General features: G+C 40.1%; 1 protein-coding gene across 1 annotated transcript; it reads right to left on the reverse strand.

Annotated features, from left to right (window-relative positions):
- Positions 1–12,321: 12,321 nt before the first annotated feature.
- On the reverse strand, positions 12,322–72,982 carry tgfbi (transforming growth factor, beta-induced). The gene is made up of 17 exons (XM_060837254.1): positions 72,810–72,982; positions 72,233–72,331; positions 52,280–52,344; positions 48,428–48,585; positions 44,064–44,228; positions 43,776–43,922; positions 39,970–40,111; positions 32,936–33,148; positions 29,892–30,029; positions 26,375–26,520; positions 25,479–25,615; positions 24,117–24,247; positions 21,180–21,295; positions 20,920–21,022; positions 20,306–20,385; positions 16,046–16,070; positions 12,322–15,914 (listed from the first exon to the last, which is right to left on the reverse strand). The coding sequence occupies exons 1-17, from the start codon at positions 72,926–72,928 to the stop codon at positions 15,880–15,882; spliced, it is 2,019 nt and encodes a 672-aa protein (XP_060693237.1). The 5' UTR covers positions 72,929–72,982; the 3' UTR covers positions 12,322–15,879.
- Between the last annotated feature and the right edge of the window lie 71,197 nt (positions 72,983–144,179).

Genomic DNA, 144,179 nt, shown 5'->3' on the forward strand with positions numbered 1-144,179 from the left:
CCCCACTCCAGCCTATCACCCTCACCTTGACCTCCTTCCACCTATCACATCTCCATCGCCCCTCCCCCAAGTCCCTCCTCCCTACCTTTTATCTTAGCCTGCTGGACACACTTTCCTCATTCCTGAAGAAGGGCTTATGCCCGAAACGTCGAATTTCCTGTTCCTTGGATGCTGCCTGACCTGCTGCGCTTTAACCAGCAACCCCTTTTTCAGCACTAATCTCCAGCATCTGCAGACCTCACTTTTTCCTAGAAGGCTAACATATTTAATGCACTTATTTGGTTTTAAAATTTTACATGAATTTCTGCAATTCTCTCAGGTAACAGCAAGTTCAGGTCAGATGGTACCCTGTATTTTATCATTGCAGTAATGGTAGGGTGGCATAGTGATTAGAACTGCTGTCATACAGACCAAGGGACCCAGGTTTGATTCTAACCTCAGGCAACAGTGTGTGTGAAGTTTGCACATTCTTCCTGTGTTGGCGTGGGTTTCCTTCAAGTGTTCCGGTTTCTTCCCTCAGTCCAAAAACGTGTGGGTTAGGTGGATTGGCCATGCTTAAAAAGAAATTATCCTGTAGTGTCCAGGGATGTGCAGGCTAGATGGGTTAACTGTGGCAAATGTAGGGTAAACGGGATAGGGTAGAATGTTCTTAGAGGGTTAATGTGAATGGAATAGGCCAAATGGCCGCTATCTGCACTGTAGTGATTCTATGATAACTGACTTAAATCAGGAGATTGAACGTGAAATAACATATCTGGGCAGCTGTACCTTTTATAAGCCTAATTATGTTATTTTATTTCAAATTACAACATAAACTGTTGTTCTCAAAAGAAAATTTGGTTTGCGTTTAGAAAGAATTTCTATGGTCTAATATTACTTGTGAACTAAGAATTCTGCACATGCAAATGCTAAATACTGAAAATACTAAAAATCTGAAATAAGAACAGAAATAAAAATCTGCTACAGGAGGAATGGCAATGCACTTCAGTGAGCTACAGTTTTGGACTGCAACATCTGCTCTCATTTAGCTATTGCTATTAATTTTATAACATTGTTTTTTTTTACTTTCCCTCTTGCAACTCCTTTTTTCTTGCAGTTATTCATTTATAATTTAAGTCACTTTGCCTTTCACAGTCAAGGCTCATGCCCGAAACGTCGATTCTCCTACTCCTTGGATGCTGCCTGACCTGCTGCGCTTTTCCAGCAACACATTTTTAGCTCTGATCTCCAGCATCTGCAGTCTTCACTTTCTCCTACAGTCATAGATCTTGCCTTCTACTCTTTCCACCCCTTGGTCATTTCCCTTCTCACTGTATTCGCTTATGTCCTACTACATCTCTTAACAGTTTCCAATTCTGATGAGATGTCATTAACCTGAAATCTTGGGCTGAATTTTCCAAAGAGCAATGGGAACCTGAAGTCAGGATCATTACCATGTCCTGAGGCAGCTTGAGGTTGTTGAGTCCAATGCATCAGAATATTGAGGGAAGTGACCAATTCTCTCAATATTCTGATGTACTGAACTGGAGTCAGTGGGCATGGACAGGAACCAAAATTGAATGCTTTCCATTTAAAGGACTCCATTAGCCATCAATATAGTTGCAGGCTGACTGTATCATGACAGAACGTCCCAAGAGTTCAAAGCAGCAATATGCAGGCATCTGTAGAAGGGTGATTTGCATGTTGAGACAAGGCCTCACTGGAGGCCCTGAAAGAGGCTCTGGGGGCTCATTGAAGATGTTACTTTGCAAGAGGAGCAGGAGAAAGCCAAACTCAGTCAACCTGGCTTGATGTTGTAGTGTGGGGAGCAGAACATGGATGCAGTGAAGGAAGCACTTTAGTGATATTCTGAGAGTTGCTAAGGTGGGTAAAGTGCAATACCCAGGTGGTAAGCATCATTATGAAGTCAAAGGCGTGTGCTGTACCTTTAAGAGAGAGTGAATGCTGACACGCATCTGTGATGAAAAGATAGAAGTCTCAGAGCGTACTGGAAAATTGAAAATATGTAACATTTGGCTGTGAAATGAATACCTGAGTTGGTTGCTGTTTTGACAACAATTCCAACTTAACCAATCAGTTTAAATTATGCTCGGAGAAAGTAAGCACTGCAGACAGAGTCATAGAGTCATAGAGATATACAGCATGGAAACAGACCCTTTGGTCCAACCCGTCTATACCGACCAGATATCCCAACCCAATCTAGTCCCACCTGCCAGCACCCGGCCCATATCCCTCCAAACCGTTCCTATTCATATACCCATCCAAATACCTCTTAAATGTTGCGATTGTACCAGCCTCCACCACATCCTTTGGCAGCTCATTCCATACACGTACCACCCTCTGTGTGGAAAAGCTGCCCCTTAGGGCTCTTTTATATCTTTCCCCTCTCACCCTAAACCTATGCCCTCTAGTTCTGGACTCCCTGACCCCAGGGAAAAGACTTTGTCTATTTACCCTATCCATGCCCCTCATAATTTTGTAAACCTCTATAAGGTCACCCCTCAGCCTTTGACGCTCCAGGGAAAACAGCCCCAGCCTGTTCAGCCTCTCTCTGTAGCTCAGATCCTCTCTCTGTAGCTCAGATCCTCCAACTCTGGCAACATCCTTGTAAATCTTTTCTGAACCCTTTCAAGTTTCACAACATCTTTCCGATAGGAAGGAGACCAGAATTGCATGCAGTATTCCAACAGTGGCCTAACCAATGTCCTGTACAGCCGCAACATGACCTCCCAACTCCTATACTCAATACTCTGGCCAATAAAGGAAAGCAAATCAAACACCTTTTTCACTATCCTATCTACCTGCGACTCCACTTTCAAGGAGCAATGAACCTGCACTCCAATTGTGATGTCATCTGCAAATTTACTAACTGTACCTCTTATGCTCGCATCCAAATAATTTATGTAAATGACAAAAAGTAGAGGACCTAGCACCGATCCTTGTGGCACTCCACTGGTCACAGGCCTCCAGTCTGAAAAGCAACCCTCCACCACCACCCTATGTCTACTACCTTTGAGCCAGTTCTGTATCCATATGGCTAGTTCTCCCTGTATTCAATGAGATCTAACCTTGCTCACCAGTCTCCCATGGGGAACCTTGTCGAATGCCTTACTGAATGCCTTACTGAAGTCCATATAGATTGCATCTACTGCTCTGCCCTCATCAATCTCCTTTGCTATTCAATCAAGTTTGTAAGACATGATTTCCCACGCACAAAGCCATGTTGACTATCCCGAATCAGTCCTTGCCTTTCCAATACATGTAACATCCTGTCCCTCAGGATTCCCACCACCGAGGTCAGGCTCACCAGTCTATAGTTCCCTGGCTTGTCTTTACTGCCTTTCTGAAACAGTGGCACCACGTTTGCCAACCTCCAGTCTTCTGGCACCTCTCCTGTGACTATCGATGATACAAATATCTCAGCAAGAGGCCCAGCAATCACTTCTCGAGCTTCCCACAGAGTTCTCAGGTAGACCTGATCAGGTCCTGGGGATTTATCCACTTTTAACCATTTCAAGACATCCAGCACTTCCTCCTCTGTAATCTGGACATTTTGCAAGATGTCACCATCTATTTCCTTACAGTCTATATCTTCCATATCTTTTCCACAGTAAATACTAATGCAAAATATTCATTTAGTTTCTCCCCCATTTTCTGTGGCTCTACACAAAGGCCGCCTTGCTGATCTTTGAGGGGCCCTATTCACTCCCTAGTTACCCTTTTGTTCTTAATATATTTGTAAAAACCCTTTGGATTTTCCTTAATTCTATTTGTCAAAGCTATCTCATGTCCCCATTTTGCCCTCCTGATTTCCCTCTTAAGTGTACTCCTACTTTCTTTATACTCTTCTAAGGATTCACTCGATCTATCCTGTCTATACCTGACATATGCTTCCTTTTTTTCTTAACCAAACCCTCAATTTCTTTAGTCATCCAGCATTCCCTATACCTACCAGCCTTCCCTTTCATCCTGATGGAATATACTTTCCCTGGATTCTTGTTATCTCATTTCTGAAGGCTTCCCATTTTCCAGCTGTCCTTTTACTTGCGAACATCTGCCTCCAATCAGCTTTCGAAAGTTCTTGCCTGATACCGTCAAAATTGGCCTTTCTCCAATTTAGAACTTCAGTTTTTAGATCTGGTCTATCCTTTTCCATCACTATTTTAAAACGAATAGAATTATGGTCGCTGGCCCCAAAGTGCTCCCCCACTGACACCTCAGCCACCTACCTTGCCTAATTTCCCAAGAGTAGGTCAAGTTTTGCACCTTCTCTAGTACGTACATCCACATACTGAATCAGAAATTGTCTTGTACACACTTAAGAAATTTCTCTCCATCTAAACCTTTAACACTATGGCAGTTCCAGTCGATGTTTGGGAAGTTAAAATCCCGTACCATAACTACCCTATTATTCTTACAGAGCTTGCTGGAGATCAGCAAGCCCATTCTGTCCTATCAGCAAGCCTCATTCCTGATGAAGGACTTATCCCTGAAATGTTGATTATCCTGCTCCTTGGATGCTGCTTGATCTGATGTGCTTTTCTAGCACCACACTCTTGACTCTAATCTCCAGCATCTGCAGTCCTCACTTTCACCTATATAAAAAAGGCAGGCATTTTGAAAGTTGCACACAGAGCAACAGCCATCAATATAGATCCAAGAAGTTCGGGAACATTCTCTATCAAAGGTACCTTTGCACGTGAAACATATCAACAGTAAAAAAGAAGACAACCCAGGAAGATCTTCAGTCGAAAGAAAAAAAGACACTGAAGACAACAGCTGTGTAGTTTTGAAATTAAGTTGATGTAATTTTATTCAGTGTTTTATTGGAACAGTATATAGGTGTAGAGTTGGAGGTAGATAATAAGAGTTAAGAGAAATGGGTGCTTAGAGTTGTGAATAGTTGTTGGCTGAATGTTCATTTTTAGAATAAATTGATTTTTTAAAAAAAATGGTATTTGGGTGTTCTCTCACTCATGTTTTAACAGATTACAAGGTGAAGTGAGATTTTCTGGATATTTGGTTTAATCAGCAGAAGGGTTTACTGCTGTGTCATAGCACCATGAAGTAAATTTATGCTGAACATACCTTTGTGCATAAAGACCTCAAAGTGGGAATTGCCTGGGAAAACTGAGGACATGAGTATCCATATCGACTTTCTAACCAATGAATGACTCACAGCAACTTAATCCTTGGAGGATGTTTACTTAAATGAATGGAAGGTAAATTGACAGGACTAGTATTTGTAACTATTTCATCATATTCTGACGGGAAGTATCTAGAGTCCAAATGTCCTTGATTTACACTCTGCCAGAAAAATAAATACACAGTGGTAGATGAGGTTAATGCCATTGGCAAAGACGTCACAAGATAGAAAGCTGCTGTGCGTAAGAAGCTGCCTCCTGGTAGATTACACAGAGGGGCTACTTTGGCTAATGGCACTCCTCCTTCTTGCACAATATTTCTGACACACCCGCAGTAAATTTGATTTATTCTTTTTGAAGTAGCGATAGTTATTTCAGTTATTTGGGAAACGGGGTGCTCTGCAGATAGCCCATGTTTGCCATTATGAATTAGAAACCATTAGGACAAGCCTGAGACTAGAAGATCAGGAGAAAGTGAAGATTGCAGATGCTGGGAATCAGAGTCGAAAGTGTGGTGCTGGAAAAGTGCAGCAGGTCAGGCAGCATCTGAGGAGCAGGCAAAATGACGTTTCGGGCATAAGCCCTTCATCAGGAATGAGTCTTGTGAGCCAGGGTGGGTAGAGCCTCAGTCCTGATGAGGGGCTTATGCCTGAAATGTTGTTTCTCCTGCTCCTCAGATGCTGCCTGACCTGCTGCGCTTTTCCAGGACCATACACTCGACTCTGAGACTAGATTCCTTTCCAAACCCCACAGACTCTGTAAGGGCACAAACTGCAACAAAATAATGTTTAAACAAAAGTTTAAAGCAAAACATCTGCTCACTTTCTTGTGGTTGTCAACATGAATTCAGCAAAACTGATGGAGGGTTAGATGATGAATGATGAACTTTTAATTCAGCCTTTAGATGGGATGTTTATGCATTTGTCACAAAAAAACAGATATTTTACTAGGCCTGACGGAAGAAATTTGGCATTAAAAAACACCTCAAAATGATAAAACAAAGAACAAAATAAGAATATGACTTTGTTACAAAAATGTCTGCCATTTATTGAGACTAGGGATATGGTTTTGCTGCTGTTTAGGAACCTTACCCCATTAATTGTATACAAATGTTTGCATTCTGCACCATTCTAGTTATTTGTGTTTCATTCTAAACCTCATGAGAGGATACAGCTGTATGAGTTTCAATTATTCATAGACTATACAAACCTTTCTATTTATCTGTGAAGTAAAATCCAACACTTCATCCTGACATTCTGCGATAACCATATCCTGTTTGCAAATTTATGCAAGTTGAATGCAGTTTCACATTTGAGAAAAGTTACGTGTTCTGTCACAGCAGGCTCCCATGAATGGGAGAAGTCAGTGACAGATTTTCGACTAGATTTTGTTTATAGCCCTGCAGGAGATAGTGCTATCCCTGTTGCAGCAGTTAAGGAACCAGTGGGTCTCTTGATGAGTTATTTTAAAGGCTATTTACACTCTTTTTGTATAAATAAAATTTATAGCTGACTAGAATCAAATGCAAGTAATTTAAATGCGTAAAACACAAAATATCAGAGTAATAAGTATTGCCACATACTCTTATTCAAGATGATTCACCATCATATTGATGTAGACCCAGCAACATTCCTTGAACATGATGATTGTTGAAAGTGCAGACATGCCAAGCTGGACTATTGTAATCAATCCATCCACTGCAATTACATCTCCAAGGTCCTAGCACCACCAACAACTTCCACACTCCCAGTCTGTGTTCAGGATGGGCATATGGTGGGCGGCATGGTGGCACAGTGGTTAGCACTGCTGCCTCACAGCGCCAGAGACCCAGGTTCAATTCCTGCCTCACGCGACTCTCTGTGTGGAGTTTGCACATTCTCCCCGTGTCTGCGTGGGTTTCCTCCGGGTGCTCCGGTTTCCTCCCACAATCCAAAAATGTGCAGGTTAGGTGAATTGGCCATGCTAAATTGCCCGTAGTGTTAGGTGAAGGGGTAAATGTAGGTGTATGGGTCTGGGTGGTATACGCTTCAGCGGGTCGGTGTGGACTTGTTGGGCCGAAGGGCCTGTTTCCAGTTGAGGGTATGGTAATGGAAAAGCACAGCAAGTCAGGCAGCATTTGAGGAGCAGGAGAACTGACATTTCAGGCAAAAGCCCTTCATCAGGATATGGACAGCAGCAGAGTCAGGAAGGAGGACGTTCGGCAAAAGGAAGGATCAGCGGAAAGATGAGTCATGACGCTTCAGAAGCCACGGACTGGAGGCCGACAACAAAAGGTAGATTGAGGGTAGGAGAGGTCACTCCCAAGTTACTTGGCCCGGTATCAAACTGACATAAATGCAGATGGGGTGGGGAGGGAAATATATCTCTGTTGATGGGTTCTGATTGTAGGTGGCGGACATGGGGGTGGATAACACACTGCATTCAGAGATTAGTGACCTATTGTACATCAAATCCCATCCTTATGTTTGGAGTTGTTCCTTCATAGTTATTATTCCCTCTGCATTCCTGCTATGAGCATCCCAGCATATGTTATTACTGGAAATGTCAGATCCCAGTCTGAAATTTGTCTTGATAAATCATACTTGCTTTTGTGTTGGTTTAATCAGATATTTTCTCACTGAGACAGATGCAGTGAAGCAGATTTTGTTTTAACCACAAAATATAAGTTTAATAAGCAAAAGGAATGAAGATAAAATAGAACAAACAATCTATTTACACATAACACAAATTCTGCAATTGTTATGATAAATATCAAATCCCATTAATCCTAAAAGACATTTTTAGAAGTTTATAAAATCAACATTCCTTATACATTGCCCAACAGCAACACTTGTACACCATTCATACCAAATTCCATCTCTAACATCTTGGTAAGTATAAGGTAACTGTGACTCTAACTTTCAGATTGGAACCTCTGATAGCTTATTCCTGGAACTACCATCCACCTAAGCTTAAAGACGTCAGTTTCACGTCCTCTTTAGGTTTTTATCCGAATACTTTCAGAACGGGTCAGTCACTAACTTCTGCCACAAAGGAAATCTATTTTACCAGAATCTCCCCAGCTCAGGAGCACTGCCATATATGTGCATCTCCATGCAAAGACTTCATACTGTCCAAAACAGAAGAAAAATAAAAGAACAGTGTTACCTCTAAACAATGGGTGTTTCCGTTGAACTATAAAGAAATTTGCAGTTCAGATATTTCTAATTGAAATCCAAAGTACAATTGTCTACCTTGCTAGGTCATTGATTCCTAAAATAAACAAGAACCCATTAGAACACTGAACAAAGAACATTACAGCGCAGTACAGGCCCATCAGCCCTCGATGTTGCGCCGACCTGATGAAGCCCATCTAACCTATACTATTTCATTCTCGTCCAAATGCCTAGCCAATGACCATTTAAATGCCCTTAAAGTTGGCGAGTCTACTACTGCTGCAGGTAGTGCATTCCATGCCCCTACAACTGCTACCAAAGTGGCCTTCAAAATGTGAAAAGAAATCACCATGACCACAAACTCTGAATTTAACTCTTTACCTCGGTGACAGAAAAAAGTCACATGTTACTGATACAAAATTCAAAACCCAAACTTAAAGTAAATCATATAAAAGTTCAGATAAAGTACACAATAAATCTCACACAGCAAAATGTCACCGATCCCCTTACTTGAGAATCTGACTTTCCCCAACATGTGAGAACCAACATTTGCAATTTACTACCCCAACTGAGCAAGGCCCATTGCTCTGGCTAATTCCTCTACAGCTCACTGACTGACCTAAACATACTCCCTTCACTAGTCTGACCTGACCACAGGACTGACTATGGCCCAGAACACATAAATTAGAAAGACAAGGATCCCCGGACCCTGATCACACCGAGGGCTTAAACGACTACTACTAAGCCCGTGACCTAAGAAGCACATTCAATATCTTTACATGTAAGTAACAGGCATATGCAGTAGGTGTGACATTGTTTCTAGTTGGTGCCAGCATTATGGTCATCTTTTTGACTGTTCAGAACTGGCAACCATGAGAAGCTATCTGCCTTTCTATCTGCCCTTACAAGCAAAGCAAGACAGAAATACATTGAGACTGCTTGTTCTGAATGAAGCCTTGAATAAAAAATTCCGTGAGTGTCCAAGTTAACACAAAATGAGTGGGCACTAAGACATCATTCTAAGGGCCCCTGGATGAATCCCATGCAGATTCATGAGATGGAGTGACTATGTCCCTGAGTACAGAGCAACCTGACAGCAGCATTACAGTGTAAAATATTAGTGAGCTTCAATGCAGTAATGAAGATGTGCCATGATGATGTGGAGAGATTGGGGTTTTGCCAATATTGATTTCCAATGGAAGAAGATTGGAAGTGGTCATTGTCTTTGGAGCCTGCCATGGGATATTGGTGAATGCAGGTGAACACCAAGCATGAAGAAGCCTCTCGTGAGCTTCATTTACCAGGTAGCAATTCAAACTTTCAACCTGGGAAATTAATCGCATTTAGTTTCTCACTGGTGCCTTGGAGATTCGTACACTGCATAGAAATAAGGTTGTATTAGCAAATAATGAAATGCAAATGCATGAAATAAGATGTTTATCAGTTACTAGTGAGATGCTTCACTAGTGAGCTTTTGAAATCTTAAGTTAATTTTTCTTCTCAAAGTTGAGCATCTGAGCTTTTATTCTCTCTGTATTTTTCAAAATTTCACACCACCATGCACATCGCTCAATGTTTAGGTACATTCCTCCAAATAACATTTCAAATAGTGCATCACCCCATCAGCACTGCACGGGAGCCACATATACACACACAATATGTGTCCCTAAAATGCGTCTGCTCCGCTATTTCAATACTCCTATTCACATTCTTACCTTTAATAGCTGCCCGCCAATCGGAGTGGCAGAGTTCCTGTAATCCCAGCAACACCAGAAACAAATAGTGATCAATACTCTGCTTCAGAGCTTCACATTTCTGACAGGGGATTCTGACCAGGGCTCCCTCAGAAATGCAGAACTGTACTTCCATGCTGACAGCTGTCTCATAGTAAAAGATTGCCAGAGAATGGTAAACCTGGCTCCCTTTTCACAGTTGTCAGCTGCTGTCTTCTGATATTTCAAAGTCATGGTAGCCACTTTGACAGCTGCTATCAAAAGTTAAATATATAAGCTAAATATGATGTCAGGGTGCCAAAAAAATCGGGGAAAGGGTCAGGGCACCAGAAGTAAGATGCCAGAGAAGCAGAGGGCAGGATACCAGGTTAGGGTGCCAGTTCAGTAGAATGTCAGCAGGATAGAGTGCAAATTGGGACAGGGTTAGTTGCCAGAGGGGTAGACTGCCAACTGGGATAGGGCTAGATGTCAATGGTAGGATGCCAGGGAGTAAAATATTGGTAAATAGTGTACCAGGTGGGTGAGATGCCAGGGGTCGAGGTAAGTAAATTGTCAGCTGGGAAAGGCACAGGCTGTGAAGGGAGTAGCATGCCCAGCAGAGATACTTGATGAGTGAAGGAAAGAGTATCAGATAAGTAGGTTGCCAGCTGCATAGTGCCATCTGGATAGAAAGCCAAGTGGGAAGGGTGTCAGAGTGCAAGGTAATTAATGCAGTGTTGAAGGTAAGTTAGGATGGATGGGAGAAATCAGGTCCAGTAACTTGGTGGTGGGGGGGAGAATGGGGTAGGGGGGAGGATGTTGTGCCACTTGTGGTGAGGTGACAGACTTGACTGCAGTCCAGTATAATCCAGTGGTAATAGTGTGCAAGGGTGGGGGGTGTGGGGGGAGGAGTCAGATCCTGGGAGGTGGTTGTGTCAGGGTCTTAGGGGTATAATTGGTCCTGGAGGTGAATAGCTTGGGGTTTGCGAGGTAAGTATGTAAGGCACTCAGGTGTTAATTAAAAGTTTAATTTTTTCTGAGTAATTATTCTTCTTAATTCCATCAAAACACTCTGAAGTCTCTGATTTATGTTCAGAGGGTTCCAGCCATTGAGGAATTTCCAGCATAAAATTAAATTTCCTAGGAAATTCTTCTGTGTGCTCAGTCCCACTCTTTTATCATGGAATGAATGGGAGAGCCAAGACCATGTTCTATGCTGTGCTCAATAGAAACAGCAAGGGAATGTCACAAATCATGACCCTTACACCCACAAAACATGCAAATAAATGTTTCACCCTCTTACTGGGACCAAATAAATCCCAACCCAGGTCAAATATAGGACAAAATAAAAATTTCACAATGATAATCATTGAATTCCTATGTTCATTACAGCATTTTGCAGAGTCTCTGAATAAAATACACATTAAGGATAATTGGAGTGGGGGATATGGGGGACGGCTTTTGCCCGAAACGTTGATTTCGCTGCACTTTGGATGCTGCCTGAACTGCTGTGCTCTTCCAGCACCACTGATCCAGAATCTGGTTTCCAGCATCTGCAGTCATTGTTTTTACCTCATATGGGGACATTGCAGTCTGCACAATTTCCAGGGATACGTGATAGAATTTGACTTTTGCTGCTCCTTGTAATTCTCAACAAAACCCCTCCAAAAAAATGTCAGAAAAGACATTTTAAAGTTGGCCAGGTCTTTGATGAGCATTAGAAACATTTGTAAACCAATCCCAGTGAGGGTGTGGAGATGCCGGTGTTGGACTGGGATGTACAAAATTAAAAATCGCACAACACCAGGTTATAGTCAAATAGGTTTAATTGGAAGCACACTAGTTTTCGGAGCCTGGTGATAGAGCAGCGCTCCGAAAGTTAGTGTGTTTCCAATTAAACCAGGTGGACTATAGTGTAGTGTTGTATGATTTTTAACTTTGTAATCCCAGTGAGACATGATTCACCACAAAACTGATAGCCAACTGATGATGTAGTCATAGCAGACTGACATTCTTTCCCCTGTCTATGTTTATCCCTATCCTTGGCAGTTCAAACTTGTTTAATCTTGTCAACGCTCAGAACAAACAGATCTCTTTCAAAGTTTTCTTCTATATATTGATGTCAATACCATTTCTCTTCAGGTTGCATTTCAAACTGTCGTAATATCTACTTTTCTGGCATCCAATGCATCTTTGGTTGGAATGTTATTGTGGCTAAGGTAGTTGGATACTGTCTTTATTATTGCGACTACTCAAAAAGATATTATAGACAAATAAACTGACTTAATGCAAACAACATACTGTTAAATATCTTGGCTACATCTCTTTATTAGGTACAGTATTTTTGTTCCCACAGGACAAATTTATAAAAAAGCATTGCCATTAGGACCAGTTTGTTGAATTATTGTACTTGAAATGGCGAGCTAATAATGTGCAGTAATTCACAATAATTTTTACATCAATGAGATGAGCAAGTCAAATAATCAGGTAAATATGTGAAGGTAATAATAAAGTCTAAAATCTACACAGGCAGCAGGGTGGCTCAGTGGTTAGCACTATTATCTCTCAGCTCCAGGGACCCAGGTTCAACTCCAGCCTTGGGTGATTGTCTGTGTGGAGTTTGCACATTCTCCCAGTGTGTGTGTGGGTTTCCTCTGGGTGGTCTGGTTTCCTCCTGCAGGTCAGGTGGATTGGCCGTGCTAAATTGCCCATAGCATTAGGTGCATTAGTCAGAGAGAAATGGGTCTGGGTGGGTTACTCTTTGGAAGGTGTGTTGGGCTGAAGGGCCTGTTTCCACAGGAATTAGGGGAATCTAATCTACATTATGCAGATTCAGTAGTGATGTTCACCTCTATGTAGTTACTTTGTGACATTGCGTAAAAATGTTAACATTTTAAATGGGCCATAGGCAAAAATGGGGAAGATTGTAAGTCAAGGTTTGGAAAGCAGGCTAGGATTTGATTGGTGACACAATAATGTATGAAAAATTGAGTTTTGGAGAGAGCTAGCGACTCTTCTGTGCACCCTCAATGAATAAGAAGTGTTCTGCTACTGATATAGGTATGTCAGGAATTAAATGTCTAGAGTAAGATTAGGGCCAGTCAAGGACAGTAGTGGAAAGTTATGTTTGTAGTCCGAGGAGATAGGAGAAGCGCTAAGTGAATATTTTTAGCCATGAAAAAGACAATATCGTTGAGGAGAATACTGAGATACAGGCTAATAGACTAGATGGGTTTGAGTGTAGTGTGCTGTAATGTTCTATGATGCAGAAATGCCACCTTGGAAAAGCCACTACAATACTCAAAAGAAAAAGAGCATGCTACGGTTTTACAGAGCACCCAGAAAAGGCTAGGCAAAAGTGAGGATTGCAGATGCTGGAAACCAGAATTTAGGTCAGAATGGTGCTGGAAAAGCACAGCCGGTCAGGCAACATGCGAGAAACAGGAGAGTCAATGTTTCAAGCGGGACCTCTTCATCAGGAGTTTCTTGATGAAGAGCTCATTGTCGAAATATCCACGCTCCTGCACCTCGGATGCTGCCTGACTGGCTGTGCTTTTCCAACTCCACACTTCAATGACTCTGATCTTGAGCATCTGCAGTCCTCACTTTCACTAAGTTCCAGAGTCAGGACCAGGCAAGATGTGGGGATGTCAGGGCACAGAACTGCAATTTGGAGAGTTGGGAAAGTGGACCTCATGATAGAGAAGCTGTGGAGATCTTCTGGGGGTTGAGAATGGAGATCAAACTGGAAAGAGACCCTTGAGGAACACTCAGCTCCTTCTTCCGTACAAGCCCAAGAGAGGTGACATGATAGAAATCCTCCCTATAATTGAATTTGTTCCACAAGTCTCAAAATTGAGGTCTGATGGGAAGTGGTCCTTAAGTGGCCAATTATAGGCCTCAGTTGGGGGGAGGGTGACAGGGCCTCTCTTTCCTTCCATACAATTGTAGTCAGGTGGGAGGATTATGGAGATCATCTATAGAATTTTACAGGTTACCCTTTTTGTCTTCAAACCTGCCAGCAGCAGATTGTAAAACTTTGCTCACTAACTATTTCTCTTCCCACACGTGCAGATTTCTGGTATCTGAACCATTTTTTTTGTCTTGTCTTAGGGAAAAGTTTACCATTGTTTCACTGCTAATTGGCTTTATGAGCTAATGTCATGACAGTCAGCCTGACTTCTTGGAAGACCACATTCATGGCCCCCTTGGACTAAGATGATAAAAGACAAACAATTGCGACTTGCAAGTCAATTGCCCAACACCTCTCTATTCCAATTTTCAAGGTAACCTATGAATGGATGAAAAGCACACCTACCTATTTAAGCTTGTTTAACTTTCAAGTTTAAGTAAGTATGTGGAGTATTAGGAATTCACCTGACTTTCTGCAAGCTTGATCTGCTGTCTTGCTCAGTCTTGGAGTTCTCTATTTTACCGTCCTCCCACAACTAAAGGGTTTTAATGGGACATGCGGTTTGACGCTAATGGCTGACCAACAGCATTCAAACAGAGGAATAAATCCAAAAATGACAGACTCCAAAGGTTTAATGGGGACTTTAGTCAAGATTATATTACCTTCTCTGCAATTTGGAATTCTTTTGTGGTAAAATGCAGGACAATATTTTAAAGTGTAAATTTTATGAGGTCTTCTTCCCTTTAAATTCATGCATATGGTTGTGGATTGGAAACCTTGCAGAATAGATAATAGTGTGACACTAGTGCACAAGTATAATTGCACCTGAAGTGAAGGAGTGATTGGTGTATAGGCAGAATTATTTTCATTCTGCTGGGTTTGCTCTAGATCTTAGAATTTGAAGAATTTAAAGTATGTGTGGACATGTACCTACAGAGGTCATTTAAACATCTAAAACAAAGAACAATGTAACAGACATTTGTTAAAAATTCATTTGAAAATTTAACCAATTTAACAGTGTTGGTATCAAGGTTATGCTGCTGCTGTCGTTAATTAATTAAAAAAGTCTTTTAAAAAATGAACATTTTATTGCAGCTGCAAATTGCTTCAGAGAAATGATTTATGAAAATATTACATAACATATTTCTGAAAATTTTTGAAGATAAATATATTATTAAAAAAGGATTTCTAACCTGCTTGGAAATAATGTATATAAAATGACCCTTACCAAAGTTCAAGCACAATAGCACAAAAGCAGATTGCAACTTGCGACATGCAAATATTTTAACACCAATATGAAACATTCAGGTCCATCAACACAAACTAGCATGTGTATATTGAAGCAAATAAAACTAAAAATTAAATGGAAACAAAAATATGTAGTATTGCAGTTAACATCCCTTTTTGGTTAAATGTTGGGTTATATTCATAACAAGCAAACCAGAAATTAAGACAATTCCACAGAAGCATTTTGCTGAGTGGTACGTGCATAGGCTTGCAGTGACTCAACTATAAATATACAATGTCACATAAGCACACATGCAAATACATACACAATTCGGGTATGCACAAACACACATCTACACATTCAGGCACATGCACACATTTACTGATGCATACAAGTACTAATATACACACAAACATAGCCACACATGCTCTGCATTTCAAATCTGCAAACTGCTCTGGTAGACTAGTTGTTGCTTCAACCTAGACACCTCACACTCTGCATTTCATTAAAAATTATGCAAAATGCAATCTCGAGTGTCCTGTTAAAAACATAGTATTTAAGTTTCAAAACCAATCTGAAAAATGTACAAACAAGCAAGTAATATGACATCATAGTGAATAAATGACATGCTATGAGATATGAACATTCAAGTGGAAAAAAGATGAGTCACAGAATTCAGAGTTCCTGAAAAAAGTTCTTGCAATGATCAACTTGGCTGCTTTGCACATTACTTGCTTTTTTGCAGATTGGCATCTCTGGTAACTGCAATTTGAAATGAAACAGTATTATTTCACTGATAACACATTCAATAATAAATCACCTCATTGTGCTGTGAAATTTATTACTATTTCAAAAGTTAATGTAAGATAAATATTTCAGGATGTAGTACATACCTTTTCGTAGCCTAGGACTTGGAATCTATAACACAAAAAAAAGTCATCAGTCTTCAACATTTTTTAAAATCTATATTTATTGCCCATTCTTAACTGCTACCAAGGGCTCTTAAGACCTCATTGTTGTGGGTCTGGAGTCGCATGTAGACCACACCAGGTAATGATGGCAGTTGCTGTCCTTAAAAGGACATCAGTGAACCAGATGTATTTTTCCTGACAATCAGCAATGGTTTCACGCTCATCATTAGACTCTTAACTCCAGGTTACTATTGAATGCAGATTCCACTATCTGCTGTAGCAGGATTCAAACCCGGTACCAGAACATTTCCTGAGTCCCTGGATTAATAGCCTAGTGATTATAACACTGGCTCAACACCTACTCATTAAAGAAATAGAAGAAATTGCTTTTATTATACATAGAATTTGATCATATGAAAGAACCTGAATAAGCCTGTATATTGATTTCTGGTGAATCTTGACAATCTACTGTGACTTGTTAATAGACAGTGAAGCTTCCCTGTGACCCACTAAGAGTTTCTCCCCAAAATATTCTACACGGTCAGCCTTTGCTTTTTTGGAATAACTTCTCATTCTCAGTGATTCCAATCTCCATTATGTCAGTTTCACTGCTTTTCTATTCTCTTTATCCCTTTCACAATTTCGACTTTCCTACAGATATTCTCAAACAGCGTCTTTAGCTTGGGGCATCATGGTTTTTATAGTATCAATCACAGATAAGATCACCTTTGTTCACTTCTGTGCATTGTTCTTGACTTATAACTGCTACTCCCTTCAAAGTTTTTACTTCTGTAGTCACTGATAGAAAACTCTGCCCTAAGTCACTTACAAGTGAACTTTCCAATCTATAACTAGCTTGCCTTTATTTCTACGTCTGCCACAATATGTATATAACTGCTTACCCATTTGTTCACTTCTGCCTTCGATGCCTCAGAGACCAGTTAAACAATTAGGCCCTTATATTCAAAAGCAGAGAATCTTCACCTCTGAACCTGGTGCCTCTCACATTTGTCGGGACAGCGTGTAATTCATGCACACCTGGTTGCCAGAAGCAGTTGGCCATTAAAATGCTCAGCTACTTCCTCATAAATAAGATTGTGGAATCCTTGGTGTCTGGAATCTGGAGTTTAGACAGTGGAGCAGGTAAGAACAAGCCTGTTCTCAGCTTTTTTTTTGGATAACCCAGTGTATCTTTTGGAGAATTAAGGTTCACCTTCGGATCTGTTCCTAAGACAATTTTGGGGAGGTAAGGCAATCTCCTGGAGAGGTAGTTCCACAATGTTTTCATGAAAGTATGCATGCTTGTGTGTAAAAAGTACATAAACTAATTATTTTTATTTATTCATGGAATGTGGGCATTACTGTCTCGGCCAACATTTACTGTCCATCCCTAATTGCCCAGGAGAAGATGCTTCTTGAATTGTTGTACTCCTTGGGGGTATCTATAAATTTACCGTGATATCAGGAATGGAGTTCCAGGACATTGACCCAGTGACAGGGAAGGAATAACAATATAAATTTAAGTCAGGTTTGTAAGTATCTTGGAGGAGAACTTGGAGATGGTGGAGATAATGTACATGTAACCCTCTTGTCCTTCTAGAGGATATAGGTGATAGATTTGTTGTCTAATGGGCTTTCGTGAGTTTCACAGTGCGTCTTGTAAATGGCACTCATATCTGACATTGTACATCAGTGGTGAAGCAAGTGAATGTTAAAGATAGTGTGTGAATTGTCAGTCAAGACAGCTGCTTTGTCATGGATGACTTTTAACTTTATGAATGTTATTAGAGCAGTTTCCATTCAGGCAAGTACTGAAAATGTCATCCCACTTATGACCTGGTGGACATGTACCAGGAAGTCCCATGGTGAGTTATTCACTGCAGTCTTCCAAGCTTCAGACCTGGAATTGTTGCCACAGTATTTACATGGCTGGCTCAGTTCAGTTTTTGGACCATGGTGATGCTCAGGATTCTAATAGTGGGGAATTCAGCTACAGTAATGGCATTAAATATCAAGGGGAAATAATTCTCTGTTGTTGGAGACGATCATTGCTTGGTACTTGTGCAGCACAAGTGATCAAACCCAGCCTGGATGTAGTGCAGGTCTTTCCACAGGCAGTGGCCAGTTTACCCCCAGTTCTCATGCACTCTGGTTTTGCAGGGGCTCCATGATGGTACACTTGGTCAAATGCTGCCTTAATTTCACGAATTTTTGCACTCACTTCTGGAGTTCAGCTCTTTTGCCCTTATTTGGATCAATCAGAAACTGAGCATCCCTAGAAGAGCCCAAGCTGAGCAGCAGTGAGAAGGTTCTTACTGAGCAGGTGCTGCTTGCTAGCACTGTTGATGACAACTTTCATCACTTTGCTCAACCATGAACAGATGTATGCTGCATGACTGATCTTTCAAATGGTCAGTTTCACAATAATGTGTCTTTCATGTCAATGTTATACTGGGTAGCTCCAACTGCTTACACAGTGGAAATGTTTGTTGATATACAGGGTTAATTACCTAAATAAATTGTTTGTTTGCACAAGGAATTGAGCACTTAAATGAAAAGTTATTTTTGTAAGGGATTTGTTGAAGGAATTCCAATGTATTGAATGTTTTCATCCCAATGAGTTTTTTCTTTTCAATAGTAGCAACATCAATCGACACAATTTATTTTCTATCACAAGGTCTGTAAGGTAAAGATGTATAATAGTTGAGTTGGCAAGGAGAGTGAAGGGGAAAATGTGGTGGGTGTTAAGCATGCTATTTAAATGTAAATTGTTGCAGTGGTTGAGATTGGTCTTACATGTTTTTTCACCAGAACTAGCGAGGTGACATTCTGCTAGAAGATCATTGACATGAAATGCTGTGTGGAATTATCTGTTCCTGAAGGTGGTGAGCTCAAAGGCAGGTAGGGACACGGTAGTTCTTCTTTGCCGGCACTTTGAGCCCCATTAGTGGCCAATTGAGGAACTCCCTACCTACCAGAAATGTGAAGTATATCTGTACCCCAGTAGCTGCAGCATTCAAGATGGTGGCTCATCACCATTCTAAGAAGGGCAATTAGAGGTGGACAATAACTGTTGGCAAGCCAGAAAAATATTCATTGCTTGAATAATAAAAAAATCTCTGATTTTAGTTTTGATGCTCCATTATCATTTCTTTCAGCATATCATGCGACAATCAGGAAATCTGGGAAATTTATGTGATGTAATAAGATAGTGATATTTATGATTGTCTGAAAATAGAAACAAAAGTACGCTATTCAGCCTGCTCCATGATACAATACAATTGTGGCTGTTTGAACACCTCAATTTCTTCTGCACACCCAATTCCATTAAGCCTGTATGCCATTGGTATTTGGAAATCTAAAAGACTAAGTCCCCATTGGCTCCAGAGAATTCCAAAGGTTTACAGCCTTCTAAGTAAAAAGATTCTCAATTAAGACCTACATAGCATTCCCCTTATTTATAAATTGCCATCCCCCAGACTCCCCAACTAGGGGAAACATCTTGTCTGCACCTACCCTGTCTGTCTATCCCTTTAAGTATTTTTAAATACCAATAAGATCTCATTCTTTAAAACTCAAGACAGTACAAGTCCTGTTAACCCAATCTCTTCTCACAGGACAATCCCACCCTTCTTAAAGCAAGTTTGATAACCTTTATTGCATTCCTCCAATAATATCTTTCCTCAGGTAAGGAGATCAAACTGAACACAGTACTCCAATTGCAGTCTAGCCAAGTTTGCTGGACCTAGTTTAGCTTTTAGTGGCTTATCAACAAGGACTCATAGGTCTCTTTGTAGCACTGACATCAGAAATTATTTGCCAGAGTCTGTGAAGAGAGAGGAATAGTTTATACCAGACACAAATGCATTGCCTCAGTATAGTTTGTATTATAGTGTAAGTTTTACAGAAACCTGGAAGAGTAAAATTATAGTCACTCTTATGGAGAAGAAACCTTCATAATATATAGCAGACATTCAATACATTGGAATCACTTCAAAAAATCTCTTACAAAAACAATTTGTGATTTAAGTGCTCCATTCCTTACATAAAAGGCAATTTATTTAAGTAATTAATCCTGTTGGTCAAAAAACATTTCCATTCGGTAAGCAGTTGGAGCTGCCCATTATAATGAAGACGGATTTAAATAGGATCCAGATGCGGTACAAAACCATAAATCATTGACTTTTTAAAATCACAATTATTTCATATTTTAGTCAGTCGACAATTTTAACTGTATCAGACCTTAGCTGGGCTGACTCCAAAGCGAAGGATATCTTCACTACTGATCTCCATGCCATTTCGGTTTTCTGATTGTCTTGTAGCTGATAAGTGAAACAAAATATTCTGTTAAGAGCACCATGGCGCATATAGCAGTAAACTGTGTGAATTAAATCTGGCTGTTTAATTCTAGCTTTTCAATTCATTAGGTCTAAAATAATCACGTATCAGTAGTTTCAGACAAATCCACACATCTATATCCACTGATGTGAAACTTGTGCTGTTTTTTACTTTAATAAGATGCCAGAAGTGTTGTGCCAATAATAATCTAGCTACCTTTCTACATGTTCTGCTTTTAATTCAGACTTCCAATATACTTTGTATTGATGTTTGTTTCAGCTGAAATATGTTATTGAGACATGTGTGGAAGTGCATGTATGTTTCAATTCTCTAACTTGGAAAAAGCTAGAAATCAGACAGTATTAAAATAAAGCTTAATAAGGTACTTTTCTTTTCAAATTACTTGCCTGTCCAGTTTAATCTGCAAAATGTATCACTGCATTTGTACTGTACATCATTCTTTCATTACATAGCATGATATGTTGTGAATTTTTGTTCATATGCAAACCACTCCTTACCAATAGGCTGCAGAACCTTGTTAACAGCATGGATCACACCATTAGTTGCCATCAGGTCAGAATCTATAACTGGAGTTTTGTTTACGTTGAGAACATTTCTTTTCTGAAAGAGACCACATGATAATTCTGTTTATTCAGAGTATCAATCTAAGTGATGTAATGACAGCATGGAAATGATAAGAAACTGAGTGTGTTATACTGAATAAATGCTGACCCAGCCAGAAGTTCCCTCATTCCACAAGTGAATAGAAAAATCTTACTGTTCCGATTTCCAGCTTAGCGCCATGCAGGGTTTTCAACAGCACCATCTGACTGGCAGCACCACCACTAACCAAGATTTGTTCAGCAATATGGTATTTCAGCAAACTTGGGTCACCTGATGGAAAAAGAGAAGTGAAGAAACAACTAAGTAATCCAAGGAATTAACAATCGGGTTTGCTCAACCAAGAAATGCTTATTTTAATTAATGCCATGTCAGTTGAGAAGAATTGTTGCTACAAATTCAAAACTAACAGTTCATCCATTTCCACAGCTTTTAAAAAGATGTATATGTTTGATTGAATAAAGATGACAATCAATCATCCAGTGTAAATCCACTTGTTATGAATATAGATTATATGTTTATAGTTACACATTGAGCAATTAATGGAAGAAAATCTGGTGTATTTCATTGCCACGGTTGAATGTTGTTGTGACATTTGATGCAAATTCAATTTATGTTATGTTAGATGGGACAGAAACATTCTTTTGATAATCTATTCTGGTATCTTCTGCAGTGCCTGGCTATACTCCAGCAACTTCTAGTAGAAATTCCTTCCTTCAAAAGTAAAATCCTGCCATTTGCTGTCAGCTTTTTTAAAACCATTCTTATGTTGTGGACATTAATTGCAAGCATTGGATTTATTGCAGTGGAAGGTTGGCCCTCTTCTTGAACTGAATTAAACTGATACATGTCCTTGAGGGGGTGGAGGTCCTGTGTACATAAATATTGTCAGAAAAGCTTTGGCTAATATCCTACCTGTAGCCACCCCACTGTGACTGCAGTGGATGCAGAGATTATTTAATGAAGTGCTAATCAAGTGGACAATTTTGCTTGAAGCTTGTTAAACATTGTTGGGAGCTACATCGATCCATGGGAGAAGAGAGTATCCCAGTTCATTTCTGATCTTTTACCTCAAGATGTTGCAAAAGTGTGTGGTGTTAAAAGCACACTCGTATGCCTCCGGCCAGATGTAATAACTTCAGCATTTATGTGGTCTTTTCAACTGAATGCCTGGTCAATGATAATACCAAGGGTTTCTGTGGTGTGACAATCAGCAATGAAAACACTTGCCTTTTCAAAGGCACTCTGTTGAGGTTGAGGATAACTTGCATTCACTTTGGTTCAAGGAGTTCTGAGATGGTTGCTCAGTCCTGTGTAATCTGCACCGGTGGTGCAAGAACAATTGTGTGGATGAAGTGTTTGTGGACACTCTCCAAGGTCTCAACTTTGCCGCTGCAAAATGTCAACAAAGTTTCTTAATGTATTCAATGATTTACCAAATAACCTTGCTCCAATTTCATTTGTCACAATCCATGAGTTGGTGGGGAGGTTTGAGCACATCCCAAAGCATTTATTCTATCCTTCTCAGCACCTCCTGTCATGATTGAGATCGGAGTATGCTGCTTTGATAATCGGTATCACCATTTGCCTGCACATCCTGCCCAGCAGAGTTGATTTTGAGTAATAAGTGAAAGCCTTTGATTCTGTCATTTGCAAAGGCTTATGGTGAATGCTCTTCAAAGTGAACTTCAGTAAAGCATTTGACAAGGTTCCGTGCTGTACAGCTCAGTGACTCTATTGCTGTATAATCAGAGGTGTTCTCAATGAACATACAAGATTCTGAATAGGCTTGAGAATATAGACACTCACACAGAGAGTAGTTCATATTTGGAGTGCACTTCCAGAGGACTCCATATATGGGGTACAAAGACATTTAAAAGACATTTGGATAAGTTAATGAATAAGAAATGTTTGGAATGATATGGACCAAGCACAGACAGGTGGGATTAGTTTAGTTTGGGATTATGGTCAGCATGGACTGGTTGGACTGAAGGGTCTGGTTCCATGCTGTATGACTCTACGACTCTATGGCTGTCCTCAGAAATATGTCACTGTCCTCCAACTATGCCACAGGCTATGATCTTTATCAGTAGAACTTCCACAGATCTTATTTTAATGAAGACTGGGTTCAGACCCACTCTCTTCTCAGCTTCCTCTCTGCAATATTGAACGTCAAATTACACAAAGGTATGAAGTTAACTTAATTGCAATATCATTAATTGTAATGGAAAAATGATTAGGCTTATTAGAAAAACTATTGCCTGCCACTTATATGATATGATGTTGCTTGGCACTTATTTCATGCATTAAGCTACAAGGGAACACAATATAATACTGAATTAGAGAAACCAGGACAAATAGTCAAAAGGCTGAAATTCCTGAAAATATAACCATCCCTCAAATTCACATAACTTGCTGCTAAGTTTCTTGGTCACTGTCAAACTGGCTCTGAAAGGATGCTGATTGCTAAGATACATTCGGTGAGAAAGATGATACAAGCATTGATACACTTAAAAATTTATATCCAGCTTTCCAAATCATGTAGCATAATGTTACTGATGAGGTACAGTGTCAAAAAAGCTTCCCTTGGTCATCACAGCAAAATATAATCACACACCTAAAGTACATAGTCCTGTATAGCTTCATGTGATTAAATTAACAGAATGTGATAATATACATTATTTAAAGCAATATCATTACTCAAAACCTTTAAACTAAGAAGTAGCATACAGTTGCAGGCTTCCCAACATACAGTCTATTACTGGATAATCTTCAGTGGGTTGTCCATTTCCAAAAAGTGGGTGCAATTTTCCTCAACTTGTTGTTTAGAAATTTGTATTATTCAGCAAGAAATTTACTTGGAATGAAAATGATAAACGTCAGACTACGCATACTCATGGTGGTGAATCTGGTGATGAATTTACTGGGGAAAAGTGCTAATCCATCTACTTCAGAAAATCTGATGGTTAATTGGTTTGCAAATTGTGAACAGGTAAGCTAACTAGCTGTCAGCACCACAAAACCTTCTAAATAGTGTTAAGGAGTCTGCCCAATATTCCAGTTTCAAAGTGAGATGAGATGCTGTCAGTTTTACCCATGATTCTGTTCTGTTCCCTGCTTGGTAGAGCCAGGATAGCCTCATTGGTGGGTGCAAAGATTGTAAATGCACCGGGCCTGTTGAGATTTTCAGTCAGTCCTGCTGTCTGGATGGCTCCGACAAACATACTGCAACAATTTTTTAAAAATGTATTCAGTAAAATATTCTAATTGACAGATTTTTTTTCTTAATTCTTTATTTAATTCACTAATGGAATTAGCAACATAAAATGCACACTTTATCTTGTTAATTTTTTTTTCTTGGTGTTATCTCCTCTGTTTCTGTTTAATACAGATAATTTCTAATCAACATAGTCAGAGATGACATTACATACCTCAAGACTTGAACACATATCTCCTGTCCAGAGGTAGGGACACTACCATTGCACTACAAGAGACCACTTTCTCTATGCCAACTGTTCCTATATGCTGTATGTTATTGGGAGATTGAACAGTTTATCTATTCCTAAATCTCCCATCATTGTCATTGTGTAATTGACCAAGATCCAGAATGATTATTGGAACGGCTCACTACTTGATTTTCCATTCCTTTGTCATTCATGTGGCTCATTAGTGTACTGGGGTCTTTGCCAATAGATGGCGAGGGTGGTGAAGAGCACTGTGCAGGAGAACTATCAGCCCTTGTATTCTCTTCCACTGCAGGGTCTTCGGCATGGGGGTGAAGACTGAGGCCATGAAGAGAGGGAAAGAGTAGACAGAAGTTTGAACCTCTGAAGAGTTGGCTGCAGTGTTATAGGAGCAAAAACCATAATAGAGTAGTCAGAATCTCTGTGGGTGAGAGCAAATGAAACAAGCATGTGAGAGGAAGATCATTTTGGGAAAGCAAGGTTGTAATGACACTCTGTGGTCTGGATGTCAAAACTTCGAAGAGAATTAATAAATTAACCATAAACTAACCACCTCATCTGCAGGAAGCAAGGCATCTGTGCTCCCACTATTCTACAATGAACCCTGCTACTTGCTGATTATAGAAGAGGAATTCAGCTCATGATGATTTCCTGGTGTGTTTTAAATGACGTGGTTTCTGTGGGTTAAGCTTTTCAATGAATGCACATAAAGATTTATTGCCAGAGGAATAAAAGATCACTGTTTCAAAGCAGAAGTGCAATATGTGTGCTTGAATATCACGTTATAACCATAACACATTACATGGAGATATGGATTAGCATGAGACAGATCCTACCACTCGGGGATCAGTATGTGTGTGCGACATGCATTGTATTATTTCAGGATTTTTCAAAAGCCTTCCTGTATTCTTCTATTTGCAGAAGGTACTCAAGTTGCAGATGCACATTCACTGCTGTAGGAAAAAAGCAGCTTTGGCTTAATTGCTCTATACCTGAAGCGATCATCAGCTTTCAGAATGTCCATAATTGTACCAGCTGGAGGAGTCAGTATTTTGTCCATTATCATCATTGAACCATATCTCCCTCTTCTGTCATGTGCAGCAATACATGAGTTTTCAACGCATAAAGCCTTAAAGAGACGAGAGTATTTGATGCATCAGAAGACATTTTCTTAATTCAAAATTATATTCTAAACTTTGACTTCAGACCATATTCTAACAATGTCCTATCTTGAAAGAAGGATTGTACTTCAATTACAACTAACTTTGGATTATTACCAGTAGTTGTGTTGGGAGAAAAAGTTATTTATCTCTATTGAAAGACAAAGTTTTCCATTTGATGATTTTGCTTACAAGCACTGGGAGTGGTACCTGCAAATGCCAGTGTGAATTGAAACAAAATGTTTTACTCTGTGGAAAGCTGTTCGTCTGAGAGTTTAATAGGACCAGGCTATGCTTGTGACTGCAAAACATTTACCACTGAAATATAATAATTCATACATAAATCCATTTGTAAAAGCTGAGCTAAACTTTTCATCTTGCACATACATCTATTTAATATATAATGATTTATTTTAGTGCACATAAATCTTTGTGTCGGTATGTACATTCCTGATGTTTATTAAGGTTGACATTTATATATATACACACAGATGTGTCATGCTGCAATGGAGTCTGTTATTTATTCAGCCAAAACTGGCTTCATAGCCAATCAACCGACTTACATTTTAGTGTTAGTTTTAGAAAGTTTCTGGCATTTACAGGCAAATATTGGAGTAACCATCTGGTTCAAAATGTGTTAGATATCAGACCTTAGCAGGAATGCTTCCAACTATTATTCTTCAACACAGTCAAATAGATGAAAAATAAAACATTGAAAATATACATACATTCCGGTACATAAAGACTCTCAGTTTTTTGCCACTCAGAGTTTCAAGTGTCTGCCCATGATATAGATATTTGGAGGACAGCTGATCTTTCACAATGTGATCCAGCAGTAGATTCCTCACATCTTCATTTATAACTGGAGACTCCTCTGTAGAAAACACAGCACAACACTCTTCAGAAAAAGTAATTCACTTTAAAAATTTTAATGTTGATCCTGTTCAAGCTTTCTTCTTATGTAGCAAATTGATAAATAAATAAAGGATTTCAGCAACACCCTGCAACATTGCATATTCTTTTCATATAGAATAAACGCTGTAGCATTGGATTTCAAACACTAAACAGACTATTATGGAGTGATATTGTTAAAGTATACAGGGTCAGAAAATCTATTAGGCTAAGGAATAAGCTGTGCCAGTAGACGCCCCATTAAAGAGATGGAGAGATCTGCTGAAATCAGACTGAATAGTAAAGCGGTCACAAGAATTCATTTTTGAGAAATGAAACAGCTTCAGCATAAAAAAAAATGAGACAGGATCTGTTTAGATGAATTCCGCATTGTTATTAATCATTAAAGTAGTAAATATTTGTTTCCACTGGAAACAGATCCTTGATTGATATATAGAATGAACCTAAATGATGCTCCTTCTAGCCATTGGATTATTTCAGCAATTGTTCAAACATTCAGCACCATTGTGACTCCTTAAATACTGAATTTCCAAAAGCAACATGATCTGGAGAATATCCAGGCTTAGCCTGACCAGTGTCAATAACTTTTTGTCACACAAGTGCTAGGCAATGACCATCTACAATCAGAGAAACTAACAATTTTCCCTCAATTTAGTGGTAGTAGCATCACTGATTGTCCCATTGTCAACATTCAGAGGGTTACCATTGACTAGAAGTGGAAATATCAGAGGCTACAAATCCTGCAGCGATAACTCACCTCCTGACTCCCCAAAGCTTGAATATTGTGCAAAATATCAGTGAAGATCGCAATTTCAGAGCTCATAATTGAAAACATATGAGACTACCCTGAGGAACTCCTGTGGAGATGCCCTGGAACTAGCCTCCACCAACCTTTGTGCCTCCACTAACCCTTGTGCCTCCACCAACCTTTGTGCCTCCAACCAGTTCAGAGTTTTCCAATTCCTACTGACCCTGGATTTTGGTAGGAGTCCTTGATGTCAAACTTGGTCAGTGCAAATACTCCTACCTGACCTCTGTAATCCAGCTCTTTTGCCCATATCTGAACCAAGGCTTTAATGTCAGGAACTGAGTGCCAGGCAGAACTGAAACTCGGTATCAGTAAGTAGGTTATTGCTAACTAAGTGCTCTTGAAAGCACTGTCAACGACCCTTTCCTTCATTTTACTGATGATTGAGAGTAGACTGATGGGGCAGTAATTGACTATGCTGGATTTGTCCTGCTTTTTGTGTACAGGCCAAACCTGGACAATCTTATCCATTGCTTGGTAGGTGACAGTATTTATGTGGAATGGGTTGGATAGGGGCACTATCAGTTGTAGAGAACAAGTCTTTATTACAATTGCTTGAATATTAAGTTCAATAGCCTTTCCAGTATCCAATGCCTTCAACTGCTACAATTTGCTAAGTACCTTGTTTGTGAAGCTGAAGTGCCTGCCAGTTTCATATGGGAAATCTATTTGAATATATAAATTAGAGTCCAATGGGATAGAGAGAGCACTGATTGCAACTTTGAGGAATAACTGAATACATTTGTATTGTTCATGCGTTCATTTGTATTGTTTACAACAGTCCATTATTTGAGTGACAAAACAATAGTGCTAATCAGGCTCACAAGAGGCATTTCGAAAATCATCCCAAAAACCATTTTTATATTTGAGAAATCAGAACAAACAGGAATGATCTTCCTGACCCCACTCAAATATTTATCTTGAGTATGCATACAACCAAGGAACCCTCCTGCCTCCCAACATCACCACCAGCCAACAGTGTTGACCAGTATCTCATTGGAACCAGCCAGATCTCCCTTTACCATGAGGGCATCCTGAAAATGTGGCCTGGAATTTATTTTCTTGATTTGATCTTGTCATGTGGGCATTGTTAAGGTAGGCCAGCATTTATTGCCAACTTTTAAGTGCCCTTGAGAAGGCATTGGCGAGCTACCTTCTTGAACCATTGCCGACCAAGTGGTCTAGGTACATTTAGGACGTTGTTATGAATGGAATTCCTGGATTTAGCTCGAGTTACATTGAAGGAATGGTGATTCAGTTCCAAGTCAGGATGGTAAGGAACATGGCAAAGAGCTGGAAGGTAGTGATGATAATATGCATTTTCAGACCTTCTGGCTGCTAGAGGTCATGGGTTTGATCTTGTTGAAAGTCATGTCAATGATGCTAATTCTCTGAAGTTGTTCTGGTCATGCTGTGTCAGCACAATTAATCCTGTGACTTTCCCAAAAAAGGATGCATTTCCAAATCTCAATTTGAATTGAAACATGACATTCAAGCTAAATTAACTTTAAAATTATAACTCTCCACCTATCTGATATGTGCTTAACTAATACAAAATTATAAAGTAGAATTAAATTAATGAACCAGTTTAGACAGGTTATTATACAACTCCATACCTATCATACTGAGATTGGACTTGAACCTGACTTTCTAGTCAGAAGTAGGGACACTACCATTGCATCTTAAGATCTTAAATTCTGCTTTATCATTTAATATTTCTTTAATACAAGGAATTTCCATGAATATCGACTTTCAATTTGTAACATATGTAAATTTAACTAATACAACAAACATAACAGAAGTGTAAGTTCTAAGTCCAGACAAAATGTTTGAAATGTGTCAAGAAATAGTTCCCATGTCATCTATTCCGAACAATATATTACCATGCACTCTGCTATGAGTATTGTTGAAAAGATACTTATTGTCAAAAGTCTTCACCTTGAACTCATCAGGACAATTCACAAGAATTGTCATCAGTCATCATCACCACAGGTGCATTCTCAACAGAAATACCTCGAACAAACAGAGCCCACTTACTCAGCAATCAGGACACTATACTCATACAGCTATTTTCCCTTTGTTATTTCTTGTGAATATCCTGCTGAGTGCCAGATTCAATTTTTCAGCAATATTCAAAGCCTGTACATCAAGTAACTATTTTAACTGAGTTATTGCAAAAACTAAGCAATTTAAATTCACTGATCAACTGGTAGTAATGATGAAATTATAGTCAATAATATGGATTGGTAGAGATGGACAATGTTTAATTGTTGCTAGATCTTCTTGTTTTCATTACTTAGAACCGTCAGTTTGATAAGGAGTGTTCTTATTTGCGAGACCAGTAAAATACTTCCTTGTGAACTACAAAACCTGGTTGCACTGATCCTTAAACAAGAAAACATACACTGAGCAATTTAACATTTTGTCTTGTTTCTTTGATAACTATGCTTGGCTGAATGAGTGTAAAAGAAAATGACATTATTTAGATCTTGAATATAGATTGACAATGTATAGATTAAGTTTACCTGTGAATGCCACATCCTGAGGAGCAAGTAATGTTAAAGGCTCTCTGCTTTCTAAATGGGAGGTAAGACCAGCTTGAGTGAAGAGGTCACCAATCTTGGTAACACCAGGCTTATGAGTCAACTCTAGAAGGGTCTTGGCTGTAAAACAGTCAATATAGTTAAGTCTGTTAGAATAAATGGAGCAGCAAGTCAGTAAGATTCTTTTAGGGTTGCATGCTTAAATATAGGAAGATCTTTTTCAAAATTGAAAACAGGCTTGTACGGTGGATCAGTGGTTAGCACTGCTGTTTCACAGTGCTAGGGACCTGGGATCGATTCCAGCCTCAGGTAACTGTCTATGTGGAGTTTGCACATTCTCCCAGTGTTTGTGCGAGTTTCCTCCCACAGTCCAAAGATGTGCAGGTTAGTTGAATTGGCCATGCTAATTTGCCCATAGTGTTAGGTGCATTAGCCAGAGGGAGATGGGTTACTCTTCGGAGGGTTGGTGTGGACTTATTAAGTCAAATGGCCTGTTTCCAAGAGCTCTGAGCTCTTGCTCAAAATTCCATTTCCTAACTACCAACTCCATACCATTATCTGGCAACAGACTGAGATTAAGCCAATCTGTTCACAACTTTCTTCAGAACTAGGGGTCAATGGAGCCAAAATGTTAAGTCTGCTTTCTTGCCACAGATACTGCCAGACCTGCTGAATTTTTCTAGCAATTTCCACAATTCTTTTGGTTTTCTTTTCACAACTTTGCTCTCACATCTGACACTGAGATGACCTTCAGATTTCAGATTTGTGTGACTTGTAACATCGCCCCTTTTTGCCTTTGTCTCAGCCTATCTGCTGTTAAAGCCTTCAACCTGTCTTTGTTTCTCTTGAATAAACCATTCCAATGCACTCCTGGCTTATCTCTAACAATCTGTATTCTGTAATTTTGAGAATCTCCAAAACTCTGCTCCCCCCCGTTTTAGATGCAGCAGGTTTCTATTTGACTATTACCACTGTATACGCTGATCTACACAGTTAAGTCTAATTTGAATTTTAAAATTCTCATCCATGTTTGTAAATCCTTCCATGTCATTGCCCCTTCCTCTTCCTGCCATCTCCTCCAATCCCATGATCCTCTGAGATGTGTGTGCCTCTAATTCTTGCCTCTTGTGCATCTCCAAAGAAGATTGCTCGCCCATTGGTGGCTGTTCCTTCAGTTACCTAGGCCCCAAACTCTGGAATTCCCTTCATACATTTCTTTACCTCGATGTAAAAACAACTTTTTGCTGCTATAGTAGCAATAAGGGTGGATTTTATACTTATTGGCTTTGAATTGGGGAAAAATATAGTCTTTTGAAGTTTGCTTAAATGGACAATTTTTAAAATAATATTGAGGAAAATGCAAAAGCGGTTGACCTTTTATTTCAGTAACTCCACAAGAAGAATTAAGTAGAGCCATTTGTCATCTTGAAACATTTTAATTCTTAGGGGCTTCAATTTTGCAGTGTTAATACCAAAGATGTGAAATAAGTATTGAAAAATTGGCAAATGATTCTATTAGTTTGTCTCTACCTAGTACAGTTCTTGATTCTATATATACTTGTTTATATTAAGGTTTATCAGATAAAATTCTGATTACATTGCAATGTTTTCAAAGTGAAATAATTCAATTTTACCTGATATTTATTTAAACTGACTTGAGATCATATATGCCTGGGTATTCAAAGTTGTATTATGAAGGAACGCTGTCCAGTGTTACTTCAACAACAATCAATATATAGGGACAGAACTTAAAGTCAGTGAGACACATTTCAGACCATCATAATTCCATTCCAAACATTTTATGTTTTGAGTAACATATGTAATTACTTCCCTAGTTATGTAGGAAACTCTTGTAAGTATGATGTATATTTTTTCAGTCAGACTAACTGTTAATGCTCCATGTTCTATCATCTAAACTCATTAATGCTTTCTTTAAATTTGCAATCACATGATTAAAAAAATCAATTGTCATTAAATATGTTATTGCAACTCTTGTGATAAAAATTCCACCTACATTTCCTGCATCTTTTCCTCACTGATCCAAAAGATTTTCATAGCTGGACAGAGAAAGTTTTATTAAAGTCTTTAAATTTGATTTCTGGAAATCTGGGTCCAGCTTCAGCAACCTAATTTAGTGTTTTTGAGAACTGTATGATGTTGCATTTCAATGTTGGTGGATTTGGAGATAGCTGTGATACTGAACGCATTCTCTGAGGCAGAAAACTGCTATCAGTTGTCATAATTGAGAGGATTAGTAATTAATGCAACTCTTGCTGCACAACATTTGGGCTTGAGCTATTATTGATACCACAGATGTGTCAACCAATGAATTTTACATGACAGAATATGATCATTTACTTTTGCTGATTGCCCCGCCATGATATTCCAGAATTATAACTGTCCAGAAACTTAGTTGGAGCGGCTACATAACTACTATGGCTCATATGATAGGACAGAGATTTGGAATTATGCTATGACTAACTCACCTCCTGACCACTTCAAATCCTGTCCACTATCCAAAAATAACAAAAACACAATTGTTCCATTTTAAGCAAAATCATTCTCGCAGACTGATGATACACTCTGTTGTAGTTCTATTCTGTGACCTTTGGGGAAAACAACTTTGGTTGTGACAGAAACGGTGAGAGATTGTATTTTCATCAGGGAATACCATAAGACATAGGAGCAAAGTAGACTATTCAGCCCATTGAGTCTCTTCGCCATTCAAAGAAATCATGGCTGATGGTGGTTCAACCTGAGAGTCAGAGATTGAAAAGGAAGGTCATTCATGGTAACTTCAGTCTGTTCAAGAATTAAACCCATGCTGTTGGCATCATTGTGCAAAGCAAACCGATCGTTCGGTCAACTGAGCTAACTGACCTCCTTATCAATAATTGTGTTTACATATGTTACATTGACTCTTACATTTATCCTTACAAAAAGTTCCTTCAGTATTGAACATTAATACATTGAGATAATACATTGAACATTGAGAGACAACCAAAATACGATGGACTGCTGCTTACCAGAATCAGGGATCAGTAGCTCATCAACCGTATGAATGACCCCATTTGTTGTTAGTATGTCCTTGTTGGTAATGATAGTCTTGCCATTGATTGTCAGACTGTCACCACTACAGCCTACCTCCAATGTTGAACCTTCTAAGGTTTCCATGGGTGCACCTGAGATGATGGCTTCTGCACATTGTACTTTTTTCAGAATATGGTAATTGAGTAGAGCTATGGAAATAATGCAGTGACAACTTTTCACTCATTTGTTGCTAAATTTTTAAAATTCCTTATTCTTAGATATTCCCAACAGACATATATACACACACAATTCAGTAAAATAAATATACAGTGGAACTTATTGGTAGGACTCTTGTCCCCGAGTCAGACATTGTTGATTCAAGCACCATTTCAGGACTTGAATACATAATCTAGGCTTCAATATAGTTTTGTCATATGACTGATTACAATGGTCCCTATAGACAACAATGTGAATTAAAATGAGACTGAATTTGACTATGATTCTTTTTCTTAATTGACTAGATTGCCAACATTCAGTGTCCAAGTGTGTGCATGCAGAATGCATACATTGGTCATGAGTCTGTTACCTTGCCAAAGTTGGAGAATGTGAGATTAGAGGATGCATAAAAGAATAATGATAAGCCAAGTTTAATATAGAAAAGAGAGAGAGTAGGGTACAATAGCAATTGCTCAAACAAGCCAAAGATTTGAAATGGTGTTCCACCATGTACTTAACAACATTCGCAAAACTGATTTAAATTCAGAGATTATTTTACATTTTCAAAATTTGCTGATGTCATCAAATTGAGATGATGTTAGTACAGAGGTAGACTTCAAGAAAATAATTGGAAAATAAACTGCAATATTGGTACATGAGAGGTGGCAGGTTTCAGCATGAGAAGTGAGAAGGGTACATATTCTTGAAAAATAAATGCCTAAAAGATACAAGATCAAAGGACTTTGGAGGACAAATGCTTAATTTACTAACAGTAATGATGTAGACTAAAAACGCCATTAAAATAAATTATGTGGTTTCGTTTTAACAAAAATAGAATTAAAAACAGAAAATGTATGCAAAACATTCATGAATCTTTTTGGAGTATTCTGAATTGTTCTGGCATACTTTAAAAAGAAGTTCAAGGGGCACTGATGAAGGGACAAATAAGAATTTTGACGATAGCATTAAAACTGAGGGGATACACTTGTCAGATATGCTTGCACTATTTTCCCTAGGAAAAGAGAATTCTTAGAGCTAACTTGATGGAAATCTTTGTTAGGGTAGAGATAGAGAAGATGTATTCATATGTGGTGAAACCAGAACTGCATAAGCTATTTAGGCCATCTCGTCACATTAATCACATAGTTAAGGTGAAGGGCAAACAGATGACAGGCATTGATTGATTGTAAATAGTACCACTTGTGCAGGAAGTTTGTGGCACAATGGTAGTGTCCTTCCTCAAATGGGATTTGGCTATGTTCAAGTCCCAACTGCTTCAGTGCAATGTCACAAGATTCATTTAACCGTTTGATTCAAATATCTACAACTATTTGCTTCGGGAAACTACAGACGGATAATAAATGTGAAGACTACGTCTTGAAAGTAAGCAATGTAGACCCACTTGCTCCAGGCATATGTAAGAACATCTGACAGGTTGATTAGAAAACATCTAGGAGTCAAAGGCTCCTGATGTGGGACTCCTCCCCTTTCCTATTAAGGATTTGATATGGAGTGTATTGCATCCAATAGTCACACATAATAGGAGTCTAAGATGGCTCACGGACAACCAGTTCACCTGTAATTTCTGCATGCACTTGTCACAAAGCTGGTCCTTTTTCTCAAAGTTACTGTGTCCTTGATTTTTTTTTTTCAGAGGGGTTGTTATATAGCCTAGGCTCCACTGAGTTGTGCAGAGACAAATGGCTTATGGGGCCCTTTTTGTTTACCCCTAAACAAATGATACCTCAGGACAAAAGCTTTCATATTTTAGAAATAATTTGTATAATGAAAGGGGAATGGCCAGTCCTGGCAGCTGAGGCTTTTTGGTTCAGTTGCAGCAGGAGATGTGTGAAACAAGCTGCTGGACTTCTCTCTCTCCAGTCAAACCGTAAGCCTTTGCTTGATTTTACTTTTTGTGCTAAGGGGTGTGTGTATTGGGACTGCTGCACGTATTTTACGGAACAGCATCATTAAGTTGGGTTTAGATAGGATAAGTTATGTGGTACTCTGTTTTCTGTTCTTTGTGTTTCATTCCATAATTTTGTAAATAAATTTTGTTTGTTTAAAACTTGGCAGTCAATCCAGCTAATTTATGTTGGAATATCTACTATATACCTAACTAAACAAATAGCATAGTTACGGTCTGGGCTACCTGCTTAAAGAGGTTTTCAGGGGTCTGGCCTAGTCCATAACACACTAAAATTGAGTCACATTTCATTTTTTCAATGGACAGCCATTAAAGATTTGTCTTTACTTCAGTCCCATGATCCTGATCTCTCGCTCGCTGGTGGCCGGTCAAGTCAGAGGAACTCCTTGTGGGTCTGCACTGGGTCTAATCAAGATGGTTATTAACAGACCTAGACAGGAAGGCATTGAGGGAGTCATTAGACCTGACTGACTGCCTCTTTTTTAAGATTACATCCATGCTTAGAGGTCCTTGGAGAAGAAGCATACAGTGTCCACTGGTTTACATGAGGCCTTCTGCAACTAGTGGACATCACCAGGGTTAGAGTACACTGGCTCTGCCCACAGTAATATTTTCATTTTAAATTTAATTTGCTTTAAGCATTTAGTTTTGTTATAGTGTTTCTTTAAATTGGATTTATCTTTTAATTTCATTTGCTTTAACTAATTTAAATTTGTTTATCAAAAGAATATTAAAAGACAACAAGAGTTTGCGACACTGGAGTCTTCCCCTTTTCTATCAGGCATTTGGCAGAAAAGTCATTGTATGCAGCAACAATTCTGTGCAATAGTTGACTAAGGTGGTTCATGACTCCCAGGCCATGCATATTTTGTACAGCCTTGAGAAAGTTCCTCACGTCCAAATGATTTACAACAATGAAAACAAAACTTAAGTAGCAAAATCTGTTTCTGTTTTTGAGTAGACTGTTACTAAAGTTTTGTTTTTCTTAAGTCCCAACCTCCTGACACTTGACAAGTCCGTGCAGGGTGGTATGCGCAAGTCGGAAGACCTACTTGTGGGTCTGACAAAAGTGCACTTAAGAGGTTCAGATGGGGGAAGCTGGACCCAATTACCTGCCTCTCCTGTGGTTATATCTGTGTCTAAGTCTGCCTGGAGAGGGAGCACACTGTCTGCTCATTATGTAACCATTGGCTACATTAAGGGCTGGAATGCATTATTTCCTCACCAAACTAAAATCTTAATTTGAATATAAACTTCATTCAAACTATTTTTTTACTGTGGTACCATTTTAAGGGTTATTACTTTCCTTTGATTAGGCTCAATTTGTTGGTCCTAAAAGGTATTAAAAAGAGACAGCCTAGATACTAGGGCCAGTAGTTTTGCAAGGCTATATGCCTGAGAGTAACATGGCCATTAAAAAAAAAACTTCATATCTTAGTTTCTGATGCACTGTCTAAGATCCATTTAATAGTACATGACAGCACTTATACTCAGCTTGAACCTCAACATCTAAGTCTAATTCAGGAACTGCTATTCACAACTAGAATATTTCCTAATCAATTGGTTAACAAGTGTTATGACACACCTTTGGAGCAAAAGATGGTTGAACCTCATCTCGAGATAGGGACAAGATAAGTGGACCAGCCTGTTATTCCTTACTTGATACGCACACCAACACAATGCTTCTCCATCTTTTTAATCTTTTCTGCACCATCACCAGTTCCTCGAAAGTGTGACGATGCTGCCCCTTTAACAAGGTTAGGTTGTCCTTGGTTTTTTTCAAGAGCGGTCATAAAGGCAGCGGTTCCATATGTCTGGAAATAACTATTTTAAGAGAATAACAGAGGATTGGCCAATTGGGTTGCATAGTGGTTCAGTGGTTAGCACTGCTGTCTCAAAGCGCCAAGGACCCAAGTTCAATTCCAGCCTTGGGCAACTGTATGTGTTTGCACATTCTCTGCGTGGGTTTCCTCTAGCTGCTCCAGTTTCCTCCCACAGTCCAAAGAGGAGCAGGTTAGGTGAATTGGTCATGCTAAATTTCTCATAGAGTTCATGGATGTATAGGTTATGTGCATTAGTCAGGGGACATGTAGAGTAACAGGGCAGGAGAATGGGTCTGGATGGGATACTGTTTGGAGGGACAGTGTGGACCTTTTTGGGCCAAATGACCTGTTTCCACAATGAAGAGATTGTAAGGGTTCTCCTGTTTTTTTTCTAGTTTGATTTAGTTTTTAGCAAGCAGTCAAAAACTGCCTGGACCTAGAGAAGGAGGTACAGTGAAAAGAGGTTCGATGCTTCAACAGATGTAAGGCATTCGACAAGGTGCCCATGGGAGACTGATTATCAAGCTTAGATCTCATGGAATACAGGGAGAACTAGCCATTTGGATACAGAACTGGCTCAAAGGTAGAAGACAGTGTGGTGGTGGAGGGTTGTTTTTCAGACTGGACGCCTGTGACCAATGGAGTGCCACAAGGATCGGTGCTGGGCCCTCTACTTTTTGTCATTTACATAAATGATTTGGATGCGAGCATAAGAGGTACAGTTAGTAAGTTTGCAGATGACACCAAAATTGGAGGTGTAGTGGATAGCGAAGAGTGTTACCTCAGATTACAACGGGATCTGGACCAATGGGCTGAGAAGTGGCAGATGTAGTTTAATTCAGATAAATGTGAGGTGCTGCATTTTGGGAAAGCAAATCTTAGCAGGACTTATACACTTAATGGTAAGGTCCTAGGGAGTGTTGCTGAACAAAGAGACCTTGGAGTGCAGGTTCATAGCTCCTTGAAAGTGGAGTCGCAGGTAGACAAGATAGTGAAGAAGGCGTTTGGTATGCTTTCCTTCATTGGCCAGAGTACAGAGTAGAGGAGTTGGGAGGTCAATTTGCGGCTGTACAGGACATTGGTTAGGCCACTGTTGGAATATTGTTTGCAATTCTGGTCTCCTTCATATCGGAAAGATGTTGTGAAACGTGAAAGGGTTCAAAAAGGATTTACAAGGATGTTGCCAGGGTTGGAGGATCTGAGCTACAGGGAGAGGCTGAACAGGCTGGGGCTATTTTCCCTAGAGTGTCGGAGGCTGAGGGGTGACCTTATAGAGGTTTACAAAATTATGAGGGGCATGGATAGGATAAATAGACAAAGTCTTTTTCCTGAGGTTGGGGAGTCTAGAACTAGAGGACATAGGTTTAGGGTGAGAGGGGAAAGATATAAAAGAGACCTAAGGGGCAACTTTTTCACGCAGAGGGTAGTATGTTTCTGGAATGAGCTGCCAGAGGATGTGATGGCGGCTGGTACACTTGCAACATTTAAGAGGCATTTGGATGGGTATATGAATAGAAAGGGTTTGGAGGGACATGGGCTGGGTGCTGGTAGGAGGGACTAAATTGGGTTGGGATATCTGGTCGGCATGGATGGGTTGGACCGCAGGGTCTGCTTCCATGCTGTACATCTCTATGATGATGACTCTATGAGATGTTTCTTGCATGAAACCATTCCTTCCTGTAAAGAGTTTGAATTTACCTTTTGCCAAAGGGTGTGTTTATGGGATGTTGCAGGGATGGAACAGCTTTAAGTTGAGATAGAGTTTGGTTGGTTATCAAATAAATTGAGTTATTCTAACCTCTGGTTTTTTTGTTTCTGTTTCATTCAAAACACATTCTGTTTTGTTAAAGGTTGAGTGATTTGACCAGCTGTATCACTCCTGGAGTATCCACTTTTATATCTACCTTTAAAAAAAATAAAAGTTAGGGTCTGGGCTACCTTCTTAAAATATTTTGAGGGGATCTGACCTGGTTCATAACAATGTCTTTTCATATTATGGCAACCAAAACTGCGTACAGTAACGTCAGTATGTAGGTCTAACCAAGTTCGGTGCAAATTTAGCACAAAATCCATTTGAACCATAAATAAAACATCGTAATAAATCCAATAGATTTTTTCCCAGCATTTAGGTTGAGAGATTGGCTGTTGTCACAAGGAGTAACTAAGGTGAAAATTATAGATGTATTTAACGGCAAACTGTGTGATGATGCTGCTCCTTTTAACAAGCTTATGTTGTCCTTGTTTTTTTTTCCAGAGTGGTCGTAAACACTTAGATCCCGAAATGTCTGGGTTTATCTATTTGAAGAAGCTTTTAAGGTTTTAAACAAACACTTGTATAATCAAAGGGTGTGGTCAGTTCTCCCAGCTCAGCTTTTCCCTGGTTTGGTTTTAGCAAGCAGTCAGTGTTTGAGACTGCCGATCCAAGAAACCGCTCCATGGAACTGTTCCATGTGAATCTCTCTGCCATCTCTCTCTCTGCCATCTCTCTCTCTCTCTCTCTCTCTCTCTCTCTCTCTCTCTCTCTCTCTCTCTCTCTATTGTAAGACCCTGTGTTTAATTTTACCTTTTTGCTAAGGGGCGTTTATGGGGATTGTTGCAGGAATTTGGAACAGCATAATTAAGTTGGGATAATTTGTTGGGTTTTTGGATAGATTAAGTCATATTGTATCCTGTTCTCTTCTGTTTACATTTCATTTGGTACTTTGTAAATAAATTCTGTTTTGTTTAAAGCGGAGGGGTTTTGACCTACTGCACCACTCCTGGAATATTCACTTTACACCTGTCCAAAACAACTTGAAATGTTAGGGTCAGGGCTAACTTCTTGAAATGTTTTAAGGGGTCTGGCCTGGTCCATAACAACTGGAACAAATAACAAACAGGAGGAAAGGCTAAAAGGAATATGCTGACAGAGGCTGGTAAAGGAGGTTGAAAAGAGATTTGTATTGAGCACCGGGCCAATTGGTCCATTTTGCCCATAAATATCGTGTGAGACTATTTTGTAAGCAGGATATTAGATACCTTGTTCACTTACATGAACAGCAAAATTGCTTTAAGTTCTACTTACATTTCAGAGCCTCTGGATCTCCTAAGATTCGGTTCAGAGTTGCAGGCGGTATCTTTCGGAATGCTTCATCAGATGGAGCAAAGAGAGTGTACTCTCCTTCTTGGCTAAGCATTTCCTCCAGCCCTGCAGCAGCTACCGCAGCCTACAAACACAGTGCACAAGTACAGATAACAAATGCATGTCTGATATTTCAGTACCTCAGCAAAATGATCTGCTAGTTTTAAAATTCAGTAACTGTTACCATTGTAATCTATTCTCTCTGAATTACCACATATAAACATTTTTTGAAGATATGAAATACTATTGTCCACTAGAAGCATGTTAGAAAATTGCAAGTGTGTCTCATGAGAAGGATTTGTCAATAAATAAATTCCTGGTATTCCTGATGAAGGGCTTTTGCCCGGAAACGTCGATTTTCCTGCTCCTTGGATGCTGCCTGAACTGCTGTGCTTTTCTAGCACCACTCTAATCTAGAATCTGGTTTCCAGCATCTGCAGTCCTTGTTTTTACCCAATAAATAAATACAACCGTTGACACTGCCCTCAGAAACACTTAATTGTGGGAATAGATTTAAGATATTTAATAGCATATAAGAAAAAAAAAGTGCTTTTAAAGACATCTTAATCTACCCACTGGGATGACACTTAAAGTCTTAGAATAGTGTCTTGGTTTGGATTTGTTGGAAAATGGTAGGTGGGAATTGAGGTTGCTGATTGCAACTAAACTGTCTACAGTGGGTGAATAAAATTAGAAATGGCATCAAAGCAGAGTGGTGCCCCTCATATCAATCTAGTTACAGCTCATATTCCAAGAAGGATTTTGAAATTAGAAATCTCTGGCTGATCAGGATTGTACTGACTGATGCAAACAGCCACAAAGTCAGGAAACTTTCTGACATCACTGATGGCTGGAAATTCAGACAAACTCATGAAACAAGAAATCTGATCTAAATCACAAAGTGAATCCGAACAATATTTTTCTAAAATTGTCTGGTGTTGATACGTAAGGACCATACAGTTATGTCTAATTGCAATGCATTTATTCTGATCAGGAAAGTTTTCATTTAAGTGGAGTCGGCATATTCAGGTCTTTAGCTCAATACCTGTTGATGCTCCAGCTGTTTTCTTTCTGTCATTAGAGTCTGTCATTGTCTTACACATTCAAGGGCAGGTTGTGGAAGCCAAATTCTGTATTAGTGGTGCTGGAAGAGCACAACAGTTCAAGCAGCATCAAGGAGCAGCAAAATCGGCGTTTCGTGCAAAAGCCCTTAAGTCTACCTCACCCATGCGGAGGAGGGAAGGAATTGAGCCTGCCTTTTGGAGTTGTCATAAGGTCCAAACTAGTCATTTAGCCAATTGAGTGAACCAGCCATTCAGGGAAAATATTGGCATACTAAAAAATTGTGAATCTAAACTAAAATATTCTTTTTAGAATGATTTCAAACCAACGGTTTGAGATGGAAACTATGTCTATCTCATCAATTGAATTGAATTTAATTTAATTTATTGTCACGCAGTGAAAAAGCATAGTGAAAAGCTTTGTCTTGTGAGCAATACAGGCAGATCAAGGAGTTAAGTTGGATAGATAGTAAATAAAAGGTAAACAGCAGCAAAAACAAAAACACATCAATCTCAGTTAAACTGTAGCTGGGAACGAGTTACATTTTAATTGTTTAAAACATAATTACTTCATCTATCAACAATTAGATTGATTTTGGGTTTTTTCCTCCACTGTTCAGCCTCTCATATATCAATGAAGAACATCCTGTGAGCATGATCTGATCTGAACTTTTCAAATTTACAGGCATGCTTTCATCTTCAGTCCTCAGAATTCAACAGATTTCTTATAAATGCAAGGGTGCTTTCATTTTAGGCCTTCCGTGCCTGTTGCCAACACATAGCCCTGAACTAAAGACACCAAACATTAGCGCTAATAACTGCTTCTTCCAGGCACTTTTGCATCTGAGTCAAATCAAAGTGGGAAGATGAGCTGGAAAATCTCCATTTCCAATAATGCTCAATTCGTCTGTAGCCCCAGGAGATATGCTGGAAGTCTGGAGAATAGCTAATATAGTACCTTTATTCAAGAAGGGAGCAAGGGATAAACCAGGAAACTACAGGCAATCTAACTTCAGTGGTGGGGAAACTATTGGAAGCAATTCTGAAGGGCGGAATTAATTTGCACTTGGAGAGGTAGGGATTAATCAAGAACAGTCAGCATGGTTTTGGTAAGGGAGTTCATGCTGACCGACTGGACTGAATTTTTTTTTGAAGAGTTGACCAAGTGTGTAGCTGAGGCAACGCATTTGACATAGTCTATGCTGACTTCAGCAAAGCTTTTGATAAGGCCCTGTCTGGGAGACGGATAGCAAAGCTTAGAACCCATGAGATCCAAGGAAATGTGGTAAATTGGATCCAAAATTGGCTGAGCATTGGGATGCAGAGGTAATGCTGAAGGGGTATTTTTGTGACTGAAAGTTAGCATCCAGTGGGATTCTATTAGGATCAATGTTGAGGTCCTTGTTATTTGTGGTGTATATAAATGACTTAGACTTGAATGTCTGAGCGTTGACCAGTAAGTTTACAGATGATATGAAAATGGGTGGAGTGTTAAATAGTGGAGAGGATAGCTTTAGATTACATTTAGGATATAAATGGACTTGTGAGATGAGCTGATCAGTGGCAAATGGAATTCAATCTGGATAACTGTGAAGTGATTCACTTCAGCAAGACAAACAAGACAAGGGAACACATGATAAATGGAAGTGCCTGAGAGCACCAAGGATTATCTGGTCTTGATGTGCACATCCACTGGTCCCTTAAGGTAGGGGGACATTTAGATAAAGTGGAATGCTTGCCTATTCTTGCTGAGGAATAAAATGTAAGAGTAGGAAGTTTATGCAAAAACTGTATAAATCTTCGAATAGGCCACAGCAAGAGTATTGTGTGCAGTTCTGATTTCTGCATTATAGGTGGGATGCAACTGCATTGGAGAGAGTGCAGAGGAGAGGTACCATGATGTTGCCTGGGATGGAGAGATTTGATAAGCTGGGGTTGTTCTCCTTAGAGCAAAGGAGACTGAGAGAGGACATCTTTGAGATGTATAAAATTATGGAAAGCATAGATAGAATATTCAGGAAGACTCATTTGTCCTTGGAGGGATCATTAACCAGTGGGAAAGATTTAAGACAAGGGCAGGTGGTTTAGAGGAGATGTGAGTAAAATCTTTTTCACTCAGTGTAGTGAGAATCTGAAACACACTGTTAGTGTGACAGAGGCTGAAAGTCTCATAACAGTTACAAAGTATTTAGGTGTGCACTTGTGATACCACGTGTGATTAGAATAGGTCAGTGGTTGTTTCAGACCAGCACAGACTCAATAGACTGAAGGATCTCTTTCTATGCTGCAGACATCTATAACTCTTTGACACTTCATTCACCTGACCACCGTTAATTTGCTCTAATCGTGGAAAGAAACAATTAATTGAAGCCTAGAAAGTCCCAGGATAATATAAAGATCACTTGAAGATCATTGACTTGTGTCATTGGCTCTCTTCCTTACACGCTTTGCCTGTAATAAACTCTCTGTGGTAAAGAGTACGGAGAGCCTTTGTTGCACAATTACTGATATTTTTCTCTTAGGGACAAAAAATAGAATGAGAAAATCAATGGCTGTGAAATTGAACTGTCAGATGAGGGGATATTAAAAACAGAATCCTAGAAACTATAATATCAACAGTTAAATACAAGACATATTCACAAAATAATCCTGATATATTATTTAAAGTGTTAATCATTTTATACGTACTCTAAGCTGCTGGAAGTTATCATCAATTTCAAGAGTATCCTGAATGGTATTCGTTAAAGCTGTGATGACTCTGTCAATGACATGCACAACACCATTGGTTGCAAAATGGTCAGCCTTCATTATTCGAGCACAGTTAACTGTAACAATCTGTATTGGATATAAGAGACACAAATTAGAACTGCCATTCAAAATTATTTAAAATAATTAAGAGCAAGGGATATAGAGGAATACATAACAAGAATTTCCAATATATTTGCAACTTAATTAAAACTAATAAGGTTTTCTTACGCCATTGGGGTAGTGATGTACAAATATATTTAAATTTTGGTACATTGAAGGCAATGTTACACCATGTTTCAGTTCATCTGTGAGAATCCGTCTATCCACCATATGGTAATGCAGGGCATTAAGCAACTCAATATTGACATTGCTTACAAGAGCTTCAATTACTTCCTATATTTAAAGAAAAGAAAGGCAATTAGATCAAATTGCAAACATTATTCAGCTATTATATATTCAATTAACATATGACTTATTTTTCCTCTTACATGTCATCTATCAATGTTGACAAGTACTCCTTATGATATAGTCTTTAAGTTGCATAAACAAAAGACAATAAGCCACAAAAATAGTTGGCTTAATCCTATTTCAATTATAGTGGAACATGTAGTTTATTTGGCGTCACAGTCTTCGGGTTAAATAATGAAAAAATAATTTGTGGTTTTCACGATGACCACCACTTGGTGCTGCCTGATTGGCAAGGTACACGTGTGTATTTTGTGAAGAATTATCAGGCCTCAGCTCAGAGGACTCAGAAATTGAAATTATCCAACATTATCAATCAGGTAACAGATAAGATTTGTTAGATTTTGACTCTTGAGCGGCCAAGTGACAAACAGCTCACTCGGGAAAACAGAAGAGGACCAGAATTTATTTTGTGGACCTTAGTGGAGCAGGTGTACTCCCCTGTGTCCACAAACTTAATTCAATACTTACTTTAAAATGATTTTGACCAATTCATATACTAAATATGAATGAGTGTCCATTATACATCCATAGGCCCTTAACATCCATATTAAACAGGGTCCATTGAGTGAAGTAGGCCACTGCAGTAAACCACTTTGAATATGGAACTGGCCATATCACTAGTATCAACAGGACATTATGGCAACTCACCTCATTTTGAGGCTGTTGCCATCCAATTGATATTATAGCTCTTGGGTGATACATTGGAGTGGCATGTCTTAATGTGATATAATACCTTTGGGAGTGGTGAAGTAAAGGAAAATAAAGTTTGACTCATCCAGCTTAATACCATATGAATGCAATTTTTATTACTTGTATTACACTTTTTCATTTATAGTATTTGTCACTCATTGTTATTGCCAATAATGGAAGAAGCTCATCATTCTTGTCTCTATGGTAACTTTCTTGACTTGGGTTCAAGTCACACCCCAGAGATTGGACCACAGTTTAGAGATTGCCATTTCAGTACAGTGCTGAGGGAAGACTGTACTATTAAAGTGCATTGTCACAGATGTTAAATCAAGGTCCTATCTGTCCACTCATGTTGAGATTATCTATGCATTCATCTCACTGTTTGTGGGACTGTGGTGTGCACAAATTGACTGCTGCTTTTTATCTTATTCATTCATAGGATGTGTGTTCACTGGCTGGGCCAGCATTTATTATCCATTCCTAGTTGCCCTTAAGAAGGTGATGGTGTGCTGCTTTATTGAACTGTTGTGGTCTAGGTGTATTGTTAGAACTATAGTGTTGTTCAGGAGGGGTTTCCAGGAATTTGACCCAGTAATGCAGCAAAAAAAAGTCTTGATTTGGAGGAGCCAGTGTTGGATTGAGATGTACAAAGTAAAAAATCACAACACCAGGTCCAACACCTCCTGAACAACACTGTGGTTCTAGCAATACCACATAGACCACAACAGTTCAATAAAGCAGCACACTATCACCTTCTTAAGGGCAACTAGGAATATGCAATAAATGCTGGCCCAGCCAGTGAACCCACATCCCATGAATGAATAGATAATCTCAACATGAGTGGACAGATAGGACCTTGATTTAACATCTGATCCAACAGGTTTATTTGGAAGCACTAGTTTTTAGAGCTTCTTTATCAGGTGGTTGTGGAATATAAAATATATTTCCGAGTCAAGTGGTGAATGGCTTAGAGAGGAACTTGTAGTCGCAGTGTGCTCCTGGATCACATGTTTTTGTCCTTCATGACAGTAGTTTTGCACATTTAGAGGTGCTCTCTAAAGATCATTAGTGAGCTATTGCAGTGCACTTTAGGTGGTATAAACTTCTGTAAATTGTGTGGCAATGATGGAGTGAGTGGATGTTGAAGATATGGTGCCAATTAAGTAAGCTGCTTTGTCCTTGATGGTGTCAAGCCTCTTGACAGTTGCTCAAAATGTATCAATCAGGCAACTGGGAAGCATTATATCATCACCTTAATGCCTCGTGCCTTGCAGATGGTGAACTGGCATTTCAGAGTCAGGAGGTGAGTAACTTATTGCAGGATTCCAAGCTAAGAGTGTGTTGCTGGAAAAGTACAGGCAGGTCAGGCAGCATCCGAGGAGCAGCAGAATCAACATTTTGGGCCGTAACCCTTCATCAGGAATGATACCATGATTCTGAGCCTCTGACTTGCTCTTGTAGCTATAATATTTATATGTCTAGTTCAGTCCACTTTCTGGTCAATGGTAACCTATAAAAAGTGTTTATAGTGGGGGGGACCAGCAATGGTAATGCCATTGAATATCGGGGGCAAGCATTAGATTCTCTCTTGTTAGAAAGGGCTATTGCCTAGCACTTATGTGGCATAAATGGCACTTAGCACTTGCCAGTGCAAACCTGAATATTGTCCAGGTCTTGCTGCAATTGTATATGCTTGAGTGTCTGTGGAGTCAGATAAATTAGAATAATAGAATTCTATGAATGCTGAAGGTAATTTGCATTGGATACTCATTACAACATTGCTTTTTGCATTCCTTCAGCAGCACGTTCCAAACTCATGAAATCTATCAACTAAAAGAACAAGTGCATGGGAACACCACCACCCACAGGTTCCCCTCCAAGTGCCATACCTTCCTTACTTGAAACTGTCACCAGGTCAAAATCCTAGAACTACCTTACTGACAGTCCTGACACCCATAGTCTAAAATAGTTCCAGGAGGTAGCTCAGTACCATCTTCTGAAGGGCAACTGTGAACAAGCAATAATTGCTGGTCTATCCAGTTATGCTCACATCTCACTGAATAGTAAAAATTAAAACAGTAACCAAAAGTTAAGAGTTTCATTAGCTGTATATGTGCATTGGGACATTCAGAGATTGTGGAAACTAATATAGTGATGCACAATTTTATTTAATTTATATTGGATGTTAGTTGTAAGACCTGGTCTACAAATGATGTACATATAATATCAGACATAGGAAATATATTGGAAGCTTTTAATTAAAGTAACACTGCTCATTTGGATCAGTTCAAGGTAATCAGACAGCACGAACAGTTTTATGAAAAAGATATCATGATTGACCAACTAACTGAAACTCTTTGAGGAGGTAATACATGTAATGGATAAATAGGGTGCATTACATTCTGATTTCTAAAAGGCTTTTGAAAAGGTGTAACATCAAACGTTATTGCAGAAAATTAAAAAAAAAAAGCTCATGATGTAGTGAGTGGCATACAGGTAAATTTGTTGACAATAGAAAGATGGTAGCAAACTAAGTGGTGAAGAGGACTCAAGGAGCTACAAAAAGATGTATATAATTTAAGCAAGCAGTTAAAGATGCGACAAATGGGGTACAAAATGGGAAAATATGAAATTGTTAATTTCAGCAGAGAGGAATAAAAACAAGCATATTATCAAAATGGTGAGAGATTGCAGGGCTCAGAGATGGAAAAGGATCTGGACGTCCTTGTGCCTGAAGCAGGAGAGGTCCAGCAAGTAATAAGGAAAGCTCATGAAGTATTATATTATCACAAAGGAAACTGAATAAAAGAGGAGATAGTTTATGCTTTAATTATACAGGCATTGGTGAGAACACAAGTGGAGCACTGCGCACAGAATTAATCACCTTACTTAAGGAAGGATGTAAGGTGAGTTGCAGGCAATTCAGAGCAGGTTTACCTGAATAACACTTGGGAGGAAAGATTTGTCTTATAAGAAAAGATTGGACAGGCTTGACTTGTATCCATTGGAGTTTTGAAGCATAAGAAGTAATTGGATTGAAACATAAGATCCTGAGGCACTGTGACAGGGTAGATGTGGAGAGCATGTTTTATCTTTTGACAGAGTCTAAACCAAGAAAATCACTAGTTAAAAATCAGGGGTCACCCACTTAAGGTGCTTAGGCAAGTTGTTCTTTCTCTGTGTCATTATTCATGGAATTCTCTTCCTGAAAATTTGGTTTAAGCAGAATCCTTGAATATTTTTAAGGCTTAGATAAATAGATTCTCAAGAAACAAGGGGACAAAAGGTGGACTTCAGTGATCTTATTGAATAGCAGAGCAAGCTCAGAAGGCTGATTTATTACTTCTACTTCATGCCCTCTTAGTTGTATAACAGTTGTCATGACAATTTCATCCACTTCAAGGTAAATGATTAAGGTAGCATTGAGTGCTTACAGCTGGAAGAGCAGTCCAGGCTTCGTTACTAGGAGCAAAGATTGTGAATGTACCAGGTCCTTCAATCTCTGGTCTGAGTTTGGCTTGCTTTGAATAAAGCTGAGTGGAGCTTGATCCAACATTTCCCAAAGTGTTGTAGATATTATCAATTGGTAAAGCTATAAAATTGGTGAAAAAGCAAAGGTATCATTTCATTACATAGAATTCCAGAAAAGGTTAATCATTATAATAATATGCAGTGTTGGCAAGAGAATTAGAAAATACAATGTAATTAAATTGCTTGTTATTTATTTTAAATCAAAGATGTTTTTGATGGCAAAATGCAAAATCTGCTACTTAAGTAGTCAACAGATGTAGAGCTAAAATCAGTTTTCTCCCAATATCAGGTGTAGGTACTGCAATTCAAAATCAGTGCATGCATAGCTTTTGTTTACTGTTTCCTCTGAAGGATTGTAGTGCTCAGAAGGTATTCCATCACTGAGCATTTTTAGGATGGAGATGAATAAAATTTTGGTCTGTTAGGGTGTCAAACAATATGAGAGCTTGGGGGTGGGGTGTCACCCAGAAAATGAATTGAGGAAGATGATAAAATATAATTAAATTGAATGGCATAGGAGGGTCAAGGGCCCATGACCCACTCCTGCTTCTATCATGTTCTTACGCTCAGAGACATTTGCAGCGTTGCTTGTACTGAGATCAAAGCCCCTGTGAAGACATGGTAACACTCCCTTCCACATGCAGCAACGAAGTATCTTGTCTGCAAGATGAATAGCAAGTTCTTTAAACAGCATTTTCAGCTGGGAGGTATTTACATAGGGCATACACTGCAACTGCACATTCCAGGTTTACAGGATGCTGATCAAATTACCCTGAAAAGCTGATTCATGTTATAATCTGCCTAATAAGCTTCTAATACATGATTAGATTAGATTAGATTCCCTACAGTGTGGAAACAGGTCCTTTGGCCCAACACCGACCCTCCGAAGAGTAACCCACCCAGACTCATTCCCTTTGACTAACGCACCTAACACTATGGGCAATTTAGCCTGGCCAATCCACCTAACCTGCACATCTTTGGACTGTGGGAGGAAACCGGAGCACCCAGAGGAAACCCACGCAGACACGAGGAGAATGTGCAAATTCGACATAGTCACCAGAGGCTGGAATCAAACCCGGGTCCCTGGTGCTGTGAGGTTGCAGTGCTAACTGGTGAGCCACCGTGCCACCCCATATTTGATACACCTCTATAATGACTTGCCCACAATGGGGTGCCACATGTACCATGATGGAAGTGGCCAGAAACATTGTAGCTGTCATTTTGAGTCCTGCAGCCGTTGTCATTTGAAACCAAACTTTCCAGCCATAAGTTTTGATTTTCAAATCCAGAATAACCAGTGGCTGTGTAAAGCTGTCATTTGGGAATGTCTGCAAACCGTTATTACTGGTCTGACATCTACCCTAATTTTGAATACTAAAATGGTAGAGAGAAAGCTACCAAGAGACCATGGCCGGCCATATGATGAGGCAAGAAATATAAATAAAGGGTAGCAATTTTTAAAAGGACTGCAGTTCACTGTGAAAGGACAAGTTGAGGTAGCAGAGAAGTGGTCTAAATTGAATAATAGCTGTGCAGTGATGTATAGATTAACAATGCTTCCTGCCGTGTTTAAAAAGTTACAGATTCTGTTGTAGAAGCTGCAATATAGCGGGACCTCCTTCTTTAAGGTGAAGAACATTTTCCAATGAAAGCACACAGTTACGTGTTGAATAGAAGAAGGTTGCTGATCAGGAAAATCCAACTGCAAAGCTTCCTTGAATCTGACTCTCAGTAATGAAAATATGGACTTTTTTTTTGAACTGGAATGCAAAAGATTGCTGCAAGCAAATTTACTACCAATAAAAAGCTGGAACTTTCCCAAGTACATTTTGAAAATTCGATGCAGGTGTACTACTCAAGGATTTATAGCAGGAACATCAATGACACTACAACCGATCAGTGTTCTGAAAAAGCTGCTTTTGGGACTAAGAACCTCTAGAAATCTCTAGCCTACAACAACCTCCAGAGTGTTCGGGACATTGTAGGATTTTCTTGCAATGTGCGCTTTTGGGAAATTTTTTCTCAAGTTGCTACAGGTAGTGTTGTAACAATAAGGACTTTGGCCTGAAACAGGGGGGGATAAATTTCCCATATTAGATTCCTTGCTGATTCTATCTTCAGGCAGTGAATGACCCTCCCACAGAGCATTAAGTGAAACAAGTATTTTTCTTTGAGAGGGGAGGTCAATTCAGATGCAGCTTTTGAAGGCAGACATTAGTTTAAAGAAAATCCGGTCCAGCAAGTCTTGCCTCGGGCTTTCCTTATGAAGCGATGAAGGTCAGCATTGAGGTCAAGACCTGCTGGAACCTAATCAAGTCTCAAATTGGCTTGAACTTGTGGATGAGAACATGTTTGCAATTTTAGGTCTACTGAAAGTTTGCATTAATGAATAAAATTAATTAATAATGTCAATGGGATTGAAAGTAGGAATAAGTCAAAATTATTTAGAAACTTCTGTTGTGTGGGTTCCTTCAAGCCAAATGTGATCTCGTATGGATTGGGAAATCCTTGCATTATTTGACTATTTACTGATTACATAAATATAATCAACATGACTACAGAGAATGTTAGGAACACATTAGTCACAGGTATGTGTCCTCTCAGTTCCTTCTTAACCCTGCTATCCCAGTCAATAATGCACACCATATTCAATCAAAATATTAACCCTTCCAGACTCACGGACAACAACTGCTTCAGTGTTAACTGCAGATTGATGTAGGGAAACTGGGGTTGAATCACTTTATGGGAAATGTAGGAAAATTTATAGTTAATCTCTTCTATGGAAAATTAACCTATAGTCATCCTATATTACTTAGGTTTAATATTGAAATTACCAATTGCAATAGCACTTTTTTACTTATTACAGGTATTAGGCACATAGGTACAGCAGTGGTAAATAGTCAGAACAGTATTCAGCTTTTTATAATTTCCGAAAAGAATCAGGGGACTCAAAAAGTTAACTTTATTTCTCCACTCACATATGTTGGCAGAGGTGCTGAGTTGCTCCAGCAGCCACAGTATTTTGTTTCTATTGCAACCCCTGAAGCCTGTTTCATGTATTTACATTACTAGTGATCTGTACCTGAACTGCATTCCTCCACCTCTTCTCCTTACATAAGGAAAATGAATTGGTTTTAATTTTGAAAATTTCACTTGACCAAGAATAGAGGTTTCGGTCAGAGAGAATTTCTGAGTTCCACTTGCCTCTGTATGAAAATGCATTTCCTGATTTCCTTCCTAAAGGGCCAAGTTCTAGCTTAAAGATCACGGTTGCTGTTCTGGACTCCCCACCACATACAGAAAATTGTGGGATTGACTGTAAACGAGGTTATATCCAACTGGGTGATATAAAGCAAACATCATGGGCAGAATATGATGTTAATTCCAGAGGCTGGGTAGGAGTCAATGGTGGGGGAGTGGCCTTATAATGAAATCATGGCAGATGTGCTACTTGTCTTCAAACTGATGGAATATATTCGTTGGAGTCAGCCTTAAATCCCTCCTTATGTGTCCTCGATTTTGGGCTCAGACTTTTCAAGAGTGTTTCTAACTTATTCTGAAATAAAAATAGCAAGTGTTGGAGAAACTCATTAAAATTGGGTAAGATCTGTGGAGAGAGAAACAGAATTAATGTTTTGAGTCCAATATAACTATCTTCTCTGTATTTTCCTAATCAAACTCTGGTTATTTTAAATCATTAAGTCAATTCATTCTGCGATACAAGAGTGAGCTATCAATTATTGGATAAATCTTACCAACAGGGCAGCCTTTCTCACCCTGCACGTTCAAGTATCCCGGGCAGCATTCATATCTTAAAATCCTGTAAAAACAATTCATCATAAGTTTGCATTTATGGAAGGTTGGTATTTTTCTCCCTGTAAGTAAAATAAAAATGTTGCAGCATAAAGTAATGCTTGAAGGTGGTTTCTTGGACTAGAGTTTCGTACAAGTTTGAATTTCTACCTGGAAAAAAAGTGTCTTCTAATTCTGTAAGGAAGAACTATAGGAGAACAGTTTAGTTATCAACAAATAACTATGGGATCTGAATTGTGTTTAATATAACATTTCAATCTATAATGTTATTCCAGGCTAAGAATCATTCTTTATAGATGGGATCAGATCCTTTAAAATTCGATAATGACCACTAATTGCAAAACTGAAAGCTCACTCTATGTTCTACGCTTACTTTTATATTGAAGTTCCACACATCATGCTCGTCAACAAAGATGTTTCAAAATAAAGCTAGGCTCTGCATCAAAAACAGCTTTAGTTGTTTGCTAATGCAGACCTTGAGTATTGCTGAAAGCAGGCACATTTTGTTGAAGCTTTTCATCTTCCACATATCGGAATATTTTGCAGGAAAACTAAATCAAGGGGAAACACCAATACATATACTGCATGAGAAGAGAGTTCTACTTGGTTAGAAAATGAACTCTGGGGAATGTATCAACTAATACTGATTGACAGTTAACTACCAGGCTGTGTTTAAATTTTAAACCAGCAGATTGACCCTGATCATGACACTGGCCTGAGAACTGAATCAGCAAGTGGCTATCACCTATCTTGTGGAGTTCAGCGCACTCCCCTTGGCAATGCTCCACCAATCAGCATTTTCTTCAGTGGTACGAATGATCACTTTTCCCATTGAACTAGTTTTCTTATGAAATATTCAGATGAGGGAAAAATAAAAAGCTACAACAAAACATATTTTTAAACGACACAAAATGACTTTATGTACCTATTGCCTGAAAAGCTTTGAGTTTTGAGAATAAAACAGCATGTCAATGACTAGAAACAGCAGTTCCTAGGATAATTGAACGTTGCATGACCAAACCTGACAGTCTCCAAAGACATTGAAATAGAGTCAGCCTGTCTAGAAAATGCCAGAATCAAGCACCTTGAAGGTGACTGAGCCATCTCCCAACTGATTCACAAAACACCCAATCACCTGTGTACTCCACCAGGTGGGGATAACCATTTAATCGAATCACATTAAACAATGCATTCTGAGAAAGCAATTCATCCAGTCATAGTCTTAAGTAAATCATGGACTTGGAATCCATTTATGACCTTGTCTGAATAACTGGTCAACTGGAAATAGAGGATCATGTGGCAGGAAAACTTTTGCTTTAAGAAACTACCCTTTTCCAGGCAGAAGAGGAGCAAAATGAGATGCCAAAGAGGCAAGGCTCCTAGGTTGGAAATACCCTCTCTCCATCTAACCCTGCAAGCTGATTGAAAATCTGCTCAATTCAGGCAGAGAGCTAAGAAGTAACCTAAAAACTGCATGAATCTATAAGAATGGATATAAATAATTTGCAGATGTATTTGAATTGTCTTGGTGCCAAATCCAGAGAGGCAATTAAGTTCAGCCTGAAACTATCCAAGCCTTCAATCCACAAGATCCCTGTACTAATAAATTCTTTGGGACTTCAAAAATACTGATTAAACTGTATCTCCAGACCATAATTTATTTCTGTTTGTGTGTGACACTTGGAGTGCATATGTTCTTGGAAGGTCAGAACGTCCTTATTACTTTAGTTAAACTGGGTTAAATACAATAAATAACTTTTTTTCTTTTCAGGAAACTTGCCTGTATGTGATTTTTACCATCACAAGATGTAAACAGTTAAACAATCCATGAATTAGCAAGTGTATACTCCTTTTTAAAAAAGAGACTGTTCTGGTCACATAAATTGGAAATAGAAGAGAGCCATTCTACCTCTACCCAGCCTCAAATCATTGTAACATGAATATAAAGGTAAGTTGGAAATTTGGTTGAGTCGACAGAAAATTGACTGTAGTAGTGAACAGTTGTTTTTCAGACTGAAGGAATGCAAGGGTTGGTACTAGAATTAATATTTCTTGATGATACTAATTACCTAAACTCGGGTGTGCAAGATACAATTTCAGAATTTGCAGATAATTTTATAAATTGGGAAATATTGTGACCTGTGAGGAGGAGTCAGACTCCAAGAGAACAGTGATGGAATTGCAAGCAGGTGAGATTTAATGCCGAGAAGTGTGAAATGATGCATTTTAGTGGAAATAACCATACAAAATATAGGAGCGTAGGAGCAAAGAAACATGACATTTTGTGTTGAAATGTGCCTTTAAGAGAGATTTGTTCTGTTTCAAATGAAGAGAGGCATTGTAAACATGGTGCTAAGATGTCTACTCCACGGAAAGCAGAGGGTTTTTAAAAATAAGAATTAGAAAAAAGAAGAGTTGGTGGAGTCAAGCTCCCACAGACCTAAAGTTTTAGTTTTGCTTTCAGTTATTGAAGTTGGGGTTTTGGGAATTGGAGCTCTCTCTCTCTTGCGCTCTCTCTTGCGCTCTCTCTTTCATTCTGTGCTGCTACAACAAGTTTGAGTTGTCTCTCTGTTGCCAGATTCAGTCTTTTGGTTTTTTTCTTTGTCCTGGACTGGAGGAGATTGCAAGTGAGGATAATTTATTTTTTTCTGGGTTGTGCTTTTAAGATGCTGCTATATTGAAACAGTTCATGAGTAATAGTTAAATCATGTATTATTTTGATAGAATTAAAGTTGTGCCAATTCTTTTCTTTTGTTTGTGTTTTAATTGTGGTTTAAGAATAAAGTGGGTTTTGATAAAGCCAAGTAGTTTCACCAGTCGAATCACAATGCAACATCTTAATCTAGATCCTAACTTCTATCTAATTTAAAGATAATTATATCTCCTTGATATATTTTGAGGGTATGTGATCTGGTGCATTACAACATAGTAGGTTGTGAGTGTAATTAAAAAAGGCACACATTCTTCTGAACTTTATAACTAGCATCATAGATATAAAAGCAAGGAAGTAATGGTGAACATTGGATACAATATCTCTGCTGAGACAGAATCAAGCTGGGCACTGCACTTGGAGGAGGTGAAGGCTTTAGGGAGGGTGCAGAAAATATTTACAAGACAGTTCAAGGCTGAGGGATGTCAGTTACATAGATAAATTGGAAAAGTTGGAAGTCTTCTCCTTGGAAAAAGGAGAAAATCAAGAGGAGATTTGATAGATGTGTTCAAACCCATGAAGGGACTGGACTGGGGAGGTTGAGAAACACTATTCATATTGATAGAAGTCATGATTTGGAGATGCCGGTGTTGGACTGGGGTGTACAAAGTTAAAAATCACACAACACCAGGTTATAGTCCAACAGGTTTAATTGGAAGCACACTAGCTTTCGGAGCAACGCTCCTTCATCAGGTCAGCGAGCCCTCCACTATCACCTGATGAAGGAGCGTCGCTCCGAAAGCTAGTGTGCTTCCAATTAAACCTGTTGGACTATAACCTGGTGTTGTGTGATTTTTAACTTCATATTGATAGAGAACACTTATTTAAAAAGTGAAAAAGAAAAGAACTAAAAGTGGTAATGGAAAACACGCAAGGAATGGTTAGGATATGAACTGCACCACCTAACAGCATGTTAGAGGCAATTGTGGCTTTCAAAACGTAACAAATAAGCACTGGAAGAAACTAAAGTGCTGTTTGCTCTTGCAGAAAGACCTGGAACAGATATAATGGGTTGTATAAGATCCTTCTGTGCTAAAAGCCACAGCTGTGACATTCTCAACTTTAGCACCAAATCTCGCACTTCACAGGAGCTCGGTGAAGTAAAAGGCATGTTAATGCCAATTTCAGGCTGCTCTGACAGCACTTCACTACAGAGGTCCCCAGCTCAAACATTCCTCCTCCTCTGCAAGAACCCCTGAAAACCCCAAACTGCTGCAACACATTTACAGTTATGTGACAGCACTGGTGAAAAATGAACATTGTCTACATGCAATGCAGTCTTATCATGCTTTATACTGCCAATAATTTACACTGGCAATAGTTTACATTAACAGTGCATTACCCTGATAGTATATTACTTTTCATAAGTGACATTTTAAATTGTGAATATCTTGTGCTGTTAATACTTTTGTCTTGAATTTCACAGTAACAATACTTGATGCTGATTGTACTAGCTCCTTGCATCTCACTGACAATACTGAGCACTTGCACAATCATTCTGTATGACAATTACAGCATGTTTAACTGTTTAAGTTACACATTTGGGGAAAAAAGTTGAAAACTCAATTTACTATTTCTAGCACATTTAGAAGACAAAAGCAATTTTGAATTCTCCGTCAGACATGAAGCCAGGTTCATTTAGTTTACAGAAATTCTTCATTAACTTTTCAAACAAGTAGAAAACAGAACAGATCGAAAGGCATAAGTAAAAAATGTTTGCCAGAATTATTTATAACAAAATTATGTTAATGCTCATTAACATTTCAAACTATCAGCTATACGTAGAAGGTGTGCACAGTTGGCAAAATAAAATGATGGGATTAAGATACCAGAGCAAAATGACAAAGTCACAACTATTACAAGTTTGATAAAAATGCATGCATTTCACTGCAGTTTTATTACAAGTAACTACAATACCTATTACTTTTGCATCATGACCTTTTCAATGTTTCACGTTATGCTCCTAGTAGTAGTTATTTTATAGTACAAATATGTCACCTCAAAATTGCATGATTTGGCCTCTGTATTCTAACAAATAACTCCATATATTTTCTAAAATGCTCTTATTCATTTCCATTTTCTCTAGTAATTGGAATTTCTAATGTTCAAACTAAGGGTTTATACAGAATTTAAAAAGTGCAATTAAATATTTCACAATGCCATAATAAAATTTCTCAAATAAATAATTTTATGCAATGTTAATAGCTTAACGTTTATACTTGAAAGCTTTGATTTTTCTCAGGCGAGGATTTAATATTCTTGCCCAGAGCTGGAAATACGTGAACTGCATTCTGACTACTTCAAAATTCAACTTTTTTATTTATTCATTAGACTTGGCTGTTGCAGGCTGGGTCAGTATTTATTATCTCTCCTTAGGTACCCTCATAAAGTTCACGAATAAGGAGTGTCCAAGAGCTTCATCACAAGCTGGAAGTAAATGCACTCTGCTGTTAGAAGGGAGTTCCGTGATTTTAATCCAGCAACACTGAAGGAACAGCAATCTATGTTCAAGTCAGGCTGGGGAATAGCTTGGAAGGGATGTTGCAGATAGTGCAGGTCCAATGCATCTGCTCTATTGTCCTTCCAGATGGCACGATATAAGTGGCCATGGGTTTGGAAGGTGCTGCTTAAGGAGCCTTGGTGAATTCCTCCAGTTCATTTTGTAGATGATACACACTGCTACAAATGACTGTTGGTGGTGGAAGGAGTGCAAGCAGTGCCAATGAAGTAGGCTGCTTTGCCCTGATGATGCTAGGTTTCTTGAAGGTTGTTGGAGCTGCACTTACCTAGGGAAGCGGGGAATATTCCGTCACACTCCAGGTGTGTGCCTTATAGATGGTGGACAAACCCTGAGGTGAGTTACTCTCTGCAGTAATCCTACTGTCTGATCTGCACATATAGCCACTGTGGTGAGTCTGGTTCTGTTTCTGGTCAACAGTAACCCCAGAACAAAACCAATGCATTATTTTTTGCAAATTATGATTTATAAATGGAGATGAACTAAAGATGATAGCAAGACTGAAATTGTAGGTTTTGGCTGAGGCGGAGGCCTTTGTCATTTAAAAAACCAGACACAGATTTGAGATGATCAAGACAACTGAAAAACCCTGTTCACCCACTGGAGCAGCTGAAGGCCTTTACTGTCACATCCCAGGGCTTGCTACAACTTTTACTTGGCAGCCCAAGGAAATGGTGATAAGGGAGGCATATGTGATGGGAATTTCCTAAAATCTTAGGCACCAATTGCCAATTGTGTAAAGTTCACGAATAAGGAGTGTCCAATGATTATTAAGCAGAAAATGGGAAATTTCAATCAAAAAATGTGCAAGGAAAAGGGAGATAGCTTTTTTTATATGCCTTTTTCTTGACCAAAGTTTTGTCATCTGTAGAAATTTATACCCTGAGTCATTCCTTTCAGTCTGATGAATGTCCAATGTTTCCACAAGCTGTTGTAATCTTTCAGTTTTTGCTGGGAATGTGTTCAATGAATTCTTCCCAAGGAAGGACATTTTCATTCTTAGAGCTCATCTAAGAAAGATTGAGCTTACTGGGATATATTCGCTTCATTTTGTGACTAATTCCACTCAGGAGCATTATTAGTCAATTTATTTATACCTTTCGAAACTTTCTTATCCTGTATCATAGCCATTCACATTAAGAGAATCTGTATAAACATAGTGGTGTTAAAATAATACTTCATTCCTGACAGACTACACATGTTTCAGCAAAAGCAGAACTTTGATTTATCTATTTATTTTGATTAATTTAACAGCAGTTTCCTGATCTCCAAGATTTGACGTAGATTCTGCAGTGTATTTTGATTTGACTAGTTCATTCCCGTTTTTTGGACTATGATTTCAATTCCCAAAAATGTCATTCTGGATTCAAAATTATTTGCACCACAGAATTATAGGACTTTCCAGCATAGAAGTAAACTTGTCAGCCATCATGTCTCTTTGACTCTGTACTCCATTAATGCTACAGCCCTGTTCCTTCCCTTCCTTAGCCCTGTGTCTTCCACTGCTTCAAGTTTTTACCCTCTCCTTTTAAAAAAAGCAACGTTTTCTACCTTAGTTATAAGCTCCAGCTATTCTCTATAAAATTAACATCCCAACCCGCTCTCAATTTATTCCTCAGCATTGGTCCTAACTATTCTAAATATTACATGCCAATTTCATTCATCAAAGACCTTCATACTTTGGACAGCTTTATTAAATTATATTCTGGATCAGTGGTGGTGCTGAAAGACTCACTGCCTTTATTCCTGATGAAGGGCTTTTGCCCGAAACGTTGATTTTGCTGCTCGTTGGATGCTGCCTGAACTGCTGTGCTCTTCCAGCACCACTGAACCAGAATCTGGTTTCCAGCATCTGCAGTCATTGTTTTTACCTTATTAAATTATATCTCTGCTCTAATGAAAGTAGTCCTAAAATCTTAGGTGTCTGTCATAATCATAGCTCCTTCGTACAGTACAACATTGTCCAAAGGGAAAAATACAGTTTTAAAAACCGTAATACTTGGAAATGAATATACTAGTTGCACAGGAGTATATAAAACAACTCTGATCAGTATGCATCATCTGCAAGTTTTACTGTAGGTTTTCTTCTGGGTGAACTAGGATCTAGTGTCTTCTGGATTCTGAGGAACTAGTTAACATCCTTTCAATATTGGGGTTCCCAGAATTGCAGACAATGGGCAGAATTGTTTGAGTCTGCAGAGGTCTCTTGAGCAGATGGAGAGCTAGCTCAAGACCTGAGCTGCCTGTTCCAGGGAAGGCCTCCTGAATCACACACCAAACAGATATTGGCAAAGCCACCACTGGACCTTCACCTAGGATAGAGACCCCTTGGACAGAAGTCACTCGCACTCCCCTCCAACTTCGCCCATTTGTAGCTCCTGCAAGAGGCTGGTAACTCTTAAAATCAATAGTGCTAAAGAGAAGGACCATTCCCAGCACATTGGTGACACGTTTTCGACTGAGGGCTTTTCCACTCGTTTAATTCTGGTGGAGGTGGGAGTGAGGTATCCTTTGGGTACACCACTATTTCACCGACAGAAAAATGCCTCAAGCTCATTCTGTGTGGGAGAAGAAGTGTAACCAGTATTTGTACTTTTGGCTTAAACATTGCTCTCGGTAAATGTATCAATATCCTCTACACCTCGCACATTGTTAAATGCATGTATCTGCATATCGCGCACACTTAAACCTGTGACAATGTCCCAGTTCAAAAAAAGTCGCAAATTCATGAACAGATTTTGTCAATGCTGCAAAAGGTGAGGAATGGGCGGGGGGTGGGGGGGAGGAGAATGTGGAGAAATCAGTGTTAAAAATGAAGTGAATTACTACACAGATTGATACCGAACACCCTCCCACCTTGACTGGTAGTGAGGTTTATTCACCTTCACTTAAAGTCTTTTCCCACCTTGGCTGAAAATTTCCCAGCTTCTAAGAGGACAGACATTCTGCATCAAGCTGAATATTAGCTGGAGACAAGGTCCCTCAATCTGCACTAATTTGAATCATAGAATCCCTACAGTGTGGAAACAGGCCCTTCAGCCCAACAAGTCCACTCCATCTTTCCAAAGAATAACCCACCCAGACCCATTCCCCTACCGTATTATCCTATATTTACCCTGACCAATGCTCCTAACCTGCACATCCCTGAACACTGTAGGCAATTTAGCATGGCCAGTTCACCTAAACTTCACATCTTTGGACTGTCGGAGGAAACCAGAGCATCCAGAGAAATCCCACACAGACATGGGAAGAATGTACAAACTCCACAGTCATCTGAGCCTGGAATTGAACCCGGGTCCCTGGCGCTGTGAGGAGCAGTGTTAACCACTGAACCAACGTGTTGTCTTTGTGCAGGATTAAGAGCATGTACATGAGGTACAAAGGCAATCCTTTACCCTTGTCTCTGAAACCCAACCTTACAAGACCCTTTCAACAACAATATCCCCCGGTCATTCCTTAATCCTGTGGCTCTCAGGGTTTGCTGCACCAGCGATCACCAGAGCCTTGTCAGTGGCATTGTTGAACGCTGGAGCCACTGGCCATTATTTACAGCAGTGGTCAGCAGAGAGGAAGTTGTATCCTGGGGACCTCACTTGGGTAGAAGGCCATCTGCTATCCAGTTAAGTGTCTGATGGGCAGAAGATTTAGTGGGGTCTTCTTGTGAAAAGGCAGCACAGCTTTCTTGTCACTTTCTTCACGCAGTGTCAAGGATACCCACCAAACTTGAATGAATCCTGTGTCACACGGTTTCATCTGATTGGTCAAACATTATAGTTGGTAAAAAAAATTACAACTGAACTGACATGGAATCTACCGGAGAGAGAGAGAAAGTGAGAATGAAATCATCCAGGCTCTGCTGAACTCAGGATGTTCTAGTTCATAGCAATTTACAGCAATTAGACTTTATCTCTTGAAAGCACAGACAAGGTTAAATAAGAGAGGAAAACTAGAGACAAACAGGAGACAATAATCTGTAGCAAGGAAACAGATGAGGCTGTAATAATTGAAACAAAACCGCATATAGACAAGGACATAACTAACATAAAAGATAATCAGATACCTAATTTGAAAGGATAAAGTAGATAGAAGATAGGGTGGGGTAGCTACACTAATTAGAGATAACATAATGACAGTAGCAAAAGAAAATCATAGAATCCAGATGAATGGAAATGATAGGAAGGGATTATGCACACAACTAGGGACACACTCCAGGCTATGAAACAGTGGAAATGAGGCAAAGTCAGAAATATGAATGTTAATTTGTGAAATTAAGTGGAAAACTGCTCAATTCAAGGGAATTAATTAAACAAATGCTGGCCTTGCCAGGGATGCCTGCATCCCAGACAAGGATATAGAAATGTGCAAATGACATGGAATATCATTCATTCAAGATTTTAATACCCAAATAAAAACTGGTGAAATGAGTAATGAAAGATGCACAAGGTACAGAGACTTTTCAAGGTAAGCAGGACCCCTTTTCCACGTAGTATAGAAATGGCTCAACACAGGAAGGACTTCTGAATCTCAATGTCAAATAAACCAGAGAAAGAAATAAAAAGGGAGAATCTAGTCAATAGTGATCACATTCTATCCCTAATACAGCTTATAGCCAAGTTATCAATCATTTACAATGTACCAGCTCTAACATTTCTAATTAACTATGCTTAAGACCGGCTTCTATGTTATTTTATTTTTTAAATTTTAATTTAACCTATTTTTCTAATCAGTGTTGAGCGTGTGGTGCTGGAAAAGCACAGCAGGTCAGGCAGCATCCAAAAGGCAGGAGAATCAACGGGATTCCTGATGAAGGGCTTATGCCTGAAACATCAATTCTCCTGCTCCTCAGATGCTGCCTGACCTGCTGTGCTTTTCCAGCACCACACTCTACACACTGATCTCCAGCATCTGCAGTCCTCATTTTCTCTATTTTTCTAATCAACCTATTCAGAGAGAGGTTATTACACATTCTGGCGCAGGTGGTACCCAGCCTCCTAGTCCAGAGGCTTCTATGGTAAGTCCATGAATTTATGATAATCTACAGCTGTACCTTAGAATCCTGAGCTAAATAAAAAATTCACATATAATGCTATCAGTGATGCTTTGCACATAATTTCTTCTTCATTCAGTTCTTTCCCAAATAGTGTTGTGAAATTTGATGCAATTGATAAGCAAAACAGATGATACCTTTCAGGCAGCCCTTTTTGCATTCTTCCCATTTGTTGGAAATACAAGCTCCATCTACCTTTAACTGGTGTTTGCAAGTAGGTCCGGGCATCAATGCAGAAGGTTCACTTAAATATTGAAAGAATGCCTGCTCTACTTTGTGCCATCATCACCTAAAATACGCATCTGCTCAATTTAATAGTAGCTTACACATGTGTAAATTAGGTCATCCAACTGCAAAATGTATGGAAGCAACATTGATTTTCCACCTTCTCTGTTTGCACCCACATTTCAAACACTTGTATCCAGGTATTTAATTTTGGAATGCACCATTTTTGATGTAAAATTGCTGAAGAAAACATTAATTCATAAGATAGGTTTTTATATCAATAACGAATTAAACGAATCATTGTAAATGATTGATAACTTGGCTATAATCTCTCTCTATAGAGAGAAAGCTGGTCACATTCACACCTGGCAGCTTTACTATATCAACCACTATGACAGGGGGAAATATGAGAACTTATGCTCCAGCAAAGCACACAGGAGTTCAGTATTCCAAACATCGTGAACTTAAACAACCACAACCACCAGGGAGTAAAGATATTTGTTAAATGAGAAATGTTCTGACTCAATGTACATATAGCTGTGGTTATTATCATTGGTTTCTCCATACAGAGCAACTTCCCTCTGCATGATTTATGACATCTTGTCCTCTTGGCCACTTTGGTTTTCTCTAACAAGAGTTCATTCCTGTGGGCTGTACAGAATTTCCATTTCTAGTCAACATTTTCATTGTTTTCAGTTGTGCACTTTGTCTTGGTACAATAATCTGTGTGCTGTAGATGTGCTATTAACATTAATTTTACTAAATGATGCTTGTGATATATTTTGGGGAGAAACCAAAAATATATTTTTCTCATTTATCTTGAGAAGTTGGTTATCCTTAGAATTATGTGACATAACCTCAAGGTATTAATTGGGTGGTTACCAAGACAGTTTCTAAAACAGATTCATTACTGTCGGACAATTGAAAATGTCATGGTGTTGGATGCATACATCAACCTTTGAAAAAGCAATAAAGTAGCTAAATGTCAAAGATCTCAAGGTAGAACAAATGAGATTCCCACATATCCAATTTGATATTTAACCTTCAAATCAACATTAAATCTGGTCATTACCATTCTGTGTGTTGGACTTGCCTTCCTGCATTTTTGAAATTATTAGCCCATGGGATGTGGGAATCACTGGTCAGGTCAGCATTTACTGCCCATCTCTGGCTGCCCAGAGTTATCCATTAAGAGTCAGCCATTTTGCAGTGGGCCTGGAGTCATATGTAGGCCATACCAGGTACAGATGGCAGATTTCTTCCTTCCCTGAAGGATATTAGTAAATTAAATGAAAATTTACAGTTACACAATTGTCATTAGGCCAGAATTAAAAAGTTACATTTTTTATTGAGTTCAAATTTCACCCTCTGTCAATCTTGAGATTCAATCTCATAACCCCAGAATATTAAGTTGGGGTTTTGGATGACCGGACCATTAACATTGCCACTACACCATGGCCTCCCTCTACTAGATATTAGACAATAACTTTATAAAACGGACTAAAAGTAGAATGCTAGAGATCTGATGGTTATGACAAGATTTGTGGCAGAGTCAGACAAGAGGCCTTGTAAGCCATAACTTAATACTGACAGTATCTTGCGCCATCTTTTATGCTTTGGCGAGATAAGTTTCGCACTCTAGCAAGTTGCCAAATACAAGGCATTATTGCTTGTTAAACTGCTTGCTACTTCAAGTGAGTATTGTTTTCTTTCAATGTTTTCTCACATAATTGGGTCTTGCAGTCCCCAACCTCAAAAGGGTAAGTCCAAGTTACTTCATGACTATTGAGCTTCCTACCTTACTAAATATGCCAAATGAATTAGACTTCAATAAATCTCAGCATGGAATTGAGAGCAGGTACCTGGTGACTTCAACTCATAGCTTGCTTCAAAGGATCTCTATATTGCTTATGACCAGAAAAGCATCTCCACAGGAACAGAATTACACCTGCCTAATACCTTTGTAGGTGACCGTAGATACAGATTCACATTACAGGGTACACTAGCAACTAGCATTAGAAGGCTGCTATAAGGATATCCACCACTTAGGGGGCTGGGTACTTCTCATCTGTGGCTATTTGGTTACATCATTGAAAGGAGTGGAACTCAGTCAGGTCCATGGAACTAACCAGAGAAAGATTTAGGATGTACAAGGGGAGTCTGTTGCCATGGGATGAAGATTCTCACAATTTGTTCTTCAGAATTGCCAGCATGGCAGGGTGATGAGGGGGATAACTATTGTGAAGGAACAACAGTGTTTGCCAGGGGTGATACAATAAACCCTCAATGGTCATAGTTAAGTATTAGCTCCATGTACCTCCCTGCCCTAGACATCACAGACAGGCTCATTCCGACTGACATTTTTGGACAATGCTGTCAGCAGGACCTATTACCATGTTAAAGTCTTGTTTCTCTTGCTTCCATAAGCTGCAGCAGGTTCTCAACACAAATATTAATCAATTATACATCCTTAATGGCCATGAAGTTAAGCATTACACTGGCACAGTTGTGGCTATGGTTTTGGTGTGGGATGGGGTGGAGTGGGAGAAGGGGGCAAACAACCAGATGTAAAGCCAACACAGTGCCAGTTATAGAAAAGTGCCAACTGGCATGTACTGCATTGTCACCTGTGCCACAAAAGTGCTTTCAATAAGTTCCCTTTCCTGTCCCTCCCATTACACTTAGATGTCTTCTCTGGCTCCATAGTTGGTGCGGAGAGTCACTGCTCAGCAGTGGACCCTGTTGATCCTGGAGATTTGGACAAACAACCCAGGGGTGGTACAGATATTCAGAGGGTCTTCTTGCCAAGTGAAGGATCAGCGGAGCATGCAGATTGGAGGTGAGGAGCCCACCAACCTCTGCAATGAACCTAGCGGAGATGCCTGAGGAGGCTGTGTGTGGTCCCTCCATCAAATTGGTGACTCCTGGAATTTTGCTTTCTCCTTGTGAGAGATGAGCACTTGTAGTGGTCATCTACCATCCCCATGCTTCTGCTACTGTGCCTTTGTACAGAGGGCCAATGGAATAAGCACTAGAGTGTGGGTATGTTATCCTTTCCAGTAGACCCACAGGGTTCCAGACTTGGCTGTCCATGGCACTCACCAACCTGCCCATGGAGGCAGCCAGATGGTTACATTCACACTGCACTGCCACACGTCTGGGCAATGAGGGCCATTCATTCCACATATCTGTCTGCCACTCCTCTCCATCTCACTGTATGTGGACAAAGTTAAACACTATGTGTTGCTAGTCCTCTGTCTGTCGCTAAGCAGATACCTGGCCTCTGCTCACAAGGTGGGCAAAAGTTGGTGAAGTGTTCCAAAGGAGTAAGTTGGCAGTGCAGAGGTCACACATGGTTAGTGGTATGGGAGGTATTGGCTCGAGAGATTGAATGAGCAAAGATGATGCAGACAATAATGAGAGTCCTCAGCAAGTGTGTTCAGTAGCAAAGATCCAGTGATTGGAAGAAATCAGTGAGGAGCGTGTGACACTTACCCCTCGCACAACTGCAGCAGTCTTTGAACTTGCACTGTGGGTATAGCACTGACCAGGGTGGTGATCTCAGACTAGGCTGCCAGGTTCTAGTGGTCTTCTGTTTGTCCTCTGGGAAGAGGCCTCCTGTCCTTTGCACTACCTCCTTGACCAGAACTTCCAAGTGCCTATTGGAGAATTATGGTGCTATCTCCCACTTATCAGAAAATTAGATTACCAACAGTGTGGAAACAGACCCTTCGGCCCAACAAGTCAATACCGACCCTCCAAAGAGCAACCCACGCAGACCCATTACCCCTGACTAATCCACCTAACACTACGGGCAATTTAGCATGGCCACTTCACCTGACCTGCACATCTTTGGACAGTGAGAGGAAACCAGAGCACCCAGAGGAAACCCACACAGACACGGGCGGTAATTGAACCCGGGTCCCTGGCGCTGTGAGGCAGCAGTGCTAACCACTGTGCCACCATGCCGCCCTAATACTAGGGTGACAAAATTGGGCAAATGCTGGAAATCTGAAATAGATACAGAAAGTGCTGGACAAACTCAGCAAGTCTGGCAGCACTTGTGAAGGGAGAAGTACAGTGAACATTTTGAGTCTGTGTCTGACTCTTCCTCAGAAGAGGAAGGAAATGTAAAACTATACTTTTTTAACAAGTGATAGAGAGACAGATGGAGCAAATGGTGATTGGCCCAGAGCAAAACACAAAGGCAGTGATAATGCTGGTGAAGGAGTGACAGATTTGTATAATAAGTGGAAATGTTAGTTGTGAAAAAGGAGAAAAGTGTGTCCATTTTGCTGAGATTACTACATGCACCACTGCCATGTCACTTTTCTGGATGTGTTCTGCCACACATGGACCAGAAATAATTATTTTTGGAGTTAAGTCATACTTTAAAAGCATCATCTAAACATGACCTTAGCAAACATTAATTTGTATAACAGAGATTAAAAGGGGAAAATGCCTGTAGTATTTATCATGTAATTAAATGTGAATTAAACTTAAAGCTGGTAATTATGAAGCCACAAATGCCCAACAACTACCACTTACATTAACTCATGGAACTCATCTGCAAACAAGTCTGCAGCCATATCCCAGTCTAAGTGCTGATGACTGTTTTTACAGTACATACAAATACAATAATTGAAACCTTTCAGTCTTTGATTTCAACAAGAAACACAGAAAGAAAGGCTTTTATTTATATTTTAATTTTCATGACCTCAAAATGTCAATGAACAACTTTTGAAAACCTATTATAGTGTAGGAAACACAGCTGCCAATTTGCACACAGCAAATTTCCAAGGGTTGCAATGACTTAAATGATTAGGTTTAGGGTTAAATACTTCAGGGGAGCTCCCTGTCCTTCAAATGGAAAGACTAGATGCATCAGTTTGGTTTATATACTTTAGGTTGCATTATACAAATATTATTAACTGTGATTGCTGATTCCACTGGGTTGTTGGAACATTTTCATTTCCCAAATGTCACAGCAACAATTAGCAATAGTCAGACATGCTTAACTGTGATATTTGCCTATTTGGAAGTTTATCACCATTTACAATAAAGTGGTTACTTCAGATCACTTCCACACAGTCGCCCTGTTGTTTCTAATCTGAAGTTCTTGGTTAACCATTTCAGACATTGTCATTATACTTAAAAGTTAACTCCATTTTTATTAAACAATCCCTCACATTAGATGATAGTAGCAAACAGCTTTTCATAATTTTCAGGACCAGACAGATTATGCAGAGTGCATGAAATGAGTCAGTTCACATAAAAGGAAGTGACTCATGCTAATTTGAGATTCATCCGTCCATCTGCGAAGTGTTTTTTTAAGTGGGCATGTGAGGACTAGATCAGTCTTAGCAATATTGACTTCCATGTTCCAATCATCTATTAAATTTAGCATTTCACACAAAGAATGGCACTTTGCTGATTTACTGCATAGATGTTTGCGGTCATTTGCTCAGAAGAATTAGCCAGTGTAAATTAGTAGTTCAAAAAAAAAAGAGGAATTTTGAAAGCTAAGAAAAGTGACAGCATATCAGTAAAAGATACTTATAAAGCAGAAAGAGCTGAAAAGACTATCAAATGTTAAGAAAGAGCATCAAAGGATTTTAATTGTCATTTCACCAATATGGCACTCAAGGATTTTTGCACTTCAGATTTCATTTTCTTGCAGCAGGACGACTTCACCTTCTTATGAAGAAATTCACTGTCATCTGGGATCCAGAATAATGTTGTATGCTATGAACACTGTACTTGCCAGCAGGCAGGTCCTGAGGGAATACGAAGTGCAGGAAAAGGTAAAAGTGCTGGGCAGGGAATTTGATGAGAAAGAACATTGGAGGCAGTGAGCCCAATCTAACAGTGAGCTCCAGTATCTTTGTGGAGCCAGGAAGAGCATTCATGAAAAAGCCACTAATTAGGCTGCTAAAGGTCTGGTCAGTTGGATGATCAGTGTATGGCATGCATTTGTCCCTGAAATTACAACCAGAGTTCCAATAATATCATAAGTCCAGAATTTGCACAGTAAAATGTCCGCCATCTGAAATAAGTCGTGTTCCAAGTACCCATGAAATATCCCCATTACAAACAGCGATAGTTGCAACATTAGTCATGGGCTACAGTTCAATTTTAAACCAGTTACCAATGTACTAAAAATGGTTTCAATTATTAAACAAAAAAAAGAAAGTCCAACAGAGCAAGAGAACATATCGAGCAATAACTGTCCTTCGTCTGCATTCACACCAATCCACCAAAATCAAAAACAAATTCTGAAAGTGATCTGAATTATTTTCTGAGAAGCTTTGATTAAGTAACCCTAGATTGACTGGCCGTCATGTGCCACAGTGGTTAGCACTGCAGTCTCACAGCATCAGGAACCAAGATTTGATTCCACATGGGTGACTGTCTGTGTAGAGTGTACACGTTTTCCCCATGTCTGCATGGTGTTCCACCGGCTACACTGGTTTCATCCCACAGTGAAAAATGTGGGAGTTATGTGGATTGGCCATGCTGAAATTGCCCTGTGGTGTTCAGGAATGTGCAGTCAGTTGGGTTTTAGCCATGTTAAATCTGAGGTTACAGGAGTAGAGTGGTGCTGGGCCTGGATGGAATGCTCTTCAGAGGGTTGGTGCAAACTCAATGGGCCAAATGGCTTCTTTCCACACTGTAGGGATTCTATGACTGATCAATGTCCAATTACAAATAGAGCTCTAGTGGCATGACTGCACTTTCACATTACACCCAATTGGCATTCGGATCATTCGAGCCAATATAACATGATTCTCACTTGTTGTTTTGGACAGAGGCCGTGATCACCCATTTCAAAGCCTAACAGAATATTGTGCCATAAAAAAATCGCTGACAGGGAATTATTTTTAAATGTTCAATTGGAAATCATCCCTTTTTCCCAGTAAAAAAAAGTAGGCACCAGTTGAAAGTCCTTCAAGGTTTGTGCCTAACTGCTAACCAGAGTAATAATTTTGAATTTTGTGTGGTCAGTGCTGAGTTTAAATCTGAAGGAAGGGTGTCCTATGCTATTTTCTTTAGAAAAAAAATTCACAATGTCAATCACTTTAAAAAAACTAAATAATTATAAATGTAAAGTAAATTAGCGATATAGAGAATGCACTGTGAATGTCTCAGAGCTACATTTTAATTGCATGCCCTGGTTAGATTGGTGTACTGGCTATAGTTTTCTTGTGGTGGTTAAAATTTATATGGTTGACATTTTTGATATTTCTGAACTCATTCTTCATGTAATAAATGTAGCAAATCACTTAATGAATCAATTTGTCTGACTTTGCTAGTATTTCTATGATGTGATGGCTTTGATGTGTCATTCAACTGATTTTTCACTTTACAAGTTTTTCCTGCTTTATAAAAGGTTTCACTCTAGGAAACAATAAGAGTAATGCAAATACATTACTCACAGTATAGCTCATGACAGCTGAAATATAAACAGGTTCTAGGACAGAGCTATTATCTAACAAATCCAGAGTCCAAGGGGTGGCAGCGTGGCTCTGTGGTTGGCACTGCTACTTCACAGCACCAGGGACCTGGGTTCGATTTAAGCCTTAAGCAATTGCCGGTGTGGAATTTGCATGTTCTCTCTGTGTCTGCTTGGGTTTCCTCCAGGTGCTCCGGTTTCCTTCCACAGTCCAAAGCTATGCATGTTAGGTGGATTGGCTATGTTAAATTGCCCAGAGTGCTCAGGGATGTGCAGGCTCGGTGGGTTAGCCATGGGAAATGTAGGGTTACAGGGTTGTGGGTGGGTTGCTCTTCAGGGGTTGGTGTGGACTCAATAGGCCAAATGGCCTGTTGCCATACTGTAGGAGTTCTATGAAATCCTCTCACTTTTCTTGATTCTTTAAAACCCAAAAACTGTAGTAGATTTAAGAGTTCCTGGATCATGTAATTTGTACATGTGCACATCAACATTAGAAATAATGTATGGGGAGCTACTTATACAATTTATAATCACAAAAATAGACTACATTTTGATTATTTGACAAATGGACAAAATCTTGTGTGTTTTCTCATCACACACTCTTCTCCTACTAGAGTCAGTAATGACAATGAAGAAAGTTGGAGATCACAGCTGGCCAGGCAGCATCCACAGAAAGGAAGAAAGCGAATGTTGAGTCCAGGTAATTCTTCAAAGCTGAAATTCACTTCAGCTCCTTAAGAAGAGAGTCATCTAGACTCGAATTGTTAGCTTGCTTTCTCTCCATGGATGCTGCCTGACCCACTGTGATGTCCAGCTTTTTTATTTTATTTTTAGTACAGATTCCAGCACCTGTAGTAATTTGCTCCCACAGAGTTAATAGTGAATTGACCAGTATGCTGGAGTGTCATCACCAGGAAACATTTTTCTCTCTTTAGGTCATTTGTTTCTAATGACAATGTCACTACGTGAGTATAAAAAAAAATTAATTCCAAAGATTTTCTGTACAGAATTCAAAATGAGCTGATTGAAAAGTCTGCATATTAGTGTGAAGTTGTAAAACATGCTGAAGGACCAGAAACATCTGTCCTTTCATCATGCAAATATTGTGGAACAAACCCACAAGGTTTCCTTTACATCATCTGTATCATATTGATTCAATTTAGCCTTAAACATTCCACGAAATCAGATCTCATTTTCCTTCTTCAGTGGCCTGCTGATGTGAGTGGCACCATGAGCCTTGTGCTGTCTGGAGCCAGACATAACTCAAAAAACTTTTGAGTTTCAGTGACAAAGGGCAATTAGTCAAAATTTCACACTGCAAGTCATTTACAACAGCTTCCTGTGTTTGTCCAAAAATCACTACACTCTTAGGTGCTAAGATATTACATCCAAAGCATTTACAGTGGATATTCATTTCCTGTATAAAAGTTCCATTCTGCAACTCTGTATTTTTATTGCAGCCGTGGCGATAATGTCCAGACAGATGAGAATGAAACCTTTATTGTGACCTTAGGAGATCATACCTCACTATGCAAAACCCATCATCAAACTTCCTTTATAATTTACCTATACTGATATAGGTCTGATCAGGACCTTCCATGCATAATTTAAAGATAAGACCTGGGAAAATGAGACAAAACATTAAATAGAGTTGATTTTATTTTCAGTTATCAATGTGCGTACTTTTTACATGCAATTTCTCCCAAGTATTTAAAATGTATAGCTTTTCATTTTTTTTTGCTGATATGAAAAACGAGATTACTCAAAAAATCCATACAGAAAAAAATCTTTTGACAAAAATATCAAAGCAATGATTCTTGAATTTTAAGCAGGTCACTTTAACCACCAACTTGTGATCATAAACTAAAAACATAAAATTGTGCAAAAGATTTTTAACTTTATGAAGGTATTTAGGATTGAATTAAACGTGTGTAAAACTTACGTTGGTTTGCCACAGATTTTCCGATGGTACCACTGCTTGCAGTTGGTAAAGTATTTCTTGTTGGATCCTGCTACTTGTTGCATAGCACATACATTGGGGCTGTGGGAGAACACACATTTTTTTCTTTTTATAGCAAAGAACAGTAACTAGAGGTTGCCCAAGGAGCAGTAACTGCATAATCCATCTGCTGTATAGCTATTCAATGGAGCCATTGTTTCAAATCAAGACTAAATTAAAGACTGTCACATCAAATTCAGTTTTTACTGATTTTAAAAACTATGTACAAAGCAAGGAAACATTGCCACTACTGTTCTGCAATTTCATTGAGGTTTTAAATTCTTAAGCAAAGAACAAGCTTAAATTCCTGACTTTACAATATAGTTTGAATGAGCAAGTCAGATTCATTAGTTCTCTTTGAATCAAGTTTATTAAACTCTCTTACATGCAGTTTAGAATATTTGCATTTACTAATATAGTGCAACGCTGTTGGTCACATTTGTATTAAAATTAGATAAAGATAAGACATACAGTAAGTTCAAAAAAACGTTTATCAAACTTTCTTTGAGAATTGGCTTACCCTCGCTGTCTGCCTCTGATTCTACTGTGCTGTAATACTTGTTTGTAAGGTAATATAGCACTTGTCAGAGCAATGCAAACTAAAACTAAAGACAAACTAAATACAACTGAATACTTCATGCTGACCAAAGTCTTCAGACTTCTTTCGCCTGCACAATCCAAGCAGTCTCCCGAGATAATAGGCTGCTTTTAACAGAGCTACATTTTATAGAGCCCTGAGCTCAAGGGGCGGAGAGGAGCAGTAAACATGCAAAATCTCAGTGGTGTAACCAGTGGGCAGGTCAGGACCCCACCGGCTGGGGGAAGCAGCTCAGAGTTCTTTCATCTAAACTTTAAAGAAACCTCTTTCTTTCTTTCTGTTTGCTTTGCTCAGGCAGAATGTTTTCGTAAGTTCTAAACTTTTGGGATTAAAATATGTGAAACAGAAGTTTTAAAGACGATAGCGTTACATGTGGAAATGAACGTATAACATAAAAGTTTATGAGAAAAAATGGGGCAGTAAAATTATAGCACCATTGGGAATAGGAGTAGATCACTCAGCACTTCAAGCATGATCTGCCAGTAAATACATTGGACAAAGAAAGCTTGTAGCTAAGATTAAGAATAATATCAAGATTTATGTCAGGGTCCCCTGTTGTTTCAGCAGGTTTATGTTTTGAACAGTTAGAGCTGTGAACCCAGATTTATGATTTGGTTTGTGCTGAATTTGCTGGTCTGAGCTGGAGAGATGGTGAGGTATGAGATTTAGCATCATTGCCTGAGGTCACACAACGAATAATCAACCAGAATTCCTGCTTTTGCATCTTTGTAATTTCCCTAATTATATACAAAATGGTCTGAATTTTAATTGAGAAAAAGAGATGACTCTTCGTTCTGTCAGGGGTTAAGTTGTCAGAAACGTGTTTCCCAACCCAAACGTCCTCCATATTGTCCATATCTAGCTTTAACTGTGACAGGGAGACGACCTATCAGATCCATGGAATGGGTGAGGAACTTATGATCAAGACTTTACTAGCTTCATTGTCATTGTACTTTTGAACTTTAAACTGTTGTTGACCAGTTGAGCATTACTAACCTGACAGCTTCCTGAAGTCAACAACTGACAGGTTAAGAAGTTCAGCGCCTAGCCTCTGGATCCAGGTCCATGCCTGAAGAACTTTGGGGATTGGAGCATTCACCATCAATCTTTACTCTAAGATATCTGACCTGCCCAGCCCCAACACAGCCAGGCACTGCTTCACCTCCCCACACCACCAGTCTGGATCTCATTCTTCCTAATAGGCTACAGCCCCCATCGCTAATGGGTCCCACTATTGTTAAAAGGTTTAAGCTTAATAGCTAGATGAGGTTCTCAGCATCACTGACGGGTGATAATTACCAGAATAGTGGAAAATGGGCCCAAGTCAGTGCTTCATGTCCTGTTCCTGTATATAGTTAAAAACACTGTTCATTAAAAGGTAATCACTGTGCCTGCTGCAGTCTGTATCAATACTGTTCCGAAACATAACTAATTGACAATCACAGACTGTGGTCACAGTTGGTAGCAGCAGGTGAAAGAACAGCTCAGGAAACAACAATAAAGCAGAACTTATCAATAAAATAAAACAAACAACTGTGGATGCTGGAGATCTGAAAGCAAAACAGAAATTGCTGGAGAAACACCGCCAGTATGGCAGCACCTGTGGAGAGAAAAAAGAGCTAGTGTTTCAAGTCTGTACTGAGAAAGGGTCAATGGACTCAAAATTTTGTAACTAATCCATCTTTCTGCAGTCAAGGGAGGATTTGCATTTACCAAAACTGTACTTAGCCAGGCAGAAGTTTAAGAAAAAAACAAAATTAAGCATTTATTCACAGAGATAGACGGACATTGTGCAGAAAAGCAACCAACACCTTGCTGTTTGTGGGGGTCTATTATAAGGGCATTCGTTGAAAAGGAGAAATGGTCTATGATAGCTACTGTTACTCACTAAGACAGGGAAAAGCTGTGTTAGCCTCAGGATTATCCCACCAAAGTTTCAAAATTCCATTGCTATAAAAGGAGGAGATATTTTAAAGCTGCATATTGTTGCGCAGACATCCCCATTCAGAAACTTTAAAACATTTTAGAAATTAAAGGTTAAAGATATTGAGGTGCCATTGTAGGGAAAAATCAGAGAGAAACGTGGAACCTTGAAGTGCAAACATTTTGGTCAATGGGGTTAAAAAAAATTCTAAGTTTAATTGTGAAGCAAGAGTTTTGTTCTTTCCAACATTGCATAAAAGTCTTCCTCTAACCATCATAAAAACTCAATCAATGGGCAGAATTTTCTAATCCCTCGAACAGTGTTACCAATGGCGACAGCTGTGAAAACATGGTGAAAATGAAAAAAAATGGATTCTGATGTCAAGAAATAAAGTTCTAAATGTCCCCTTAACATTTAAACAGTGAGGTCAAACTCTTGTTCATGAGTATCAACTGGTAAAAAATGAGGTCTGCAGATGCTGGAGATCACAGCTGAAAATGTGTTGCTGGCTAAAGCACAGCAGGTTAGGCAGCATCCAAGGAATAGGAAATTCGACGTTTCCGGCATAAGCCCTTCATCAGGAATGAGGAGAGTGTGCCAAGCAGACTAAGATAAAAGGTTGGGGGGAGGGGCGATGGAGATGTGATAGGTGGAAGGAGGTCAAGGTGAGGGTGATAGGCCGGAGTGGGGTGGGGGCGGAGAGGTCAGGAAGAAGATTGTAGGTTAGGAGGGCGGTGCTGAGTTGAGGGAACCGACTGAGACAAGGTGGGGGGAGGGAAAATGAGGAAACTGGAGAAATCTGAGTTCATTCCTTGTGGTTGGAGGGTTCCCAGGCGGAAGATGAGGCACTCCTCCTCCAGCCGTCGTGTTGTTATGTTCTGCCGGTGGAGGAGTCCAAGGACCTGCATGTCCTCGGTGGAGTGGGAGGGAGAGTTAAAGTGTTGAGCCATGGGGTGGTTGGGTTGGTTGGTCCGGGTTCACCTGTACCTCCACACACATCCACAAGTTCAGCTGTACCTCCACACACATCCACAAGTTCACCTGTACCTCCACACACATCATCTATTGCATCCGCTGCACCCAATGTAGCCTCCTCTATATTGGGGAGACGGGCCGCTTACTTGCGGAACGCTTCAGAGAACACCTCTGGGACGCCCGGACCAACCAACCCAATCACCCCGTGACTCAACACTTTAACTCTCCCTCCCACTCCACCGAGGACATGCAGGTCCTTGGACTCCTCCACCGGCAGAACATAACAACACGACGGCTGGAGGAGGAGTGCCTCATCTTCCGCCTGGGAACCCTCCAACCACAAGGAATGAACTCAGATTTCTCCAGTTTCCTCATTTCCCCTCCCCCCACCTTGTCTCAGTCGGTTCCCTCAACTCAGCACCGCCCTCCTAACCTACAATCTTCTTCCTGACCTCTCCGCCCCCACCCCACTCCAGCCTATCACCCTCACCTTGACCTCCTTCCACCTATCACATCTCCATCGCCCCTCCCCCAAGTCCCTCCTCCCTACCTTTTATCTTAGCCTGCTTCGCACACTCTCCTCATTCCTGATGAAGGGCTTATGCCCGAAACGTCGAATTTCCTATTCCTTGGATGCTGCCTAACCTGCTGTGCTTTAACCAGCAACACGTTTTCAGCCATGAGTATCAACTATCTTATTTCCGCGAGTTTGAAATTCAGTATTAGCCCAACCTGCCTCATCTCAATGCTGCTCCCAATTCTCCTCTGCTGCCTTTAGAAATTAGCTGGTGCCAAGTTCTGACATGAAAGTCAAAGTAGTTACCCAGCAACACAGGATCACTACTTGTTTCTCTGGGCTCTCATGTAACCCTCTTCATCCCTCCATGGACACTATTCTCCTGCACTCTTTGTCCACCCATCAACAAACAACCAGCTTCACCACATCATCATCCTTGATCTCATTTCAACTTTTACACTGTTTCAGCCCTTAACAGGACTTCATTTTGGAGCTCAGCAACATCTGTGACTTGCGTGTTTGACGCTAGGAGGAAGAACGCCTCATCTTCCGTGTTGGTACCCTCCAACCCAATAGCACCAATGTAGACTTCACCAGTTTCCTCAACTCCTCTCCCCCCACCTTATCCCAGCTCCAACCTTCCAACTCTGCACCACCCTCATGACCTGTCCCACCTATCCATCTTCCTTCCCACTTATCAGCTCCATCCTCCTCTCCAACCTCTCACCATTATCCCCACTTCCACCTACCTATCGCACTGTCAGCTACCTTCTCCCCAGCCCCACCCCCCTCCCATTTATCTCACTACCCCCTCGGCTCAGAAGCCTCATTCCTGATGAAGGGCTTTTGCCCAAAGCGTCAATTCTCCTGCTCCTCAGGTGCTTCCTGACCTGCTGTGCTTTTCCAGCACCACACTCTGATCTCCAGCATCTGCTGTCCTCAATTTCTCCATAAAGAAAAGACAGAAGAAATTAACACATATTTTGATATATTTTCACAAACGAGGTCACAAAAAGCTTCCCAGAAATGTTCAGGAGCCAGGGATCTAGTCAGAAGATGGAACCAAAGGAAATCAAAACTTGTAAGAAAATAATACTGGGGAAATTTGTAGGGTTAAAGGCTGACAAATTACCAGGGCCCGATAATCCAATCCCAGACTTCCAAAGGAAGTGATCCGAGAAACACTGGGTGCCTTGGTGGTCATTGTCCAAAACTCTGTAGACTCTGGAGCAGGTGCTGCAGATTGGAGGGTGAAAAACATAACTCTACAATTAAAAAAGGACGGAGGAAAAAAAATAACAGAGTTACAGACTGGTTAATTTAAAATCAATAGTAGAAATACTGAAATCTACTATAAGGGATGTGATAATAAAACATTTGAAAAGCTTTAATGGGATTGGAGAATGCCAGCTTGGGTTTATGAAATGCAAATCATGCTTAACAAGTCTACTGGAGTTTTGTTTGGATAGTGTAACTAACAGAATAGATAAAGGAAATCCAATGTATATGGTATATTTTGATATGTAGAAGTCTTTTATAAGGTCACTCATAACAGTTTAATGTGCAAAGTTAAAACATATGGGATTGGCAATAATATATTGACATGGAATGAGAACCAGTTGACAGACAAGAAGCAGAGAATGGGAATAAATGGCTCTTTTTCCAAGTGGCAGTAAGTGACTAATGGGGTTATACAAACATCAGTACTTAGTGTGTGTGTGTGTGTGTGTATCCTATATATGTAAAATGAACTGGCTGAGGGAACCAAAAATAGCATTTCCGAGTTTGCAGATGACTCAAAGCTACACAGGGTTGTGAGGAAAATGCAAAGAAGCTTCAAGGTGATTTAGACAAGTTGAGTGAGTTCTCCAAATTCAAATAACCCATTTCCCTTCCCCCGACTCCCTTTCTCTCCTTCCCCCCCTTCCATTCCTCTGATTGACCCTTCCTTGCAGCTACCAAACAGATTCACTCCTCCCACTGACCAACCAGGTTGTACCCCCTACCTGTGCTCACCTATCTTTGCCGTACCACTCTGCCCTTCTTCCCACCCAAAACCCTCCCCCACCTTTATCTGCAGCTCTCCCTTACACCCACCCCGAGTCGTGAAAAAGGGTTACACTTGAAACGTTGACTTCTCCACCTCCTGATGCTGCCGGGCTTGCTGTGTTCTTCTAGCCCCCTGCTTGGCTAAGTTGAGTGAGGAGGCAAACACATGGTAGTATAATGTGACTAAAGGTGAAGTTATAACGTTTGGTGTGAAAAGCAAAAAGAAAAGGCATTATTTAAATGGTTAAAGTCAGTGGATACATGACACCAGCTTATAGCCTAACAGGTTTATTTGAACTGACAAGCATTTGTAGCGCTGTCCCTTCATCAGGTGAATGTCAGTATTTACTAGAGGGGATTTAATTGAAATGCATAGCATTCTAAAAGGACTGGACAGTCAAGATGCAGAGAGAATGTTTTCCTTGGACAGGAGTTTTAAATCATGGGATACAATCTGAGAATATGGGATAGACCATTGAGCACTGAGATTAGGAAGGATTTCTTCACTCAAATGTTACTTAACCTGTGGAATTTACTACTGCAGAAGATGTTGGAAGCAAAGTGCTGAATGTTTTCAAAAAAGAGATGAATAAACTTTTACATTTTAAAGGAATCAAAGAAAATGGGAAGAAAGAGGGAATATGGTATTCCGTTAAAGAGTCAGCCATGATCAAGTTGAATGATGGAGCATTTTTGTAGAGTTGAATGTCCCACTCCTGTTCTGAGTTTAATAGAGTAAACTGTTAAGATGAACTAATCTGTACAATATCCAGATTCATCATTGCTTCTGTCTTTTGGATTTTATTTATGTCTAGGAACATAAAAACTTTTAAAATATTCTGCTACCTTCTCTGCCATCTTCAATTTTTTCTTATATATATCTTCCTGGGTCTTTCTAGTCCTGCCCCCATTTTAGAATTTCATCTTTTAGCTTCCATTGCCTTTCCTCATTTTGCCTGACAAAATATATTACTTCACATCTTTCTAAAATAAATTTCACATACGTCCACTCATTCCATCAGCCTTTAACTTCTAGAAACCTATCACTATCTTACTCACATTTCTCAGTGTGTCCAAGTTTTGTATCTTCTGCGTGTACTAAGATTGTGCCCGAGTCAATGTGTGCTTTGGAAAAAGACCATAGTTTCTTTTTATTTTGCAAAACCTCTCTAAAAGTAAAATGAAACTGGGGAATATTCTGAAAAAGGAGTAATTAATTTCCTGGTTATGATTTAGCTGGTTATGAAATATCCACATGACCTAAGGTTGTTATTGGGATGAAAGGTAAAGCAAAAAGTGAATAGTCAGCTAATTGCAATGGTATTGAGGGGAGCCAGTGAGGGGAACAAGCCAAACTCTTTCCAAACAGTTCAGTTCAGATTTTGGAAGTAAGTAGAAAATACGACTCAGATGTTCTTGGTGAGGCAATGTGTGAACAAGCTGAATATTTGTATGAGAACCGACCTTGGAACCAGATTTGGTGGTCAGTTAAAAGGCAGGTCTGCATAACTACACCACCGCAGCTGTCATAACCAGAGTAAGAGAGGATTTATAGACATGTACCTTGTCACTATTAACTGGGCTTTGGACTTTGAAAGGAAGATGACTGTTAATGAATGTGAGTCGAGGGCTGAAATGCTTGTATGGGAAGTGAGAGACCCTACATGATGGAGACAATGTAGAAATACTGTCGAACTGCATGTCATTCTATATTTGTGCTGAAAGTAATGCAAGTGCTCGTGACTATGAGACGTATCTTTATGACATTAACTATTTAATCCGATATTTACCTTTTTTATTAGAAATATCCTTTGCATGTTAATTAATGGTTCGTTGAAGTTAATTTTCCTTTGTTTGTTACAGTAAAAGTATTAAAAAGTGGAGTAGCTTCTCCCAGTTTTCTTTCCCTTGCTGTAATGGAGATTGCTTTCTTTTAAGGGTTACAAGTGGCCTCTGCCTGGACTACAGGGCATTATGATATAATGCACATTTCGAGAACAAGAATTGGCTGTAACGTGATTGCCGAATTGCGGACAGTATTTGAATAACGCGAACCTCCTACTGAATGGGTATAGCAATTTTCAATAGATATCTTCTACCGCACAATTTTCTCTCGTGATTTTCCATAGTGTGATTTTCGACAGCACAAGGTTGCAGAGGAACAGAACTGCCATGTTATAGCAGAATGACCCATACAGGCAGTCAGATGAGGTTATGTGCCAGACTCAGGATGGAGGACATGTGAATAATATTGCTGTGGGATGAGAGGAGAGGTCATGGGGCTGAAGGTGGATGTCTTCATGGATAGGCAGTGCCAAGGGAGCAGCTGAGGGAACTGTACTTATGGGTTTCCCAATGGAGAAAGGGGAACAGTGACTGAGGATACCTAACCTACATTCACTGCAATTTTTCCTGCCATTGCATAGGCCACTGAGGTTCATGCGTGGAAGTAGCTTCCGGAACTGGAAGTCACTGTGTAGGCGGTATGTGTGGAACCTTGGGAGGCTGCATTGCTGTGCAGCCACATGGCATAGAGAGAATGTTACCCACAACCTTTGTCCACTTAAGGACTGAGTAGGCTAACTAGCCAGGATTCCACCATCTCATGCCCACCCCCATCCCTGCAACATGCCCTCTCAAAATCAAGGGAAGCAGATTTCAAGTGTCAGTAACTTAAGGATATCAGTTATGACATGGGCAAATGGACCAGCCCAGAACTCACTCCTTCTCTGTAAAATTAAACTTTGGTTTGGAGTGGATGGGAGAGCAGTTTGATGGTCACCTGGGAAACCATACAGAATCCCCACCCGCCTAGTTGCCTGTGGCATCATCGATAAAACTCTGCTCAAAGTGGTGGGAATGGGCCAGTTTAAAACCCCACTCTTGCAGCATATGTATTTGTATTGTTTGTATTGTTTAATACCTCTGATGTAAAGAGAAACAATCTTGTGAGGAATGTCATGGGAGATCTGTTTTATTTGAATAATGGAAGTACAGAAGTGATTTCATTTTAGGATTTATAATCATAGTTTAAAACAGCAATTGCACACACTATACTTGACTGGTGTCCCACAGGTATAATATGCTTGTGTAATCCTGCAAGTGATAACTAACAATCAGTTTGAATTTCTTCACAAAAGATAAAGTTGCAGACAATTATACTCTGTAGGATACAACTTCAAAAAACGAGAATAATTACAAAAATCCTTGACAGTGGCTGTCGACCATTGTATTGACATCAAAGAGCAAGATTTTTTATAATGTAATGGGACTAAGCTTGCAAAGTTGTCATGTGACACTAAATAAGGCAAGAAGCCATGAACATTCCAAGCTGAATTCTTAGCTTTATTGAGGTAGTTGATCTCATTGAGAATAGTGATGATCTAACTATCTTAACTAAACAAGGAAGAATCAGACAGACTTTCAGCTCCTTTTAAGGTATCAAGTATTTGTTGCAAATATATAAATATTGAGGAGGGTAAGTTCAGACTTAATTGTGATATTACTTAGAAAAAAAAATGTATTGATAATTTCAGTCAATTAGCATTGCCAAATGAAAGGCTAATGTTATGTTCTACCCCTGCCAGCACAACAATTCATCTTTCATCTTTTGTCCTGCAGGGAAGCAGATTGGTCATCTCCATGTTACTGATGGTAAACAATACTGGACAGGAATCTGGAAAATTGCCTGATTTCATTGGCTAAATTCTCACTAGCACTACAAGCCTTCAGAATCAGGGTGGTGGCAAACAACAACAGAAAGTCCTCTGAAGATATTGACACATCGGACATGCATGATGTGGAAACATATCTTTCATTTTTACCTTCAATCAGTGACACTGTGTGGGCCTTAAAACATTCTGAATCAGAAATAAAATCTTGTAGTAGCTCTTTGAGTCACTTCAAAGTTCATCTTTCTGTAACTGTGGTGTGTGTTTTGCTACAGGACTACCATTGCAAGACATGGTCCACATTCCAAATGTCCAAACTCCTTTTGACATCATTTAATATCTCCACTGCTAGCACCATTCATGGGCAGTGGCTTCCAGGTTATAACCACTTGCTGCTTACGAAAACGTCCTCCTCATATTCTCTCCGCATCTCGTGCTCAAAATCTTAAACCTACCTCCCATCACCTTTACCGCCGCCCTCACCCCATTCTTGTTCCATTAGCTAAGGGGAACAGTTTTTTTCAATGTCTCCTTTGGTTAAACACATTATAAACTTGTGCACCTCAACCAAATCTCCCCTCATTCTCTTCTGATCTAAGGGAAAAACAGTAAGTGGCTCTAGAAATAGTGGATGCATTGATGGTTATCTTCTAGGATTCTATAGACTCTGGAAGAGTCCCTGCAGATTGGAGAGTAGCTGATGTTACTCCAGTATTCAAAAAGGGAGGTAGAGAGAAAACAGGGAATTATGGACCAGTGAGCCTAACGTCAGCAATGGGGAAAGTTCTCAAATCCATTATCAAGGACCTTAGATTGTTAGATTAGATTATCTACAGTGTGGAAACAGGCCCTTTGGCCCAACACGTCCACACCGACCCTCTGAAGAGCAACCCACCCAGCCTCATTCCATTACATTCACCCCTGACTAATGCACCTAACACTATCGACAATTTAGCATGGCCAATTCACCTGTCCTACACATCTTTGGACTGTGGGAAGAAACCGGAGCAGCCGGAGGAAACCCACACAGACACAGGGAGAACATGCAATCTCCACACAGACGGTTGCCCGAGGTGGGAATGGAACCCTGGTCTCTGATGCTGTGAGACAGCAGTGCTAACCACTGAGCCCACCGTGCCACCCCTTTATACTGGAGCATTTAGAAAGCAGTGGCAGGATCAGGCAGGGTCAGCATTGAAATATGAAGGGGAAATCATGCTTGACAAATATGTTGGGATTCCATAAAATATAACTAGTAAAGTTGACAAGGGGGAGCCAGTCGATATGGTATGTATGGACTTTCAGAAGGTGTTTGACAAAGTCCTACAAAGTCCAAAAATGTGCAGGTTAGGTGAATTGGCCATGCTAAATTGCCCCTAGTGTTAGGGGTAAATGTAGGGGAATGGGTCTGGGTGGGTGCGCTTCAGTGGGTCGGTGTGGACTTGTTGGGCCGAAGGATCTGTTTCCACACTGTAAGTAAACTAATCTAATCTAATCTAATAAGAGATTATTGTGCAAGATTAAATCGCATGGGATTGGGGAAAGTGTATTGAGATGGATAGAAAACTGGTTGGCAGAGAGGAAATAAAAAGTAGCAATTAATGGGTCCTTTTCAAATTGGCAGGCAGGAACTAGCAGCATGCCACAGGGATCTGTGCTATTCACCATATATATTAATGACTTGGATGAGGGAAGAAAACAAAACATCTCTAAGTTTGCAGGTGATACCAAGTTTGGGAAGATGAACTGTGATGAGGATGCAGGGATCCTTCCGCATGATCTGGACAGGTTGGTGAGTGGGCAAATCAAGTATAATTTGAGTAAAGGCAAGGTTATTCACTTTGGAAGAAAAAAACAAGAAGGCAGATTACTACCTGAATGCCTGTAAATTGGGAGAGGGGAATATGCAATGGGACCTAGATTTCCTGTAAAGCACGTAGGTGCAGCAGGCAGTAAAGAAGGCAAGTGGCAGGTTAGCCTTCATTGAGAGGATTCGAGTACAGGAGCAGGGGTGTGTTGTTGCAGTTGTACAGGGCCTTGGTGAGACCACACCAAGAACAAGAAACTGGAGAAACTTGTCATCACTACTAGCAGTTGCCAAGCCTCCCCTGGCACCACAGTTGAAAACATCATCACCACAAGGAAATCAATCGTCAACTTATCGGACAACACCCTTCAACCGGAACAGATTGAACTTCTCAACAGAGGGCTCAGTTTCTATCCCACAAGCAAATTGGACCCATTGGTCTTGCAGCAGACATGAAGGAATTAATCAGATGAATGATATTCCAAGAATTCTTCCAAGATATCAGCAGTGATCACAATGAGACAACCGATGAGCCAAAACAGTCATCAGAGAGATCCGTAGTGGAGTGACCAAAGAAAGAATAGTTTGGATCCATCCAGAGGGTCGCTGTCCTGAGCTTGACATGTACACTCAAACCATCAGGAAATGTATAAATGCCAGATTCATCAGCCATACCCATAAGGTACAGCAAAATATCACCCGATCACAAAGAAATGCCATCGGTGCTCTCAAAACTAATTGCAACGTTGTCATAAAACCAGCAGGTAAAGGCGGAACCATCACCATTCAGAATAGAACAGACTGCTGCAAGGAAGTGTACCGACAATCAAATAACCAGGAACACTACAGGCAACTACCAGGCAATTCGACCAAAGAACACACCTGTGAATTAAACACATTGATCAAGACTTTTGATCCAATCCCTCAGAGTACCCAACACCATACATCTCGCATTGGGGACTTCTCCTGCCTTCCTAATATACAGCTAGCTGTTCCGTTGTACAGGGGACCCCTAGCTTCTGTTGTAACGCTACAGGTTTCTTTCAGAAACTCAGCACCCATGGACAAGTCAAACTGGGAACATTTCTCTTCACAATGCATGTTTCGGCACTCAACATCAGCATCCCCCACGATAACGGCATCACTGCAACAGCCTCAGCACGCAATACCAACAACTGCCAAACTCTGAACACCATTCTACATCTCATCCACTTAAACTTAACCATAAAATTTCCATCAAGGATGGGCATCTCAGTACCTCAATCTACCGCAAACCCACAGATAACCTCATGATGCTGCACTTCTGAAGCTTCCACCGAAACATATTAAAACAGCCATCCTGTACAGACAAATCCTAATCATACACAGGATCTGTTCAGACGAACATGATGGACACCTGAAAGTGCTGAAGGACACCCTCGTAAGACCAGTGAGAAACCATAATGACCTCCTCAGGAGACAGACAAGTGATGCAACCAATAGGGTGCCCTTCGTTGTCCAGTACTTTCTGGGAGCAGAGAAACTATGTCACGTCCTTCACAGCCTGCAATACATTATCAATGAGGATGAACACATCACCAAGACCTTCCCTATGCCTCCACTTCTCGCCTTTAAACTACCACCAAACCTAAAACAAACAAAAGAGAATAGTGCAGATGCTGGAGATCAGAGTCAAGATTGTGGTGCTGGAAAAGCACAGCAGGTTAGGCAGCATCCGAGGAGCAGGAAAATTAATGTTTCAGGCAAAAGCCCTTCATCAGGAAAACCCAAAACGTTGATTTTCTTGCTCCTTGGATGCTGCCTGACCTGCTGTGCTTTTCCAGCACCACACTCTTGACTAAACTTTAAACAGGCCGTTGTTTGCAGCAAATTGCCCAGCCTTCAGGACAACATTGACCACAACACCATACAACCCTGTCATGGCAACCACTGCAACATGTGTCAGAGGGTAGACATGGATACTATTACACATGGGAACACCACCCATCATGTACTTGGCAGATGACTTGGCCAACATTGTCTATCTCATATGCTGCAGGCAAGGATGGTACAATGGCGAGACCAAGCAGACACTACGACACCGTGTAACAATCGCCAGACAGAAATGTTCCCTCCCAGTCAGAGAACACTTCAGTGGTCAAGGACATGCAGCCTTGGATCTTTGGGTGACCATCGTCCAAGGTGGACTTCAGAATCTGCAACAATGCAGAGTTGCCAAGCAGAGGCAAAAGGATGACCTCAACTGGGACCTTGGGTTCACATCACATGACAGGTGACCTCACTACACACACACACACATGCAGACCCAAACCCAGACACATGCTGTCTCTCAGGCAAACACACATACACTCCCCACACTCACACCCATGCACGCAACCTCTCACAGGTTTTTACTCCATCACCCATGTGCACACTTTACCAAGCATGCACATACAGAAATACACAGTCTCTCACACTCACATGCACACACTTGCTGTCTCTGTCTCTCTCTCTCTCTCTCTCCCTCTCGCACACACACATAAGTCTATGGGGTGAATTTGCATTTGCAGAATTGTATTTGCAGATATGTTCTATTTTGTTAAGAAAACACACAATCTATAGGCAATCAATGCAGGCAGTCAATCCATGTAACATTTTATAAACAGAACCAGTCTGACTAAAGATTGAGATACAGACAGACTTTAACCTCACACCTTTAGTGCATTGTCTGAGCTGAGATGTCACCTTTTTTAATAAAACCTTAAGTTATCTCAGGAATGTGACTGGAAAGAAGTTCTATAATTTACATATTAATGAACTGAAACCTGCAACCCATTCTAAAAGATGAAAGATTAAACAGCAATCTCAGTTTGTTCAATGTATCGTATCAGTTGCATGACACTGATCTTTCGCTATAAATTCTGTGTCTTATGGTCCGACTCCACAGCTACCTGATGAAGGAGCAGCGCTCCGAAAGCTAGTACTTCCAAATAAACCTGTTGGACTATAACCTGGTGTTGTGTGAATTTGACTTTGTCCACCCTAGTTCAACACCAGCACCTTCACATCATAGAATATTGTATGCAATTTTGGTTTGCTTTTTTGAAGAAAGATGCTCTTGCTTTCAAGGGAGTGCAGTGAAGGTTTACCAGGCTAATTCTGGGGATGGCAGGACTGACTGATGAGGACAGATTGACTAGATTAGGATTATTTTCACTGGAGTTCAGATGAATGAGGTGGGAGGGGCATCTTGTAGACACTTTGAAAATTCTAACAGGAATAGACAGGGTAGATGCAGAGAGGATGTTCCCTATGGTAGGTGCATCCAGAACCAGGCATCACAGTCTGAAGATTCGGGGTGGACGATTTAGGATGGAAATAAGGGGACATTTCTTCACTAAAGAGAGGTGAGCCTGTGGAATTCATTGCCAGAGGAAGTAGTTAATGCCAAAACATTGAATGTATTCAAGGGGGGGCTAGATGTAGCACTTGGGGTGAATGTGATCAAAGGTTATGGGGAGAAAGCAGGAGTAGGCTATTGAGTTGGACAATCAGCCATGGCAGATGTCCATGGCAGAGCAGGCTCGAACGGCCAAATGGCCTCGTCCTGCTTCTATCTTCTATATTTCTATGTTAATTAGCTCTTCAACCTAACCTTGTAGCTAGGATCCCCCATATCTGAAATCATTGTGGTAAATCTATTCTGCACCCTCTCAATTACCTTTGCATTTCTTCACAGTCTCATAACCACAACTGGACACAATACTAGTTTGGAGCTAACCAGCACTTTATAAATGCTTGGTCTGACTTCTCAGATTTTTGTTTAGCATACAATTCTTCTATTTATGAAGATGAAGATGCTAGATGCTTATTAACCACCCCCTCAATATGTCTTGTCATATTCAAAGTCTGATGGAGAAGTTACTGGAAGAGTGTGAAGGCCTTTGAAATGCTCACGCAGAGGGATATGGAGAGAAAACTGAAAGACAAGTCATCATTATTCAGTTACATATTGGCATTTTTTCACTATTTCCAGGATTTCATAAGAATATAACAGCATTAGAAATAGGTGAAGCAATAGTTCTTGCAGCCCCTTGTGCTTGTTGAAACATTCATTAGGAGCTTAGTTAATCTTTAACCTCAAATACACTTTCCTCCATGATCACCACATCCCTTGTTTCCTATAGAGTCATTCATTCAACCAATTCTTAAAAACTATCTCCAGAAATCAACACTAAGTTAAATAATTTTCTAGCCTAATTACATCCTTCCGTGTCTTTTTTTAACCTGCCTCACACCCTGTTAGGACATGGTTGATTTCAGCACAGCCAATCTATTCACATGCAGCCTCAGTCCTAGTATCACATTACCCTGTACATGGGTCGCCTTCAGCACAGTTTACCCATTGTCTTCTACTCTTAGTCCTCATTATCACTTAGTTAGCTGCTGTGCCAAGAACCCCGGGCGAAAATTATCCCTCTTGACTTGACTTGACTGAGGTCGGTTGACAACTGTGACAAGCATATCGTCTATGTGTCTGCAATAAATATCACAGCATGATTGCAGTAATATGAGCCTGCGAGCTCTGACTGAGAGGACAAATCACACAAAGGCGAAGTAAGGTGAATGGGTGAGTTTAACCCTTTATTTCCTCTTAGACCGGACAAAGACTCAGGTTTCTTTCTTTAAATGTTTATTAGTATATGCATGAGAGATGTACATAATGGAATGCAGCTCAGATTTATGACAGAGGCAAAATTTTGTACAATTTTGATAGATAATAGGCTTCCCATCAATATTTATTACAAATAATATTTTCCAATCCAAGGTTAACAAACCTACTCATTCCTATCTTCACCAAAACGGGTTTCATAACTCGCATTCCAAGTTAGTACATATAACTACGCTATCCAATTCTATTCAAACTAACATGCGTGATCTTCTCCAATTATGTCATTACATGTTTCCATACTGTAGGGATTTACAATTTTAAAAAATCCACAACTCATACTGTACCATGAGCAAACTTTTCTGCTTTTCAAACTAAGTTGAGGAGCAGGTTGAAATAAAGGATGTCCTTCTGCCATCCTTTATGGAATGGGTTTTCTCACATGATTAGGTTCTTTTATGTTTATTACATATTCATACACAGAAAAATTGCCAAATTTTTGTGGTGGTCAGGCAAGTAGTTTGGCCGGTGTCTTCTGGGTTTCAATTTCCAGGTGCCATTCTGAATACACTAGAAAACATTTCATTCTCTGCAACCCAAGAGCACCAGTGGACCATTGGTGCTGAATCTCACAGCATCTCCGTCAGACTCTTCTTTCTTTCCTATCCAGCGAGACAGATGGCTGGTCCGTCTCCCTTTCTCCTAAGTTCTCACTCTGTCATTGAGCCAGGTTGTTCAAGATGCAACAATCAATCAAAATCATACAATGATAAAGTCAAAGTATTGTTGTTATGATCCCAGCTGCTGTCATTACTAGACAAATCAGGTCTCAAATGGCTTAATTGATAATATTTTGTTTTGTTTTCGTTATAACAGAAACATAAGCATAAATATAAGCCCACAATGCTACAGATTTTGCTTTAACAATAAAAACTGACATCTATCAATAACAGAAATGAAGGTAAAGTGAGGTTTTAAAAACACACAGTAAAAAATATAATCTCATTAATCCCTAAACGCTCCTTTGCAAACAGAAAAGAAACAAAACATCATTTGCTCTGTGCCAAAACATCACTTGTACAATAGTAACAGCAGAATCCTGTATTTAATCCGTCAGTATATTCAAGTCTTTTGTTACTTAAATGTTTAGACTAAAATTGCAGATAATTTCTTCCTGGGACTATTACACCTGAGTTTTATCCCAACACTTCTGGTTTGGGACTAATGCTAATTCTTCATTCAGAGTTGAATTAGTTTCTAATGTAGGCAAAATTGTCTTGGTCCCAGAGGATCATAGTATTGCTGTCTGTTTGGAGAGAGATAACTGACAGTGGGTTTAACCTGAGGGCCACCATGCCTCGGGCAAGGGGAAACGTTGGGAAGGCAGCACCTTCATAGCAACCTCAGCTAGCTTCAGGAATTGAACCTACATTGATGCCATGATTCTATATTGCAAACCAGCCACCCAGCCAACTGAGCTAACCAACTCCTCCAGTTCATTGCATATTCTACCTATCTGAGCAGTACTTTTCTACTCATTCTATCCCAAGGACTTCACAAGACTGCTTCTCTCAAAGTCAATAGTGAACCTAAAAGTCTTCAGCCCTCAGTTATGAGCATTTCCTTCAGCTTAAAGAACACAAGTTCCAAATGTCTCTGACAAATGTGAGTCCCCAATATTTACCATATTGTCTTCTCTAAGATAGACAAATAAACCTATTAGTGGTGCACACAAGCCAATTCACTCTGAATCCAGGCTTCAAAAAATGTTTTAAAATAAACTGCTAAGGCTATGGAAATACTTCCAAGTTAATTGTTTACTTGAGACAAATGGAAAATCCTCACTTAATATTACCCCAATTATATTATCACAATTTTGTGCATTAAATTCTTGTGCGGCACATTACCAAGTGCTTCTTAAAAATCCAAGTCCACTCCATCCATTGCTTCCCTTTTAATTACCTTAACTCAAGATCCAAACTCAAACCTACAATAACTAATTTTTAATCAAGAGGAGGCAGAGATAGAGTAACCAGTCAGGAATTTGGCTGACGATGGTTGTGAATACTCCAGCCCTACTCTTTGTATTGATGTTCTGAGTTGACCCGTCGTTGAGAATGGGCATTAATTTGTGGAGCCACTTCTTCCAGTGAGTTGCTAAATTATCCACCATCATTCATGATTGGATTGTAGAGTTTTGATCTGACGTGTTCATTATGAAATCATTTAGCTGTGCCCATGACTTCCTGCTTAACCTGCATGACTCTTGTCTGGCGGCTTCATCAGGTTGACACCTCATTTTTAGGAATGTCTGATGCAGCTCCTGGAATGCCCCCTTACACTCTTCTTTGATTCAGAGTACATCCTGTGGTTTGATCATAATGGTAGTGTATGGGATATGCCTGGTCATGAGGTTGCAGAGTTTGTTTAATTCTATTGTACTATTTTATTGTATTTTTATTTTATTTTATTGCAATAATTCTATGACTCAGGTTCCATAGCACTTCATGAACGCCCAAACTCAAGTTGCTAGATCTGTTCAAAATCTAATCTATTTAGCATACAGGTAGCGCCTACACAATGAAGAGCATCCTCAATATGAAGATATGACTTTGTTTCCACAAGGACTGAGCAGCAGTTCCTTGTACTGACGCTGTCATGTACAGATGCATCTACAGCAGGTAGATTGCTGAGGATGTAGTCAAGTAGTTTCTACCATTTGTTGGCTCCCTTGCTACCAATCATTTGCAGGCATCTCACTTCAGGCTTGACCACATCATTCAGTAGTGGTGCCACTGAGCTAATTTTGGTAATGGACATTGAAGTCCCTCACCAATATTACATTCTAAGCCCTTAACACTCTCAGTGCTTCCTCCAAATGGTGTTCAAATTGGAGGACCACAAATTTATTAGCTAAAGGTAGGTGGATGTGGGAACCAGTGGAACTCCATGAAGTCTGCAATTAATGTTGAGGACCAAAGGCAACCCTCTTTGAATTATTTACCACTTTCCTGCCACCTCTGCTAAGTTTGTCCTGAACATAATAATGGGCTGAATTTATTTCAGTGGCAAGGGCCCCAATGAAGGGCCAGAAAGCTGGGAGCAACCTGACTTTAGCCATTAGCATTTTACACTAATTTTACAGTTTTTAATGTGCTGCTATCTTTTTTTTTCCTTTCAAAGGATGAGAAGCTACCTCTAAAATTTATGGTTAGTCAGAGGTCTGCTGGCAGTCTTCAGCCAATGTCAATGGAAATGTGGTGGCTCAGTGGTTAGCATGGCTGCCTCACAGTGCCAGGGACCTAGGTTCAATTCCCACATCGGGCAACTGTCTGTGTGGAGTTTGCACATTCTCCCTGTGTCCGCGTGGGTTTCCTCTGGGTGTTCTCGTTTTCTTCCACAGTCCAAAGATTTGCAGGTTAGGTGAAGTGGCCATGCTAAATTGCCTGTAGTGTTAAGTGGATTAGTCAGGGGTAAATATAGGGGGGTGGGTTTCTCTTCGGAGGATCAATGTGGACTTGTTGGGCTGAAGGGCCTGTTTCGACACTGTAGGTAATATAATTTAAGAACAAATAGTGAATACTACTGGAACTGCACCCAGCCAGAGGATGCGATATGGACACCATATTTATTCATTCACAGGATGTCGGCATTGCTGGTTTGGCCAGGATTTAGAGTCTATCCCTAATTTTTGAGAGGGCAGTTAAGAGCTAACCACATTGCTGCGGCTCTGGAGTCACATGTAGGCTAGTCAAGTGAGGATGGTAATTTCCTTCCCTCAACAACATTAATGAGTCAGATAGCTTTTTCCAACAATCAACATTGTTTCATGGTCGTCATTAAATGCTTAATTCCATCACAGCAATGCACGTGGGGTGATGTGTTGCTCGGGCTTAGGAGTAATGGGAGGAGTTATATGATTGATGGGGGTAGTGATTATTGTTTCCAAAGAAGGTCTTCTGTGGGTCTCAGAAACCCAGATTAGGAGGCTGTCTTCCCTTTCAATCCTGCAGGGACATTGACAAAGTGCCATCGAAACGCCCTTAATTGGCAAAATCAATCATCCTTCACCTTGCCCACTGTTGCCAAAAAGCCATGACAGCAGAAAGATGATGGGAGGTGTCCCTTCCTTTTCCATTCTTTCAGTCCCAACCTCACTCCCTGGCCCGCCCTAGAAGTCTGATAAAATCCTGCATGATTTTAAGAGTCTAGATGGATTAGCCCAAAGTATTGTATAAAATTAAGAGCCATCCTTTCCAATGTGAGGTGATTATTACTTCTATCAACATTCTTCTGGAAATCACCACAATAGTATCCCTGATGGTCAATATTGCAGCTTCCATTGCAATACAAATTGTTTACATCACAGGTCTGTGTATCACAGCTGGACCACAGACTGCTGTCATCCTGGGTCTAAATACCATTGTTGAAAGGGAGTCCCAGAGCATCACAGCAATCCATCAATCTGTTTTTCAAGAAGTTATTATTATTGTTTGTGACATCCCAGGAAAGTGATAATGGCAGCATTGAAATACACTCATCAATCCTCTCTCAGATGACAGTATTCACATTAACCCCACACACTAGCTTTATCATTGCTTTCTACCTTCTACATTAATTCCATCATTCTGCCCTATCTGCACATCCTTTCATTCCCTGAAAATTACCAATCCCTGACATGAATATAACTCAAAGTCTGAGCATTCATTGTTCCCTGCGGTAGAGGATTCCAAAGAATTCAATGAAGAAATGTTTGCTTAGCTCAGCACTAATAGCCAATTCTTAATTCTAGATTCACCAGCTGGGGGTAACATTCACTGAACATTTCCTCTTTCAAGCCCCTTAGGAATTTTATATCTCTCATTCCTAAATGCTATGAAATATAAACCTAGTTTACTGAATACGTCCTCATGAGATGATCCCTATTCCCAGCAATAGGTCCACTGAATCTTTGTTGACTCTCTTTTTGGCAGGTGTATCCTTCCTCATGTAAGGAAGTCAGAACAGTACACAGTATAATACATATGGTCTCACCAATGCCCGATGTAATTGCAATGAGACTTCTGTACTCTTACATTCTAAAATCTAACATAGTCTTAGCTTTCAGAACTTGCATGTTAACATTCTCTAACCTGGATGCTCGGACACTCAAGTCCTGTGAATACCAGCATTTTCCATTCTCTTACCTTTTATACTATCTTATGTCTTTCTCTTTTTCCCATGAAAGCAGATAACTTCGCATTTCTCCAGATTATATTATTTTGCCATGTTCTTGCTTGCTGCTGTGAACTGCCGAGGTCTTTTTACAGACTTTTCACATTCTCCTCACTGCTTACTTTCCTACCTACCTTTGTATATTCTACAAATTTGAAAAGGCTTCACTCAGTGTCTCTCTCGAAGTCACTGCTATAATTTGTAAATAGCAAACTTCCAGACACTGATCCTTGTTGTACTATACTAGCTATAGATTGCTAACCCCAAAGTGACTAATTTCTTCCTTCTTCTGTTTTTGTCATAGAGTCATAGAGATGTACAGCATGGAAACAGACCCTTCGGTCCAACTCATCCATGCCGACCAGATATCTCAACCCAATCTAGTCCCAACCATTATAACCTGGCCCATATCCCTCCAAACCCTTCCTATTCATATACCAATCCAGAAGCCTTTTAAATTTGTAGTTGTACCAGCCTCCACCACTTCCTCTGGCAGCTCGTTCTATACACGTACCACCCTCTGCGTGAAAATGTTGCTCCTTAGGTCTCTCTTATATCTTTCCCCTCTCACCCTAAACCTTTGCCCTTAAGTTCTGGATTCTCCCACCCTAGGCAAAAGATTTTGTCTATTTACCCTATCCATGCCCCTCATGATTTTATAAACCTCTATAAGGTCACCCCTCAGCCTCCAAAGCTCCAGGGAAAACAGCCCCAGCCTTCCGTCTCTCTCTCTCTCTATATCTCAAATCCTTCAACCCTGGCAACATCCTTGTCAATGTTCGCTGAACCCTTTCAAGTTTCACAATATCTTTCCACAGAAAGGAGACCAGAATTGCATGCAATATTCTAACAGTAGCCTAACCAATATCCTGTATAGCCACAACATGACCTCCCAATTCCTGTACGCAATGCTGTGACCAATAAAGGAAAACATTCCAAATGCCTTCTTCACTATCCTGTCTACCTGTGACTCCACTTTCAAGGAGCTATGAACCTGCACTCCACAGTCTCTTTGTTCAGCAACACTCCCGAGGACCTTACCATTAAGTGTATAAGTCCTGCTAAGATTTGCTTTCCCAAAATGCATCAACTAATCCTCACTTAATATTACCTAATCATATTAGATCAAATTTTGTGCAATAATTTCCTGTGTGACATCTTAACAAATGCTTTTTAAAAATCTAAGTCCACTCCATCCACTGTTTCTCCCTTAATTATTCTGGCAATTACACTGTCAAAAACTTGAACAGATTTACCAAATGTGATTTCCCTTTCATAAATCTTTGTTGACTTCCCTAATTTTATTTTAATATTTTAAGTACCATGTTATTACACTCTGATAATACATGCAAGCATTTTTGCAATACTGATAGCAGGCTAACTGGCTATATTTCCTTGTTTTCTTTCTTATCTTTCTCAAGTAGAAAAGTTTTTTTCTCTTTGTATAAAGAGCCTCAATGAGCTCTCTTGTGCAGCAGTAGCCTTTGTGATCATTTGGTGGAAGAATCTTCTCTCAAGCATAGGTAAGAGAATTTTCTCACAGATGTTCCTTAATAGAAATGGTTGCCAGCAGACAATCTTCTCCCTCTTCTCTTTCTTCCAGCAACTTGTCATGCTCCATAAGCTTCTCCTTATTCTCCCAGGAAAGTTTATTTTCCAGACAAAGCATCTTTTGTGATAAGAAGCAATTTATTTCTGCACTATATTTCATATGGCAAAAAGGTACTGCAGTACCAACCACAAAACTCCCTGTACAATCATGGACTTTAGTTAAGTATGAAGGTTTTTGAAAATGCACACAATTACATCATTTGCAAAAAGAAAAGTATTCTATAAGTACTTAGTAATAACTTTAAGTAACACTGGTTAGGGCATCTTTAATTTCTTGTTCATGTTGTGTTCAGCTGTGCAAAGTTAAATGGGCAAAATGCTGAGTTAGACAATGGCAACACTGGTGTTAAATCAGCATTTCACTGCTGATTCACATAATTGCCTTGTTGCTCTGCTTTCAGTCAATGATCGTTTTGCTCATGTGCAGACTTTGTTAAGATTGTCAGATATCTGCATACTTACCTCAGACTTCATTTCTGAATCTTGTTTCAACACCTGTTGTCAAGAATAAAGACACTGTAAGCCCTATTAACTGCTCAAATCCCATGTCTTTCCTATCTACAGCACTCCACTACCTTAAAGCTAACATTAAAAGTATCTTCGTATTCTTAGATATTTGTTTCTTCATTCGGTTGAATCAACAAGTTAGACAATACTAGAGAATATAATGATGTATGCAGTATGGCTGAATGTCATAATGTCATCCAAAGTAATTTAAACAAAGCCAGCAGAAAGGCAACAGTAACCCTCGCTGCCAAATGCAAAGCTGCCTAGTCACTGGAAAATTCCATGACTACGACCACAAAAACACCTAAGTGATGAAGCCAGAGCTGCTCTTGCATACAAAGTAAATGTTGTGTACACCTGTCTCATTGGGTTAAAGATGTGTCACTCAGACCGCGTCATTCATCAGCCTTAACACAATGGGCAGTCCTTAGCTCCATGAAGGCAGATGGAATTCCTGTTGTATTCCATTGCAGCTGTTACTGTTTTTCATTCAGCATGGGATTACCCTAAATGTTGTTGGAGACATTAAAAAAGAAAAAAAATCAGCAGTGAATGACAAAAGAGCAAAAATTCAAACCCATAAAGTCAAAGAGCTTTATAAACAACTGTTTCACTATTACATACAAATCTAAAGGTTATACACCTTTAAGAATGGACATGCCAGTACAAGTGTGTCCATTTTAGAGAAAAATATAGTGTTTCAAGTGGCACCATTATGAAAATTTGCAAGATACAGTATGGCTCCTTTTATATATATATTTTCGGGAACTTTAATCCATCCACATCTACCACTTATATTTGCTGTCTCCTCCAGATTGCTCTGCATCACAATCTTTTCAATCCAAGATATGCTTCCAGCACTTTGCCTTTTGGTGTATTTTAGCTAATCACAAGGAGCACTCATGAGTATCCTTGGCATGATTTACCCTTTCATCCCTCTTTACACGTTTTGGAATTTTCCACAGCAGCCCCAACAGCTTCTTTCACATGTTTTGACAGAGATTGTGAGGAGAGGTTCACATTTGGTTATTTCTTTCCAGATAACTCCATGTTGACACAATATTGTTCGTTGCCCCACAGAATTGTAGGACATGGATTTGCAAACATAGGGTGGTATCTTGTGGAGGTGACAGGCTCTTGGTTGGAGAGCCGTTGAACATTACTGGGAAGGTGGTGGCCAGAGCTGGTACTACACCCACCTGAAGGTGTACGCATTCTCTCCTGATGCCTGTTCCTTCAATAAAGTACTGACTTCCTTTGGAAAGGATACCCATGCCCTGGGATCTCACAAACCAGCAAACGTCTCATGCTCTCTGAACCATAACACACCAGGTCAGGCAGCATCCAAGGAGCAGGCGAATCGACGTTTCGGGCATATGCCCAAAATGTCGATTCTCCTGCTCCTTGGATGCTGCCTGACCTGCTGCGCTTTTACAGCAACACATTTTTCAGCTCTGATCTCCAGCATCTGCAGTCCTCACTTTCTCCTAGAACGATAACACACTACTGGATTAATACCCAGTCGTGGGATGAGGAGACCTTAAGTGGGCATTGATAACACATTTAAAGTTCTGAATTGTAAGTGTCCTGAGAAGGCCAGCCGTGAGTGGAGATGGGAAGTTGGCAAGAATGCCACCAATTAAATGTCCCCTGCTACTAAATTCACTGTGGGGAAGGGCACAAGATTCCACCACCAAGTTCCTAATTTCTGTAATAGATCTGTGTAGATTTACCACATAGAGGAAAGATGCTATACCAGGGAAGCAAAGGAAGGGAAATGAGCATGTGTGCTATTCTATTGTTAATTGGCTTGCTAGAGAATGTCAATGGTAGGGGGTTGAAATTAACTTGCCTTTTGATCCTGAATGATGCACTTTATAGAAAACAAGAAGGGAGGAAATATATCTGAAAGGCCAGAATTGATCATTTGTTCCTCACCGATTCTGAAATCGATTCATTCTATTGATTGTAAGACAATAAGAAGTGATTTTCTGGAACTGGCACCACATGCTGTGAGGCAGAAGCGAGCATACATTGATTGGAAGGACCTTCATTTTCTAGGCCTCGGAAATAACTATTAATCAAAACAAGATTACATTGATTTTTTTTAACACAGCAGCTGAGTTAAATTCATCCATTTGGCAGCTGCTGATGTTTTACTGAGCTCAATGATATGAGCTGGAGCTCTGGGGAGAATTGAATGTATGGGAAAACAAGGAAAGCACTCTTTATGACATTCCTAGCATAATATTTGGATGATTTGAACTCTTGAGCCTCATATTAGTATGACTGATGTCTGCTCAACTGATTGCATCAGGAAATGGGTAGCCTGTTCGTTTTCTTCAAGTAATGTCTGGCAGATCTCTCGAGACCTATTTAAAGCAACAATATGTCTCTTGAAGTGAGGTTATACTCTCAGAATCTGGATTTCACTGATATATGGCTGCATGATGGACTATTAGGAAAGTGATTCATTGAATATGCAGCGATTACCTCCTCGGAGGTCTTTGTGCAAGAAAGTAGTGCACGGAAGATGCACTGCTTCTCAGCACCTGTAGGGGCATCCTAAAGGCAACAATCCAGCTATTCTAGTCAAAGGTGTATGGCAGGGTCAGTGCCACTAACATTGCCCTCAGGACCTGACCTCACTGTAAGAAGATGCTCATAAGAAAGAAAGGCATGAACTGGCATTTACAAAACACCTTTCATAATCTTAGCATGACCAAAGAACTTTATTTCCAATTAAAGCAGGGATGCAGCAGGGAAGGTAATAGTAGGAGAAGGAAATCAGGAAGATTAACCTGGGAGGAATACCTGTCACCTTCCTGCTACCACAACAATTATGTTCTGGTCCTGAAGATCTTGCAAGCCATCGCACCAAATGTGACTTTTGAGTAGTCAGTTAATAGCGTCCACATGCCAGCACCATGGATTAGTAGCTGGCAAGGCAGGGTGATCTGCCAGATGGCTTGAGGTGTGGGACTTTAGCCTGCTCTAATCAGGTGATGATCAAGAACATGGATATGAGAGCGACAGGGGTCAGAAGTATGATGCAGAAAGCACCCTCCTGATATAGCCCTCCCCATATGCCTTCTCTGAAAAATTACCTCCTAAACCTAATACTCCTGGGGATCTGCATTGCTGTGAGACCAGCTATTGATTACAGTGGTCACCAGTCTTCAGATGGGTCAGGATCAAGCTTGCAAAGGATGTGTACCTGTGAAAATCCCACCATTTGATTACCGAAGCGTCTGATAGGCACAGGTCCAGTGGGCCTTTTTCACCTGCAGCAGTAGGAAGACATTCTGTGCAGTTTTGCACTTACTGCAGTTAAAGGGGAAAAGTGGAAGTCTCATCCCTTCTGGAAACATTTCTAAACTGCAGAAAATGTAACAACAAATTTGTATCCAGCAATGTCCCTAAGCAGAAATGTGACAATGATCAAATGTTACTTGATGGATATATATTGGCTAAGATTCTGTGGAAAACTCTATGTACCAGTTAAGATCTGAAAGGGTAAATTCACATCATGAGAAATGTTTGGTCCATTAGGATAGAAAGAGTTATCCCTTCGAGAAGCTAAGCTCTTGTTCAGTAATGCTCCCTTTAGTTTTGTTTCCTCTATCGACCTCCAAGGTCTGTGCATGGCGGTATCTTCTGAAACTGGTCGTCAATGTGTTGGCAGAGGAACTTTGGAGTGGCTGCACAGCCGTACTGAAATACAGCTTAGAGTGAGTGCTGCTGTTCAGTTTTCTCTAAGTTGTGTATCCGAATACTTTAGCAGCAATAATGCGTACTTACTCTTAAGTGCAGCCCAAGGTTGTATGAAGGACATTCAAATATCTCAGTGGAATGTAACTAGCTATTATGTATTCTATAATACACCTGTTTGTCAAAATGAAGTCTTTCTTCTGCTGAAGACTCTGTGTGGGCACCTTTCCCTAGTTGTTGTCGGCAGAATAATACCGAGAAGATGGATTGGTGCTAGAAAACCTATGCAAGACATACAAATAGTCCCAGTGAGCATGACCGCAGCATATAGCATCCCACGTTTCTTCAAAATACAGAAAATAAATATTCTGTAAGAGAAGACCTCATTTAAGGTCATATCCATCATGTAGCTCCACCAGCTCTGAAAGCCCTGTTTTAAAGTTACACTGGAGTTTAGGCTGAGCATAATGCCTTTATATACCGCCAGCAAGGAATCATTCCTGATGTGTATCAGTTTGTGCTAAATGTCATGAGCATGTGGTGAGTGAAGCACAATAAGACATAAAAATGTAGAAGTCATGACACAGAAGTGCTGCAAGCTTGCTTCACACATTTCTGGGGGTTACTGTCTTATCCTCATTGAATCAGGGAATGGTTACATGACAGAATGAAGCCCTTTGGTCCATTAGATCCATGTTAATCACTCATCTGCCCTTGCCTGCAGCCCTGCCCATACTTCCTTTCAGATAATCATGTAATTCCCTCTTGAATACCTCAATTGAATATGCCTTCAGCACAGTTTCAGCAATATATTACAGATCCAAGATACTTGCTGCAAATAATGCTTTTCCACATGTCATCTTTGTCTTTTTTGCCAATTAACTTAAATCTGTTCCATCTGGTCCTTATTCCTCTCACAAACGAAAACAGTTTGTTTGAACTATTTTATCCAAATGCTAATGATCGTGAATACCTTTATCAAATCTCCTTTCAACCTTCGCTTCTCCATTTTGAACTGTCCCAAACTCTACAATCTATCTATGTAACTGAGATTCCTCCTCCCTGCAACAATTCTCATTACTTTCTGAGCCCTCTATCATGCCTTCAAATCCTTGCTAAATGTAAATCTGTGTGGTTCCATTGTCCACATAGAAAGTCCATCAAATAATAGGAAGAGGAGTAAAAGGAATTGTATCTTAGCTCACTTGGATGGGCAGCTGGTATGAGGTGCAGTGTGGTCCCAATAGATGGGTTTAATTCCTGTACAGATTGAGGTTACTGTGAAGGATCCTCATTTTCAACCTTTGCCCTTGCCTGAGGTGTGGTGATACTTAGGTTAAACCAGCAGCTATCTCTCTAATGAGAAAGCAGCCGTATAGTCCGGTAGGACTACTCACTTCAGGTGACTTACTTCACGGTGTTAGCTCAGTTGGTTGGACAGCTGACTTGTGATGCTAACAGTGTGGTTTTAATTCCTGCATTGGCTGGTGCTAATATGAAGGATTCTCCTTCTCAACCTCTCCCCTTGCCTGAGGCATGATGACCGTCAGGTGAAACCACAGCCAGTTGTCTCTCTGTAATGAAGAAGCAGGCCTATGGTCTGGTGACAATATGGTGACTTTAATGTTTTATTTTACATTTGTGAAAGAAGCTAGATCATAGTGACATCAGACTCATGCAACTGGAGCGTGAGTCTATAGGAGTCCAACAATGCTCTGTATGTAATGTTCAGTAAAGCCTAGTGCAGTACATTGACAAAAAATGTAGATCTCATATGGACTACAAATACAATCTCAGTTAACCAATTTGGCGGGTGACATACTGCAGCTGTAAGTGTGCATGCATTTCCTGCCCACCATATTCTGGTATTAGTCCAAACATTTCCCCAGACAGCATTTCAGAATGAATGCAATTGCAAGAGCAGAGTACAAAAAGCAAAATAAATGGTTTCATCTGTACTACAAAGCTTGTGTGGTGTATATATGTATTTGGTTACCACAACTTAGAATATCCATGATTCGTTTGCAGCTGTTGATGATTTTCACTTCGCATTGTAATCCAATTCTAAATGAACTTGCTTCACATTCGAATGTGGGTGGTTACAACATGAACCATAACTATCCATCATATTTGATTTTGCTCTCTGCACTCATTCCAACTGGGTGGGAGGCCTTTGGCAATGCTGCTCTGCAGCTGTTTGGTAGGAGCAAGGAATTGGAGCCAAAGGGTTTTTCCTCCTTCCTCATGGAGAAGGTTTCCTGTTAGCTAGATCGAACCCCAGAATAGATGTGGGAATTTGAAGTTACTCGCTCAGTGAGCTGGATTTTGACTTTGAACAATAATGTGAAACATGTGATTGTGAGACAGCAACCAGTTTTACTTCACTTCCAACTTTTATTTTGATTGACTTCAATAAATAAAAGTTGAGAAAGATCTTGAACAGATTGAGACTTGCGGTTGTTTAATGCTATCCAAAAGTCAGAACATGCCCAATTATTTTTCTGGAGGAATCCCTAACAATTATCCAATCAGGATGACATTTGTCATTGCACTTTTAAATTGTTTTCATTATTTATGCCTGCTCCTATTGGGAAACTGCTTACAAAGGACTCTCTAATTTATAAATACTTTCCTATCCAATCTGTTCAAAGGTTTTATTACAAACATCCAGAGAGGGTGTGAATTGTTGTCAGGCCACCTGGTTCAGTTAAAGGACACTACCACTATTCCACAAGCATAGAAGATATGTGCAGGAGTAGGCCATTCAACTCTTTGAGCCAGCTCCACCTTTCAATATGATCATAGCTGATCATTGAGCTCAATACCCTTCTTACACCCTTACCACCACCACCACCCCCCCATATCCCTTGATCCATTTAGCTACAAGAGGTATATCTACCTCATTCTTGAATACAAGAACACCAACACTGATCTTCTGAATGTCTATTTGGGTTGAGGGGACAAGACATCCTTTCTGAGAAGATGTTTCGAATACTGGCCTAAACATTGACAAAGGAAACCTTTGTGAAGTGATAATGATGATAATTTCTTTGAGAACATAATAAATAATAATTCAATCTCAGCAGATGAGTGAACAATAATACAAATACTTAGAAAGCCAAGTCCAAAATTATATTGTATTACAAATTTGTAATTCACTACCTTTCCTCAGACTTTTTAATATATTTCCTTGAAGCAACAACTTCCAGATGGCGGTGTCATTGACACAAATTATAAAAATCTATCTCAGCAACTTGTTGAACTCATAACAATAAAACTTCAATCAAGAATCTTGTCAAGGCTTTCTCTGAAGTACTGTTGAAATGCTCACAGGTTGTCTTATATTGTAAAATCTGTACTTAGTAGACTGAATGTTTTTATGTCATGTGTTAATTGGTCAAATTGACATTAGAGAAACATATGTCTATAACGTAATTTAACTTTAATTATAGTATAATAGGATTTCCTCTCAGAGAAAAAGGCAAACAAAATTTAGACAACTTTAAGCAGAAATAGAATTAGAAAATAAAAGCTTCCTATAATTATTTCTGCCAAAATGAACAGCTTCACATTTTCCCGTATTATACCTCAGATTTCTGCCCAATCAGTCTACCTACCTATGCCAATCTATTCACTCCACAAATCCTCTTGATAACATACTTCCCTGCCTATTTTTGTGTCATCTGCAAATTTAACTACAGCTGCCTTAATTTTCTCATTTAAATCATTGATGTAGGAATATATCACTTAGATTGAGGTAAAAGCTCCAGTTTGCTGACAGTATCCATGTGGTGTGCCAAGCTGACTGTGTGTACTGTCTGACTAGAGTCTATAAGCTGTGTAGTTGCAGATACCTTTTGAATTTCGTTGACGTGCTTGTATGCCATGAATGAAGATTTGCAAATGTCCCTGATATTATTCCTCTTTCTCTCATGCTGTTGTGGAGTTTTGTGTTGCACTTTGAGTTTCTCTGACCATTGAATCTATACATTTTAGTTTAATGTACTTTTGCAGATTATAGTCAAAAAATGTCATGCTGGAAAAGCATAGCCGATCAGGCAGCATCCGAGGAGCAGGAGAATTGACCTTTCAAGAATATGCTCTTCATTAGGAATGCTCAAAACTTCAACTCTCATGCTCCCCGGATGCTGCCTGATTTGCTGTGCTTTTCCAGCACCACACATTTGACTCTGATCTCCAGCATCTGCAGTCCTCATTTTCTTCCCTCTTACAGATCATAGTTTGCAAATGCAGTGAAATACTAGACACTTCTTGTTGGATGAACCGAGCATAGCTGAAACTGTGTTGCTGGAAAAGCGCAGCAGGTCAGGCAGCATCCAAGGAACAGGAGATTCGACGTTTTGGGCATAAGCCCTTCTTCAGGAAGGGGGAGGAAGAGAGCTTCTTCAAGGAAGGCATCCTTGCAAGAGGATTCACAGTAGGTTAAAATCTTCGAGGAGAAAGTGAGGTCTGCAGATGCTGGAGATCAGAGCTGAAAATGTGTTGCTAGAAAAGCGCAGCAGGTCAGGCAGCATCCAAGGAACAGGAGATTTGACGTTTCGGGCATAAGCCCTTCTTCAGGAATCAGAGGATATCCAATATTAGTGGGAAGATGATCGTGTATTGGTGAAATAACTAGAATAGCTATCTAGAAATTCAAGATCTACCCAAGGGTTCTGGATTCATGATCCCAAGCAAGCAAAACAGAAGCTGGGAATTTTCAATTCAAATAGGTCTGGAATTAAAAGCTAGTTACAGTCACGATGATTGCGAAACCATTGTCAATTGTTGTTTTAAAACAAACCCATCTGGTTCATTAATGTTCAATAGGCAAGGAAACGTTTTGGTGTCTGATTCTAGACCTATGAGAATATAGGTAAAAACAGTAGAGTTAACTCTAAAAAGGCCTCACAAGCCACTCAACTCAAGATCAGTTAGGAGAAGCAACAAACATTGGCCTTTCCAACATTTCTGAAAAAGGAAATAAGATTGAAAGTTTTACTTGCCCTCCAGATGGCTCCAAAAGTTGTCCTGAAGAAAAGCATACGAAAATGCTGCTGACCCACCACAATGCCTTTGGACCTGTGTCCCTCATCTAGCAATGTGTTGATGATAGATGGTAGACAAACCTAAAGAAACTAACTGTCTTAAAGGTACACTACTTTTCCACGATCTATGAAATAAAATGTTTACCCATCAATTTGTGACTCCTGTGTTGTGGGTTAAGTCCTTTGTACAATCGAATAAATGGTTTATTTGAAAGTCCAAATGACCCAACTGTGTTCATATCATACAATGTTCCTCCACCCCTTCAAAAATACCCAAAAAAAGGCATCTCTCAGAAGTAGGGGCATATCCAGATCCTAGCTGGCATTTAAAAATGTCTGTGGAGAATTCCTGTCTTGGTGAAAACCTTGCATGATGTATCACATGGGTGAAAAGAGGATTTCCGTTTTTCTTTTCATTAACATGACCCTGCAACCCACTGAGTGATGAAATACTCTTCACTTGACAGGATGAATGTAGCCCCCCTAATACTCAAGAAGGTTGTCACTCTTCAAGACAAAGCAGTCCACATGATTGACCCTCCCATACACCACCTCTCACATTGACTTCCTCCATCATAGCACAACATAGCAACAGGGGATATTGCATGTAAGATGCACTGTTGCAACTCTCCAGAGTTCTGGTGACAACACTTGGCAAACTCACAACCTCTACCACCTACAAGGACAAGAGCAGATGCCACAAGGGAGCATTATGACCTGCAATATCCACCTGCAAGTCACACATCATCCTGACTTGGAACTCTATTCCTGTGCCTTCATTATTGCTGGGTCAAGGTCCTGGAACTCTCGAACAGCATTGTGGATGTGCCTGAGGACGGCTACATTTAAGAAGATGGCTCATCACCACCATTTCAAGGCACTTTGGGATGGGCAGTAAATATTAGCTTTCCCAGTGAACCTCATTATATAAATATTTTTCTTCTATATTCAATCCCAGAGCTCATGTTGGGTAAGCAGTTCCATAAGCCTCTTTGTCAATACAGTCAGAATACTCAAGAAATTAACCAAAGTGTACAACAGAGAAAGACAGACAGCAAGATGAGCAATAAAAGTTTTAATTTGATAAGGAATGACGTTTCCATTGGAAAAGATGACAATCCATCTAATGAGTTTCAAACAGGAAATGCCACAATATTATAATATAAAAATGTTTGGATCATACATTGCTCTCTGCTGTCACACTTTGTATTCATCTGATGCATCTCAGTACAATGAAAGACAGATCAAAAGCTGCCAGTATTTGAATCTAAAACTTCTGGCCAGCAGCAAACATTTAATCAAATGCCCAACCCAACATTTTAAACATATTACAGACTTATGTGAATATTGAAATCCTGTTGTGCCAATAAATTCTTTTCGATAATAAAAGCATTTGGAATTGAAATTTTAAATCGATAATTAAAATATCAAGTTTGCATAACAGTTGGTCTTAGCTTCAAGGAGGTGAGCTGACATATAATTATTAGCTGGCACAGGTCTGAAATGTAACTTTAAATTACTTACTCTCGGGGCTGTATATTTTAAACTAATGAAAAAAAAATGGAGTAGAATATAATTGAAAGATAGAAGCACAACTCCCAACATATTGCTTCATGTGATTACATTTACTATTTTACCTCAGTTCTGATTGGAAGTATTGATGCTTTTAATATTTTGCAATGCTATATGGATAGAATCATGGAATCTTATCGGACAAAGTGGACATTTGGCCCAACGTGACTGTGCTTGCTCCTTGAAAAAAGATATCCAATTGTCCCTATGGCCATTTCCCTCCAATAGCATAAATATTTCCTCCCTTGCAAATCTTTATCCAATTTTCACTTAACGATAGCATAGCAGTAATGTTACTGAACTAATGGCCAAGGGCCGAGGCTAAAGCTGTGGGAAAATGGGAACAAAACCCAATGTGACACCTGATTGAATTTAAATTCAATCATGAAATCTTGACTTGAAAACTAGGTGACTATGAAGACAATCTTTCTGAATAATTAAAATCCTTTATGCTTTTGAACAACTGCTTTAAATGTTCTGAATTTTTGCAGCTCTAAAAAGAACAAATTCAGCTTCTCTGGTCTTTTTTCATAACTGAAGACTTCATACCATTCCTTGTAAATCACCTTTGCACACTACACAAAAAACCTGACACCTTTCTGAAAATATAGACACCAGAAATGAATGAAAGAACTCTACCTGAGACCCAGCTAAAGATTTATTGGAGTTTAGGACAGTGTTACATCAATGTTTCCCCACTGGGAGCCCATTTTGAAGCTTGTAAATTATTGTGATTGAAGAATGACAGCAGGATGTGAGGTTGTAGAGTAATGAAAATAGTGAGAGAATGGTAAAAGGAGATTTGTGAGAATGGGGTAGACAGAAAGATTTGTGACAGCAAAGTGTTTAACCTGCATTGTATTTTAAATAATAACATCTATCTTAGCACCGACATGTTTGAAGCAGGAGTCAGGCCTGGAAGGTCAGACAAGTAAGGCCATGTCTATTCTTTAAAAAATTAAAGAATTTAATAAAGCCTCATATCTGTTAAGATTCAATGAGTTCCACAAAACTACACAGCTTTGGAGATCCCAACTCCAGAACCTTGTGTGCTTAATTTTGAATTTATGCCTCTATCCTGAAAACAAAGGATCTTGTTTTTTTTAAAAGCCTGATCCACTTGTTCTGTCATCTTTACAGAAGGTTTTTTTAGCCTGAATTTCAAATTGTTTTTGGTAATCACTCCATCCATCCTGTACACAGTGTCTGTACCACTGGGAAGTTTGTTCTTGAAGATGGAGAATGGTAGTTACAATTATGGGGAAAATGACACATCGCAGTTTGACCATTGTCTTGACTCAAAGGATTCTGTCTTACTACTGTCTGTGAGGACCATTGCCCACATTTTGTCATAGAGGAAACAGAAAATGTTGATGAATTTCACACAACAGCTAGCATTTGACAGGGTCTTCCATCTCACTTCCTGATTAACTCAGTCAAAAGCCTTGGTCAGATTGATGAAGGCCATGTAGACTGGATTAATGTTGTTCCTGGCATTTCTCCTGGAGTTGCCAAGCAGTGAAAATCATGTCCATGGTTCCACTGTTTTGTTAGAAACTATACTGGCTTTCAAGAAGGATTTCCTCAGAGAATAGAAGAAGGTGCCAGTAAGGTTTCACATGATGATCTTCTTGGCAATGAAGAGTAAGGAGATTCAGATTAGATTAGATTAGATTAGATTAGATTAGATTACTTACAGTGTGGAAACAGGCCCTTCGGCCCAACAAGTCCACACCGACACGCCGAAGCACAACCCACCCATACCCCTACATTTACCCCTTACCTAACACTACGGGCAATTTAGCAAGGCCAATTCACCTGACCTGCACATCTTTGGACTGTGGGAGAAAACCGGAGCACCCGGAGGAAACCCACGCAGACAAGGGGAGAACGTGCAAACTCCACACAGTCAGTCGCCTGAGGCGGGAATTGAACCCGGGTCTCAGGCGCTGTGAGGCAGCAGTGCTAACCACTGTGCCACCGTGCCGCCCACTGCCACCATGCTGCCCACTGCCACCGTGCCGCCCACATTCCTCGGTGTTTCCCACGTTCCACTTTGTCTCCCTTCCTGAAGAGCATGATAATAGCAGCATCCCTAACATGGGCAGGAATTCCTTCTTTGTCCTGGATTTTAAGGAACAGTTGATGGAGGTGGTGGGTAAGTGCTGCCTGTCCAAGTTTGAAAATCTTTGTTGGAATCATGTCTACTCCTGCAGATTCTCTATTCTTCATGTGCCTAATGGAGGCTTTGACTTTTGCCACACCAGGTTGGAATCCAAGATCCTGTTTGGTGGTGACTTGGGAGATTTCCTCAAACATATCCTCATTGACAACTATATCATGGTTTAGGAGTTCTTCTTTAAGTGTTGTCTCCATTGTAGGCCCTCTATCTCTCTAAAGGGTGCCATCCTTGGTCTATACCAGTTTGAGGCCAAGGGTGTATGGTCTTTCTATTGCCCTGGTGGCACCGAAGAAACCCTGAGTGTTGCACTGATCAGTAAGACATTGTCACTCCTTAGCTTTCTCAGTCCATCATTGGTTCTTGATTTCCCTCATTTGCCATTGTAACTCTGCCTTTGCTGTATGGTAAGTTCTGCCTCACTGGTGATGTTGTTTTGTCAGGTATACAGAGCTTTCTTATGAGTGTTGCTGAGGTCTTAGAAGATATGATATTCTCCTCAAACCAGTTGTAGATTTTCAGGGTCTTGTAGCTGATGATTTCTTTGCAGAATGAGATGATAGCTGTCTTCATCTCTTTTCAGATTTCATCCAGTTCATGAAAATGAATATTGTGGAGATTTTGGTGATGACATAGTTGGAAGTTCACTAATCTGCTTGGCTCTTGAAGTCACTCAATGTTAAGCATTTTGCTGAACTGTTTCCTTGACTTCCACTGATTCTGTTGCATTTGATGGACATTGAGGGGTGAATGAGCCGTTGGTCTGTCTGCACTGATGACCGCTTTGGTAATGAGGACACCCTTTTGGTCTCAGGATAAATCATGTACCAGTGTTATGTAGATGTGAGTGTTCTGTATCTTTACGAGAGTTAAAAGCTAGCAGAACTATCTGACAGCACCAAGTGTTCTGAATAAGATACAATGTAACATGTCCAGTAGCTGGTTGCCTGGAGACAAAAAACAAATTTGAATTAGACCAATTAGTTTAAATTAAACCCCATAAAAATACCAAACTCCAGTCAAGTTTGTATTGAGTACATTGACAATATTAAAAGCCGATGACACAATCCGATGCTTTTGAGAAAAATTGAACAGTTGAGGGAGAACTGCCAAAAGACCAACAAATTGGAAAGCAAATCTACAGATGAAAATAAAGAAAAGATTCGACTGCTGACTGGTTTTGAAATTTGAACTTTTCAAGAAATCCTAGTTGAGGGTTTTATCAGACTGATATTACAGAAGGTAAAAGAAAGGATAGATTAGAGGAAGGAGTTGTAAACAGGTGGTAGTTAATTATTCTATGTTATACTTTAAGAAATAAAGTTGTACTTTAAATAGTTGGTGGCCTCTCAAATTTTCACAGATTACTGCATGGGATAATTTTTTTCAGTTTCGCTGGTTTAAATTAAGCAGGAGGGTTTACCTTATGTTGCAACATTTTGGAGGCTTGTCCAAGACTTGAACCTGAGTCCTCTTGCACCCCAAGTGAGAATCATACCCTGTGTTGTAACACCGTTGCTTTGATTGTGGATACCTTCAAGAAGTATTCAACTTGTCTTTTTGATGGAACAGTGTGTTCCGCTGGTGATGATGAGCTGGTGTTCTGCACATTTCTGATTCCTGTAGAAGGGCTTTTGCCCCAAACATTTATTCTCTTGTTCCTTGGATGCTGCCTGACCTGCTGCGCTTTTCCAGCAACACATTTTCAGTTCTGCACATTTGGTGAGCAGGAGAATCTCAGTGGTGTTGCAATTCCCAATTCTGTCCTTTCCCATAGTTCCTTTCCAGGGTTGGGTATCCTTTCTAACTTGGATATAGAAGTCTCCAAGGAGTTTAATTTTATCTTCCTTAGGGACGTTGGTGAGTATGTGGTATCAAGAGTTGGAGCAGAGGCACTCATGACCATTACCTGCTGGTTTGTGGCAAATTGTAGCTGGAGAATCATGAGGTAATCATCGGTGCCAACAAGGAGCTCTGAGAGTTGGTTGACAAGTTCATTCTTGAATGTGAATCCAGTTCCGTGCATCTTGGGTAGATCCTTAGGTTTTCCTCTCCAGAAGAAGGGGTAACCACCATCTTCTGCCCTCAGCTGCTCCCCACCTGCTTTTCAAGACTCCTGTAAGACAGCAATATCAATGTTGAAGTGCCTGATTTCATGAGTAACAAGAACAGATCATTGTTTTACTCATTATCCATGGGGGTTTGAACATTCCAGATTCTACGATCATACTTCACTTTGGTTTTCAGACTACAGCTAGATGAGCCCATTGGATATGGTTTTCCAGGTAGGTTAATGATGGAACAGACAGCGTTTAACGCATCTTTTTTGTATCTTCCTCATGTGGGATGAACAGTGTGTAGGGCTGCTCAGTTGTGAAGAAAACCACTGAAACAATCTCCTGTTCCTATTCCAAGGGTAAAATGACTTAGTCAAAACTCCACCACCTACATGCTGGTCTGAAGCTAGGGACTTAGAGATCTCCCAATCCTGCCCCGGCACCCTTCGCCAATCACTGCAGGGCTTGTGTTGTGTTTGTGTGGATTGGTGGGAGGTTGAACTCCTCAAAGTAGACAATTTGTGCAGGACATCTCTTTATTAGATTAGATTACTTACAGTGTGGAAACAGGCCCTTCGGCCCAACAAGTCCACACCGACACGCCGAAGCGCAATCCACCCATACCCCTACATTTACCCCTTACCTAACACTACGGGCAATTTAGCTTGGCCAATTCACCTAACCCGCACATCTTTGGACTGTGGGAGGAAACCGGAGCACCCGGAGAAAACCCACGCAGACATGGGGAGAACGTGCAAACTCCACACAGTCAGTCGCCTGAGTCGGGAATTGAACCCAGGTCTCAGGTGCTGTGAGGCAGCAGTGCTAACCACTGTGCCACCGTGCCGCCCACGATACGGGAATGTTGTTACACATCAGCAGAAACCCAGTTCCTGACAGCTGAGAACTCCTGACAGCATCGCCCTCAGGATCAACAGACATTTTGAGCCTTTCCACCGTAGTAAGGTGACAATCCACGGAAAGGGAATTTCAAATATTAGATTCTAACTAGAGGCTTTTAGGAAACTGTGTTTTAAACAGTGAATTATGAATTCAGGAAGTCTACTGAAAAGCTCTTTTTTTTACCATGTTATTGTTTCATGCTGATACTTGTCACCTGGGAAAGAAAAATCAAACCAGTATGTATAAGACATTCAGAGTCAGTTACAGATTGATTTCCATATTTAGTTACAGCATATTGTACGAAGTGTTAGCAGTAATGAGTCACTGAGAGGCTTTAATGTTTCTTGGAATATGACTTAAGTCTTAATTAGTGGGATGCATCCCTGCAGCTATGTGGAATTACCATAAGCAACATAATCAGAAACTGAAGTAGTCCAGAGAACCCAGACACTGAAGGAATTCAAGGCAAAGTGCTAGATTAAATATGTTTAAAATCATCGCTCTTAAATCAATTGCAAAGGTTAGCTAAACTAGTCTTCAGGCAGCATGCCTGCTCCATATGCATTGTAAATTACTGGATAGACTATATCAATGCAGACATAAATCAGAATGGAATGAAAGTAGTTACGAAAAATCATTCATGTAAAATTTTGGTGTCACTGAATGAGTCTATCTATTTTTCCAAATTATTGCTTGTGTTATGCATCTATTTTCTGATGCACATATCTGCTGATATTACAATGAGCTAGCCTGGAGGAAGTACATAAAGGAAAAGCAGTGAGGTTTTCCCTTTACTGTTTTGCCCTGTGAGAAGGAACACAGATTCCTTTTTGAATCATCTCTTTACGATAACACTGAAATCAGGACATCAATGGTCTGGCATTATTATCTTAATTTCTTTTGTGAATCTGAACGTTTTATACACACTGGTTTAACTCAAATTATGCCAGGACTAGACACAGAGATCCTAAACTTGCATCAAAGCTTTTACTAACGCATTGGTTTATAATGTCCCCCACCTCAAACAAGGTCAATGTCACTGGAGTGGTTAGAGACATGGTGTAAAGATCAGAAAATAATGGGGTGAAGGTCACATTTTTCTGAGAACCCAACACTTTTACTATTTTTCTGGGAATCCAAGGGCTCCCGCTGAGGGATGGAGCAAAGTCTGAACCTGCTGAATATGTAATGAAGTGAGAGGGGAAATTCCTGGCTCCTAAAATTCTGTCCAGGATGCTCAAATGAGGCAAATCGGAAGCTGGCGGCTGGACTATGTATGGACTTTGGACTGCCGGTGTTCCTCAGTGATATTTTGTGTTTATCTGTTTGGGACGTCAATATAGATGTGACACTTGCCATTTGATTATCTTCAAAGATAATTTTCCAGCATAAATAAACAGATGATCACTGGAAAAAAATATGTTTTCATCTCAAGAGGTATTCTAACTCCTACAGTAGAATAACACATTAACATCTAGGGATATATTTTCTCTTGGTGTATTTTATATACACTGGCAATCAGGCGAAGCCTTTCAGCAGAGCCAGTGAAAACTGTTTCCCAGGGTGATTTTTCTTGAAAGCAGATTCATCTTTATGGTAATTTCCATGCTATTTATTCATTAAATGGACAGTGATGATTACAAATCACATAACTTTGAGAATTAGGAAGTAAATTAGTTTGTGAGCTAGAAGGAAAAAGCATTTACTATTTTTATCCAAATGTTTATTTCATTCTATCCTGGATTTAATGGAAATGTTTGCACAAGAGACTCAAAGTGAAACATTCTTACAGGAAAGGATTTATAAGAATTAAACATGATGTCTGATATTTTCCTTGGCTGGCAATGCTACTATCATATTTTGCAAGAGATGTTTTTGGGCCAATTCCAAAGTGTCAGAAAAGATTTACTGTTTGTTTAGAAAGAATGGCAATGGCTTCTAATCACATGTTTGATCCTGCAAGGTTTTCCACTCTAAACATGTACTCAGGAGATTAGACCTGATATGAAAGGTAATCAAGCATGCATGGAATTAGCAATTTTAGCTTTAATATCAAAAGCAGAAGGTGGAAGAGGAGAGTCCATTTTACCAGCATACTGCATAAAGTTAAGAAATACATGAATCATACTCTAGCAGCTGTTGTGAAGCTCCTGCATCTACAAGTTCTCTATGCATTACAGAATTCTGTGATAAAAGGTTATAAATTCTGTTACAAATTCTGTTATAAAACATAGGAAAGGATTTTATTTGTTAATGGTTGTGTACTTTGTTGGCTAAACCAACACTTATTGCACACCCTAATTGCCCTTGAGAAGGGGGTGGTGACCTACTTTCTTCAGTGAGGTGTTGCATATAGGTCAGACAAATCAGGACAGGCCATTGACAGTAGGGCCCTGGAGAGTGTTGTCAAACAGAGAGCTAAGGATGGGGGTACATAGTTCCTTGAAAATAGCATCACAGGTAGACAGGGTGGTGAAGAAGGCTTATGGTATGCTTGCCTTCATTGGTCAGTATTGAATACAGGCGTTGGGAGGCCATGTTGTGGCTGTACAAGACATTGGTAAGGTCACATTTGGAGTACTGCGTACAATTCTGGTTTCCCTGCTATAGGAAGGGTGTCATTAAACTGGAAAGAGTGCAAAAAAGAGTTACAAGGGTGTTACCGAGACTGGAATGTTTGAATTATGAAGGAGAGGCTGGATAGGCTGGGACTTTTTCCCTGGAACATAAGAGGCTGAGGGGTGACCTTATAGAGGTTTATAAATCATGGAGAGCATTGATAAGGTGAATTGCCAAGGTCTTTTCCCAAGGGTAGGGGAGCCCAAAACTAAAGAGCGTAGGTTTAGGGTGAGAGGGGAAAGGTTTAAAAAAGCCTGAAGGGCAACTTTTTCACACAGAAGGTGTTGCACATATGGAATGAGCTGCCAGAAGAAGTGGTGGAGATGAGTACAATGACACCATGTAAAAGGCATTTGGACAGGTACATGTTGGAAGGTTTTAGAGGGATTTGAGCCAAATGCAGGCAAATGGGAATAGTTTAGTTTAGAAAACCTGATCGGTATGGAGAAGTTGAGCTGAAGGGTTTGTTTCCATTCTGTATGACTATATGAATTTAGAACTGCTGCAGTTCATTTGATGTAAATACATTCACAATGCAATGGGGGAGTTTCAGGATTTTGACTCCTCAACACTGAAGGAATAGTGATTTTTTACACATCAGGCTGATGAGTGGTTTGAAAAGGAATTTATAGGTGATGGTGTGTTCACGTAAACACTGTCCTGGTTTTTCTAGATGGTAGTGGACATAGATTTGGAAAGTAATGAATAAGGAGCCTTGCTAAATTTTTATGGGGCATCTTGTAGATGGCTCACCCTGTTGCTACTGTGTGTCAGTGGTAATGGAACTGAATATTTTGAATGTGGCGCCAATCAAGCAGGTTGCTTTGTCCATGATGGCATTCCTGAAGGCTTTTAGAGTTGCACTGTTAAAGGACAAGTGTTTTATCATATTCCTGAACTGTGCTTTGTAGATAGACAGGCTCTGGGGAGTCAAGAGGTGAGTTATTAATTGCAGGATTGCTTGCCTCTGACTTCCTTTTGTAGCCATAGTATTTATGTGGCCAATTTAGTTGAGCTTCTGGTCAATGGCAACCCCTAGAATATTGAGGGATTCAGTGATGGTCGTGCCATTGAAAGTCAATAGGCTATGATTAGATTCTCTTTTTGGAGACGGTCATTTTCTGACACTGTATTTTGCCACACTTGGTCAAATGTGGCCTTGATATCATGGCACCTCACCTGTGGAGTTTAGCTTTTTTGCCCATGTGTAGACTAACTCTATAATGAGGTTAACAGTAGAGTGGCTCAGGCAGAATCCAAACACAGTGTGAGTGTGCAGGTTATTGCTCAGCAAGTGTAAAATTTTAGCAATGTTAATGATAACTTTCATCACTATACAAATGATCGAGAGTCAACTGATGAGATATCAACTGGTCGGGTTGGATTTGTCCTGCTTTTCTGTATACATGGTATACCAGGGTAATTTTCCACATTGTAGCTGTACTGGAACAGCTTGGCTCAGTGTAGATGGAATTCTCATGCACAAATCTTCAATATTATTGCCGGAATGTTGCCAGGGCCACAAAGTTTGCAGTAATCCAGTTCCCTCACCTGCTTCTCAATAAAACATGGAGTGAATCACATTGGCTGAAGACTGGCTTCTGTGATGATGCAAACCATTGGAGAAGGTCAAAACGGACCATCCACTCAATACTTCTGGCTGCAGATTATTGCAAACACTTCAGCTTTCTTTTCCACTGGAGAACTGGGCTCTTCCATCATTGAGGATGGGCTATTTGTGGAGCTTCCTCCTTGAGTGCAGTATCGAATTGCCCACTGCCATTCATAACTGGATGTGGCAAGACTGCCGAATTTAGCTCCGATCCACACAGTGTGATGTCACTTAGCTCTGTCATTTGCTGCTTATGCTGTTTAGCACACAAGTGGTCCTGTGTTGTAGTTTCACCAAGTTGACATCTTATTTTAGGTATACCCTTGTGCTACTCCCTCCTGCACTCCCCATTGAACAAGAATTGATCCCTCAGCTTGATGGTAATGGGAAAGTCAGGGTTATGCCAGACCACAAGGTTTCAAATTGCGATTGGACATAATTCTGCTGCTGCTGATGAGCCACTGCATCCACAGATAAATACCTGCCTTTTCGTTTTTCTGTGTTTTTGATTGTGGACTGAAATGGGGAAAGAATTATATTCAAACTAAGAATTGTAGATAGATTACTAATGATTGTTTTTGAAAGCAGGTAACTTGACAAGCATCCTCTTGCAAGGATGCCTGCCTTGAAGAAGTTTTCCTCTGCTCTCTACAAGAATCTCAGGGAGTCCCTCTCCCACTGCAACTCCCAGGTCATTTCCTCTGCCCTGAAGCTCTTCAACCATGTCGTGAAACAAACATGGTTTGTACCACAGCCACATTTGCTTCCTCAGTGCCTGCCTCCGTAACCAACTCATCCCACACGGACTCCAGACCACCTTTAAACCAGCAGAGTTCGGACCCGAACAGGACAAACAGTACAGACTACAGATTCAAAACACTAGCAACAGTTCTCCTTCAAGATCCTCCGCTCCACGCTTGCAGCAATGCGTCGGCACCTAATCTCTCTACAGTCAGCTCTGCCTCAGCTGAGGGCCACACTCTCTCAGAATTGCAAAGGCCCCACTGTACTACATCCTCAGGAGAATTCAACAAACAGTATTTCAATTCCATCTCAAACATCAAAAACTGTAAGTACAACAAACTTTTATCTACCCACCTCCATAACCAGCACTCCTCAAACATTCCAGAAGATTCCCTTGGCCTTGGAAATGACACAGAAGCCATTAACCATGCGGCTGATGTAGCTACCACCCCCACGCTGATTGATGATGTCACTTCCGCCCTCATTATGGTCACTCCCACAAACACTTCTACCCCTCACAATTCCTCATGTATCATACGTGACATCACTTCTGTCCCTCGCATCATCGCTGATGCCACACGCTCAGTGACTTACGCCACCCCTACTGCCGTGGTCACCACCACTTCCACCCCCACCAGCGCCATTCAACTGCACTCTGCTGACACGCCCCCCACAGACCCCACTGTCACTATCCCCACCCCCCAGAACCCTGAGGGGAACACCACCCCTGCTCATGACTCCACCCCCATTACCCCCAGCATCACACCCACTCCAGTTACAGGTTCCGCCCCCACTCCCAGTTTCATACCCACACCAGATCCCAGCTCCCAGCCCTGCCGAGTTTTCACCATCCTTCCAGACCTCCCCCTCACTGAGGATAAACAATCAGTCCTCAGCAAAAGACTCACCTTCATCCCCCTCCGTCCACGCATCAATTAATTTAATACACGCCGTGACGTCGAACAATTCTTCCATCGCCTTCGACTCCGAGCTTACTTTCACAGTTAGGATTCCCGCCCACCTTCCTAGGACCCCTTCGCCCACCTCCAACACACTGCATCCACCTGGGCACCCTGCGCTGCCTTATTACCTGCCCTCGACCTCTTCATTTCCAACTGCCGCCAGGTCATTAACCACCTCAACCTGTCTACCCCCGTCTCCCACTCCAACCTCTCATCCTCACTTCGCACAGCCCTCCAATCCCTCTACTCCAATCCCAACCTCACCATCAAACCAGCGGATAAAGGTGGCGCAGTGGTAGTCTGGCGCACTGACCTCTACACCGCTGAAGCCAAACGCCAACTTGAGGACACCTCTTCCTACTGCCCCCTCAACCATGACCCCACCCCCATCACCAAACCATCATCTCCCAAACCATACAGAACCTCATCACCTCAGGAGATCTCCCACCCACAGCTTCCAACCTCATACTCCGGGAACCCCGCACTGCCCGGTTCTACCACCTTCCCAAGATCCACAAGCCTGACCACCCTGGCCGACCCATTGTCTCAGCATGCTCCTGCCCCAATGAACTCATCTCTACCTACCTCGACACTGTCCTATCACCCCTAGTCCAGGAACTCCCTACATACGTTCGAGACACCACCCACGCCCTCCACCTCCTCCAAGACTTCCGTTTCCCCGGCCTCCAACGCCTCATCTTCACCATGGATATCCAATCCCTCTACACCTCCATCCGCCATGACCAGGGCCTCCAAGCCCTCCGTTTTTCCTCTCCAGACAGCCCCAACAGTACCCTTCCACCGACACTCTCATTTGTTTGGCCGAACTGGTCCTCATCTTCCACCCTACAAACCTTCGCATAAACCAAATCATCTGCCGACATTTCCACCACCTCCAAAAAGACCCCACCACCAGGGATATATTTCGCTCCCCCACCCCTTTCTGCCTTCCACAAAGACCGTTCCCTAGATGTCCACACCCCCCTATAAACCACCCTTCCATCCTGGCACTTTCCCCTGCCACCGCAGGAACTGTAAAACCTGTGCCCACACCTCCTCCCTCACCTCTATCCAATGCCCTAAAGGAGCCTTCCACATCCATCAAAGTTTTACCTGCACATCCACTAGTATCATTTATTGTATCCGTTGCTCCCCATGCGGTCTCCTCTACTTTGGGGAGACTGGGCGCCTCCTAGCAGAGCGCTTTCGGGAACATCTCCAGGACACCTGCATCAATCAACCACATCGCCCCGTGACCCAACATTTTAACTCCCCCTCCCACTCTGCCGAGGACATGGAAGTCCTGGGCTTCCTTCACCACCACACCCTCACCACCAGACACCTGGAGGAAGAACGCCTCATCTTCCGCCTCGGAACACTTCAATCCCAGGGCATCAATGTGGACTTCAACAGTTTCCTCATTTCCCCTTCCCCCACCTCACTCTAGGTCCAAACTTCCAGCACAGCACTGTCCCCATGACTTGTCTGGACTTGTCCTACCTGCCTATCTCCTTTTCCACCTATCCACTCCACCCTATCCTCCCTGACCTATCACCTTCATCCCCTCCCCCACTCACTCATTGTACTCTATGCTACTTTCTCTCCACCCCCACCCTCCTCTAGCTTATCCCTCTACGCTTCAGGCTCACTGCCTTTATTCCTGATGAAGAGCTTTTGCCCAAAACGTCGATTTTGCTACACTTTGGATGCTGCCTTAACTGCTGTGCTCTTCCAGTACCACTAATCCAGAAACTCGTAAGTGCTGTTTACACAATCGTTGATTCAAGCAGTAGTAGCAGAAAGTGTAGACAAGCTGAAGCTAAAGGTGTGCAAGTGGAGATTCAGCTGGCAACAAGTAGCTGATTGGTCTATGGACTAGTGACCAGATGACAATAACAAAAGTCTACTGCCTGGCAACAATGAACAAGATAAGCAGAAGCCATCAGATCTCAAAGTTCAGGAGGTCTCTCTGTACACTGCAGTAAAAACCACTTTAAACCTGAAGAAATCATTTTAATTTCCCTCGAGTAGTTGCTGTAAAATGTGACTTTTAAACAATAAGTCAGGGAACCATTTTAAACTGGCAAACCAGTGAAAGCATCCAGAGAAAGAAACATAGAAACATAGAAATTCAGAAAAAAAGAGGTCGCTAAAATTCAGCTTATTGAGTGAACTCTAACATTTAGAATGACCATGGTTGATCATCCAACTCAATCTCCTGTCCTTGCTTTTATCCCATTCCCTTTGATCCTTTTAACTCTAAGAACTATATCTGTCTCCTTCTTGAAATTACTCACCGTCCAGCCCACCAATCTCTGCAAACATTGCATCATCCTCCACCACTTCTACACCTCCAAACGGACTCCACCACCAAAGACATATTTCCCTTCCCACCCCATGAGCGTTCCAGAGAGACCATTCTCTCCATGACTCCCTCGTCATGTCTACAACCCCCACCAGCCCACACCCCACTTCTGGCACCTTTCTTTGTCACAGCAGGAAGTGCAAATCCTGCGCCCACACCACTCCCTTCACCTGTGTCCAAGGCCCCAAGGGATCCTTCCATATCTTCCAGAAGTTTACCTGTACCTCTACCAATGTCATCTACTGCATCCATTGCACCTGGTGTGGCCTCCTCTTCATCAGGGCGACAGGCTATCTTCTCACGGATCATTTCAGAGAACATCTCTAGGACACCTGCACCCACCACTCTCACCACCACGTGGCTGAACACTTCACCTCCCCCTCCCACTCCGTCAAGGACACATAGGTCCTTGGCCTCCTCCAACGCCACAGCGTTACTACCTGATGCCTGGAGGAAGAACGCCTCATATTCTGCATTGGGACCCTGAAACCACACCAGATAAATGTGAATTTCAACAGCTTCCTCATTTCCTCTCTCCCCACATTATCCCAGTCCCAAGCCCCTCTCTGATCTATCACCTTCTCCCTCACCTTCATCCATATATTGCTTTCGCAGCTACCTTCCCTCACAATCCCAACCCCCTCCCTTTTACCTCTCAGCCCCGGGCCACAAGCCTCATTCCTGATGAAGGGCTTATGCCCGAAACCTCAATTCTCCTGCTCCTTGGATGCTACCTGACCTGCTGTGCTTTTCCAACAACACACTCATGACTCTCTTCATAATCAGTCCTGCCATCCCATGAATTAAACCTGGTAAACATTTGTCACACTCCTTCCAACCAGAACATTCTTCCTCAGTTTAAGAGAACAAAATTGCACACAATACTCCTGGTATGATGTCACCATGTCCCTGTACAATTGTAGCAAGATATTCCTGCTCCTGTACTCAAATTTTCTTGCAAAGAAAGGCCCACATGCCATTGGCAGCATAGTGGCTCAGTGGTTAGCTCTATTACCTCACAGCTCCAGGGGCCTAATTCCAGCCTTGAGTAAATATCTTTCTGGAGTTTACACATTCTCCCCATGTCTGCATGGGTTTCTGTCTGGTGCTCCAGTTTCCTCCCACAGTCAAAGTTGTGCAGGTTAGATGAACTGGCAATGAAAAACTGCCCTGCAGTGTCCAGGGTTCTGCAGGTTAAGGGATTAGACATGGTAATGTGGGGGTATGGGGAATAGAGTAGATGTCTGGATTGGTTGATCAGTACAGCCTCAATGGACTTTTTCTGCGTTATAAGGTGTCTGTGATTTGGCTTCTTCACTGCCTGCTTCACCTGCACCTTACCTTCAGTGACTGGTGTCCAAAGACACCCAGATCTCATTGTACCCTTCCCTTTCCCAATCTATCATCTGCTTTCCTGTTTCTTGTTCATTTGCTCAACTGAAGCATCCCTGCGTCTTCCTCACAGTTCACTCTCCTGCCCATCTTGATATTATCTGCAAAATTAGAGATATTACATTTAGGTCTTTCATTCAAACTTTTAACGTACATTTGGTCATGGAAGTCTAAGACTTCACCCCACTGGACACAAGCTGCAACTCAAAAATGGCCCATTTATTCCAATTCTTTATTTCTTGTCTGCCAACCAGTTTCCTGTCCATACCAGTGCACTACCTCCAATTCCATGTGCTTTCATTTTACAAGCTAATCTCTTGTGTGGGATTTTATTAAAAGCCTTCTGAAAATCCACTGGTTTCATCTGATCAACTACTAGTTACATGCTCAAAAAATTCCAATAAATTTGTCATGTGTGATTTCCCTTTCATAAATGCATGCTTATTCTGTTTAATCCTGAGACTGTTTCCCAAGTGCCACACTATTAAATCTTCTCTAAACAACGCAAACATTCAAAGATTTCACTACTGCCATTGTCAGGCTAACCAGTCTATAACTCCCTGTTTTCTCTCTAACTCCTTTTTTTAAATAGTGGGATTATATCAGCAACTCTCCAATCCATATGCATTGTTTCGGAGTCAATAGTGTCTTGTAAAACTACCTCCAATGCATCCATTGTTTCTACGGCCACTTCCTTGGCTACTCTGGGATGTAGGTTATCAAGCCCTGGGGATTTATCAGCCTTTAATCCCACCAGCCTCCCAACGCTATTTCCTTATTAATACTGATTTTCTTCTATTCCTCCATCGCAATAGACACTGAGTTCCCCAATATTTTTGCGACATTATTTATATCCTCCTTTTTGGAAATACAACCAGCTAAATACATGGGCGATTATCTCTTTGGTAACCATTACACCTTTTCTGTTTCTGATTATAAGGACTCAAATTTATCATCACTATCTTCATCTCTTCAAATACCTATAGAAGCATTTACAATCACTTCCTCTGTTCCCCACAAGCTTACTCTCATACTCTACTTTTCCACTTTAATCAAACCCTTTGTTCTCCTTTACTAAATTTAAACTGCTTTAAATCTGCAGATCTGCTGCTTTTTTTGACCAACTTGTATGTCCCTTCTTTGGATCTAATTCTGTCTCTCAGTGCCCTCAATAGCTTTGGCCAGGCCACTTTTCCTGGGGTTTTTTTGACAGTGGACAGGAATGTAATAGTTATTGTAGTTCCTTCATGCACTCTTTAAATTTATCCACTATCCACTGTCATCCCTTTACGTAAGGCTCCCCAGTTTATCATAGCTCATGCGTCATACTATCGCATTTCTTTTATTTAGATTTCAGACCCAAGACTCAGAACCAATTATGTCACTCTCCATTTAATGAAGAATTCTATGATATCATAATCAATCTTTCCCAAAAGGCCTTGCACAGCTAGATTGCCAATTGCTCCTTTCTGATTAAACATTACCCAGTCTATGATGGTCTGACCTCTAATTGTTTGCTCAACATATTAAAACAGAAAACTATCTCGTACACACTCCAGAATTTTTCCTCTATGCTACTATTACTGATTTGATTTGCCCAATCTATATGGAGACTAAAGTCACCCATAATTACGCCTATAACTTTATTGCTTGCAACTCTAATTTCCTGTTGAATATTGTTATGAAGTTAAAGGCATGTACTATACCTTTGAGACAGAGTGAATGCTGTTCTGCACTGAGAGCTTACAAAAGCAGTCTCAGAGTGAACTGGGAAATGGAAAATATATAACATTTGAATATGAAAAAGATAGTTGAACTGTTTGCTATTTTGACAACAATCCAAATTTAACCAATCAGTTTAAATTATGTTTTGGGCATAAGCCCTTCATCAGGAATGAGGGAGGAAGAGAGCTTCTTCCTGATGAAGGGCTTATGCCCGAAACGTTAAATTTCCTGTTCCTTGGATGCTGCCTGACCTGCTGCGCTTTTCCAGCAACTCATTTTCAGCTCTGATACTCCAGCATCTGCAGACCTCACTTTCTCCTCCAGTTTAAATTATGTCCCAGAATTCAAAAACCCAAACAAGTTTGAAATTATTGTTTTGCTAGCATCAAACCAATGAGATGATTCGATGTTGGGGATATTAAAAAGGCAGGCATTTTGAAAATCAAACAGAGTAACTGCCATCAAGAGAGAGACCCAAGACTTTGAAACATTTTCTATCAAAGGGCCCTTTTCATATGAAACATCTTCACAGTAAAAAACGGAAGATGACCCAGGGAGATCTTCAGCTGGAAGAAGAAAGATGCCAAAGATGACAGTGGCTGTATGGTTTTGAAATTAAGTTGGTACAATTTTAATAAGTGTTTTATTAGGACAATATATTGTTATAAAGCCTGAGGCAGATAATAAGCAGTTAAATGAAAGGGGGACTTAGAGTTGTGAATAGTTGTTTTTTAATGTTCACTTTTAGAATTAGACAAAAAAATTGATGTTATTTTCTTTAAATAGTGGAATTTCGGGAATTCTCTGTCATTCATATTTTAACAGATTACGAGGCGAGGTGAGCTTTTCTGGGTGTTTAGTTTAATTAGAAGAAGGGTTCATCACTGTATCGCAACAATATCTTCCCCAGTATTATCCAATATATAAAAAAAAAGTGGACGTCTATATATAAACCCAACTTTTGTTTTCCGCCCTTAGTATTTCTAAACTCTACACACGTAGATACCATTTCATCCTTTCTCACAATTGCATTAATGACTTGCTAACCAGAAATGCTACGCCATCTCCCTTTCTACTTTGGTGTCCTTCCCAAATACTGAATACTGATAGATATTCAGTTTCCATCTCTGGTCACACAGCAGCCATGTCTCTATAATCCCAATTATCTATGTTATCTGTTTATATATATTGCATGACTAATGTATCCATTTATTGTGAATGCTCCATGCATTAAGGCACAAGCCTTTATGTCTCATCTTCTTATCATTTTTAGTCTGTTCACATTACTTTGCACTATATCTTGTCTTCTTTGCCTACTACTTTTCTATTTCCAATTTTGACTTTGTTTTTTTAACCTTGTTCCCCTCTCTGCTTTCTTCATGTATAGGTTCAAGAGTGTGGTGCTGGAAAACACAGCAGATCAGGCAGCATCCCAAGAACAGGAGAGATGAAGGGCTAATGCCCGAAAGGTCGATTCTCCTGCTCCTCGGATGCTACCTGACCTGCTGTGCTTTTCCAGCACCACACTCTCTACTCTGATCTCCAGTATCTGTGGTCCTCACTTTCTCTCTGTATAGGTTACCAGACTCCTACCATTTCTGTTTAAACCTTCCTCAATTACACTAACAAATACTCCCTTGAAGGAATCACTTCCAGTCCTGCCAAGGTGCAAGTTGTCTAGCTTATACTTGTCCCATTTCCGGCAGAACCAGTTCCAATGCCCCAGAAATCTGAAACCATGCACCATCTCTTCAGTCACGTATTCATCTGATAGACAGAGGATCCAGCTTTCTGATCAGCACAACAATCATCTCAGCAAACCTGTGAACAGGAACCCTTGAATTTAGCATTTAGCATGGTGATAGTGACATGGAATAAATAAAGAAAATCCTCAGTGTGAAGATGGGATATTGTCGCCACAAGGACTGTGTGGTGGTTGCTCCTATCAATCCTGTCATGAAGATGCATCAAACCAATTGGCAAGGCAGATTTGAATATTTTTTCTTTCTTGCAGTTAACATTTTTAGCCTGTTCACATTATTTTGCACAATGCCTTGATTTCTCTGCCCAGCCCTTTTCTTATTTCCAATTTTGACTTTGGTTCTTACCCTTGTTCCCCTCTCTGCCACCTCCTGTATACATCGCCAGCCCTCTGCCATTTTTGCTGCAGTTCAACAGATATGTTCTTTAGGACTCAACCACCCGCCATGGTACTACCGAACCACTGTTGGTGATGGGCATTGAAGTCCCCCACCTAGTGCATATTCTATACCTTTACCAACCCCCAATACATCCTTCAAGTTGTGTTGAATATGTTGTAGTGTACTGATTCATCAGCTGAAGATTTCCTTGCCCTAATGTTTGACCTGATGCCACAAGACTTAATGGGGTCTAGAATTAATGTGGAAGACTCCCAGTGTATCTCCCTCCTGACTGTATACCACCATGCCACAATCTCTGCTGAATCAGTCCTGTTAGTGGAATATGGCCTACTCAAGGTTGAAGAATGTGGTGCTGGAAAGGCACAGCAGATCAGGCAGCATCTGAGGAGCAAGAGAATTGATGTTTCAGGCATAAGCCTTTCATCAGGACGGCTATTCATGGGTCATGGTTATGCTGTCTTGGACATTGTCTGTAAGGTATGATGCTGAGGATGGCTATGCCAGGCTATTGCTGAACTGTTAGAAATCTCTCCCAATTTTTTTTTCACTAGCCAACCAGAAGTTTGTAAGGAAGACCTTTCAGATTTGACAGGCCCAAATTTGATATTGTCCTTTCTGGAGCCAGGTGGTCCATCTGCTTTTATTCCTTTGAGACTCTTATATGGTTTTAATAGAACTGAGTAGTTTGCAATGTTCTTTCAGAGGGCAGTAAAGAGTCAACCATATTGTTGTGGGTCTGAGGTCTCACATAGATCTGATTGATAAAAACATGCCCTTTCCTAATGTACTTTTGAGAACTAGATTTTTTTTAATGTAAGAATTCATATAGGTTTAACAATCATATTTGAATTTCATATTTATTATTGAATTATATTTCATAATCTGCAATGGTGGGATTCAAATCTAAGTACCCAGAACATTATCTGGGTCTCCAGATTATTAGTTCTGCAACAATACTCCTGCACCATCACTCTCACATAATTCATACGTATCTAGCATCAGACCAGCATTGATATTCATTTAACACATTACTCATTTGTGTGACAGACAGGAGATCGATTTGACTTCTTGGTAGCATCCTGTTAGTGGTGAATGCCTGTTATGTTGCTACTGCAGAGCTGCAACAGTGTGAAATAGCTAGCGTCACTTGTTGTTCATTAGAGATCTCTTACCCTGACACGATAATCTGAGGTAACAGGGAACTTTTCAGACCCATTCAGGGATAGCCATTCGAGAGTGTGGTGCTGGAAAAGCATTGCAGGTCAGGCAGCATCCGAGGAGCAGGGGAGTTGACAGTTCATGAGGAATGAGGCTTGTGAGCCAAGGGGGTAGACCTTGGTGATGAAGGGCTTTTGCCCGATACGTCGATTCTCCTGCTCCTCGGATGCTGCCTGACCTGCTGTGCTTTTCCAGCACCACACTCTCAATTCTGATGAAGAGCAGGCCACTTGGCCCTTTGCGCCTGCTGCACCATTCAGTAAGATCATGGCTGATCTGATTTTAACCTCAACTCTACATTGTTGTATATCCCTGATAAGTTGTCATCCCAAATTTCCTCAGCTCACAACGTTAAGCAAATATAAGATGGTTTTCTAGAATTAGAATTCTGGTAGGTTGGTGGCAGATGCCAACCTCGTACGCTTTGTGCCTCCCTCTCCCTCCAAATCTCCCTAAAACTGAATTCATGCAAAATACTGCTGCCTGTATCATGTTTTGCACCATCGTTATGATGGAGCTTTTGTTGTTCATATTTACTCTAAAGACTCATGTCTGGAGGATTGTGAAAGTTGTTTCATTCAAAGTTTTAAAATAACATTGAAAGGACACTGTAGTGCACTTTTTTGTAAAAGATGTTTCTTAGAATTTAGGTAAGTTAACTGATTAAACTTTTTTACTGGAAGTCACACATCATCAGGGAATTGCTTAGACTTACTGGAACTCAGATGTCTGTGTTTATGGATGTCAGGACTTTGGCTTTTTGATATTGTTTTGGATTTCAGTTAGGATGCAGCTTGGAAACTTTTTTTTACCTGTCCCCTCCCCCCACCCCTACCACTGCCAACCAACCCAGCTACGCGTTGATCACCTTCCAAAGAAACCCTTTCTGAGAATCCCATGGGAGAGTTGGAAAACTAAAACAGCTATTCTCTCTGAGAAACTTTTTGAAGATGTCCTCTTGACATCTCCTGAATTAATTTCATTTGAAAGGATCGTAGTTACAATGATCTCTGCCTAATGACCAATCTACATGTACCAGGAAGCCAGACTAAAATCTGCGACATTTCATATCTTACCATTTTTTTCTTTAAGAACAAGCAAGATTTATTTTTTATTTTCAAAGTTAATCTCTGCTCAAAACGTTACTTCCTTTTTTTCATTAATGAGTGTGTGGTGTGAATTTGCATTGGGTTATTTGGTGGGATAAATATTTATACTTTCTTATTTCAAACTCTATGTTAATCAACTTTTCATTTTGTCAACTAAGTCTTGTTTCTATATTAAAGTAATAATTTTGTTTTCTTTTTAAAAGTCTGGTTGATGGATTTATCTACCCTATGCCTAACATATGTGAATTGCCATATAGTTGGAAGGAAAAGGCAATACAGATAGTAATCCAGTTGAATTAGGTAGAATTCAATTTCTGATAAAGCGATTTCTAATACAAAAGGAAAAAGAAATGCAAACAAATGAACAGGAAAGAAAATTAAAGTGAGAAAAACTGAACTCAAAGAAAAGACAGGAACCCTTCAGCAAGAGAAATGAAAAAAAGAGCATTTAAGAAATAGGAACTAGAATTGCAACGGAAAGAATAATGGTGAAAGGAAGAGAGGCAGGAAAGAGCAAGGGAACAAGAAAGAAAATATTTGCTTAAAATATTGGAACTGAAAACGAGATGGCTCAGACTCTGATGAAACTTACAACAAACTTCTGATTCTAACCCAAGACTCAGCAGCAAGTTGTTTAAGTTTGTGCAAGCCCTTCTGAAGTTTACTGAAAGAGATGTACCTTTTAACAAGGTAGCTAAACTGATGAGGTGGATAAAGAAAATTTACACTGATGATAAAAAGCAGGGTGTTTGACAAAGCTGGTGATGTGTATGCCATGCTTTCTAAGCAAGTTCCAACAGATTTTGAGATGACAAAAAAGGTTATTCTTCATGCTTATGAATTGGTCTGTGATGTTTACAGGAAGAAATTTCAGAACCAATAGAGACATCCTGGGAAGACTTGGAGACAATTGAGAGGGAAGGCAAATTTAAAGTTGATTTTCATTTCAAAGGGAACAGAACATAAAAGTAGGGAGCCCTGCTGAAACTATATAAAGCTCTCATTAGAACACAGCTAGAATATCATGAAAGTTTCAGGCACCTTATCTAAGGACAGTTATCCCAACATTGGAGGCAATCCAGAGAAGAATCATGAGGCTGAACCTGAGTATGAAGTGACTGTCTTATGAGAAGTGATGATTAGGTCTATCCTGTATTTATTGGAATTTAGAAGAATGAGAGATGACGTTATTGAATCATTCCAGATTCTTAGCGAACTTCACAGATTAGAGGCAGATTGGTTATTTTCAATTGTGGGACAGTCTACGTGTAGAGGGCATAATCCCAGAATAAGGGGTCACCCATTTAAAAGAGAGATGGGGAGAGATTTCTTCTCCCACAGGGCAGTAAACCAGTGGAATACTTCACTGCAAAAGGCTGACAAGGTTGTGTCATTAAGTAAGTTCAAGGCTAAGATGGATACCCATTTAATTGGCAAGGGATCAAGGGAATCTTATGGAAGAGGAAGAAAAGTGGAGTTGAAGATTATTAGATGAGATAGAATGTCATTGAATGGCAGAGCAGATTCTAATTTTCTTTCCTGTTCATTTTTTGCATTTCCTTTTCCTTTTGTATTAGAAACTACTTTATCAGGAATTGAATTCTACCTAATTCAACTGGATTACTATCTGTGTTGCCTTTTCCTTCCAATTTCCAATACTGGGGCTATCATCTCCAATTACATCTGCTTATTGAGCCCGTGCTTGTAACTCTAACTTGAACTTTTCTGCCAATGCAATTAACCTAGCTTTGATTAATTTGTGCAAATTACTCCATGATATATCTACTCTGTCCAGAAAATGTCTAATAGTTATCAAAGCCATTTTGGTTTTATAAGCTTTACTCCAATGCATGAGAAAGCTGACATCATTCCCTTTATCCTTCTCACTTATTATTGTTTGACTTTGAGTTACATGTTATTGTTTTAGGTCATCATTAGCAAGATCCTGATTTTGATACAGCTAAAGATGGAAGAGTATGTTCTCTCTCTAATCCCACAATTTCACTCATCACAATTCATATTAATCTTTGATCCAGTTACCTATATGGCCATTCACATGTATTAGGTATAGGGTAGATAAATCCATTAATCCATTAAATTTTCTTTTAAAAAGAAAACAAAATTATTAATTTAGTTTAGAAACAAGATTTATTTGACCAAGATAAAAAGTTGATTGGGCTGAATGGCCAATTTCTGCTTCTATGTCTTATAGTCTTATGGAATGCTTCAGGTAGAAATGACTGCTGTGTGTATTGGAGGCAAAGATGATGGAGGAAAGTGCGAAATAAAGATGAATTGTTCTTGGATAAATGTTAACACTTAAGAGAGGAATGATGATAGAAATTTGGGGACATATGCGGTAAAGGATGAACAATACATTTACTTTAAGAATAGCAACTCAGCATATACATAAAAAGCAATGTTATAATTTTATTTAAAAAACTGTCAGGAATTACTGGCAAGGGCAGCATTTTGTTTTATTTATTTATGGTTGGGGCATCAATGACTGGACAAGCATTTATTGTCCATCCCTATTGCCCACAAAAAGGTGATCTTCTTGAGCAATAGCAGCCCTTTAGTGTAGGGACACACACATCCCTACTAAGAAAGAAGGACAAATGTGGTCCACTGAGTTCTGAAGAAGGGTCCCTGGACTCAAAATGTGAACTGATTAGATTACTTACAGTGTGGAAACAGGCCCTTCAGCCCAACAGGTCCACACCAACTCTCCAAACAGCAACCCACCCAGACCCATTTCCCTACGTCTAACTCTACGGGCAATCTACCATGGCCAATTCACCTAACCTGCACATCTTTGGACTGTAGGAGGAAACTGGAGCACCCAAGGAAATCCACACAGACACAAGGAGAATGTGCAAACTCCACACAGACGGACGCCCAATATGGGAATTGAGCCCAGATTTCTGGCGCTGTGAGGCAGCAGTGCTAACCACTGTGCCACCGTGCCACCCTAACCACTGTGCCACCATGCCACCCTCTGATTTCTTTGCACAAATGCAACCAAACTTATAGAGTTTATCCAGCAATTTCTGGTTTTTTTTGTGGTCAATTATCATTGTTTTGAAAGGCAATAACAGGATTGCAAGTGATTTGATTACAACATCTCTCCCTAGCTGGCATCTAGTCTCTCTAACAGTGAAAACCAATCAAGGAAAAACTAATCGAAGAGACAACCCTCGAGTTTTCTGAATTGCAACCAATCCTTGAAAAGGGAGATGACAGACTGAAATTCTCCCTCCCTGTGGCACACTCTAAGGCATGGGTAAATCTGGTAAATGAAAAGAAGGATAAAAAGCAGAATAGAGATGATGAATTAGGATTTCCTTACCTCTTCTGGAATAAGAAGACCACGTTGTATAGGTAATGGTGTCAGACCCAGAATTAAGTCGGCGTGAACTGCTTGTCATTAGAAAAGAACTTCCCTGGAATTTCATTAAAACATAAATGTACATCCTATTTATCATCTTGTAGGTGATTTCTGTCAGTACCAAAAGCTTCTTCCTCTATGATAGTTTTCTGGATCCTTAAACAAGGGCAACACAAAATAGAGAATGTGTGCTATGTGCAAAGGGGCTTCAAGAAGTTTTGGACATATTTTTGAGTGGCAAAAATATCGCAGATGGAATATAATGTGGCAAAATATGAGGTTTGCAAGATTAATAGGAAAAACAGGTATGTAAATTATTTACTAAATGGCAAAAGGTTAGAAAGCTTATATTACAATTGCAATTCTCATATTTTCTTTTTGCATTAAAGGGGTTCCTCTTTTTTTGTGGCATTTTCCTTTCCAGTAAAGATTTCCACAGACAGGAATTTATTACATCTGGGAATATTTTCTTGTAGCTTGCCGCATTACCTGTCATGGTTCTTCCAACACTACTGTCAGTTTTGTGCAACCTTTCCCTCTCTATGGTTCAGTATTCATCACAAGTGACCCTCACAGTAGTTGCTGGGCTTCTCTTGGGCCATACTGCCATTTCTGTGGTTAGAATTCTCAGCGTACTGTTTTGATAATGGGCTCCACTTCAGGCATTTTATGCCTCTTATCTCCAGTCAGTGGGTCTGGTCACTATTGTAACCATGTAGTAAGATCTATTGCCCAATGAGAGACGACAATAACAAGCTTGAGGTAGTGAGTGGAGCCAGAGCCAGGTGGATCTCAGCGACTACAAAATCCTTGAATATCATTGTTTTAACCTGAGTGAATCAGGGGTCTTGGCAAAACTAAAACAGCTGGGGGAAATAGAAAGGCCATCACAATCAGGATTAAAACCTTTCTGGACTCAGCGAGACCAGATCAGCCTGGAGGACAACATATTACCATTGGGAGCAAGCCTGATTGTCCCAAGTAAAGGTCGCCGCCAGATACTCACTGAACTCCACCAGAATCATCCATGGGTTTCCAAAATGAAGATGTTAGCGTGATGTTATATCTGGTGGCCAGGACTGGATGCTGACATTGTTGCATTGGTGGGGCAGTGCCCTCAGTGGCAACAGTTATTGCTGGCAGTCCCCTGGTTTTTGTGGGAATGGCTATACATCAAACTATGCCAGACCTTTCATGGGCTCAATGTTCCTGGTTATTCTGGATGTCCATTCAAATTTGTTGGGCATGCATAGGGTTCATTCGGCAAACTCTGGGATGTCAACTGAAAAGTTACGAGCATTGTTCGCAATGAGTGGACTCCCGGAAGTATTGGTCACAGACAATGGGATGTCATTTACCAGCAGGGAACTGAAATACTTCCTTAAGTCGAACGACATTCGGCATGTTCAGACAGCTCCATGGCATCCATCGTCCAATGGTCCGGCAGAAAGAGCAGTGCAGACATTGAAGGCAGGCTGAAAGAAACAGCCTACAGCTTCACTTGATACCAAAGTATCCTGGTTCCTGTTTGATTATCGGACTCGCGCCCCCCCCCCCCCCTCCACCCCCTTCACACAACTACAAGGATAACTCCAGCAATGTTGGGGAGAAGGCTCTGCACCAGGTTCAACCTGATATTTCCAGAACTCAGGATGGGGTTGGTGAAATGGCAGCAGGAATGCCAGCCGGCCAGCCACATGCCTCCTCTGAGCAAAAGAGACAGTTTACTTCAGGGAGTGAAGTTTAGTGCTGGAACCACTGAAACAGCCTGGCATGGGTATGAGGTGAGTTCAATGTGAGGGTAGATCCTGTGACATACAAGGTTTGGGTAGATGAGGCAGTGCTGAACAAACATGTGGATCAGCTGAAAGCTGTTACCATGCAAACTGGGCAGGAGCAAGACATATCAGGCCCCTCAGAACAGCCAGAAAGGCCTGTCAGGAATCTGGGGTTCTCCTCCTCTGTCTAGCATTGAAGAAAACTCAGAGTCCGAGGTGGATACAGCTTCGACACCGCTACCACTGGAAGAAGAAGAGGAAACTTTCCCGAGTTGCTCCAGTGTAAGAGGTGTGCTATGGTCCGGTACACGCTGCCCATATCTGAGTCCAAGTCCAAAGAGCCATCCCAAGAGAAGCCACAAGAGAAGAACAGGCCGACATACCTGGAATTAGTTGGGAAGGAATATGATTGTAACCAGGGCCCGATGGATCATATTGACTATGAGATCATTGATTGGGGTTGTTAACTTGGGCCAATCAGGGAGCCCTGGCTGACAGATATGAACAGGGGATTCAGAAGGTCTCCTCAGTCCAGACACAGGCTTTGAACTGGTTAGTCAGAGCCCATGTACTGAATGCATGTAAATAAAGGGTGACTTGGTGACGGCATACCAGCCTCTGTGCAGTTACTTCACTTTATTAAACTTAGCTACCTTCAAGCATCGGTAAAAGGGGACATTCTCTGACTCATGTGCCAGTTGTCCATTTGCAAGTGTTGGATTATCTGCCAAAAATCTAACAATGGAAGTATAATTCATATTCCTACATTGGTACAATTTGCTCCTAAATGATGTTTAACAGTTAGATTTTTATACCTGTAATTCTCAAGGGGTTGCTCACTCCCTATCTTTCTGAAGTAGTGCTAATATTTTAAATTATCCACTCATTTCCTTCATATTCCCACCAGTTTCAGAAACAACAGCCTAACAGAGGAGGATCGGTTGTCTCAATCTGAAACAGTTCGATACATTTTGAACCTGTTCACGGTGATAAATATAGAATAACATTAGCAACTATTTGTGTTAAATCTTGTAATTTTTAAAGGATCAATTCTTTGACAGCAAAGTGTTATAAATTACTTGGCTCAAATTTCCACTGATTAGAAAGACTAAGTGTGTAATTTTGATAATGAATGCAGTATTGTTTATTGAGATTTTTTTTGCAAAGTGCAGGTTAACAAACTGTAAATCAATTGCAAGAAGTCTGGAATTTCTCAGCAGGCAGTTTATAAAATGTAATTAAACTAAAACATAAGTTGGCTTTTTTTGAATCTTACAGATAATGAAGCCACTTTAAGGTTCACATTAATTAGTTTTAAACTATAAGTGAAATGCATTCTCATTTGTTATTTAAAATTATATATTTTGATTGCTAGAGTAGAATACTTTCAACTGCCAGTTAATATGGTAAAAAGTCTTTATGCTTCTCCTCTTCCTCTCTTAGCCAAGTTGACCTTAAGAAACCATTTTATTCCTGAGCATGCACATCCGGTATTTTATCCTTTTAAGGCTTTCTTTCAAAGCAGCAAATCCCACTGGGCAGAACCAATCCACAGAGAATTGTAAGAATTGCACCCTCACACAGCCCGTCCTGACTTCCCCCTCTGTTAAATGATTTCCAGATGTCTGCTCTGTACTCTGTATACCACATTGTGGCATTTCTTTACTGATAGACTGTTGCTGTCTCATTAATGGTGGCTACCATATTCTGGCAGAACAGCAAATCGTTTGTGGTGTAGCAAAGTCTGTATTATTTTAGTAGAAACTATTTGATGTTTATGCTGCATGACACAGACAGCCAGTAAAATGTTTGCGCAAAGTAACATGTCAAAGCTTAGGAAGCAGGCAGTTTTGCTATAAAAGGCATTAGCGATCTGCCACATACATACCTGTACTGTTCCCTTGCTTACTGCAGAGTTAGCCTAGCTTATTGCACAGATACCCTGGTTTGTACTGAAGAGATACTGAAATAATTCCAGGAGCTGGAACCATAAATCTGAGGCTGTGGTGACCTAAACATTGAAGACCCTATGCTGACTCAATATGGCTTAAGATCCTCATGCCCTAATGTAGCTCCTCAAAAAGGATGTCACTGATGCTGTCCATCTGTAATTTGTTTTTGGAGTGAGGAATAGGTAGTAGGACTGAGGAGTATGCGCTTACTAATGTCTGATGGCCTGAGTCTGCAGCCATTGCTTGATTTTTCCCTTCCTCCAATGTTCTGCTCTTTTCTCTGTAATCACAGGGCAGACCATTATAAGATTGTCAAAACGGATGGTAGAGTTACATCAGTCTATTATGCTCAAGAAACTTACTCCTAGGTTTCTCTAATTGTGGAGGGAGGGGAAATGGGGGTCAGGAGTTAAGAAAGCCTTTGGTTAGTCAACAGGAAGCAGTTAAAATGATGTGTAAATCTCAGTTGTGAGACAGTAAAAAAGAAGACGAAGGCAAAATAACTTGGCCTTACAAACTCTTCAAAATTCTTTACTTCTGTTCTAATCAGCTGATACATGTAAATGCTACTTCTTTAACATTTTCAGTTTAATTTATCCTCAGGGCAATAGTGCATAAAATCCAGAAAGTGACTACTATATGATAGAGTTTGACAACCTGCCATTTAGTAGCTAGCTTAGTTGATCTATGATAGCTCAGCTGGCTGAATGCTTGATTTTATAACGCAGAATGATACCGACAGCTATGGGTTCAATTCCTGAACTAGCTGATGTCACCATGAAAATTCCATCTTTTCAACCTTCCCTGAAGCGAGGTGACCCTCAGGTCAAACTCACCACAAGTTGTCCCTCTCTCTCGATTGAGAAAGGGGAACAATTGTGACCTGACCTTAGATTATGGGGTGGTTCAAAATGTACCAGGAAGTTCTATGACATGTATTTTAAAGATGCACATGAAGCAGAAATGACTCTGACTCAAATTGCCTCACTATACAAGAATGTTTCTTTTCTAATGTCTTTCTTCAAGAGAGAAACAGTGCCTCACTCTCTCAATTCATATCTTGCACATGGCTGTCCAGATCATGTACAACACTAACTCTATCATCCATATTAACAATCTTATTTCACTACTCAGTATATATCTTTACAGCTGTACTTAATCTCATCTGATCAGTGTCATTGTGGAATAAATTGGCAGACAATGCCAGCTATCAACAGGGTGCCAGGGAGGACTTTTATAACTTTAAGTGTCTCACTCCCTCTGATGTATCATTACCTTAGCAACTTCTAAGTTATAGAACCTTGAAAATTATTTCCTTCTTCAGGGGTTATTGATGTTGAACTGCTCATAAACTGACTTATGTCAACCATTGAAGATAGCTTCTTTATGCCAATACTAAACAATTCCCCAAACTTTCCCAAATCAATTACCTAAACGCTTCAGGCCACAGATTCAAGAGGAAGTGTTCAGACCCATAAAGTTAAGGACAGCTTGCTGCAGTGAAGGTACATGACTGTAGAGTGTTGATTGCTTCAAGCAGTTATGCAAACACCATCAGAAGATTCTTCTACATCCTCTAGTTGCCTTTGCTTAGAAATAACCTGCAGATCAATGCGCTGTCTACTGAGGAATATATTATCAATGCAAACATCTTTGTTGTAGAATAGCTGAACAAAACCCGTGTTAACATAAGGCTGCATTTTAACTAACATCCCTTATCAGAATGGGGAATGAGTGCAGAGACTGAAGCAACAGCTTGTTAATGACTGGTTGCCATCTGGTAGTTTTCTTCAGTCCCCAATCTATTGTTTCAGGCCTTTCAGTTTGTCTGTGTACCCCTCTCTTTCACTTTAACTTTCAATGCACTGTATTGTCTTCTCATTTCTGACACTTACATGCCACATTTTGAGCCAATGCAATACATATTCACTAACTCCTCACTATTCATCACAGTACAGTATAATTTGAACTATTCTGTTGGATTAATCAGTGGTATTAATAATTGCATGTAAAAATCCGCATATACATGAAGTGCACTTGTGGAATTTATATTTATGTTTGACATTATGTATGCAGAACGTAGTTGAAAACAGCAGATCTGGCTGATGAAAAGCTGAAGTAATAGATGGCAACTAATATTTGCTGAAATAAAGCATGAGTGGAGTGTGAAATTTGTTTGGGAAATCCCATTATGTAAAATTAACAAATATCCATCCTTCTAAATCAGAAGCAGAATGAGATCAATGCTTGATTAAGTTTAGGCTAATTTGAAACTTGGTATTTCGGGGTGAACTTAATGGTGAATGGAAGTATGACCTCAGGAGAATTCAATTTTCATTTTGTGAAGTGCAGTTCTCACAGCTGCAATTTTCCTGTTACATGGGTGGATAACGAAAACAAAAAAATTGCTCATGAATGTGTTCAACAGTTAAACAGAAAATCTCATTTAGCAACTTCCTCTCTAATATGCTTGCAGTTGCAATCAGAGTCTAAGCACAAAGTTCACTACATGTTAATAAGCTGCCAAAAGCTGACTGCCCTAACTTTAGCTAAGATCAGCAAATTGATGAGTATATTGGCTGTGTACATTTTTATGGAATGTTCAAAATTGCCAGCAGACTTAATATTGTATTTGTAATTAATTTTTTTATTTAAATGGAAAATGCATTGGGAGATGGTAGCAGATAGTCCAGAAGCCTGGGGACCTAAATGAAATTGTTGGAGATTCAAAATCCAGACAAACCCATTTTGAGGAAGGATCTTTGGGCTCTGTTTTCTCTTCACAGATACTAAGACACCTGCTGACTTTAGCAAGCAATTTCTATTTTTGTTTTATTTTAATGCTTTGAGGATATGGGTTTAAATCCCTACTACAGCAGCTGACAGAATTTTAAAGTAATTATTAAGTTTGGAATATTAAACCCAGCCTCAGTGATAGTGATCATGAAATTATCATTGATTTTCATAAAAACCCATTTGGTTGCTTAATGTCCCTTAGGGAAACTTGTCATCCTTACATGGTCTGGCCTACATGTGACCCCAGACTCACAGTAACGTGGTCCACTGCCTTTTGAAATGACCTAATAAAACCATTCAGTTTAAAGAGAGTTATTGTTAAGCATCAATACTGACCTTGCCTGTGAAATCAACATCCCATCGAGAGAATTTTCACAACTTTCTATTCACGCAATGGAAGCAGTTACCCATGTTAATCCTGAATGGTATACATGTGATGGAATAGGGGGAAGGGGCAGGGAAAGTACATTGTATTTCTCTTTCCCATTATCTACTGTCTTCATATAAGTTCTTTAAAATACCTATGAACTAGAAATTTCTGTTAACAGTCTCATGGAAACACAAGCTGGGCCTTAAATAATATATACATTCGAATACTTTTAGAAAGTGATTTCCCTCTCATGATAATTCATCCCAGATTTCACAGATCTTTGGAGTTATTGAACTCCATGCAACATCTGGGGCTGATTATAGTAAGAAGGGAACTGCTAGGTATACGTACACTGACACAGACATGGTAAGTTTCATTTCACTTCTTAAAACAGTGCGCACAACCTTCCTACATCACAACAGCGACTACACTTCTGGTATTATTTCATTGGTTGTAAAGCATTTCAAGACACCAGAGTATTATCAAAAGTGCTACATAGATGTACATTTTTATTTTACTGTTTTTCTGTATTAATATTGTCCATAATAATGAAGCCCTTAATATATGTGTGCAATGCTGTAGTTAATGACAGATGTTTTGTGGAGTGACTGTTCATACAAAAGATCTACAATATAAACTTAATGATTAAGAATACCAATAATGGTTGGTTAACCAGTTGAAAAGAGTTGACCTGCTGTAAATTAATGTCAATGGTGCACAGTAACTTCTGCAAACTTTGATTAGATTAGATTAGATTAGACTTACAGTGTGGAAACAGGCCCTTCGGCCCAACAAGTCCACACCGACCCGCCGAAGCGCAACCCACCCATACCCCTACATTTACCCCTTACCTAACACTACGGGCAATTTAGCTTGGCCAATTCACCTGACCTGCACATTTTTGTGACTGTGGGAGGAAACCGGAGCACCCGGAGGAAACCCACGCAGACACGGGGAGAACGTGTAAACTCCACACAGTCAGTCGCCTGAGTCGGGAATTGAACCCGGGTCTACAGGCGCTGTGAGGCAGCAGTGCTAACCACTGTGCCACCATGAAGTCAAAAACACTCCAAGTAAATTGTTAGTTGTAATAATTATCATGCAATCTTAGACAATATACAGCAAATCCTACTTGGAAGTAACCTTTGTTCAGCCCCAAATACATAATTTTATGACAATATTAAGTCCATAATAATGTTACAGGTAGTGCCAGACATATACCATACACATAGACACAGAGCAAAAGCAAAACATGATCACTTTCTAACAATGGCCAAAAGAAAATTAAACTAATGAATTAACTATTCAGTGATCTTGTACTAAAGTCAGAAGTTCCAAGAAAATGTTTAACAGTTACTTATGTGTGCCAAACGAACGAGAGATTGCATTGCTGACTAGACAATAAGCAGGCTATGATGCTGCAAACTACCCTCAGCATTTATCTGTGTCAGTGCATCAAAAGTGATTTAAACATACATTTAATAAGTAATGCTGCCAGTGACACAGGAAGAATTTCAAAAGTGGACAATCATTCATGTGTTTTGGCACAAACATCAAATGCACTTTAGATAGATAATTGAAATATTACTTAATTATTATGATTAAAAAATATTTAAAGAAGATTTTTAAGCTTCTTTCAAGAGAAATACAATGGCACCTCCAATATATTGTGGCTTAGAAAGAAACAACAGTATTAATTTGGATATTGTAACACAACAGCAAATATTTCCTACATTTGTAAATATCGCTTGAGTACACTATTGTGAAGTTTCAGATCATGGACACATTAACTGGTTGAACAACAGATGAAAAGAAGCCATGAGTGTGCTGGTTAATTAGTTGTTTTTACACAAAAAGATGTTAAGTTAATGGCTTTGACCATCCCATTTTAACGATGTGTTGCAAAGTGGAAACGGTGATGTTCTACAATGGCTCAGTATATCCAAATATTTGTGGTGACTCACTAAGCCAAAAAGTACAGAAAGATCCCAGCATTGATGGTTGGTCTATGCTGAGTCAGCAAACCTGAGACAGATCAACAGAAGAGGGGAAATAAAATTGGATTTTGATTTTTAATCATTAACTAGCAAACTCATCCAAAGGGCATTCTTCTGCAAGTTAACTAGTAATGCTAAATGAGAACAGTAAAAATGGCCACCCGTATGTGCCACTTTTAAACTCTGGTGGAGTCAAGTAGACCATGGGTATGTCACTACCCTACCAAGTCACTCAATTTTACGCATCCCCCCACCGTCCCACCACCATGCTTGTCAGTCTGCTGCCGAGGGTGACGGATATAAATTTTAAGGTAACTCCCTACTGGTTGAAAACCTCCAAACCCAATTTTAAAAGTTCAGTTTTATTGTGAAGCACCAACTTGAAATTTAATGTAAAACCGGTGTCATGGATTCGTTGCCTGCTGTAGCGCTGCTGAATTTGATCACCATTGAGTTAATCTCTCTGGAATGAAAAAAAATGCTTTGCATTTACATCAGGATGGCAAGTTAAAAATGTACCCCAACTCTAACAAGCTGACATGGGGGTGAATCTCTGATGGCACAAAGGGCAATGCCACAAGTATGAACAGATGATTAAACTATATAATGTGACCTCTATTCGTATTATTAAATTGTCATCAAAATATTCATCAGAGCATTGGAATATGCACTTTTAAGAATCAAACCAAAGGTTTATTAATAATAGGCTATTAAACGTATTGACCATGCTTGGACTTATTTTTCAATGAGTTTCCATCTCCCTTTTAAATAAGAACAGCTTGCATTTCATAGTGACTTTAGAAAGTGTCCCAATACATTTTGCAGAAGTGAATACTTGATATTGCAATAATAAGCTCCTAGAGCAGTTCGTGCTATTATGAACTGAATAATATCTGTTTATTCACAGTTGTAGTAAAATATAATCCTCATGTATTTTGACGTGTCATTATTCCATCTGTTTATCTTAGCCGCACAACTCTAATACATGGTGCATTCGGTGCACTCACTTCAGTAACTCCTTCATTTGAAATTACTATACTGGCAGGTTTCAGGGTGCATTGTCATCCATGGGGCTGAATTATGTGAAGCGCCATATTCCCCATCAGCTGGCTAAAAAGTCAGGATGGGAGAGCCCATTTAGAGGAACACTGGCTGCTACTCAGGAAGGAGCTCATATCCACCAGTAGTCTGGATACTGAATCCAGTGGATGCAATTCCAAATGCCAGTTTAGTGGAATGACTGCAATTAGTTATAATGGAATTCATAAGTAGTGCTGCTTGTGGTGTGTGTTATTATTACTATTGATTTTTATTGCTTTGTTCAAACATTGACTTCTCCCTCTAAATGGGCTGACATTTTTATTTAATAGCATTGAAATGCAATATTGTCACAGTGTCCTGAATGTTATCAGTATGTTTTTCAATTAAAAAAAGGCCAACAGGGTTTCTGTTGAAAGATAATAATTTGTTAACTCACGTTGGTTTCTACTCATCATTCAGCTCCATGTGGTCCTCCCAAATCCATGCATGACAACGGGGTAGGTTCTCTCATTAGTGAAATCCAAGTCGTCAGCAACAAGATTTACAAGGGAACAGTCTGTGAAATTGAATGTACCATGTTAAAAGCTCCCTCAACCCATTGCCACCAGGCTAGATCAGTAAAACTTCTAATTACTGGAAGCAGAATAGCCGGAATTCTGTATACTTGTTTCTTGACCATAGTGGCCATACCATGGTGACATCTTGCTGCCTCTCAGTCATTTCAGAAAGTGACAGTTGCCATCAAATCAGCCATCTCACATGTTCCAGAGAAAAGATTCCAAGTGGAATACCAATAGCTAGTATTTAACCATCTCAAGTGGGTGGAGATGAAGGAGTTCTTACATTGCTAAATTAAATGTAAAAGCAGATCAAATAGCAAAATATCAAAGTAAATGTTCCAAACTATCATTACTCCATCTAATGTTTTCACCAGTCTCCAAACTCAAAACACTTCACTTCTAGTCTCTAGTAAAAGTTGCATTTATATTTCCTTTTCTAATGTACTGTTAGTGCACTTTGAATGTACTTGGGGACATTCAGGACAACTTAAATGCAGTTTCTCAGAAAACAGTAGGAAAATTATATGAAAGACAAATTTGTATCTGGTGAATGAACAAGATTGACTTTGGGATGGAAAACAGGTTCCATCTCATCGGGTCACAGCAAAAATGTGTCCCACTTTGTACGTAAATACACTGAAATTACATGGAACTCAAGGGCCAAATGAACAGCTTCAGATTTCAGAGACGACAGCTGACTTGTACATGTTTCTGAACTGTTAAAAGATCCATATTCTGAAGAAAAATCATATTGGATTTGAAACATTATCTGTGCCTCTCTCTCCACAGATGTTACCTAATCTGCTGAGTTTTTCCTGCTTTCCCTGCTTGTTATAAGATCCACAAACTCTGCCTTGTCCCCATCTCAGGTATGTAAAATGTTACAATATCTGAAAGCTCAGGGAACTATGCACTGGTCTAAATATCTTCCACCTGAATTCCGGTAATGCATCAAAATTGAAAATTAAATTCATATACTTTGAAGAAATAAATATTTGGTCAAAGCATTCATAAAGGAATATATTCTCACATGCCAGTACTAACAGCTTTGTCTTCAGAAAAGAGAATATTACAACAAGTTATCAATCTATAAATATTTGCAATAGTTCATGACAGGCTATTAGAAACATTTTACTCTCATTTTGATTGTTTAATTAATATTCTGAACTCGTAAATTAACACAGCTACACATTCATTTCAATATTCCCCTCCAATGCTACATTGATAACATGATAGAACTATGAAGGTTTTTGAAAATAGAATTCTGTGCAGAGAATGAAATCAAATGGAATTAAGAATTACAATGTGAAATACGTCAGTTTTATAGCTGAAAGCCTGTGGTTGACTAAATATTTTCCAGTTGATAAAAACCTCTACATGTCTGCACAACTCAAATAACTTCTGTCTCATTATTTTGAAGTGTTTTAAAAACTTTTCCCTAATTTATTATAAAGCATTTGTACTTCAAATAAATATACATAATCATAAATATCACAATGGTTCTTTCAGTAGATTTCTCCCCATGGCATTGTAAAATTCCTTTAGCACTGTGTCAACTAAAGAGCGTGAAATATTTCTTTCATTGGTTTATTGCAGTGAGTAGAAACACTAGAAAGCAGTAAATCCCACATTTAGATATGGTGTTGACTCAGATCCTTCAGTTTACATTATGAATGAATGCTGAGTGTATTGACTCTTCATTTTATTCGACATCTGATCCTTTGTTCTGTCAAAATAATTTGTGGATTTTTCAGAGTTTTTGTTCAGTTATTCTGGCCCCAAGCTCTGGAATTTTGTACATTGATCCTACTCTTCATCACAGGGTGATTAATGCATGCAAGCGTTTTAGGATGTATGTGGAAAGAAAGATAAGGAAAGCATGGCTGTAATAATTAAGGAGCAAATGAAGTGACGGGGAGAAATGATGGCCAGGATTCTGTTGAGTCAATGTGGGGGCCTTAGCCATTGGTCAGAGTGCCAGTGCCAACCAAAGTGGTGATAACTGATGATATTGCACCCACAGGAGTGGGTGATCCCACAATCTGGGAGCATTGTGGGACACAAGACCAAAGGTGAGTGAGAACAGGATGGGGATAATATGGGAGGAGGGCAACAGTATCAGAAGCAAGGGCAGGAATGTGGCACAGTGGCCCTCACTTCCTGACATCAGTCTCTCAATTTCCACATAATTCATGACTATGAAAGAACCCTCCCAAGAAAGATGCTGTCAAACCCAGTAGGGTTTAGTGGGTGACCATCATAAAACATCAGATTGCAGTAAGGCCCCATTTAATCCCTTATCACCACTGAATCCCCCAGCAATGGCTGTTCTGCATCATCCCTTTTTTATCTCCTATTTAAACAGGGGAAGTTTTTATGTTGCAAGGAGACTGACTTGAGCTTCTTTTGGAATTAAGTTGGCCCAGATAACATGTTTCTTGCTGCCATGGGTGCATTAAATTCAACCCAATGGATTGGAGAAGCTAGCTGATGACTGAATCTATTTGCAAAGGGTTAAGAATCAATAAAATGACATTACTCTGTATATTCGACAGAGCAGCCAATTACGGGACATGCATGGAGATGCAAATTTGTAAGAGAAATTACATAAGGTAATGACAATAGGGACTTCAGCTTCCCTAATATGGACTCAATTACTAATATAAGGAAAGAGAAGAAGAAGATCTTCTGAAGTGTATTCAGGAGTATTTTCTTGATTAGTTGTTTCTGGTTCAATAAGGAAGGACAGTGATTTTTACCTCAAAATCATCATGTATATAGTGTTAATAAACATTGTTTGAAGAAACACTTTGAGGACTAACCTGAGCTTACCTAAACAGGCAAACATACCAAAACATAGTAATACTGTTGGAGAGACGAATCGAAATAGATTGGGTCTTTCTTTGAAAAGTCATGAGGCAAATATCATGAGTCAAAACTCCTTAGAAGACATTTCAAATTCTTTAAGTTGAAGACGTAGCTAAAATGTGGCATATTCTGACATGTGAAGCATGTCCGTCCCAGCCGAGCAGTCACAGCTCCTTCCACATGCCATTGAAAATCCAATGCATGCACATAGATGGGAGGCAGACTTCCACAAATATATAAT

The sequence above is a fragment of the Hemiscyllium ocellatum genome, chromosome 16, assembly GCF_020745735.1.
Source record: "Hemiscyllium ocellatum isolate sHemOce1 chromosome 16, sHemOce1.pat.X.cur, whole genome shotgun sequence".
Lineage (NCBI taxonomy): Eukaryota > Metazoa > Chordata > Chondrichthyes > Orectolobiformes > Hemiscylliidae > Hemiscyllium > Hemiscyllium ocellatum.

What these genes read in the sequence shown, in the direction of transcription:
- tgfbi (XM_060837254.1), bottom strand. Translation starts at nt 72,928, where the DNA reads ATGAAGTATTCAGTTGTATTTAGTTTGTCTTTAGTTTTAGTTTGCATT. An exon ending in GCTACTGATCCCTGATTCTG is followed by an intron (nt 30,030 to 32,935) that starts GTAAGCAGCAGT and finishes ACTGTTTTACAG; the next exon opens with CCAAGACCCTTCTAGAGTTG. An exon ending in CAAGGTTCTGCAGCCTATTG is followed by an intron (nt 20,386 to 20,919) that starts GTAAGGAGTGGT and finishes TTCACTTATCAG; the next exon opens with CTACAAGACAATCAGAAAAC.